Source organism: Phaenicophaeus curvirostris, chromosome 14 (assembly GCF_032191515.1).
Source record: "Phaenicophaeus curvirostris isolate KB17595 chromosome 14, BPBGC_Pcur_1.0, whole genome shotgun sequence".
NCBI lineage: Eukaryota > Metazoa > Chordata > Aves > Cuculiformes > Cuculidae > Phaenicophaeus > Phaenicophaeus curvirostris.
The window spans coordinates 13,966,310-14,110,488 of NC_091405.1; the positions used below are offsets into that span (position 1 = coordinate 13,966,310).

The 144,179-nt window shown below is 39.9% G+C and overlaps 1 protein-coding gene across 2 annotated transcripts; it reads left to right on the forward strand.

Moving 5' to 3' along the window:
- Positions 1-19,695: 19,695 nt before the first annotated feature.
- On the forward strand, positions 19,696-121,250 carry NKD1 (NKD inhibitor of WNT signaling pathway 1). Of its 2 annotated transcripts, XM_069868255.1 has the most exons (10): positions 19,698-20,017; positions 20,158-20,190; positions 20,298-20,440; positions 83,588-83,645; positions 99,954-100,060; positions 102,599-102,694; positions 110,783-110,930; positions 111,983-112,067; positions 116,479-116,609; positions 117,381-121,250. In XM_069868255.1, exons 1-10 carry the CDS (start codon positions 19,993-19,995, stop codon positions 117,953-117,955), a joined length of 1,401 nt encoding a protein of 466 aa, XP_069724356.1. In that variant the 5' UTR covers positions 19,698-19,992; the 3' UTR covers positions 117,956-121,250. The 2 variants fall into 2 exon arrangements, with proteins under 2 accessions (XP_069724357.1, XP_069724356.1); XM_069868256.1 differs by lacking the exon at positions 102,599-102,694 and having other exon boundaries at positions 19,696-20,017.
- Positions 121,251-144,179: the final 22,929 nt, after the last annotated feature.

The following is a 144,179-nucleotide window of genomic DNA, read 5'->3' on the forward strand; positions in this document are numbered from 1 at the left end:
ATTAATTCCCTTAGTATCTTTCACCCCGATGAAGATTTTACTTTAAAACCCTTTTTTTTTAAGTTGTCATTATTCCCACATGTGCAATGTAAGTATTATGGAGGTGTTCACTCAAAAGGAATGTTTAGTTTAAAAATTCTCCAAATGTTAGAATTTTTTTAACCTGGATCATCATCTTATTTTAGTTCACAAAATATTGAAATTTATTTGTCATACTTTAGTTCATGAAACTTTTATTTGGAAACTCTTAGATGGTGCGACTTTTACTTCAAGTCACAAGAATGATACAATCAGTCTTAACTTTTTACAACTGCCCAATCCTCTTCTTGCTGATTTCTGTTTGATTTAATACTCTTCTAGATAAGCAATCGACCCCTTTGGTCTTGTATCTCGTTTCTCGAGTGAAAAGAAGTGATGCTAATAACGTCCACCCTCCGTGCAGCCCAGCTGTGACAACTCCCTGCCTGCTGCAGGCAGCACTTCTCTCTCACAGCAATTTGCTTTCACAGAGATCTGTTTCATAACCAAGTTTGGCTACAAGAGAACAGATTGTGGCTCTCCCCTGTGGGTACGGAGCCACCAATTTTGTTTTGATTTGTTGTTTTGGGGTTTTTTTGTAACAGTATTCTACATATTTGGCCTTGTCAACTATGTTTACTCTAGAGTAGAAAAAGAGAAGCTGGTCAGCAAAGGACATGGAGTTGAGCAGTTGCTGAACTGCTGCTTGTATCATTCTTTAACTGGGTTACAAGTTCACATTCAGAGAGCCGAAACCCGATATTCCTGCATTAGAGGCATGAGGAGAGCTTTTGATTTGAAGTGTATGTTCTCCGTATCTAACTACTTCTTTGTGATATTAATCTTGAGATTTCAAGAGGAAGGTTAAACTGGAGACTTATATTATGGATGACCTTAGGTTTTATGTCTGCTTTACTCACTCACCATGTGATGGGCCTTTCCTGTATCAGCGAAGTTTGGTGCGTTTCTACAGCCCAAGATGCGAACTCCAGTTTTCACCGTTTTGACCTCACTGCCAGCATGTACTAGCATTTCTGCCTTTTTGACTCTCTGAAGCGTAGAAGTTTGTAACTAGGGGTAGTCTTCCAGAGAGTGGGGGACATCAAAAAACACTGCTCTGAAAATATTGTCTTAATGTTGCGTCCTAGTGTTAAAATTCATGTAAGTAGCTGTCAGTGTATGCGGACCAGGAGCTAAAACTGTTTGTGTGCTGTGTTACACAGCAGGGGAGCCTTTTGATTTATTGAGCGGGTTTCTCTAGATCCATAGCTGCTTCTTTGCATGCTTAATAGGATCTTTACAGTTCTAAGAACAGATAAGCTGTTCTGACCCTCAACAGGATCATCAGACAGATCTTCTTAACAGCTATTATACTGATTTTTTTTTAATAAAAGATGCACTCACAATTCTGCATTAACATTAGGATTTTTTTTCAAGATACAAACACCCTCAGAAGAGTCATCAGGGTGAAAAGAGCTATTTTCCCATTTCATTATCATTATATCATCAAATAATAATCTGGCAATGAGTATATCTGTTCTGATCATCCTCTTAACATCAATTATTATCACCCCATAGTCATGGGCTGTCATTGGCTGGGTACGCTAGAGACTCATGTAGAGTACTAATGCTTTGTGGGTATCATGGTCTGGCATACTCGCTGGATTGCTTTAGGCTTGGTAAGTGTCTGGCAACAACAACTGGATAATTTGTGGTTTTATGGAAACATCTATATGGTTAATACCTAGTTCAGGGTGACTAAATAATTTCCAAGCAAGCATTTAGTGACTTGAGGAATTAATTCTCTTATAAACTACAGATCTATTTCTGTTACAACAAACATCTGCTATCTGATTGCAAGCTAGCATTTTCTACTTGTTCAATAGCCATGCGACTAGTCACTACTACATATGACTCTACTGATAAACATGTGGATTCCAATCGGCATTACTGCTGTGACACTGCTAATGTGTTTCATCTCATGAATGTTGTGTGAACTAAAATTGGTTGCCAGGAGGTACAGTACTACAGAACATAAACATCACCTCTACTAAAGCACCACTCATCGTTCTCCTGCATGCTCACTCTCTATCACTAGGCTCAATCTGTGAAAACTAACTCATGGGTAGGCAGGAACAGGAGCAGGTTTTGTATGTGTATGTAAGGGATAAATGAATTCTTAAAATTGCCGAATCGCAATCTTCTGATGACTAAAAGGGTTTCTCATTTTCATCCAAACTATGCTGAAGTTTTCACACACTGACAAACTCAAAAATAAGTCTCCTATACCTTTCGAAGTTCTGCGTACCTAGCATCATCTGGGGACTTAGCCAATTCTTTTTAGAAGTGTTTTTTTCATGCTACCAGGTTTAATGACTTCATTTAATGTTTCAGTTGTTCCCATTTACTCTTCTTACCCTACCAACTGAATTATTTATTTTGCTAATTGCACAAAAATATCTCAAAATACCTCAGACTTCCTCTTTCCCAAAATACAGATCAGGCTCTGAGTTGTGCTGCTGAAAGGCAAAGGGAAAGATTCAAGTTCTATGCGTAAATACACAGCCTCTTGGAACAACCAGTGCTTCTTTTTTCTCCTCTGCTCTTGATCTGCAAGTCCTGATACATCTGAGTGTGTATAAACTGGTTTCTTGCCTGTTTATTCTGGAAGACCTTTCAAGTACTTGAATATGCCAAAAATCCAAGTTTCCTCAAGTCCTTTGCCAGTTCAAGTGGGGTCTCTTCCTTCGCTCTTGACTTCTAACTTCTAGTTACACAGTGACCAGATATGCCCTGTGCTGGCTGGTTCAAGCACTTCAAGGGCTGGTCCTGGATTGAAATGATTCTGGTTTTCAGAGGGGGAAAAAGTTTTTCAACATTGTTGATGCTAGATCAAACTAGTTGACTGATAAAAAAAATGTCCTGCTCTTTCTGACCATCTTGGGAGCCATTCATGTGAGTTTGACATTGAGCTGAAAAAAACACCAGAGCTCCCACTTTGGTTTAGCAGGAGTAGCAGCTTGAAATATATTTGTGCTTATACTTCAGATGTCATTGCTAACACCACTAATCCCTTTTTGACCTAGAGGGCTTGCCAATATTAGCTTGTTTCTGTTGGGAGAAGTTGACTATGGAGTGGAGTATTTCTCTGGGACAAATCTGTTTAGTTACAAAGAATATGCACTGGGGCTTGTTTGCCTGAGCACAGCTGGGATTAACAACAGGACTCGGAGATCTAGGCCTTCTTCCAGCCAGCCCTTTTCTCTATAACTCTTTTTCTTAATTCTTCTCAGATCATGTCACCTCTGTTTGCTTTGGATTTCTTTTCACCGCCTTCATTTATTCTTTCACTGCTTCTTTCACGTGCTCAGACGCAGGACAAAAATTCAGTACAAACCCCTCTGTCATCGCATGTTTTTAAATGAACCCCAGTTCTCTTTCTGCCTGCAAGGATCAGCTCACTCCCAAGTTTTCCAGACTTCTTTTCTTTCAGCTGTCACTTGACCAAAGGAAAACTAATGGAAATTATCTCATATTCAGTAGAACGACTTGTTTATTTGGTGCCAAGCAGAGCACTTTGAAACAAGAATTCTCCATTGATGTTCAGTAGAGCAAACAGAGCAAATGGAGTCACATTTCTGTGGGCACGTCCTGGAAGCTGGCATGTGTCTGCAGAAACATACCCATTTAAGGATTAACTGTGATTTAGGTCTTACTGTGACAAAAGTTGTAGATGAAATTATGGAGGTGGAAGTAGGCTGAATGCATCACTTCAGTTTAGTAGAATGGTGCATTGTTTTTTGTTCATCTAGTCATGGAAGGAGTTAGCACAGAAATGCTTGCCTGTGAAGCAGGTTTGGGAGTGACTTACTCTAGACTATCTGTTTTGTTACTATCTTTTGGTGCTTGGGGAAGAATGTGGAGGAGGATGTTCTTAGCAGAGGAAGTTATGTCAGAGATTATGTCCTAGATTTTTGCATCAGCTGAATCACAAACACAAAATGATGAGGGGCATTGGATTTTCAGCTGTAATGGATAACCTTTAAAAAGAGGGGGAAAAGAGAATTCTGTGACTGTTCCATCTACAGGTTCTAGTCATCTCTCACATACTTACAAACTAATCAAGATACTTGGTCTGTACTCTATCTGTCTTTAATAATAATTTAAAGTATTTTATGATGGTTTCATCCTAGGGGATACAGCAGATTACACAGAAATGCTGGCATCAAGAGCACATGGTAGTATATCGACGTATTTTTAAAGGTTCTGCTGGGGAGGGAAGAATCTGTAGCGATACAGTCAGGAAAATTTCTATAGCACAATACAGCTCTAATATTTTAGTTGTTATGCTCATGTTTCATTTGACTTAGTGTGAGTAGTATTTGTCTTTCCCTCAGTGTAGAGCACTTGCTCATTTCCATGGTCGAGAGCTGGAGGTGGTAGCTATCAGCTAACTTCCTTGTGGCTGACCAAACATAGACTGTATCACATTCAAATATTAATTTTTATTTCATCAGTAATACCTGGGTCCATTATAAATTATCTTCCTGGAGAGCTGATAGGAAGGCTGGAGCTCTACTTGTGGCAATTTGAAAGTGTTGCTTCTGGCAATCATTATGTACAAAAAAAATGTGTCAAATTGGTTGGAGAAAGTCCTTGTTTAAATTTAAAAATTAAATTTGAACAAATTAAAATTTGTGGGGTAGCTATTAAAACCTTGGTCTGCCCAATAAGACCAAAGCACAAAACTTTAACCAAATGCTGCTTAGAAAGGCCTTTGAATGAAAATATTCAGATTCCAAATCATAAAGGGTCTCATTGTCTCTCACCTTGTCAGTAAAGTGATTTGAATCTACATGAGTAAACACAAAACCACAGGGCAAATATGTTCAAGAACACAATCTTGTCATCTAGAATTCATGTGACATCCAAACATCAGAAGTACCCATCCTCCAGTTCCTTTGGAGAGACAATTCAGACTTTATCACTGTTACAGACCTTTGTGAAAACAACCATAAATACATGCATTTGGGTGACAATCATAAATATGTGAAATGTGTTCCATGCTTTGAAGTTTGTAGAGTTCAGTCCCTGGAAAAAAAAAAGTAACATATAAGGAGTTTATAGAAATGTAGGAGCAAAGGAAGGAATCTGTGCTGAAAGTAAAATCCCCAGCTCCATAAATGTCTTGCCGTTTAAAACTCAGGGAACCACTGTCAGTGCTTCACACTCCCTACCACGTCCATTCTCAGATGATCTCTGTAGCCCTTTGTACCCATTGTGGTGAAATGCCAGAAAAAGGCATGCTTTAGCTGCTCCTCATTAAGAAAAACATCAGAGTAATATTTCTAAGAACTAGACTTTCAGCTGTGTTTCTTCTACATTTCCCTGTTCTTAAAAAGGAATTTTTCTTGCCACCAAAGAATATTCAGCACAAACATCTCCAGGCTTGAAAGCAAGAATGGAAAGTATTCTTTACCGACAATTTGTAAAGTTTTGTGTGAATTTTAGAGCACATTTTATGTACAGAGTAATGTGCACATCTGCCAGCAGAATAAGGGCTTGTGTCTGAAGTGCCAACAGCAATAGACTGCGCATGTATCACGAAGGGTTTGTCAACTGCTTCCATCTTTTAATTTGCACAGTTAGTGCTGTGAGGTTTATGCAAGGCAGCTCTCAGGGGAGGGGACTGAAAGTTCTTTGAAGTCCTTTGTGGTGGCTGTCTAATCTGGAGAAGAGGATTACTTTCTTTCTGCCAGAAGCACATGACAGTTTGATAATTAATGAGCATCATAAAGTTCTCTTTTTCTATTAGATACCCATTAGTAAACCTGGGATGGTTGTCATTTTGGACAAAACCATGCATATCCTTATTTTATCCCAACATCAAAGGGGATCTCCTACTGTCTGATGATGAATGCTCTAATTGTGTTTGCGTTTGGTGGAGTTGGTGCAGAATGCATTTGAAACAACTCTTGGCATAAACTATAGATCCTATGATTGGATACACAGCCTGAACCTTCCCAGAGCTAACAGCTTAAATGAGTGGTAGGTTTCTCTATTATTTTAAACATACTGCTCTCTTCCTCTCCTGTCTGTCTGTCTATGCTATTTGTTTTCCTTTGAGAATACCGGAATTAACATACTTTCCACATCCATATCATGCTGAAAAAAAAAGCAAGGCTCTGTGTTGGGCTATTTCCCTTTCCCCTTTTGATATAGCATTACAAAAAGTCTTTCTTTAGGATTTAAGAGCATTTCAGGTGTTAAAGCTCTCTTGGGTTGTCTTTTTCACATTATTCTGAAAGTACAGAATGGTTTCCTGCTCTTTATGTTTGGCTCTTTTATACTGAAACAGTTGAAAAGTCCTAGTCTGTGGACTTTTTGAGAAAATGTCACTCTTTCTTCCAAAGGGTCCAGTTTCTGAATGCAGTGTAGATTCTTCAACTGCATTTAATCTCCTTTAGAAATAAGAAGAATGGCTAAGCAACCTGTTTCATATATCCTGAATTTAAGATTTTTTTTTTTTGAAGGTCAGATGCTCATCCTGTACTTGAAACCTATACCAAAAACAGCCAGGAAAGAACTCGAGGATATGCAGGCACCGTTTTCATAAGTGAGACAGGACCAGAAAACTCCACTGTAATGAAATGTGATGGCTTCAGAGGGACTGTACAGTTATAAAGCCAAAAGTGTAATACACATACTTTAGATTCCTTTTGGTTTATTTTCTTTTATATTATCTTTTTAATAGGATTATATCTGTATTATTTGTAGCATCTGATGGGGACAGAATTCTTGTTCAAGGGTTAGTCTGGATGCTGTACATTGCAACTGTTAACTCAGTACTAGCAAACACGAGGCACCCTGCACTATGGGTAGAAAGGAAACTGGCAAAACCAAGATGTTCTTCCTATATAGTAAAATTGGAATAGAGAGACTGAAATGCTTCTGAAATGAAAGTGAACCTTCCTCACTAAAATCACTGAGAAGATGAACTTAGGTAAATAAAGGGTCAGATTAATCAGAATTGGAAAGCATTTTTTTCAGATGATATCTTAAATCTTTAAAATATGATAAAATAACAAATATAATTGTTATATTTGTAACATCTAGGGCCTGGACTTTCAATCATCATTTTCTGAGTCATCTTTGCCCTTAGGAGATGAAAGGGATGAGTAATACCATTGAAGATATAAAACCACTTGTAAATGTAATCCCTGTATTCTCTCATGTTTCAAATTGGGAATGGTCAGAAAACTTATAGTAGAATAGCTTTTCATTGCAAAATGACAATCCATATAAATGTTCCTCTTTTGAAAATTGTCCATGTATTAAAAACATTGGAGCAGAATATCTGAATAACTGAAGTTCTTTGTTTTTTTGGAATGGAACATTTTGATCTTGTGAAGTAGCTTTGAAGCCCGTTGTTTAAAATTAAGAAGACAAGCTGTACTTTGTAATGAAAGTGCCCAAGAATCAGAATAATCAGTTTTAACCAAAAAAAGAACGTTAAAAAAAATATGGAAATTTCAAGAGTTTTTTCCTCTTTCAGAATGATTAAAAAAAAAATTGTGGAACTTCCTACAAAGCAGGAAATCTACTTTCTACACAGCTCTGATCCCAGTTATAAGCTTGAGAAAGACTTGGATGACAGTAGTGGTTTTAAACTCTTATATTTGCTTGTATTTTTTACTTGAAATGACTGCAGGAAATCACATCTGGGTTCTTTTAATTGCTAAGGTGAAAATTAGGATTTTTGTGGTCCTTGCAACCTCAGTGCCTCCTACCAGTTTGTACACAAAAGACCGTTTCATGTTTACTTCTGAGATCAATACATTACATTTGTAATCTGCTTTCGATGTAAACTCCAGGCGTGTTCCAGAGTGTAACCTCTAACAACCCATGTCAATGCAGGGATGGGGTTAGGAAAGCCAAAGCCCACCAGGAGTTGAATCCATCAAGGGATGTGAAGGGCAACAAGAAGGACTTCTGCAAGTGTATCAGCAGCGAAAATACGTGTCTGCTGCTGAATGAGGGAATGTGACTCATATCTTCAACGAGGGCAAAAAGGAGGATCTGAGAAATTATGGGACAGTCAGCTTCACCTTGATCCCAGGGAAGGCAATGGAGCAAATAATCCTGGAAACCATTTTCAGGCAAGCTAAGGACAGAAGGTGACTGGGGGTGGTCAGTGTTGATTGAAGGGGGAAATATTCCCTGATGAACCTGGTAGCCTAAAATGACAGGTAGATGTTGTGGCAGATATTTTTTATCTTGACTTTAGTAAGACTTTTGACACTGTCTTATATGACATCCCTACTGTTAAACTGGTGAAGTATGGTCTAGATGTGGAGGTGGGCTGAAAATTTGCTCAGCTGCTGGCTTCCAAGTCCTGTGATCAGCAGTACAAAGTCCAGCTGTAGGCCGGTCACTAGTGGTACACCCAAGGAACAAATAGAAGAGCCAAATACTATTTAACATCTTCAGTAATGACCAGGATGGGGCCACGTTATCTTTTAGGTTAATCCTGTTTGACTTGATTTAAGACTGATATATTTAAACTCCCTCTTTGCCAGGGTGCCATAATTCTGAGTATGCACTTCAACTGTGTGGAAGACTAGCTATTAAAATATGAGATGTTATAGTAATGAGAGTATAGAATTTATAAACAAAAGTTACGTTATCCATCTCTTTGCTTTATGTTACAGAAAAGAATTTGTGGAAAACTATAGGGTATTCAACAATAATCCAACAGCGGGGAAGAGCTGAAGTATATTCTTTCTCCATAGAGATTTATGCTGATTTGTAGAATTTTAAATCCAGTTTTATTAATGCATTCCTACTCTCAGTAGCAAATACTCAGAACATATCAGTAAACTGTCTTGTGAAAAAAAGATTTTATTATAATAATGTGGATATTATTATACAGTTACTCAGACATAAAGAGAATAAATTGTACCTTATGGGTCTCTTGAAATCAGTATGGAGTCTCCAGACCAGCTCAGTGGCTTAGCTGAACTCAGTGCAGGAATTTTGTTCCTGTCCTCCATGGGGACAACACTAATTGAACTTCTTCATCTCAGACGCTCATGATTCACTTTATTTTTTGTGGTAGGTAGTTTAAGAATTGCTGAACAGGGTACTGGTCTCTAATGGTGACCAAAAGCAGATGCCTGGGGAAGAATCTAGTAATCGGGTTGTCATGAGACTTCCACGTAATCATCTCTGTCTCTAACAACTTGTTATTCAGGGAATTCTTGAGTTTGGGATGGCTTCTATGTATTTAGACACTGTGTGTGGATTTCCCTTCTGTTGGTTTGCCTGATCTTTCCTTGAGCCTATGCAAGCTAGGGTAGCCCCACTATTTAGTTGGTTAGGAATGTCAGACAACGAGAGATTACGTAGTTGTTCTTTCATGTATTCTTTCTGCTGGAGGTAGATGGGCATGATTGGTCTAGTTGCTGATTAGAGCAGGTCCCAAGATCAGAGCAGTTAGAAAAGCTTTTATTGATACAGTGGGTTGTATGCTATTGGAAATTTCCACGGTGACATTCTTACTCTTTGCAGAAACAGAAAGTACACTTTAAAATATTCCACAACAGCTACAAGTACATCTACAGGAACTGGCTTAACACACATGTAACTTTACACGTTGACTGTCTTCTGTACAATGGCAAAGGTGTGATCTCTCAGGCTTTTATATACGATTACTTGAACCTTGTCCAGCTTAGTAGCAATTTTTTTCCTCTGATCTCCTAGATGTTTTGCAGTGTGTAATGTGCCCAAGTATTATATTTGTGAGTTTTTTTTAAAAAAAAAATCTCTCCCTTTGAGACAAGAGGGAAAAGGAACCTTAAGTCTTACACCATGTACAGGAAGCAGAATGCACATCACCCAACTTTAGCTGCCTACAATATCTTCCCTTGATGTAGTCAACCAGCCTCCCCTTATAGGCAAGGGAGAGGAATAGCCATTCCATCTCTCCTATTTTAATGTCTATGTTAAGATGAGAAAAGTCAAGTCCTAACAGGTACTTATAGAAAATAATTAATCTCAACTTAATTTAGACATATAAAATAGGCCATGTGAACTACCTATTTCTCTCCATTGGCTGTAAAAGGAGATGAATCCTACCTAGTATGTTTTCAGGAGTTTGTTTCTATTTCTTAAAATCTAAATTTGGTTGAATAAATAGGAGACTGGGCTCTTGCATGAAGGCAGTATTAACCTCAGTGATCCAGCCTGCAGTTCCGTAAACGTCTCAAAGCACTGAAGGAGTTCTATAGGGAATGATTCCTTCAAGACATTGCAAGAAACTCCCTTGAGTGAGTGCAGTAGGTACTGCTGTGAGGAAGTACAGGGTGTGTGGTTAATGTGCTAGAGGTCTTTCACTTGTCTGACATGCTTCTAACAGAACAGAGGCAAAAGGGAAAGCCTGCTATGATGCACCCTGCCTTTGTAGGATGCTGGCAAAAATGCTGCCTTGGTTAGACATGGTCTGGCACTAGTTCAAAACCACCACGGCGAAATTACTGAGTGCCGGGAGAAGAATTTGGGACTTGTTAGTTTTATGCAAATCCCAGAATTCCTGTAGCTTCTGTCATGCCTTTGAAAACACACAATGCAAAAGGACACAGTGTGGAAAAGAACAGCAAAGTGGATCTCCATGGGTTATCTTCACTTCATTCAAAGTAGTCCAGCCTATCCGAATGTGGTAATTATGTTATTAATGCCATAAGAAAATGTTGCAGAGCTGCAGTGCAGAGGTCGTGCATACAGCACACAAATTAATCAACAGGCCATGTGTTGGGTAGATGCAAAGATTTGTGACACTTATAGTCAATGGCAAGTGAAAATCAGAGAAGTACAAATTAAATGTTCAAAGAGTTTACATGGTTATCTTGTATCTGTCCATCTGCCAGGATTTCAGAAGTTTCCTTGTAGGAATGAAGAAGACTTCTGTTTTAAGCTCATTTCAGATAGTGTCTTATCTGTATCAGCCAGTCTTGTGGTTCCATCGGATGGACCTTGTAAGAAAAAACTAAATAATTTTGAAAACAAAGCTGCTTTTCACAGCAAAGTTTAGAGAGTACAGGTAACAGCTAAGGTCATTTAGATTAAGCTGTTTGTGCTGTGCTGGTTGCGTTAATACAGTTGAACTGCTGTCTGCTTTCCTTGCAAGGAATTCAGTGCCCAGTGTGCTCAGTCTGTTTCTCATCACCCGGAGTGTGCGTGTGGTGCTGGGCAGTACTAACATGATTTTTGCTTCTCCTGCACCTCCCTAGGTCCATGTCTCAAATGAGTCTATTGCTGATTGAACAGTTTTGGTAAGCTGCACCAATGCTGAGCGTTGAGCCAGGACCATGATTTCTGTGCCCCCTAGATGAAGTTACAGAGAGCCTGCAGTTCACAGTTTGGATCTTTTCTGCCGAAGTCTTGCGTAATTCATCACCGACACGGTCCGTAGGCTACAGGCAGCCAGGGCCTGCTCTGCCTCCAGCAGAGCAGAAACACACGTACTGAAATGGAGAATGGCTGTTGTCTTTGCCACCGCTCCTCACTTCTATCAGTCGCTGCATGCCTGCTGCACCACGAGCTTTGCATCGACGCCACTCCTTCACACAGCGTATCTGTGGGGAAAATCGGTGGTAACCAAAGATCCCATGTGTAACTTAAAAATAGATCTAAAGCTTCATTTTGTTGTATCTTCATGTTCAGAAGAAGGCATTCTTTTATAGCCAACTTTATTTTAGAATGACAAAATACATGTGGCAAGTTGCTGGTGCCAGGTTTGTACAGTGATGTGGTGGCCCAGGCATATTTTTTAGCATAAAGCTTTCTTTCCCGGTATGATATGGTTATGAGTGAGGTTGCAAAGCACTTTGGAATTGTTATAGTTCACACAGAGCTTAATAGATGGTTTCACTAAGCTTTTTTGTTCTTTTTGGATATCTGTTAAATTAAACACTTCTTACACTTAGTTATTTGTAAGCACAACACCAACCCTGCTTACTATAGCAAAAGAATTTCAGCAAACCTTACGCTTATTTAAAAAAAAACAAAACTAACATAGAAGGGCTGTGCTGAATGAACACACGTTGAATTCAAGCCTTTCACATTTCATGAGAGTTTTGCAAGGGCTATCATATAGAAAATCAGGCCTGGGTGTCTGTCAGGCTCTGTAGCTTCAAATCTGTTGGTTCCAGACATGGAACCCAAGTGAAAAATACAGGAGCAGATCCTGATTCTTACATTCTCTTTCCAAAGTTCACAGCTTTGTCAACGTGACAGTATAACTAAGTGTATAAGACTTTACCAGGCCATAGCTGCAAATAATAGAACAGAGCTCAAGCAACTTATTTTCTCCTTCCTCCGCTCCTCACTGTGGGTTGCCATTCCATCAGAAATGATTTACACAAGTAGCATGTTCTGCAAGTAAGGTCTGACTGGTCTTATTCTGTTCTCAGGCCAGTTATTTTTCCAGATCTTTTTCACAGAAAGAAAAGTGACAGCAAGCTACAAAATGAAAAATGAAATAGAAAAATCCAGCTTCTTGTGGTTTAAAAAAACCTCCAGCAACATTGATCAAGCAGCAGTAGAGTGGAGGAGCTCAGCTGGCCTATCTGCCAGTAGCCATTCGCTTTAATGCAAGACATGTTTCTTTTGTCCATGTGCAGTCAGTCCATTACATATCTATTCTATAGAGTGGATATAAAAAGTAATAGGTAATTGTATGTTTTAATGGTGACTCTCAGTGCCATGCTTTGAACAGACCTATGTCGGCTGTCAGGCGTGGGGCTCTCTTCACTCATCGAAGCATTTAGCAGAGTTTACAGGCTGCTGTTTACATTACTGGCCAGTACTCTACTTTCCTGAATACAGTTTAACTATTCCGCCACCCATGTGATGAGCATTGTTTTCAGCAGCAGCAGTCCTCGCAGCCTTGGAACATTGTTTTTGGACACAAACATACACAAGTTATTAGAACACAAGATCAAAGGAGGTGTCCCACTGTCTTCCTTTCAATGCTCCCATTGTGTTTGTATACTGAAGCCTGCTAGAGAGTTAGAACCAGAGAAGGGGGAGAAGGCGGGGGGGAACCTTTGTACAAAGGTACTTGTCACTGAGAGAAGCCCATAAAAGATGATGTGAGAAAAGACACCAGGTGGAGTATAAACCACCCTTATTGTTAAGAAATGCAAATAAAAATCCTCTCCTATATTAAAACTTTCTTACTTGTCATTTCTTAGATGCTAAAAGAAAGGTTCTGATTATTGAAGTCATGGCAGTACTTTTTATTTTGCTTCTTTTCTTTTTATGTGTAGCACACTGTAAATGATGTCGGCAAAAGTTACTTTTCCTCCTTTCCTGCAAAGTGTTACAATTGTTAGCAAATTTCATCTCAGCAAAATATCCACTGGAAAAGAGCTCTCAGAATAATCACTTTAAAATATCTTGAATGTTTTGTATTTGTAAATAAACTGCAAGCTCATTTTATTTGGGAAGGAACTATGTTTTCCTTGGGGAAACTATGAGAGAAAAATTTCTGGTAATTCTGTCTGACCTTTGAATTCTTTCTGGTGGATCTGCTGTCAGATTCCAAGCAAACAGATTCTAGATCCAACACCCATTAAAATCTACTGGGAAAGACAGTTGCTTCTAAATTTATGGGAAAACCCCGTTCCAGCTTCCTTGGCTGTAGAGAGATCTGTGCTAGCAAGAGTCTCTCACTGTTGTAAGACAACAACTATTATTGTTTTCACCTTTTCCAACTTCTCTGATAAGCTGAATTCTGCTTTATTGAGTTGCTTATGCAAAGTGCTTTGAGAGAAAAGATGCAGAACAAACCAGGTGACAATAAACAGCTCACAACTACAAGGCCTTTCTAACAGGGAAGTCTTCCTCCTGCTCTGTAACTCAGGCCTTCACTGAAGGCAGTTGCTAACGTGGACTTTGGGAGTTATAGATGGTGAGAACAAAGATTAACCTGGCATGAGTCTATGTCATCATAATTGTGGATTCGCCCATTTAAAGACTTTATAGATTCATTCCCTGAGTGCAATGCAAAGATGATTTTAATGGAGGCAGTACCAGGGACACCTGGGTGTCTCCCATGTGGGTAACAGCTCATCTGTCGAACCAGCACTTGTCACCCTGAACCATCGCTCCTTAAACCCAACTGCTATCTCTACATGAAGGGTTTTCTTGGCTTTGAAGACAGGTGAAAGAAAATACTTAGATGATGGAAACTATATCCACTGGAGTGTGGAGACATAGTTTTTTAATAGTCTGGGACTATGAGGTTTGCCAGAGTTTTTTCCAGCCCATTATCACAGGCTCCCAGAAGAAGCATAGGTATAACCTTGAAGAAAGCCTGGAAAAATTTCCCGTGGTACCTGAGCACGTGGAGTATCTGGCATGCTTACACAGAAGGGCAGGTGATGTAGTCAATGCGTTCATTTGTGATAGACATCTTCCTGCTACACAGACACTGTTTGAACTCGCTGATCAGTCTTTCTTCCCCTCTAGAGTCAGGGCAGCTGCTGACATCCGGAAAAAAACCAAAGAGAACCTGTGAAGCAAGCGGGTTTGGAGTTGAAAAGATGCCACAGCGCAGACTCATGCCAAAGCTTTGAGGCCACAAGCCAAGGCTGCAAAGTTGCTAAAGCTACTAGGTGCTGACATGCCGGGTTGCAAAAATGCCTGAAGGAAAATGCTGAAAAAGGAGCCAAGACCATAGGTACCAAAGACAATGACACAAAAGCTGGAACAGTGTCTTGTGACAAGCATCCCATTTGTGTGTCTTGGGAATGAGCAATCAAAATACTCACATAGTCATCAAAACAAAATTTAAATGTTATTAGAAGGATCAGTCATACCTGCAAGACAGGATTGTGACCCTAAATGCATCAGTTGGATAGTAACTGAAGCAATTGTTGAAGACGTATCGTTGCTGTGGGCAATTCTTTGTCGATGGAATAAAAAGGATTTGGTTGGAAGGTGGTTGAACTAGAGGTTGAGCGTTGTTTGTGCCCCTCTGTGATTTTGAGAGGGATGGCATTCAAAATCTTGTATTAGCTGGATCCCAGAAATCCTCAGAACTCAGATACATTTCAAATTGTCCCTGACAATGGCGCTGAGAGCACCAGAAGCATCTTTAGAAATATGTAATTATATATTTTTTTTCTTTTCACAACTGAGCAGCCTTTTCTTAAAACACTTCTGTAAAATATAGACACATTTAATGCAGAAGAGGAGCAGCACGATTTGCACTTTTCCGCCTCTGTGTGCACAGTTTTTGGAAGCTTGCACATTTTTTTCCACTTTAAAAAGCATGGTTCAACCGTCACTTCTACTAGAGGTGGTCTGACACGACCCGCATGCCACTTACCGGTGGAAGAGAACAGCACCCATATGAGACCTTGGGAGACGAATGCCTGACTTCTTTAATCTTCAGCTGGATGGGAATATGGCAGGAGAGGGGAAGAAAAGGGAGGAGATAAAGCTGAAGAACTGGAAAGCCATATCCTACCACTTCCCCCATTTTCCAGACAGGAAAATCAGTGTGATTCTTTTATCTATTGTGTATTTGCCTTCCTCTCTCTGCTTCTACATGGAGGAAAAAGCAGCCTGGTGCAGGGGTGCATCACTGCCTTGTACCTCAGGCACCAAGCAGAACCCCCGCTTCGTGATGGGTGTCGGGGTTCTGGTATGTGGCTTGTGGCTCTGTAGGGCTGTGTCCTCTCCACTGAGTCATTTGGACTTGCTGAGTGTGTCAGTAAATTCTCCATAACAGGGAGGTGAATCCTATCGGCTATTTAGGTTTACTGTGATAGGCTCTGTCTGTAGGTCTGTGTATTACTTGATCTCTGACTAAATTTACTAGTCTAAAGCTGGGTCCACCATTAGTGTATTATTAGTGTAGTATTTCTACTCTGGCCTCTAAACAACTGTTTTTAGCACACTTACTTTCATGCAGCCTTTTACCATGTTTATTTATGTTTAGGTACATGTTGAATCTGAACCTTTTCAATGCTGGTTTCCCTTACCATACATGAGGCTAGCACTTATTTTTGCCTGTAGCTGCTCTGTAGCTAATATGCAAATATAGATTGAAACTAGACATGTATTGTTTTGGCTTTTGTCATTGCGTAGTAGTACTCCACTCTTTGTCAGGACATCAGAACAACCTTCAGTGGTACACGCAGGATTCTTCTCAGTCTAACTGATGATCTAACTCTTGCTGTTGCAGTTATTGTCATTAATTTTACTATGCTATTGAATACTGAAAATTAATTCCCTGAGTGGCCTTATTCACTTGTTCCTTGGCTAAGATACATTTATTTCCTATCATCAACTAGTTTATATGATATTAAGGTTCAAAAGGGTTTTCCATCCTCTGAAGAAGTAGAGTGTCGTCAGCACTAATGAAAGGGCAATTACTAATACTCTACGTCATGACTTTCAAACTTTAAAAATGCCACTGGGGTCACTGGGTTGAATTAGAGACCCTTTAATCATTAGTACAGTTTTATGAATGGTGTACTTTACTCTGATATTTTACTAGACGTCACAACTTAACACACTTCTGGCTCCATGGAAGGAAAAACAAAAGGCTTTGTGTGCCTTGAAGACCCTATAGTTTTGAGGATCATTATAATTCTACTGAGTCAAATCCAGAGGTCCCTGGTCATTTGTTGTACTGTGCTAAACCCTCCTGCAATCAACTGGAATTTGTCTGAGCAAAAACATGCTAAGAATCCCAAGATTTGTGCCTTTAAGAGTAGCTAGAACTCTCTTTTTCTCAGGCAGAGGAAGAAACAGTTGCAGTTGTGATTCCTACTCAGTGTAAGGTAACCAGCTTGTACTTGTGTTACTCCTGTGCCCAAGCCTTGCAGCCATGGATCCCATTGTGTGCAGAGTCAGTTACTGACATTTGGCATTCGTTTGTCAGATTTGCTCTCCTCTGAAAACCTTGGTTTTGCAGGGTATGGCACTGACTGTGATTAAAAGGGTTTGCTTTAGCAAATGTTGCTTATGTGAAAGCAGCACTGCACAACAGTGACTGTGTTACAAATGCAAGTTCCTTCGCCTCCATAACTGGACACAAGTGGACCTCTGTAATCCTCTGTGAAAGCGAGGGTTTCTTCCCCCAGTCACTTGTTCAGACCTGCTGAACTCATGACATTTCTAAGGCCTCCTTTTGTTCCCAAGAGCTGAATGACTGGGGTGCTATTTCACAAAACAAATTAATAAATCCATACCATTTGGGGGGCACTTCCACTAAGGTGTTCTCTAGTTCTTGTAAAGAGTGGAGATAAGGGTGATGTCCCAAATAAAACATTTGCTGATGAAGTCAAACAAGGGTACTCAAGTATATGCCAAGCTAAGGAGAAGATAAAATTGTCATTACAATTTCAAATTTCTTAATATGCATCAGAGAGTTTTTACAAGTTTTCACAGTCTAGGTGAGGCTCGTGCCCCAAGGAGTCTGCTTCATCTAAATCATTTTCTTCCTGTCTTTCTTCTCCCCAAAACAAGAGGCAATCTTCAAAGTAACAAATATGTCACTTTAAATACACAACATAAAAAATGGGCCAAATAAATTATTAAAATGCATAAAAAAGAGATTCGCAAAAAGTGCACATTATTAGCTATTTGACAAGCAATTGATGCTGTTGCAATGGCTGCATTTCACAACACAAGTGTTTGCTAGACAGATAAATAGTTGAAATAATGGGAGAAATGACTTTGCAGTCATCCAAGGAACAATTTGGCTTTAAATGGTTCATTTAATGGCTTTCCACTGGCTGTGCTGTGCAGTCATTTCATACCAGACCTTCCCCACATCGATGTGCTTTGGAATTCCTTCTAAAAATGAACTCCAAGCCTGAGCCTCCTCTCCCCATCCCAATCGCCTGCAGAAGTGTTACTACATATGCTTTGAATCTTTTTTTTCAGATGAGCTCCCAAGTCTAACTCCTTCCTCCCTGTGTTTGAAACATATGGATTTGAAAGCACAGATGTGGCCTTGAAGTTTTTGGACCAGGCCCATCTGGGTCAATCCCTACATAGTTTGACTAGTAGTTTCTTGAGTAAAATTCTCAGAAGCCTTCATTTTTTCTTGTTCTGAATCTACTACGCACTCCCTTTTATCTCTCCTAGTTGAACTACAAGGATCTCAAGGGAGATACGATTTTCATAAACAGAAAAATAATGACCAGCCAGAGGAAGGAAACAAATTTTTAATGACTGTGAGAATTGTCTTTATGAAACAGCAAGTTTCCTTTTAGTTTATTCTGTATGTAAAACATATATCATTCATAAACCGGAGAAGAAGGCGAGATTCTTTTGGAATCTCATCTACCCAATTAAAAGTCGTAATTTAAGAAAGCCGATAGAAACTTTATCCCCCCTGCTGCCAGCATTTTGTGTCACCGGGAAAGGCTTCCAGATCTAAAACCCTGCAAAGGGCGTTTTGGCATTAACAGTGACTTCAAGAGGATCACTTGCGTGTGCGGAGATGCCCGTGAAAAACAATTTGCAGGGCTAAGTCGATGGAATAACTGCTTTTCCAGACACGCTGGCTTACTCTGCATCAAGACACTGCGGAGCGGGGGCACGAGGGGTTCAGGAGCTTCATCACCGCCCCCGAGCTCCAGGGGCGACGGCGGCCGCGGGAGCATCACTGGAGGCGTTCGGGGTGTCCAGCTCCCAGATCCCTTCGGCGCCGCCGGAGGGGCTGGAGATACAGAGCCGGGGGACACGGACCCCTCGGGGCTCTGGGGGAAAGCGGCTTTGTCCGCGGATAAAAGGGGAGCGGGACCGTGGGGCGGGGCAGGGCAGGAGCATCCCTGGGCAGGGGCAGCAGGGAAGGGCTGGGGCAGAAGGGCAGCAGGACAGGGGCAGCGGGGCAGGGGCAGCAGGGCAGGGGCGGCAGGGCAGGGGCAGGGGCAGCAGGACACGGGCAGCAGGGCAGGGGCAGCAGGACACGGGCAGCAGGACACGGGCAGCAGGGGCAGGGGCAGCAGGGAAGGGCAGGGGCAGAAGGGCAGCAGGACAGGGGCAGTAGGTCAGGGACAGGGGCAGCAGGGCAGGGGCAGCAGGACAGGGGCAGGGGCAGCGGGACAGGGGCAGCACGACAGAGGCAGGGGCAGCAGGGCAGGGGCAGCAGGGCAGGGGCAGTAGGTCAGGGGCAGGGGCAGCGGGACAGGGGCAGGGGCAGCGGGACAGGGGCAGCGGGGCAGGGGCAGCAGGGCAGGGGCAGGGGTAGCAGGACAGGGGCAGCAGGACAGGGGCAGTAGGGCAGGGGCAGCAGGACAGGGGCAGTAGGGCAGGGGCAGTAGGTCAGGGGCAGGGGCAGCGGGACAGGGGCAGTAGGGCAGGGGCAGCGGGGCAGGGGCAGGGGCAGCAGGACAGGGGCGATCCCTGCTCGGAGCTGCCGGCAGCAGCGATCCCCGCGCATTGTGCGCCCGGGCCTGCGCGGGGAGCGGAGCGGGGCCCGTGCCGGGCTGGAAGTGCCCGGGCTGCTCCTTTTTTTCTTTTTTTTTTTTTTTTTTTCTTTCTTTCTTTCTTTTTTTTTTTTTTTTTTTGGAGCCTCCAAAAGGCTCACTCGCCCCCTTTCATCTGCCGCCGCGGCCCAATGGGAAGGCGGAGGCTGCCTGCAAGTGGTCTAATCTCAATGAGGTGTCAATCATGTTCCCCGGTGGGTGAAGTAAGGTCTTTTGTAACCGCCTCTGTCTTTGGGAAAGAGAGGAGAGAGGAGGGCGGCTGGAGCGGAGAGGGGGCCGGCGGCCCGGGCGGCAGGAGCGGAGCCGGGCTCTGGTCTCGCCCGGCTGCGAGCAGCGAGAAGCGGAGCACATGGATTTCTAAACACGCTGGGATTTTATAGAGCTACAAAGATAACAACAAGCGAACCCGACCCTACTGAAAACACTCAAATGAATCGTAATTGCAGGTCGATGCAGAGAGATGGGGAAACTTCACTCGAAACATGGTTAGTTCCTTTCACTTGCTCCTTCCTCGCTCCCTTCCCCTTACTCGCATTTTGCTCGGGTTGTCGCTGTGATTTTATAGTGGTGTCTAACGATCTTCCTTTATTATTTCCCCCCCACACTCCGCTCCGGATCCGCCTAGCTGCCGTTTGTAAGCCCCGAGAAAGTCCAGAAGGTAGGGACGGCTCCTTGCTGGAGGCTCCCCGGCCCCTCGCCCCCCGGCTCTGCGCTGCCCGCGGGGACCCGGCGGCTCAGCGGCGGCGTTGTCTCCTCTTTTTCTAGGTGATAGTTTTGCGGTGAACGCCTCTCTGGCTCGCAAAGGGCTGGAGGACTGGATGGTGAAGCAGAAATACTCCGGGGGCAGCAGCTCGGGACTCCAGCAAGGCTGCCAGCACCGGGCTCTTTGCAGGCTCTCCAGCGCCAGGGTAGGTCAGCCCCCACCCCCCCCAGCCCGTGCTCTGGGAAACGGGAAAAACCAAAAGCTCTTTCTACGTCCCCCTCCCTCTCTCCCTCCCGAGGGCTGTTGGTTGTGCAGGGGAAGGGTTTTTCTTTGCCCCCGCGCTGCTCCGAGGGGCTGCCCCGTGGGTGGTTTCCTCCAGCCCTTTGATGAAGTTGGGAGCCGCGGAGCAAACTTGGTGCTGGTACAAAAGGCGGAGGAGGAGGGGGGGGAGCTGCCTCTGAGGTTCGGGGCGGCGCGGTTACAGCCAAACTCTTGGCGAACGGGAATAAACTGGGAATCTCGGGGGGAAAGCCCAGCGCCCCGGCTCAGCGAGCCCTGCGGGGTGCACGAGTCTGCCTGTGACATCTTGGCAGAGGGATTCGGGGAAGGAGAAGCCCCCGAAGAGTGTATTTTGTTATTTATTTGCTCTTTGCTGATAATGCGTGGCTGATGTTCTCGTTAAGAGTTACTGCACGTGTCACTTGTCCTGCCTGTTATCGCACCGGTCGCTTCCCACCCCGGTTCTTTCCTCCAGCTCCTCTGTAAAGCTGGAGGAAATGTTTAAGTTGCTTTTTTTTTTTTTTTAATGTTGTCTCTTTAAATAAAAAGGCATGATGGGAGGTAAACAAACTTAACAGTTCTTAGGTATGGTCCTTATAGTGTTTCAGACAATGATCCAGAGCTTATTGATGTTTACTGAAAGGCTCCCATTGACTTCTGTAAGCTTTGGATCAAGTCCTGAAAGCTTCATCAGTGGAAAAGTAACCTGAGAGATGGGGAGATTGGTATCTATGCTTCCCAGCGAGGAATGTGGCTCTGAAAGCACAAGCAGCACAAGAAAGCACAGAAAGCACAAGCCACCAAACCTCCTGCAGGCTCTTTGCTTTGTTAGCCACCAGTTTTATTGTCAGAAGACTGGACTTCTCATGTCTCAGGGAAAAATTAACTCGCCAGTGGAGAATATTTCATTTTTAGATAGGATGTTAAAAGTGTGTAGAAGGTGTGTTGTATGGAAAAAGCTAATGGTGACTTTTCAGATTCTACCATTGCTGTATGTAGTGGTGGATAAATTGTTTGGGTGTCCCTAGAAGAGAGGCGAAGGGGGTAAGATGCTGATGTATTTGCAATTAATGAGTATCATCACTTCATGTTCAGCTTGTAGGTGTGGTTGGTTGAAGTTATTTTCATTGTGCTTTAGCTGGGGACAATGTTTCCAAACAAAGAAGTTCTTACTAGTAATGGTTCATACATGTATATAATCCACATGGAAAGAGTAAAACCATGGGCTTTTAGTTATTTTTCATTATGCCCATTTTTGTGAGTCAAGCTTTTTAGGTTTCTTCTACCTTTCCAGTATATATTTTCTAGGAAAGAAGCTCAAATCACCAAACTAAACATAGGTTTAAAATGCAAGAGTTAAAGGTCAAAAACTCTGACTTTAGCTTTGAGAAGTGTATTTCCTTCCACAATACAGTTTTCTTTCTGAAAGGAAGAAAAAATATCTTTTGTCAAAGATACTTTGTTATTCACAAGTATCTTCATTTTTCAGCTCCATGAGGTCTACTCAGCTGGGATGACAGTAGAACATCTTCCTCTTCTTACTCAAGGTGTTCTCCTCATGATAGCTCAGCGATTAGCAAGCCATTAACTAAAAATTAGTCTATAATTTTAATACATTATAAAACTGAAATAAGTTTAAGTATGTTTGAAAGCACTGTTCCCGTGAGGCCTTTTACTGTCATCCTGATACAGCTGTTTCTGAGTGTTTGAAAATACTTACAATTTATGGCCTAATATATTTGGTACTACCTGTATGCATATATAGCTTGCTAATTGATTTAGATTAATTGTCATCCTGTCACAGGCACACTGTGACAGCTACATTAAGTTTCCTTTAAAATATGAACTTTTGGTAATATGGAAGGATGCATTTCTAATCCTACATTGGAACCAGATGTGCTGTATGTACAATCTTTTTGACAAGGATTATGGAGTCACAGCTATTGACTCTATGACTGAGATTGCGTGACTGTTTCTCTTCTGAGAGCTCTTTGATCTCTTGTATAATTATACCAAGATACAAAGCGAATTGTAGCCTAGTCTAATGGCTTTTCATTCACCTCGAGATGTAGAAATCCTAGTAACTTCTACCAACAGTTAGTCATATGGGATTGTCTGGGATGGCTGTTTATTCTCCAGTGCTGTAGGACTGCTGCATGTGAATTGACCAAGGGCTTTTCTCCTTACTACTTCAGAATTCCTCCTGAAATGTTCAGCTAGCTTTCATGGCTCTATGGAATGGTACAGTTCTATTGTGTCACAACTGAAACTCTGGCCTCTCATTAAAACATGTTTTTATCCTTCCTGAAATATGTCATAATTGGTGCATTTGTGCCTTTTGGCAGAAAGAGTCAGAACAAACACTGATGGTGGTATCTTTGTTCAAAAAAACATTCAGTTGAGATTAAAAGGAAAAAAATAATGATCCTAGAAATTAATTTCCTTTTAGGAATCCTTAATGAGAGTTTTGGTGATGGTTGTTTCATTAATAAGTAGGGCCCTGTTTTGTGAAATACAGTGTATTTCCAAAGACCTGTTGATGGGCGAGAAGAGCACTTGGTTGCTTCCAAGTCTGTAACTACAAAGATTTGAATCATTTTGATTAGAACTTGAATGCCATAGTGAGATTTTACTTACATTGCTCTGCAAAAGCAAAAATGTCTGTCTTGGTTGTAGTTGGAAGGCCTTTTTCCTCAAGAACAGGAACACTGAATTGTTTTGCTAAAGTTCTCATCCAGGGTAGATGGCTCTGAAGTTCAGGGGGGATTCATGTAGTGTTTTACAAGAGGAATGAGTGACTTAATACAGGAAAGCAATAAAATTTCCTTTGTGCTTCTCTCTAGAATGATTAAAATTACATTAGTTCTGGAGAAGAGGTCTTTAAATCAGTTCACTCAAGGGTTGTTTGACCCAAGGAGGGTTCAAGAATGCAATGCCTTTTCTCTTCCTGAACTGGAGTTTTGAGAGTTTCTTGGTTAGAACAGCTGACTTGTCGTCCATGTCATGTCATCCATGTCATGTCCTGCCCTTCCCTGTCTTCCTCCTCTAATTCACTGGAAGAACAGTAATTAACATCCAGCTATTGCCAAATGCTTCAGTCATTTGAGAAGGAACTTGTAGTAAATTCTTGGGTGAAGGTATGAACTAGGGGAAGGGGACTGGATCTGAAATAGGCACTTGTGGTGTGTATGCAACTTTCTGTTCTGGCTAAGAGCTCTGATTTCATTAAACCATTGCCACCCAGCAGGGGCTGCTCTGCTCTAAATGTTTTAATTACTATGGAGGCCGAGGGCTGGGCTACAGCCTTCCACATCATGTAGAATTAAAGAAAAAAGGAATTATGTTGCATCCACAAAAAGTATGGGGTCCAGAGTCATCTTCTACTTTCAAAGCTAATTGAAACCACTGGGGCTGTAAATCTGTTAAAGGAAGTGAATATACTTCTTTGCTGCTTTATGAATGACTTAATTTGTGCCCAGAAAGGTTTTCTGACACTGGATTATCCTGTATAATTCTTAAGTTTCAATTTATTCTGTGTGTTTACTTTTACAAACTATTTTAGGAGTTCAACATTGTTTGCAAATTTTCATGTGTTTATTTATTTAACTGAGAAGTAGCTCTGTGCTAGAGGGGAAAACATTTAATATGACATTTGCTTAGTTCGATTTAATTTTATCTTCAAAGCCATAAGAATTTTTACTAGTTTCTTGCATGTCTCATTGAAATCTGTGCTTGGGATTGGGAAAAAAAAAAATCTCATTTTTAATTAAATTTCAAACCAGCTTACAGTGAGCCAAGTTGTAAGTAATCGTTTTAGGTAAAATAGAAAAGACTTTAGCTTACCGATTCTGCTGGACTCCTTGGTGGTAGTGATCCTCATGTTCAACCCTAATTGATATCAATTAGAGTTGAGTATCTGGTCTGGGAATAATACAGTATGAAATGCTGAGGCACATCACTGCTTCAGAGGTGGGGCTTGTTGTCCATTTGTTCTGTGCCTGTAACTGCCAGTGACATTAATGGGCATTCCTTGCATGGCTGAGAGGAGACAACGCCAGTGTCAACTTCACTGCTCCTCTAGCATGTTCTTTCTTAAATTAAAAAAAAAAAGCGCCCTTCCCAATCCCCCACTGTTAAATAGCATGTATGTGTGTGTGCATATAAAAATACACAGCCTTATGGAAGACACAGCTGGGTAGATCGTTAATCCAAAATGAAAATAATAAAGAGAAAAGAGACTTTAGTCATATGTATGTGCTATGGCTTAAAGGTTGTTGAAGTGGAAGATTTAATTGTACCACTACTTTGGGGTCATCTCATGGGTAGATTGAAGCACTGCCACTTTACTGTTATGGTGACAGGAGCAATTAAAATTTCCTTAGGTGCTATCTTGTGTGATTGCTTGAGGTGATCTTAAAGAGAAATATTTTCAAGTACATTAATGTTAGTATTGTATAGATAACTATTTGTATTGACTCTGAGGATTAAAAGAAACAACAGACTCAGCAATGCTAGATATTGCTATGACTAATAAAATATTTTGATACGCAAAATATTGTGTATGCATTTAAAATAAAATTGCCAAACTTTATATTGAAAGAGAGAGAAGCAGAATCTTAGTTAGTGTTGAAATTTGGTGCCAACAAACCAAGATAATTTAATTAGCGGTGCACATAGTTTATCTTGACAGCTCTGATTTGGGAAAATTGTAATATGAATATTAACAATCAAAGAGTCTCTGAAAGTATTAGTGCCATGGTGATGAGATTAGTGAATTGGCCAATACTGTAGCAGAAAGCTGGATTCCAAGGGAATTATCCTTGAATGATACCAGTTGGTGCAATTAAAAGCCGCAATTCAGTTGCCATATGGAAAGTGTTAGGCATCCTTACATGGTTTCAAAGCTATGTGCCGGAGGTTAAATTGACATATGAAGAAAAGCATAAATTAAATATTTTATGTTATGAAATTAAAATTTGGCTTTGCTTGGGCCATATGGAGGAGGTGGATGGAAGACTGTATTTCATCAGGGCTTGTTTTATAGGTGGTTCAGATTTAATGCGGTGCACTATTAATTTGGCATGTTGATTGGAAAGCTGAATGGCCCGTGAAGTTTCTGCAAACAATCTCATTAAAGTAACTTTTTTTTTGATCTCGAACAACCATCTTTCTCCCACTCCCTCTGAAGTGGAGTTACTTAGGTTGTTGCTTGTAAGAATGAAGCATGTTCTGTGTAGTCACTGGGTGAAGTCCTCATTCAAGTGATACAAGCCATGTCTCTTGGGCTACTGATAGTCTCTCTTGGTTTAGTGAAACCTTAATTCTTCTGAATGAGTATATCCTGGTTATAGAGTATATTTTCTTCTGTAAATTGGGATGAAAAGTAACAACAGTATGTTATATTCTTTAATGACTTAAATGTAAATAATGTAGTCCAGACTTTACACTAAAACTTCGGTTATAACAAAAATGAGAAATTTGTAGCACATGATTGCCAACATATGGGAATGTTCTTTACGGCAGCATTCATTAACAGAAGGGTTTTCTGTAGGTTTTGTGAGATCTGTAATAAGACCCAGGAGGAGCTCAGTAAGTGGCTATTTGTAGGCACCCCTCAGAAGAAGATCTTAGTTGACTTTTATGGTTTCTTTTGAATTGGGTTATGAACAGAGGAAAGAGGAAGTCTCTTGAGTATTGAAACTTTGTAAGAGTTAGTTTTTCCAAAGTTGGCGAAATAATTGTTTGGTGATGATATTTAAATCAAAATGGAACATTGCTCCCTGTGCTGCAGATGTTGGCCTTTATAGAAATCCTTTAGGAAGGATTTTGCTTCATGAATGTCAGCATCAAAACCTGGTTGGAAAGTAAATGGTGGATGTTGAAATGTACAAAATACAAAGTAATTTTTTGTAACTAAACCATTTTTCTTGTTAATCTGAATACTCCGGAGTTTTCAGACTACATGATATTTATAGATATCTTTTCATGGAAAATGAGATGTAGTTTTTGTTCAAAAATTAATGTAAAGAAATGGTCAAATAGACTTTCTCTATGAATTTATTTAGTTATGTCTGCCAACATTGGCAGCAAAACTGAGCTTGTATTTACTCCTGCAGAGTAACTACAGCTATGGGAGACAGAGTTGGACTGTATTCTATTCAAAAATTATTAACCAAGTTCCAAATGCAAAATCTTCATTGTGTCTGATTTCTGAGCCAGCAAAGTGTGTTTGTGTTGGAACATCTCATGACATTTGTCTTGCAGTGGTGGAAAGCCAGTGGTGTTAGCTGTGATGAAAGGGCTGTGCTTGAGCAGATACTTTTACTACTGCGTCATCTAAGAGAGATGGGAAGTGACTTGTGTAGGTTCGACTATTGCTGTCCTGGTCTCTCTGCAAGGGATGCAGCTGAGCAGTACGTGTACTTCTTGTAAATGTCTGGATTCATTGTCAACAGAGTAATATGGCCTGTATTTTATGTTGTAATTTACAGAATAGAGATGACACTTCTGAACACGTGAAACATCCTTTTTCGAGTCGGAAAGTCCCGTATAGTTAGTGTCTTGTAAACAGGCTGCTGTCACGTAACTGCACACCCACTGTTTAATAAGGATCGGTCCATTAGCTTGGCACAGGAGTTGACTTTCAAACAGGCCTATATCTGCAAATAATTGTTCAGCCAGATTCCTTAATACCTATATATATGCATCTCACATGGCCTGATATGGGCTCATCATATATAAGAAATTCTTCTGTTTTAGTCTTCTGCTGGTCTTGCTTTTAGTTGTAGTGGATTTGGATTTAGAAACAGACTTGGTGGCACTGGTCCCTTGTATAATTTGCAATGAGAATCCCTTGAGAATGTGAGATCCTCTCTTAAAATGTGGGAGGAGATCATCCGTGTTTTGTGCAAAAATTTGCAGCAGAAAACTCTTAAAGTGCCTGGAGTTTTCAGCCACGTATCCTTGAGCTTCAAATTAACAAATGCAGGCAGTGTATGTTGCTTTAGCTCAGAGATGGATTGGCATGTGGTCAGAACAGTCTATGTGCTGTCCATCAAGAGAAATACTTTGTTTTGCAATGAGGGTGGAATTTAATGCATTTGGGGGCATTACTGTGACAGCTTTAAAGGGATTAAATATGTTGAGGTTCCTATTAAAGTATAACATTGTGATTCAAGATCTGTGAAAGAAAATCATGCATGGGTGTTTGATCTTGGGGTGCAGCCACACATGCTGTGAGGCATAAAATAAGGAGATAGACTCAGTAGGGAAGTGACAGAACAAAGTACTGTCTTGCAGGAGAAATGGGACTTGGGAACGGCCTCAGATCTTTTGATCCAAACTCAGATGTGAATGATTAGTGGTACAGAGGTGACAGATTTGTCTTGGGGGAGGAAGGAGAATGGTGAGTAGTGTGTCACGTTGCCCTTGGACTGATTCCCCAAAGATTTGATAGCAGTAGGTAAGGACTAAGCCACTTTTTGTCCTATCTTAAAAGATTTTATAATTCCAGGACGGTTAGTTTCAAGAGAGTTAGGTAGAGAAGGTAGTAGCTCTAAAGCTAAGCCTTACACATTAAATGCACATAAAAGAACAAATGACTGTTTGGGGGAGCAGGAATTTTCTGTGAGCATAGAGTGCCCCAGTCCTGAGCTTACAGAATAACAAGCAGTCTCTGTATTGCGTAAGATGCTGTGGTTAAGCCTGTATCAATGTTTCTGTAATAAGCTACTCTTTTTGAAACAATAAATAATAATTTTGCTTGTGAACTTTCCAAGTCTCTCTCTGTTCACGGTGTACGTGTGTATAAACTACAGACACTCATTCCCCTGTAAAAAGAGAACATCACAGTCTAGCAAACAGAATACCTGTCATTTCAGCTGAGCAAAGGTCTGAGGCAATAATCCAAAATATCCTGGAAGAAATTCTAAAAAGCATTGAAGAAATCAATCGTCTGATCCTAGAGGAAGGTCTTTCATGTAATCCTGGTAAGTTTATACTGGGAGGCTGCCTATTTCTTTATGGTCAGCCCTAGACTTTCTATATGAAAAGTGGATCAAGTAATTTCATATGCTTCTGCTTCAAAAAAAGATGGTTGATAATTTTCTAAAGCATACACACTGTTTAAATGTAGATCGTGGCTTTTAGCCGAGGCCCAGGTGGGGAGGAAAGGCTTTTCAAAACAAGTACTTAGAGAAAAATAAATAATGCTTTGATATTTTCCCATGGAAAAACTGTGCCTCATTTAGCTATCCTGAATATTTAATTTTATTTTCAGGTTAAACTTCATAGGTTATCTCAGTTGAAGTCATTTTTATTTATGCAAAGCTTATGTGCAAGGTCTGTTCTTGATGTGGATGCATGTGTAAAAGGAATTTTTTCGGAGTACCATAAATAAATTACTTTTAAAGGTGTATTTTTAACTAAGTGCAGTTAGGTAAGTCTGTTTTTATAATCCTGAAAAATTCTGCAATATTTTTCTGTTATGTTTTGATGTGAAAGCCCTGCTGCAATAGAGGGGAAACTTCTCATTGCTTTCAGTGGTTTTGTATCAGGTTTTGACCATCAGTGGAAGATGAAGGAAGAGTCAAGTGATGAGACCAATAGTCTTTTTATCTAGCAGCTATGTTGGTGGTGGAATGGCAGTGTATTCTGCAGATGCAGTTTATCTGATCATTTTATGGCAGGTTCTCAAAAGTTTTTCCCTTTTAAACTGCCACTTAAATTCCCCTTTGTAATTAGCAATGTAATTTGCAGTGGATAGGTTTATAAAAAGCATGTTTTGAGAGAGGCTGTTCACACAGCACTGCTTAATAACCATTGAAATGCTACATTTTTACTGTACAGAGGTGTTTTTTTTGTCTAATTAGGTTGGTTTGTTAAAGCATTGCACCACAGTCGCATTTTCTTATTTTTTTTTTTCTTCTAGTCTAAAGCTGTTTTCAATTGTATGTTTATGACCAATAGGAAGCACACAAAATCTTTAGTTCTGGACTAATGCATGGCATAAAGAAATAAATGAGATCTCTTCCTGCCTAAGGTATTATACAGGGCTTTCCTTTAAAAAGCAGTCACTCTTGGATTAAAACAAGGTGACGTGTAATAGAAAAGAAAGGAAAAAAACCTCTAGCATTTGGTATGGAAGTGGATGGCAACACCAGCAGTCCTGGTCTCCTAAAAAAAATGAGAAATTCACCACCATTGGGGAAAATAGGAAAGCTTGTCAAATACAGAACAACAGAATGGTTGGACTAGAAAAATACTAATGTCATGCTTTTAGGGGTGTGTTTTAAGCAAGGAAAGAGTCCTGGCCTATTGTACAGTCAGAGTGTCTCCTACTATCAGCAGGAGCCCTACCCAAAGACAGCATGGGGCTTCCTTCTTCCATACTCTCAATAAGCATGGGGTCTATGCAAAATCTGCTGTGATTGTGGATCAGTTGCAATATCTGGTAGTATCAGGAATGGATAACGAGTTCTGCTTTCAGTTAGAAATGTGTAGAGAGACTGTCTTTCCTGATCGGTGTGCCAGTCTGAGAGATGTGCCCGATCAGAGACAGGATTTGGCTTTAAATTGTGTTGGTGCAGCTTAGTGATGCCAACAGGCTGGATGCTAATAGCTGACAGCAGAGTTGGGTGGAGAGAAGCAACTCAGCTGAAAAAGCAGTCTTCTGATGGCCAGTCTCATCTGTCTGTAAAAGGAAGGGGGAAGTATGAGTTACCTGGACTTAGCCATCCACAGCCAAGAATCTTTTTCTCATGATGACGGTGACTAACAGTGAGAATTTAGTGTCGTACACAGCTGCATGCCAAACTATACTGTATGTTTTTTTGCAACACTGGCTTGCAGTGGTGTTTCTTGCAGAGTGATGCCTTCCTTCTATATCAGTGCTGCTTTGTGCAGGTAAAGCACGCTTTCTTCTGTTGACCAAGCTTTGCTTACGGCAGGGTTTAACCAAACATCCACACGCCCGTTGGAACCGCCTGACTGTGCTGTACAGAGGGTGAAATGGTACGGGTTTTACCACGCAGCTTTTTGACTGTATGCTATTGATAGGACAGCTTTTGGAGTGAGTGATCTTTGTGGAATATAAAGGGTTATGTTGTTGAAGTTACACAGGCGCCAATCCACTGGCACACCGCAGGTGATCCCGGACTGAATGTTGTTTAAAGCGCCTGTCCCACGGTTTCACAAATGTGCTCTGACCAGAGGATGTTTTCCTAACTTCAAAGGGCTTCTCGGGCTGGCTCGATGCCGCACAGACTGAGTCCACAATTCCTCTCTGCTCGTGATGTGTTCTAACCATGTGTGATTTTTTTTTTTGGTATGTGATGTTTTCTTAAAGCGGCATGGACCTGTGTTCAAGTGAAACTTGCTCTTAAACTTGTAAACACAAACTTGTCATGTGGCAAGTTTTCATCTTAGCCTGATGTGTGTGGGGTTTTTTTTAAGAGCAAGAATAGACATCAAAAGGAGGAGTAATTTATAGGAAAAGGAGAAAGAAAAAAAAAAAAAAAGACATAAACTTGCAGCAGCCTTTTAAGTTGCACCATCCAGAAGCTTTACCTTGAAGATAAAGGTGTGGGTCCTTTGCTGGCCACAAGGAGAAGAGCAGATTTCCAGCCCAGGACTGGTAGTGTTATAGTAGGTGCCTTTCTCTGTAATGAGCCTCTGCACAAGGGGGGCATGCAGAGGGGGAAAGAAAGGCAGAAAGAACCTAGGACACTTAACAGTGACCTGATTATTTTTTTGTTTTTTTTTAATTACCCCCTAATCTTTAGCAATGTAATATTTAAATACACAAACTTGTTCCTAAAAGTTTGGGTTTAAATATTAAAGGCTTCTTTTTCTTCTGTAGTACTTAGTATTATAGCTTTCTGAAGAGGATTATTTTCAGGTTAATCCAAAGTATACTTTGTTTCTAATGCTGAGAATTAGATATTACTAATTCTATAGGCCAAGTTCTTTTAATGTTGAAGTCCATTACCTCTCCATTAACTCTGCCGAGTGCAGGGTTAGGCTCCAAAATGTATCGTGAGGTGCACTATGCTATATTAGCTACGGTTGTGAATCTGGGAAGATCTTATGTTAACTAAGTTGTACTGGCGTGGACACTGTTTTTTGCAATGTTTATGTATTCATTAAGCCTTGAAAAAGTAAGCTATTTTGAGGTTTTGAAGTCATGGGTTTTAGTTTACTGTTACTACTGTAGTAAATGATTTTGTGTATATTAAAAAACACAAACCAACAGTAAAACAAACCCTTTCTTCAAAGAAAACAATACCTTACAAGCCAGACCATAATACTGGTTGTCTAGTGATTGAAAAGGATCATCTGCTGTGGGAATAAAACATCGTACTATGAATGGCATGCCATGAACAATATATCTCAGCTGTGCAATGAAGTTTCACTCCTCATGAGTAACAGTTCTGAATCTAGCACTTAATAATTAATCCAGCTTTCAGATGTGGCTTTATCCCAGGGCCCTCATCCAGGCAAGACCCTGGAGAAGGTAGTGATCTCTAGGACCTAAAGCCCTAACGGTAAACAACCTGTGCTACCCTGCCATCCCATGGTTATCGACAGGAACCATCCCACCACGTTTATTTTGGCTGGTTTTAAAGCAGGTGGCCAGGATGAATTCCTGGTTTCAAAGTCACAGCTGCTGCTTTGAAATTGTGTAAGAAGGGCTTTGGTTTCTTAACACAGAATAACTGAGCTGCTGTTTGGTATTAGAGCATCATTATTCTGGGAAATGCACTCTTCATTTTAAAAATATCTTCTGTATGGAAGTTGAAAGTTTATACCTCACGATTCTAAGGGCAAAGAGCTGAAACAGTTTCTTGTTTGACTGATGACTGTAAATACTTGAGTACTGCTCAATGCCTTGAGTGAATGGAATCTAAAGGTAGTATTAAAAATTAATAGCAATATTAGAAATATGGAATTACTGCAGGAACCTCTTTTTTTGGTAATAAATCTTTTTGGAGGGGGGATATTATGGGTAACTATAATTTAAAATATATCCCTCTTAACTGGATGTGTTTGTGGCAGTTAGCCCCAAAATAATATATCATTAAATCAATTAAAAAGTCCACGCGAACTTTACACCATCACAGTAATGATGCTGTGATTAAGTAGAAGGAAATGTTCTGTTACAAATCCCCATTTCCTTTCATTAAATTTTATTTTAAAATGAGCCTTCTTGGGTGACTTTTTCAGTAGTGTCAGCAACAGTGTCAGCAGAATGGTGAATTTGTGTTGCTGCAAGTATAAAGAGAATTCATGAAGGAGTTTGTGTTAAGCATAGTTTTCGTTTTTATAAAAAAGGATTCTATTCACTGTGTTTTTTTCTTTTGTATTCCTTGCCAGCTTATGATATTATAATGTTTTTTGCCTACTTTCAAAATTTCATAGATATATATTTATAAAAACTATATGTCATGTAAGCCTTTTTCTACTGTAAAAGAAAGTACATTTTATGCAAGGTACACAGCATGGGGTTTTCTGGGCCTTCAATCTCATATGATCCTGTCTCACAATGAATATATCAAACAGGAATGTGCAAAATGCAATCCTCTCAGGCTAGTGAAAATGTGCTCTTAAGAAAGAAGGCAAGGGAGGGCTGGTTAGAGGGAAGGCTAGATGTGTCCTCTGAAAGAAGATCTGGGAAAAGCGAGGAGGCAGAAAAGGAAGGGTTTTGTCGCGTTATGTAGACAGCCTTGTTATAGGATGCAAAATGAAAAATTAGGGTTCATTCAGTATTTGGGGTACTGTCAAAGAAATGAATGTAGTATTTGCACGCATAGGATGTAACAAAGTCATTGACTTGGTTGGTAAGAGGATGGGATGAGAATGGGCATGTCAGAAGCACAGGCGGTATGGATGGGATTTCTAGGCTTTGCCCTTCATCCTTTTTGTGTCGATCATACAATAATTTCTGTTTCTATTTTTGTCTTGTGGTAGAAATTACTACTAGATGTCTTGTCTGGAAGCTGCATGTTCTAATGCAGCATTTCTTAGATTTATCTGTTAACAAATGTTGCTGAACCATATTTTATATACAGGTGAGTATGGCAGAAAGACCCTTACTAAGTTAAAGCTCTTGGTGGTCTAGACACAGGCTTACCGTGCAATCCTTGCATCTCTGATAACAGGGCTGACTTTGCTAACTGGGCTGACTAGTGTTGCCCCTTGGGTCTCTGCTTGGTGGTTGGGATTTTCACAGGTAGGATGTCAGTCCTGTTGTACTTAAGGAGAAAGGGTAATAGGTTAAATACAGCTTTGTTAAGCACTCTGAATCACAATTTAGGTAGGCTTTGAAGTCATCTGAGATTAGAAGACTGGTCTTTGGGCTAGGATGAGAAGTTGGGCGGTGTTTGTGATGTGGGTGGTCGGATGGATAGCTGTTGCTGTGGTGCTACCTGGTCTCTGAAGTTCTTAATTTATGGCTTAAGAATGAGACAAAAGAGCCATGTATTCTAGTTTAGACCCACGCCTTAGCTGTATACCCTTTCTCAAGTATGTGAATAAAATGTGAATCTCGACAGAGGCTCAAGATAGCTAGCGAAGCACCTGCCACTCAGTTAGTCTCATTTGTCTTCTCTTTGAAGCTACCAGTTTTATCTGCTTATTCCCACTTACCTGTCAGGGAAGTGGAAACAGGTTTTATCATTTTACCTACCTAGGTTGTTGAGGTAGACAGAGAAATATTTAAAGTTCATGAGGAACTTTAGTGCCAGCTGTACACTTAATTCATGGCTATGTTTTTTTTTTAAATAAGCCAGGTATTTATTACTTACTTTCCTGAGCAAAGTAAGAGTGGAAAAGAATGTTTGAATTTCCCTTGGAATTTATGTAATCCCCCTTTGCAGAAACACCCCTCTTAGATTGTTTCTTCTCTTGCTCTACAGTAATCTTCATGAAATCCTTCTGGAAAGGGGCCTTCCAGAACTGTCCAGCTTTCATCACAACCCAGTGGCCCAAGATGTCTAATTCTAAAGAGTTTGTATTGATCAAAACATTTTTAACATATGTAGAAAAGACATTTTACATCCCCCTTATCCGAACAAGAGTATGGATGAAGTTAGAAGGCAGTGGAAGGGACATGTCTTTAACGTATGAGCTGAATCTCCACTTCTTGTGGAGACCTGTCCAAGGACACGTGTGTTCAGGTGATGTAGACTTGCTGCTTATTGCTGTACTTTGCTTTTGGTAATGCATATAAATTCGGTGCAAGATTAGCAGGAATGTAGGGATAGAGCATATTGCTCATATATGAGGAGAGATGCAAGATGAGGAGAATGCAAGGCTGTTATTAGATCAAATGGACTACACAGGCATAACTAAAGGGGAAAGGAAATGTTTTTTAAAAGCAAGACTGGAGGTGAACTCTGATGCACCAGCTAGACTTAAGGCTTTGCAGGGAGACCAGGGTTTTTTTTCTGGCATTTTCTTGAATAATGAAATTACCCTCTCTTGAAGGTTATTCTTCCAAGCAGCAGAGTTTGTATATGAGTGAAATGCATGTCAAAATGTTTACAATGAACTGGAGTGGTGAGTCAAAGCAGTAGGCTTTTGTTTGCACTGGCTTTGTAATGGAGAGCCTTATAATGAGGGTGAACTATGCCTCCTATTCTGTTAGGCCTTTGTACTTTCTGGAGCACAAAGCGGAGCAGGTTTGCAGGTTAATTAACACCTCTTCTCTTCTCCTTGTGGTGCTGGCAGTGATGCATCGCCCAGATTTGCGTTTAGAAATGGTGAGGGGTGGTTAGTGATGGACACTCCCTGGCTTTTTACACGTTGCCACTGGATTCTCTGCTGCGAGTATCATTTGTTCTTTTAAACAATAGAGATCACAATTGAATATATGGTGCTGAAGACACTTATTGTCCTGTCAGCCTGGCAGCAGTGAGCACACCCCTACTGCTGTGCGTTTGCAGCCAGGCACGTCCCAGCCTGTAGTGTCCCTGCTCCCTCTTTCGTGTAAATATGAGGAAGATTCAGAGAAATTCTGCCTGTCTAAAGAAGATTTAATGGCATCTCGCAACTCGTTATTGTGTATTTAAGGAGGATTTCTCTGAATATGGAATAGTAAGGGTGGTTTCAATTTAGTGGCTCTGTGGTTTTGGAGAGCTTGGTCAGTCTGGCTGGAATCATTGTACTTGAGTCTGGTTGTTACATAGGGCATTTGTTGGCTTTTTTCCTCTTCCTCTGGAGACATGAAGTTTTCCTTACCGCATATTGCCAACAGATCACACTTCCTCAGCAGCTGCCCTGTGCTGCTTTCTTTCCTTCCCCATTCCTCAGGTCTCAACACTATGTGCTAGATACTCCTATTTTAACAGCTATAGATTTGCCTTAGCTCAGTTTAAATGCTACATTGTTCAGAAACTAAGTCTTGGTGGAGAAACAAAGCCACTTGGTTGGACTCGATGATCCGGTGGGTCTCTTCCAACCTGGTTATTCTATGATTCGAACGAGCAGGGTGCATGTTTGGGTGTTGAACATCAAGAACCCTTTTGCCATCTTACGTTGACCAGCACACTATACTATAGCGTTTGAGGCAAGTATGTGCCATACATACTGCCTGGTTATACTGTAGCGGCCATACAGATGGCTAACAAAACCTGTGTTTGGCATATATGTATTTCTGGAACTTGAAGAATTTCTCCTGATATCTCCTACTTCTTTACTTGCCTGTTTGGGAGTGCCAAGAGAGCAAAGCAGAGCCCAGCTCAGGAGCAGAATAATTCTGGGAGAAGGACAGTGCAGAGGCAGGCAGCGTTTGCTGCCTTCCTTGAGGCAGCGGGGAAATTGGAAAGGAAACTGTGATTCAGTGAATCATAGACATGTCTCAGACAGCTCCAGGGGCAGGGCAGCTCTCAGCTGCTGCCTCGCTTGCAGTGGATTATAGGGTCATAATACAGCCCACTGTGCCAAAGTAGAAAAGCAGTAAATTCATCCTCAGGACCTGCTTTATGTTTGTCTAGAAATGAAGAATTCCTCTGTAATAATGTAATGCTTTTTATCCAACTTCCCAATTCCCATGCTTCAGCAGTATATTTATCTTCACCATTTTCATGCTGTGAATAGAGGAAGCCTAAGAAACATGTATAAATGACTTCCTTTACAGCCAATGATACGTGCACTATAGCATCCTATAAAGTTAACAGGAATTAAGGAGAATGACCATATGAGCAAGGGAGGCATTTCATCAGGAAATATGTCTGTTTCTGTGTAACAACAAAGGCAATACTATCTACAGGCTTTGAATCAAAGGCTTGGACAACTAAACAAAGCTAATCCCTGAAGATGTACTGTTAAACTAATTTCCTGTGCATGGAGCAAATACTGCAGAAGTTTAGAAAAGCATTTTCCAGCCATTGTTAAGAGAAGAGTTGGGGTGTGAGCTAAAAAACTCTGATCTGGGTTCAGACTTTCTCCATATTTGTGCGTTTGGTTTGAGCCTGTCTCTGGTTAGCTGGGATATAAATGTTAACATTTATTCATGTGGCTTGTGAGCTGTGCTGTGTTAGTAGTGTAAGGCTCGCTTTTTCAGTGCATCTTTATTTTAGAGTATGTTTTTTTTCTACTGGGATCAGAGCCTTTCTTTTACTGGGCAAACTGAATACCCTGGAAAGGTGAACACCAAGAATTAGGTCATGTAATGCACTGAGCTTTTTGCAAGAACAATTCACATTTTGGGTGGAAGAGCTGTGGGTTCAGACCTGTTAGGCTGGGTCTAACTGAGCAGTATGTTGATAGAGAGAGAGGTCAGGGCTCCAAATTTGAATTCTTGTCAAAAGACACAATAATTTATGAAAGACAGAGAGGAATGGTTGCCCAAATGTGAACAGAGCAAATAAGCAAGGCATTGAACATGCTTTCTCCTGGGTTGTCACCCATTGTTATCTGTATCTTGGTGTGTGACAGTATGATTTCAGACTAGCTTCATTCTGAGCAAGGCTGATGATGTGTGAACATGTGTGATGGTCCTGAGATGATGGCAAACAAGCTGATCAGACACTACATAGTGTCTGTTTTCATAGGGGATTTTAGTGCTGACTTCTGTAGACTTAGGCTCTGACATTCATAATTGTACAGCAGGGAACATTGCAGAACTGGGTGTACAGGCATTCTCAAATGCTTGGCGCTTTGTCATATATTTAATCTATTTACATATTTCCTTTACCACTGTACAAACAAACCAGTAGGCAGAGTCCTGAAACCATTTTCTCAGGCAAAGTTCCAGTTGATACTAAAGAGGTCAAGACTGAAAACAATCACTTGTTTGGAAGCATTTGAATGTGACCTTTAGAGAAATGCTCTTTCATTTTGCTGACTTTTTGAACCCCTCATTAGGAAGTTAGTGAAAATAAGTAGGAAACTCAAATGAGTTCAGGCTGTAATCCCAGCTGAGTTATCACTTGCTGTACCTTTTGGAGCATTGCAGGGAACATTGCTTCTTTGGAAACTGGCATAGATCTACGATATTGTTACTCTGCCCTGCTTCTCGTTCCTCATTGAATTCGCAAGTACCCCTCTGTTAGCCTTGTTAGATCTGTGGGTAAAAGCATGTGTGGTGAATGTATGTGTTTTAGCATAGATAGTGAGGCTAATCAAAGTCTGGCAGTGTTTTGCATGCCTGTAGAGATCTTATTGCACAAGCAGGATGCAAAATTTAGTTCTGTGCCACCATTCCAATACCCTTTTCTTCCCAAAGAAACCTCCAAAGATATTGGGCAAGCTTGAAGAAATTCATAGAAGAGCTAAGGGTGGCTGAACTAAGAACACTGAAGGAGCAAATTATTTGCTGCTTGTGCACACAGGGAAAGTGCTAAGAAGAGTTCTTGTTATAGACATAGAGGGAAAGAATAGAAGTCCTTTTATTGATCAGTAATTTATGTGCTTAGTTAAACAGACTCTTACTGTGATAAAGTGTTTGTACAGCAACTGTTCTGGAATACCTATTGCGATCAGTTTCCATATGCAAACATGCCAGTAAATACCACTGAGCCAATGACTGCGTAAGAATTTATATTGTTTGAAGCTTAAAGAAGTTTATTTAGAACTGGAGGAATATGATTAGGAATAGCAACAAGGGAACCTAGGAAAGATTGGGTATAAGGACATGTTATGAAGGTGTGTTTGAATGAGGAATAATTCTTCAGGTTTTATTTTCTCTTGGCATTGTTAAAACTCCACAGTTTACAGTTCTAACTTCCACAAGTATGTGATGGAAAAAGATCTTCAAAGCTGAATCCATTGAACTCAGTTCATTTCTGTTTCTTCTACTGCAAAGAGAATAATTATGTGCATCTACATCAGTAAAGTTTATATTTATGGGATTTTTTCCCTTTCCGTGACCATCTTGTACATGACACCATTCAACATAGAAGTGCTGTTTCTTTAGGCATGGCTTTAAAAGCTTATGCTGACAGCAGTTAGTTGTAACTAAAAGCTCTGTCCTTTGTAAACATTAATGAACCTTGAAATAATAAATATATTGGAAATGCCAACCCTGAAAGTTGTTTTCAGTTCATAAATAGAATTGTTTGTGTAACTGCAGACATCTTCCCCCACTATTTCCTGTAATAGAGCAGAAATAAAATACTAGGGCAGTAAGATTTTAGCATCTCTAAGGTGCTATAAGAGAGAAAAGATCCCTTCATGAGGAATATATGTGTTGGGAAGGGCAGGAAGAGAGTGATGACAAGCCATTTTGCAATATCACATTTGATTATGGCTTCTGGGGAGGACTGCAAAGAGCTTGAAGCTTTTAACACATCTGAGCATTGTTGACTTTCATTTTAGTTACCATCATTCACTAGGCAGAAAACAGCTCAGCAGGCACAGGGGCCAAAAGCTTGTCTTCTGTGGGTGGGCATTGTTTTGGGGGAGAACCAGTAACTTATTTTTAAGTTTGTTACAGTATAGACCTAGCAGTAAATTAATCATGACATTAAGAGGGAATGTATGTATAGACATTACTTCACAGAGTTGTCATAAATTCTGTTCTTGCCGTATTTTAATTTCCAAGGCTTTTGAATCTCAGACAAGGTGCTATAGATGTAGTTATTACATTCTGCAGAAATATTTTTATTGGGTAGGACATTGCTTGATGATGTAGCTGTGAAAACCAAATTCAGAGACTAGCAAAAGGTTCTTTATCCCTGCATTTAGGAGGAAAAATATTATTTTGTAACACTTGCTTATTATTGAAATACTTGTTTTAAATTTACCTCCTTTTTTTCCTGAGTGTGTGTATGTATGTATGTGTGTATACAGACACTGTGTTGCAGTTGTGACAATGTAGGGGTTTTTTTTTTGTTTGTTACTGGGTCATCAATAACACTGTCATCAATAACACACAGGTGGAAACACAGCTTTGGAAATAGCAGTGTTTCTAACTGTTGCGGCTCAGCATACACTTAGTCTTGTAGGAGTGACCTGAGGACATACTGCCTGGTTTCAGTTTTTTTGAATACTCTTAAGGGAAGACATTGGATAGGATATAAAGAAAAAATGCTCTTAAAGTTTGCGCAGTGTACTTCTTTCAGTGCAAAATTTAACTTATATGGGACTGACTTAATATTCCTGAAAAAACAGCTTCTGGATCCCGCTTTTCCAAGGTTTTTCCTTCATGTGCACTGAAAGGGGAAGCCGTGTTCCCTGCACCTTTCTGTACCTAAACATGTGTTGCTAATTTTGGTTTCTCCTGTGGGGCTGTTCTTCTGAGTGGTGGTTTGCTTTTCCCTTTAAGCATATAGGGACAGCCAGTGTCAGAGGAAGCTTAATAGATTCTCTGCGCTGAGGATGTATTGGCGACCAGGCGAAGAATGCAGTGATGAAGTGCTGGCAGAGTTTGACCCCACCTCAGCTCACCTGATCTTTGTAGCAAATTTTTGCCTGGCTGTGGTGGAGATATCGTACGATCAAGTACCTTGAAGGCTGTGACCTTTGGTTGCAGTTTTGGGGCTCTGGGTAAGCAAGGCTGTGAACGTACCAGTAACTGGCTGCTCCATGGAGTCCCATCTGCATTCCCCAATACCCCATGGTAAATACAAGGTAATCTGAGGCAGCTTATGCCTTTATTTACCCCAATGGAAGTGTTGACACGAGCTATTACCGTGGAATGCCTGCCGTGTAACCATACCCTCAGATGTCCTAATGTTGCGAAACCAGCGTGAAGCACTTTGCTGAGGTTCATCCAGTAAAATTTCCTAGCTCTCAGTCCTTTGCACTATAAGCCATGATAGCAAAGCTGTATCAGATGGCGAAGTCCTACAGTTCATTGCTTACAGCTAGGAACAAAATTTGAGTTATGTATCAATTTTAATTTGATGTAATAGTAATTTATATAGTGTAAACAAATTTGATATATATTCTTTTGCTGGAATTAATCAGGAGAAAGTCATGAATATAGAATTCACTTCATCTTTCTGTTAAAAACACATGTTCTCTCCCGGTTCATTTTTAACAGCAGCAGTAAATGAAGTTCTTTGCCGCAAAACAGGTGTAAGCCACTGTCCAGCCCTGCCACCAGCACACCTTGGTCATGGCTTGGAGAGCCAAAGCTTGGCTTGTCTGGTGAAACTGCTAGTTGCATTGCAGACACCTACTTAACAGAAACTGGAAGTGAAATCACCATTTCATTTAACATTTGCCACCAACTGAATAATAACTTTTAGTCATCATAAGACTGGGCTGGGTTTGAAACAGCAGTCTGTTATTGAAGAACTGTGTTTCCCTTTCTGATCTGCTGAGCCAGCTCATCCTCCAGAAGCATTTGAAAAAAATGTGAGTGGAGGGTAAGAACAAGAAGTTTCTCTGCCTCTTCAAATGTGTTTGTCTCATTGTCATGTGCACTATTTAAGACTCACTGCACAGTCTTTAGTTCTTAGATGCCATTTGGCTTCAATTCCCATGCAAAGTTCTTGGAAACCAGAGTTGATGAAACCCTGGTCCTGCCAGACTCTTCCTGAAGTAGGCAAATGGTTTCCTTTCTTGTAAGGAGCAAGCGAGTGCTCTGAGCCCTTGAGAGCAAACTTGGTTCCTCACTCTCTCTCTTGACACACGAGTCAAGACCCTTCTGCCAAGAGTTTTACTTGCGCTTATGTTAGCGGAAATGTCCCTGATAAGAAGTAGTTGTTGTTGAAGTCTCATAGCTTCGACTGTGAAGGCTTTTAATTTTTTTGCGTGAAGACTGTTGATCCATTTATATTTGTTGTAGTTGTTATATAAAAATGTGAGTGAGGGTTTATCTTTTCCTTTGAGATGCATGGCGCTAGCTCAGGAATTGCTTCCAAGTTTACAAAATGAGTCTGTGGTTTAGACCTCTCTAATAAACATTTTTTTGTTATTGTTGCAAAGTTGGTTCAAATTTCTGTTGTCATAATGGTTGGTGCACTTGGCAGCTTGCATTTTAAATAATTAGGAGTAAAAATTGGATGGTTTGAAATCCAGTATGTCTGGTATTTTCTTGCTTTACTTAGTGATGTTTTTAATCCCCCTTTTAACTTTAAAGTCTAATGTAAGGCAGTTAGGAACTGAGGGTTGATAATTTTTTTGTCATTTTTGAAACCTAGGTCCAAGCCAGCTTTTTTTTGCAACATTTCAGCTTCATCTTTGCCCTCCCAGGATGCTTTGAGATAAATCAGTGTCATATCAAAAGAAGTAGGCCTTTTGTTGTGATAGCATCGTAACATTAAATATTCTAATTTGCAGTGTTGAGACAATTTTATTGAAGTTTCCAATAAAGTTTACTTTGGATTTTCAAGCTTTTAAAGTATGCCATTTGCTTTATTTCATTCTACAGTAGCCAGGAAAGGAGTTCACAGCTCATGTGGCTGTGAAGAGAGATGTATTGGAAAGCTTGTGGGAGCTCTTCATTGTCTCTCACACATGATTCTTCCCACTTAAGGAATCTTTGCTGTGTGAAACGTATATGTTGAAAATAGTCTGTTAATACAGTTTTGAATCCAGTCATATTGAGGAAATATGTCATCATTTGCTATTAGGATATATTGGTTCCACTTCTGGTTTGGAAGTGGATATAGTGTCTTCCATATCCAGGCTTGGGAAAGGAGGTATAATTTGGAATTAAGTAACATAGACTGCAAGCATGAATGTCAAACTCATACACAGATCTATTTTTTTAAATTTTTGTCTTGATTTTACTTAGTTCTTCCTTACGCCACAATAAATCATGTGAGGAAGGAGAACTAGAAGTCTGCTTCATAGCCAGCTGTATTGCTACAAATGCCACTTCCAAGGAAACATTTTTTGTTAGCAGTCACCCAGACATGCCACATAAGGATACCTGCAGCACCTGCTCTCACTTCAGGGACTTTGAATTTGCCTTGTTTCCTTTATTCTGATGGTCCCTCAAGTAGAGAATTGAACGTGGCAGGATAACCTCGCTCTCATCAGAGCTGAGTATGTTCTGAGGATAAATTGACCACACAATCTGCTTTCTTTAAAAAAAGTCTAAATTCACTTTACTCTCTTTACAGTTGATTTTCTGTAGAGATGAGGCCTCCTAGTTTTTTCCTCTGGGCAGCTTGTGGGAGGAGATCCAGAGGCACAGGCAACTGGCAAAACTATTTTGTTCTGCTGCTGGTGGCTTTAATTAATCATGTCTAGATTAATTAGCTGATCCATTTGTGGATGCAGAAAGTAACTGGGAGTGTTGTGAGCTGACAGTTAGGGCGCTTGCCCAAATATGAATAAGAAAACATAACACCAGCTGATATTCTCAGAGCAAGCATTCTCCCTCTTCATGCTTATTGTGGACATGTATACACAGCTTTATATTGTGAAAATAGAAGTTTCTTTAAAAAAAAAAACCACTGAAGTTTGAATGGTAAAAGCACATACATAACATCAAGCCGTTTCCTTGCGGAATCTAACTTACAGAGACGAACACTGAAGTTTTAAGCTTCCTCCCTTCAAATTTATGGAAACCTCAGAAACTCTACTTTTTTGAGGGGGTTTGTATGTTTTTGGTTTTTTGGTGTATTTTTGTTTTTTTGGGTTTCTTTTTTTTAAATGTGTCAGGATCTATTTCAGGATTTAACTTTTTTTTTTTTTTTAAATGTGTATAACCCCAGTATGTTTCATAACTAGATTTAATGCAACTTCAATGCGTCTTGAATACAATAGTAACTTCTGAAACCAATATTTCTTCAGAAAGCAGTAATGTTGTTTCTTCATGACACCAGTAAGTATTTTTCTTGCCAAGAAGTATATTGTAAGATTTATTAGACTCTCCATTGCCCTCCCCCAAGTAACCCAGATTTTAGCTTCAAGTAAAGCAAACATGTTTAAAAAGTACTCTTTAACTTCAGGCTAGGCGGATACAAAATAAAATCCTCCAGGGGTACATTACAGCTAAAAGATTCACAAGCCCTCCAGGGGGTTTAACTTTTTAAGTAGGCATTTCACAAGTATTTGTTGCATAAACCATTATATGCTTCAGGCTGGGGTTCTTGGAGATTTTTTTTTAATATAAGACATACAGCAATAATTATATTTTTGTGAAAAATAATTTCTCATCTTTGCTTCTTAAAAGTGATGGTCTGTGCTTTGGAGCATGTGTTTTCTTGGTTTAGTATTTAATAACAAATTTCTTGAACTGTCATTTTAGTCTGCTCGGTACCTTGGGGTGCTGCTATATGGAAATGGGGATCATAAATTCTGATTAACTCACTTTTCTAGATGGTCTGCTTTTGCTGTACTGCATCTCCACCTTTGGCAGTTTGGATAAACAGGTTTTTGAGACTGCAGAGGTAAATGACAACCATTTATACATGTCTCACATAATTGAATAGACCAAATGGTCACAAATGACCTGGAAACTAGCCTATAGGAAAGAGGAAATGGATAGGTAGCCTTTCAGTTTTAGGAGATCTGGCTTCACTTTTCATATCTTTTAGAGACTTTGTAAGCTTGAATGAGTCTTGTTTCTGTATTTTGCAGATCGTTCATCGTCCCCACAAAGATAATTATCCTGTATTTATTTTCTTTCAGTTTTTTACTCCTAGGGCAGAGTCTCTCTATTCTAGTGCTGTAACGTGCAAATCATTGTCTACAGTTTCTTTGGGACCTACAAGTGCTACTGAAATGCAAATGACAAATAAGAATACAAAGAATGGAAGACAAGTACTCGAAGACAAAAAAGGGTCCTTTTAAGATTGGAACAGGAAGCAATATAAAAAGTTTAATCCAACCCGGAGCCTTCCAGAAGTGAATGAGTAGCTGTAACTCAAAGAGATTTTGGAAGAGAAACCCTTGAGTATTACAGGCTACCAAGTGACAAGAAAATGTAGGAAAAGGAGTCTCAGTTGTCTTTTTATACAACTTGTTAGTCGAAAGGATGCATTTAAATAAGAATGATGATCAATTCTAAGTAGAAAGAGTAATAGAAACCCTAGTAAGTAGGGAAATGATGTCTGTCAGAACAGTGATATTGAAATCATCAGACATGAAGGATAAAGACAAAATACTGAAAGCTTCAGAAGAACAGAAAGGCAATATAAATCCAAGCAAATTTCTGTCTTTCCAGATCTAAGTCCCTTAGACAAGAAAGAGGTGAGCCCTGGTGCTTGTAAGAGTACCTTATTGAAAGAGGAGTTGAAGTAAAAATCTTGTGTGCATTAGAGCTGAGAATCTTAGATTGACCGAGTTCTTGGTGGACAGGGGCAGCCATCCTGTGTCAGGAAATATTTTGAGATCTGAAAGTAGAGGAATAACTGCTAGACATTACTAAAGTGACACAGTGTTTGTCTTGAGACCTTAGCCTTGGAAAGGCACTTGGTAACATGAGCTCTAGAAGTGGTCACACCCTCACCCTCACTTCTCAGAAGATAATATTTCTGCCTCTTTTTGCAGGAGCTCATCAAGCTCCGACAGCAAGACAGCTCAGCTATAAGTTTGCTTCCACTACTGCTTTCAAAAGTGTACACCAGGAACAAGCCTTGCTTTACAACCCCAATTTGAAGGAGAAAGATAAAGCTTTGCTTGCACTATAAAGACTTCTACCCTGCATAAAGTTCAGTGTTACATTGCCTGACTGGCGCCAAAGGACTGTGCTTATGCTTTGCCTCACACAGAAATTTCAAAACTATTAATGAGAGAGCCGATTTGCTCAATTATTGATTCCACATGCTTTCTAAGTCATGTTTTGCATAAAAGCACATGGCTGGTACAGTCAAGGGGACATCACTAGTTAATGTAGCTGGCATGGTAACCTGCGGCGTTTGTGCACAGTATAACTATGGTAGGTTTTAGTGCCTGGAGAAGTATGACAATGTTCCTGGTATGGGCATGTGCTGGCTGGGGAGGTGGCAGCAGAAGGTTGCCATTAATTAGAATATAGTTTTGTGTGTGGATTTTGTTTTATTTTATTTTTAAAGCATAAGCATACTACTTATGATAAATGTCTCTTTTCACATCCTGACTTTTGTGCTCTATTTTACCTTTCCTGCACTGGAGAAGTTAATTATATTAACAGGCTTATACTCAATTATTTATCTTCAAGGATGTTTTTCTGTTATTTCTGTAAATGTTTTGATGTCTATTGCAGATCCTCTGAGGTTTTAGTGTTCTGGCTCTGTCATTTCCACTTGTATTCTTGCATTTGGACTTGACAGATTTTATCCACTTCTGTTGTGGTTGTAGCTGATGCTGGTTTTCCACTTTATGGGCCAAATAATGTTCTCGGATACATATGTTCAGTTCCCATTGACTTCAATCATCTATATATTTTATTTGTAGTCTTTTTTTTCCCCCCAGACATTCATCTTTTCAACATGATGGTAGAATCCAAATGTTGCAATCTCCTGGTCTCCTATGGCCTAAATAAAGTGAAAATGAGCCAAATTCTTTTCACATTTACACAAACATAGAGCCACGCTTCGGGAGTGAATGTGTGAAAAGGAGAGATTTCTTTTGACATGCTTGAGGCTTTTACGTTTTATTCCTGTTCATGCAACTTCTGCATTTTTTGCAAGGTCCAACTACATTAATGACAAAGCAAATTTGATTATTAGGAAGCAGTGCTGTTAAGTCACATAATGTGCAGGAATGAGGTAGTTGGCAATAATAACTGGTATTGTTTCAACTCAGTCTCGTTGAGAATTACTGAAGTGGTGAAATGTAAATTACATAAAATCACTGGCGGGTCCTTTGAGGGCGTCATTGTTATGGAGCAGGTTCATTCATTGTTCTCCTGGGATAGAAAGAAATACTTGAATTTGAGAGGACATGGAGTCTATAATTCAAGCTGTCCTACTTCATGGTAGCAATACAGCAAAGCCAGTTTAGGACTGTTCTAATTCTTTAAATATGCATTTCTAATATCTTAAAGATCCTCTAAGAGTTTTTTAAACCATTTTAAACCAGACGCTTACTAGAAATAGAAGCTACTAATAAATTTACTTTGCATTTAGCTTGGAGTGTGCATTGTTCATGACATAGTCTACAGAACAAACAGTTCTGCAACTGGAGATTCAGGGCACAAGATCAGATTTCTTTTCCATCTGTAGGAAATGAGTTAGAAACTAACATGGAAAGAGGAAAAAATCTTAGATATCTTTCTGGTGAACTTATTGGTTTGTGTGAATTAATTTCTGAAGCAGAACAAAGCCAGGATATATTTGTAACTATAGAGGTGCTGGGATGCTCCCCCAAATTTGGTTCCTGATAGCTCATCAGCTCCTCCATGGAGTACCCTCTAGGTTGGGACAGTCCTCCTAGAAAGTGGATGAAAAATCTAAATCAACTTTAGATTGCATTATCTCTTCTTGGGGCTAAAGGAGATTTGGAAGGGAGCCAAGGTGATGAACCTAATGGGTTTTCTTTGATCTCTTCCTGCCAGTATGATATGAAGCATTTCCTTAGGTCTGGAAAGCAGTAGTTAGTCCTTTGGTTGCAACTGAAACTCATTTTTGTTACAGATCCAGCTAGTCTCCTTTCTACATTTACTTATGGGAGAAAAGGGGAAGATTAACCTGATTTTGTTGTCCACTTATTAACTTGAACAGAATGGACTGAAATCTGAAAAGTGTGCTGTTTGAATGCTGGTTGATTTCTGTGGAGAGCTTGCATGCCTCGTTTTAATTTTTCTTCATTTTTTGATTTTTCTTTCCTCTTGATTCTTCCTTTTTCAGTCATTTGAAATAGGGAATGTAACTTGAAACTGGAAGCAAAAAATTTGCTTTGAGAGATCAAGAGTCTTTTAAGCGGCTTACTGGATCAGCAGTTGCAAAGTTATCACGAGGCCTGAACTCTTTCTATGGGTTTAATGGAAGCAGCACAGTGCAGGAGCAAACATCACAACTCGGTATCCTCAAGGGAAGACTTAGTGCTTTACACACATACAAGCAGAACTAAATACTGTACTTTGATGTACTCCTTTTTTTTTTTTTTGGTTATTAGTTTCAACCTGTTGGGAGTTAAGTTTTTCTGCACTCTGGGTTAAGATTTCCCTTTTGTACGTCTCGTGTACGTTATACAAAACTGGAAAGAAGGACACTTCTTTGTAGATGGTAACCATCCTACTACATATAAGCTATGGATTTGTGTGAGTGTCAATTGTACACATGGAATTGTATAAAAAAGCAGTCATCGTGTGACAGGATTATTGCAATGTGTAATATTTGATGGTTGCCTGGTTTTCTTTGCTCTAAAAGCAGCGTGGATGTCCGCTTTGTAAGGGTGAGCTGAGCTATTGTTCCGCATGTTGAATTAGGCTCAGAGGGTCTCTGATCAGAGACAGCACTGGGGCTCCAGTTTTCAGACCGTGTGCATGTGGTGGGTGATAACTACGGCGCGATGTACTCTGTTATCGCAGGGTAGATCTGGGTGTTGACAGGTGGGATGCTGTGGACTTGACTCCCACAAAAGTGTATTTTAAAATTCAGGGTACTAAGTTGTACGAGCTATCTTGAGGTAAAAGCACAGTGAACACAAGGTGCTTCAGCTTTACCAGAGGCTTGGTTGCACAAGGTCAGCAGCAGCCAGAGGGTGACTATCTAGCTTGCCACCTGTTTAAAAACCTTGTATCTCTACCTAGGATGTCTCATGTGCATTAGAAAAATGTCAACATTATCCCCTGTGGTTACAGACAGCCATGCCATATAAGCACATTTATAAACTGACCAAGATCCATTAAAATAAAATAACCTAACAATGCTCCAGGGTTTTTGATTATTTGTTTGGTGGGATAGGAGAAAAGGGGGTTGCCTCATTTTTCCTTTTGAAAAGGTGTTCTGTTGCCTTTGGGTAGGAATCTGCCTTAATATCAGCCTAAATTAGATATCCTGAAATATAGAAACACACCTTTTTAGCAGAAAAAACAAGGCCTCAAGGCAAACTAATGGCTGGTGCATAGGAGCATCAGGTTTTAACCACTGAAATGTCCTGGCATGACAGGTCCAAATCTTGGCAATATCTGTTTGTCCTTCAAAAGTAAATATATTGGGCACCATGGATCGCACTGTCTGGAAATCTGTTGTGGGAAGGTATGATTTCATTTTATTCATCTTCTTTAAGACCATATGGTAGTGTCCTTAATAAATACAAATTATCCTTATATCCCTGATTTTAATTTTTTCATGTCCTCCACTGTATAATGCACTAAACTGATTTAATGAATTCACTGAGTGCTGTATGGCAGATACAGACCTCTTGCAAACTTCCATGCTATAATGCTGAAGAAATTCAAGTGCAAGATTATAATAGTGATATAATATAATATAATATATCACTATATAATATAATATAATATAATATAATATAATATAATATAATATAATATAATATAATATAATATAATATATATTATAATATATAATATAATATGTAATAAATAGTGATATAATAGTGCAACGATAATAATAGTGATGATGATGATGATAATAATAACTCTTTATTGTAACAACTGAAATACATGCATTTGTGTTGACATAACCAAAAGGTATTTTGATGTTTTCCTAGGGTTTTTGTGAAAGAGAAAAATTTACAGTAAAAAATCTGGATGTATTTCTTGCGACGTTCTGCAATACCTGCAGTCCTGCTTCATATCCTGACATCTGGACTTAACCAAATTTCCTACTGAAAACAGTCATCTTGCTTAAATAATATAGGTAAACACAGTGGGACAATCCAGAGCTGATTTGGAATCCTATTGTGAATTTTATTTCCCACACAGAATGATTTGTCAATATAGACCCACTGTGTGATAAAGCTTAATTTCAAAGAAAGTCGCATGTGATTCAGGATTGTTAAAACATCTGATTTTTACTTCTTTATTTCTAATGTTTGAGCAATTTTTGTTCAGATATTTCAGGATTAGCAAGTAAACCGAGAAGACTGAAATTGAAACAGAACTTTTAGAAAACTGTCTAAATAAATCTCTGGGTGCTTCCATTGACCCAGAAAGATTTTTAGGGGAAAAAAAAAATATCATACATGCCTTTTTTTTTTCTTTTTTTTTTTTTTTTATCCTTCCTTCAGGTATGTATTTTTTCTGAAGTTTTGCAAATTATTGTCGCACTCTCCCAGGTTCTTGGCTCACATTACTGTATGGAAGTCCATGTTTAAAGTCTGCTTTGATGTCTCCCTGCGCATATAAGTATTTGCTATGAACATTTTATAATTTTTTGTTACCCCAAATAATTGGGACCTGCAATAATTGTACAGTGCATGAACACTGTACTGAAATAATGCTGAACTTCCCATGTGCAGCACAAATGTTGCCTCAGATCTGAGGCCTCACATGACAGCTCTTCAAGAAGGTTTAGCTATTCTTGGCTTTAAAGGGTGTCTTAGCTAATTAGTGTATTAGAGCTCATGGGCCATGGCTTGTGAGTTCAGAGCTTCTGCTAATTAAGTTTTGAATGCAATTTTAGTTAAACTATTAAAGCTTTGTCCCAGGGCTGTTCTCATTAAGCATAACTCCAGCTCTCCTGGACTTTCTTTGTTCAGAGCTCTCTTGCAAGTGCGTGGAGGCACATCTGGTATTGGCTCTGGCATTCACATGGGCCTAAAACTGCTGCAAAAGAAACAATGCAGTGAAATTTATCTGGGAAAACAGTGAGATCACAGCATAACATTTCCCTGGAGAAAAGCCTGAACTTTTTTTATGATCTGGCTTAGTACTTAGTGCAGACCCCTTAACCATCAAACTTCAGGGTATATGAAGTCCCAAAGGGTGGAAATGGAAATATTTTTTTGTTTAGTGAAGGCCAGAGTACACCAAGATAATGATTTCATCTCCTTCCCCAGGATTCATTTAGGGGCCTAAGCCCCACTGAGCAACACGTACAAAAAGTCCAGTAGGTAGTTACTGCAAGTTCTGTGGGATCACATACTGTGAACCACCTGTGACTTGAGTTACACTGAAACCTTACAAATCTCTGTTATATTTCTGGTGTCATAATATCGCTCTGTTTACCAGCTTTGGGCTTTTAATTACATTTTACAGGATACTTGCCCACAATATGGATTAGGCCCATTATGTTACTTGGGGGGAAAAAAAAAAATATTATCAAACACGAGGCTTTAAAATTGGCAATTGCTCCGATTTATATTTTCTTAAGACTTAATAGGCATGTCCAAATCAACATGGCAATTTCTATAGAATAGAAATGAATACACTGTTTTGTTGTACTCGAGAGCTGTGTAATAGACTGTGACATCTCCTGCTGTGATACCAGGTGAAGAATCTCTTTCAAAAGGGCCAAACCCCAACCGTTCCTGTTGGCCTCTAATGCATCATTTTGTAGCTGGCAGCCATAGCCTGCTCCCTGCAGCCCTGCTGTGGGCAGGGGGAGGCTGCAGGTTGCTGAACTTGCAAGTTGGCTGAACTTTCACGCTCTTGTTGCGGCACGGCACACAGATCTGGAAAGATTAGTGGAAAGATAGAAACTTGGGAGCTGACTCGATGATCCAGTGGGTCTCTTCCAACCTGGTTATTCTATGATTCTATGATGTTCTGTGGAGGGAAGCAGAAGTAACTCATTCAAATGAGAGGCAGTTTTTTCCCCTTTATATCTCTATGGAAAGCCCCATGCAGCAGAAGATACTTGCTGTTGCTGTTTGCCTTTTGTATTCAGTTCTTGTGTACTCTCTTTAGTGCCCCTCTCCTCTCCTGCCCACCCCTTCTGAACTAGTTGTTTTCTTCCCTTGTGGTTGTGTAGCAACTTGAACCTGTTTTTCCCCAGATCTTTCTTATCTCCTCTATACTTCTCATTTTTCCTTTCTTTTTGCTATGGAGCACGCAGCTGCTGGAGTGAAAGCGTAGAGTTTGGATTGCTGTGCTAGGTCTGCAGCTGCTGGTCACTGTGGTGGTTCACCACTTGGAGAGAGCTGGAGGCAAGTTACAAGCTGGGAAGTGGAGAGGGAAGCCAAGAATGCATATTCGGTTTGCCACACACAAACACTTGGCAGCAAAAAGTGCCCAGCACCTCTGCATGGAGATCCTACACTATAGAGGTGCTGAAAGAACTTTACCTTTTCCTGGGTACAGCTTTACCAAAGTGTCTAGCTCTGTTTGTGTGTATCATGAAAGTGAGCTTTTTTCAGTACTGAGTTTGGCTTGGAGTTCCTGGATTGGGCTGATGTGAAACTCCAAACAGACTTCAGAAGCTGCTCCCCCTGGAAAATATTAGCTATGGTCTTCATTTACCTGAACAGTAGTAACTCAGAGGACCTGGGTCTGGTCCTTTTGTCTGGTCTTTTTGGTCATGTTCAAGTACAGCATTTGCCCTTATCCCTGACTGGCAGACCTGTCCTCTTAACTTCTCTTCCACGTCAGTCATAGTCCTCCTGGTTCTTCCTGGGACAAGAATTCAGCCCACACACCAGCATCATTTCAGGTTCCAGCGCTTTCTTCATGTTCTTTCTCTGGCAGCACTTGCCAAGACTGTGGCGCGTTTACTCTAATTCTGGTTTTCTTCTTTTACCAAGGAGAAACCACACTGTTCCCTCGCCTGCCTTGGCAGACTACCACAGTGAGTTAGCAGGCTGAAGTTCTGTGAGGCTCCTGTTGCTGCTCAAATTTTTAACCCTTTTATTGTGTGTGAGGGAAGAGTTGCTGCTTTTGAGACTGTAATGAGATAGCTCAACTCTCATCTTGCCAAGCTGGATTTGCATGTCTTTGCTTCCTATAAATTGACAGCACTGAGAAACAATTTTGCAGATAAGGTTTATCTATTTCTCCTTGTATTAAATTTTCTTTTCACGTACCCCAAGTTAAACATGAAAGAGAAGATAATGGGTTGTTGGTTTAGTTTATCCTGTAGTAAGTCTTCTCCTTACTTACGTGTTTGCTGTTAATAACATTTGTTTCCTTTTTGGGGCAGGAGCAAGTTTTAATGACCAACAGAACTTGGTGAATAGGAGGCCAAACATGAGGACAGTCCTCCTACAAAGGGATAATAATGGATGTATTAGTGTATTTATTGGATGTTGCCATGGGTTAAGACTATACCTCCTGGAAGCAATAAACAATTCAGCTCTCATTCCTGTCAAAGACTAGTGCCATATAATTAATGAAAGAAGTGAAGGCATCAGCAGATCTGTGCTTTTTCTAAAATCTGGTTATTGCATCCTTAACTTACTCTGATCTTTATTTCTAAGGAGGGTGATGTCCAGGTTGAGGCAGAAGCTCACATTAATTTGGTGACAAGATTGTTACTAATAATATTAATTGTGCCTAAACAGTATTTGTCATGGTAGCCTGAAACTGTGAGTGATGTGGATGAATAGAATGCTACTGTGTCTGGCAAAGAAAATGTTCTTTGGATGACTGCAATTGTGGTCAGAACAGGACTGTGTACACTTGTATGCCATCTTGACTTTTCTAAGGTAAACCTCCAGGGAGAGAGAATGAATTGGAGCTGGACCTGTTTCCCCAGGCTTTTCATCCTCTTATTCCTTCCTCCCACTGGAGTAAAACACTATATATAGCAGTATGGCAGCAAGTCTCTCCATCAGCTCAATTACTGTGAGACTGCTCATTCCTGACTATGCTCAGTGCAGAGCCATTTCTTACAACGCCCTGGCGTTATTGCGTTATTGGCACATCACTGAAAAATGTGCCACAGAAAAGAAAACGCCTTGCTGAACTTGTTCTGGGAGCCCAGTGTTAAGGAGATAGCTTCTCCTAAAGCCATGGGCTAATACTTTGTTTAGCTATATTGGGGTTTTGAACTGATATTTTTCTTTCCATCTCTCCCCACTTTTTCCAATTCTTTTTCTAACTTGGCTTCTAACTGTAGCCTGTCTTGGACATTCATTTTTCACTTCCTTTTCCATGTCTGCTCTTTTCTCTCCATGCATGTTCCTCTATGTCCACATTTCTGCTCTTTGAAAAACAGCAGCATCTCTTCTGTGTCCTAGAGCAGTTATACCACAAGAGATTTCTGATCCAGCACCACCAAAGTTAGACCTGAGTGTGCCTTTTCGTCTCTCTTCTTTATAGGCATAAAATGACCAATGTAGACATGTGGGGAAATAATTAAAGGTTAACTTTTCTTTGAATTTCACTAAAACTGTCTGGCATTGTGCCTGTGTCCGTTCAAGAAGGGTGACATAGTGTTATATGGAACGTTTTATCATACTTACGTAATTATATACAGCCTCTGGGTCATCATAGAGGAGAAGGACTGGGGGGCCCTCCATGCTGGTTTTGATCTTCTCTTGAACCCTTGTGTGACTGGGAATAAGTAGCTTCACTTATTTTGGATCTTTTTTCTATTACTATGTTTACTTGTGTCTCTCACATATTAAGATTGTGTAGGGCAGTGTATATCTTCCACTTGTATTTAGAGTCTGAATATTATTTGGATATTTAGGCAATTATAAAATGCAACTGATATGTTCAAAGTTTGCCTCATTGTATAATCAGCTGAATTTCTATGATCATAAATTTCTCTGTTGTCTTAACCATGAAAGATATTCTTGAATCTCTCATATGCTCTGTTCATTTTAAAGGAAATAGGCTCCCTTTTGTATATATCAGATTTGTTTAATGGAATTAACTGTCCTCCTTACCAGAATTATTTTGATGATTTAATCCCTATGGAATTTGATAGGAAATGTAATCTTGTTCTTGTATGTAGCACTTTAGTTATGATCTTCACAGCTGTGAACTGGGTTTCCCTTATGCCTGTGTTACTTGCCCTGTCTCTGTTAATACGAATTTGGCCAAGTGTGGTTTATACTTAGATTTCACGCTCATCATAGTGTGACATGAACTGGTAGCCTGCTGAAATGGGTATTCAGAGGCTTAAGAGACGGGAAGGCCTTGCTAGAGCGTTCAAAAAATAAACACTGAGAGGAAGTTTCTTCATTAGATGGAGCTGAGAACTGTAAGCCTTGGGAATTTGAGAATTATCTATGTACATATCTGAGCACTTAGAGCTAAACCAGGGAAGGTGTGAGATTTCAGCTTTAAGTCATACCTGTCAAGGGTTAATGGGAGTTGAAGCTGGGCTGCTTCCTTTGCAGCAGTATCCTTTTACATATGTGCTTTTTAAAACCTGCTAACCAAATACAGTGTGGCCTTTGCTTAAAACCCTGATCTCTAACTAGGGCAGTCTGTCCAAATCTGCTCACATACTATTTGATATCACATGGGAGAGTCATAACTACCAGAGGAAAAGGCCACAGATTTATCCTAAGAGCAGTGTCTTCCACAAGACCATATCCTACATGACAACCTAGCTGAGAGCTCAGGATTATACCCTTTTGGAGGCATTCCTTTGCAACTTTCCATTAAATTTGCTATTTGTATATGAATGTGCCCTACATTTTATAAATACATTTTAAAAAACCCTTTTCTGGTGTGTTTTCCACAATTTGCCCTTATCGTATATGTTGCTGTGTAACTAATTTTTAATGAGATCATATGATTGTTTGCATGGTGGACAGGATGGGAGGAGAACTCAAAACACAAATGCAGAAAACAAATTGGTTGGAAAAAAAGTAGATTATAAGATGAATTAAGAATTTAATTTGTTACGACTTTTCATTTAGGACAATGTTTTGCTGAATGAGGGTGTAGATTTGTCAGTTAACAGCTACCTTCTATGACTAAATTTGCTAGCGGCAACTGTTCCCTTTTAAATCAGTTCCATGAATGAGTATTGTGAGTGTTGAGAAGAGCTGCTGGCCAGAAGAACATTTGGTTGTAAAAGTTGTACAGGTTACCAGCTGTGTATGAGTTCATTCTCATTGTAAAGTTCGAGATTTGGTAAACCTTTCTCTGTGACAGGTATGCATGACTCCCCAAATCAGTTTGAAAGATGTATGTAAAAATCTGTTTGGTTTTAGTTTTTATGGTGAATGGTGGGCTTCCCTCTGAACTTCATTTTCCTGCAAGTCCAGGGCATGCCAGAAAACATGTAATGCCTGAATGTACCCCTACCCAGACAGGAGTGAGAGTTGTTTTCCTGGTTTTGTTTTAATTAATTTAAGAAGAAAAATCTTTATGTAACAACTTTTCAGGCATCTTGTTAACTAAAAAAAAAATTGCTTAGTGTTTGTAAAACAGCAAAAGAGAATTTGAATCCTGCCTTTAATTTAACCACAGCAGATGCCACTAACTATACTCTATTTCCCAATGAAGTGATTTACCTTGAAGATGAGAAGTGGAAACATGTTGTTTAAATAGCTGACTTGATTGCTCAGAAATGAGGCTGACCAAAATGAGCTGATGACTTGTACCTTAGGACTAGGCTGTTAAACAAAACTAAACATACAATAATATCAGCAAAAGCTGTCTGGGCGAATCAGACCTCATTGCAGTAGGGATGTTATGAGTATTTTTTTAAGCATTAAGCTTGCTGAGACAAGCAATAATGAAAGCAATTCTGTGATTTGCCTGCAAAACTACAATTAGAGGTCAGGAATGAAAGTAAGTGGGAAAATCAGCAGAGGGCCGAAAAAAGAGGCTCCTAGAGGCATGGATGTTGTCTATAGCAACAAATAAAGACAAATGTGCTACATATGACACCATACAGAAAATTATTATGGATTTGTTAATGACTTGAGCAAGCAAGAATTTTGTAAATTGTACTTGAGCTGGGAAGATTTCAAATACTCAAGTCAGTAAAGCTGGGGTCAAAGCCTGCAGTACCTACTCAAGTAAATTGCTGTAGTCGTCTTTATTCTGAGACTTCCAGCTTCTACAAATAGGAAGTTCATTACTAATTTTGTAATTGTTTTGTTATCTTATTAAATTAAATGGGCATAGGAAAGCTTACAGAAAACTACTTGCATAGAGAATTGCACATAAGTTATGGTTACCCTTTGTTTTGCCAGCACCCACCATCACAGCTGCTGAGACACTGTTCCGAGTCCTCTGTCCTTCGTGTCATGACTTGAGCTTAGTTCATCTTAGCTAACTTTAGATGTCTATAAGGTAAATGTTGACATCTGAGCTAGTCATGCTGTCTCTTTTCATCAGTGGAAAGAAACAGAGACTTAAGTGAGGTCAGTTTTAACACTTGAGGCTGTTTCTGGGAAGTCACGTGAGCAGGACTGTCTGTTTTGCTTTGTATTACGCAGAGCAGAATGAGACCTCATCTCTGGCTGTCTCTGTTACACATAGACCCTGGGTGAGAATTTTCTTATAGCATTGAGAACGTTGTTATTTTTGAATATATAGCAGGAGGTAAGTAAGGTAGGATTAGCTGCTCAGTGTCTAGCTGCTTTGAAATTTTACAGTGAGTTGTGCTATTTTAACCAGCGGGGAGATAGATTTCCATGAATAGACTCATGTCCACTGTGTGTGTTGGAAGTCACTTCTGTGTCCAAAACTGTTACCCTCTCTCAGGGAAAACAAAAATCCCAACTATGTTCAGTGGCTGACAAGGAAGAAACTTACCAAAAGAAACACTGCAATAAAAATCTGGGACAGGCTATGTCTAAGGACAAGAGAAGATGGCAGAAAAAGGAGAAAGTGAAGCTGCCAACTGTGCTTTCTTTCTTTATTGCTCCTTTATGGAAGGTTATTAAGCTGGAGAGCAAATTGGAATGTCATGCAAGCATTAATCTCGCATATCTGAAAAGGGGTAGATTTAGGAACATTTGACTGAAGCTTGGCGTCTCTTGCACTTTAAGTATGGGTGTTTAAAGGAGAGTGTGTTTTTGTGTACATGTGTCAGAGAGAGAGAAAACAGAGGCCCCAGGACTTATCTTTACAGAACCAGAACATTACACCCACTATCAGCAGTGGGTGCATCTCCTCCACGGATAGGGGGGTTTTGTCCATTGATCATCTTGTTCTGTGTGTTCAGTATTTGCCTGTGTCACAGAACTGGATAAGCACTCACAGCACTTCTTAGCCTTGTGCTAGGACTATGACTTATCCGCTATCACTTTATATCTGCTTTTTACATTGAACAGATAGGAAATCCTTGCTTTATCCCCAGCAGCACAGGTCAAAGTAACAGTTCCATTATGTTAGAGGTGAGATGTGTGCCAGTAGGAAAAAGTGTATGTGTAAATAACTTCAACAACTTTAAGCTGTACAACCTCTTCCAGAATAGTTCAAAATATTGAATGTCTCTTTCACCGTATGTATAACTAACATAAGGAACAAGTAATAACCCTGTCACTCTGCTGTGGAAGGATTATTAGCCAATGGTTACAAAGTAGGTGGGGTTCTGAGAAAGCCTGGGTCTTTCATTGATCATCTCAAACTCTTTAAATTCTATGTGCCATGCTTTATCTTTCTTGAAAATACCTTCAAGCTTTTTCAACCCCCATTGCATCCTGTACTATCCTATCTCCTGCTGTCACTGCTCACTACCACACCTAGTTGTCGAACTTATCTTAGAAGGTTCTATTAATGCCTGTAAAGCAGTCTTTACTTACTTTCAGTCCTGGATTTCAATATTTTCTTAATATCTTCCCAGTGCCATGGTATTTAGGGCCAAGATTTTGTCTGTTGAGTAACCTCTCACTTGAGAGTAACACCAGTGCTTGAGACTTTCTTGAACAAAAGATGATGTCAGCCTCTTGCAGGAAGGAAGAAGCCTTGCCTGTATTTTAGTGACAAAGATAAGGCAAAGGGGAAAAAAAATTCCTTCCCTAAATACTTGTGCTTGAAGTAGGAGGAGCTCATGTCACTCAGATCTTGAGCTTCTTTATTGTATCTTGCTCTTCCTCTTTGATGCCTTTTTTTCCTTTAGAGACCTGTAGCTAATTAACTCGCTTGATTAAAAGCAGAATGTCCAAACTCACGGGTCACCACACTTGGGAAGTTTAGATGTCCTGTTTAAAAATAGTCATCAGCACCTGATATGCCTTTTGAAGACAGCGGGAGTCAGTCCTGCCTGAGCTGGATAAATATAGCGTCTGCCCCACCACTTGCTGGAGTGCAGCAGGTCCAGAAGATCTCCCAGCTGTGCTGTCTGGGGGCACAGGCTCTTAGTAATGGGAGAATTGCTTTGATTTTTCTTTTTTTTCAGTATACAGAAACTTGTTCTGCTCTATGTCAAGTTGTGAAGAAGAAGGATTTTATATACTTTTGCTCAGTTATTACTTGGACAGAGCAGAAATATTTGAATATTGCTTTTTTTTTACTTCACAGCTACTTGCAGAGACTGTTCCTGCGTGCAGCCTTTGCTTAGTGAAATAATGAGAGAAAGAAATGATTCTAATTACACAGTGCACCTTGGCTCCATGTTTCAACTGTCCTTCATTTTAGTTTTATATTTACTTCCAATCCACACAGACCTATTTTTTATCTCTTATGTATTATTGTACATTATTGATATCACCTCAGAGGGGCTATGAAGGTAAAGTTAATGGACTTGGGCTGGTGAATTACTTTAGTAAAAGTTTAATTCCACAAATGTCTGTCTTGTGTTCCTCGGTTTAGGCATATGTTTTAAGTCTGTTGCTCAAACATACGTAACGCAGAAGTGTCACTCCTTTCTGTGAGCTCTGTCCTATATTTCCTCCCAGCAGCTGTGTGATGCAGGCAAGCAGATCCAACATTTCAGGTGGAACCAAGAGCCAAAATTTCTTTGCTTTAATTTCTGAGCTCAGACGAACGAGCCTCACTATCAATTGCTGATGAAAGGTGTTTACCAATGTCACCTTCTCCCTCCACACTGAAATACTGCTGTTGAAATAATACCTCTCTAGGAATTTAAAAAGGAGTAGAGCTATGGAGCTAATTTTGTTTTGTCAATATTTTTGCTGGAGGTGGGTGGTTTCGGCAGTTGCAGAATCCAGATGAGTACTGCAGCTAAATGGAGAAGATGCTGACACAAGTATGTTTTCTGTGAGGACACATCAGATAATTCTTACCCCTTTCTTAAGAAGTTAAACAAAAGCATATTCCTCAGGCTTTGCTGCCATTCGGTCCATTCTTTATTTATTCCTTTAGTATGGAAGAGCTAGAGAAGGTCTTTCCAACAACCTGACTGCATTAGGCAAAAAATTTGTATTGTCAGTACTTGTGCTGCCTGGGGGCAGTGGCTTGTCTCTGGAGCACCTTGTGTAGAGCTGCTCCCCTCTGAGATAATCTGGTGCAGTTAAGGCAGGGTGGTGCTGATTCCTGGGGGATTGGTTTTTGTGTGGGATGACAAGTCCACAGGACAGTCGGGAGCCTGGTCAACACTTGCAGGCTCGTTTAGGTGGTAGTTCAGTGCTTAGTGCAAGTGGGTTCCAGCTCATCGCCAGGTCATGTTGGCATGGCTGCAGCACAAATAATTATTGTAACTGGCCTGTCACGTTTCAAGAGTAAATAGACGTGGAAACTGAAGCAGAAAGGTATAAAGCTCTACAGCAGATACATAGGGAAGGACATAAATACTGGGCTGTCGAAGTCATCTGCTTTCAGAGGGTCTCCCTTTGTTCAGTGTCTATATAGAAGTTAATACTCCCTCTATAAAAATCTACTCCCGGTTGAACTTTCTGGACTCCTTTGTTATAAGTTTTGCTGTTGGGAAACTTGAAGAGAGGGCAACTCCCTTTCTTTTCAGAGTATATGCTGGTGCACCTTCTGGATATGCAGTCTTCTCATTTTTCCTTTCTAGTTACATTCTTTTCCCTTTAATGGAATAGGGTTTAATATTTTAAGTGTGTTATATTAATCTTTTTTATGAAAAGAATACATGCTTAGAACTATGCACATTGCAGGTTGGCTTAGGTGGTGGTTGTTATTCTCCAAAGACATTGACGATATTTCTAATGATGCCTTCTTTTTTACACAGATAATATTTAAAACAACAAACACCCCTAACCTTTCAAGTTTCTTCAAAGCCATGTTGTCCTTCTGCCTGTAATTCCCTTAAGTAGTCACCCAAGTCAAGTCTCAAAATTGCAGAAAATATTTTTTTCAAATGACATCTTGTCTTAAGAAGATATTTTGTATTGTTTGTGCTTCTAAAAGCAGTATAAATGGATCTCTTCAATTACTTTTGTTTCTGCTGGAAAACTTGGCCAAATCAAATTTAAGAGAAAGATTAACAGAATAAAAGGATAAAAGGACGAAAGAGAAGGAAAGTACTTAGTGGCATCACTAGTTTTAAGAGTGTTGTAAAAAGATACTGTTGAATCAGTCTTTTGTGGCTTCTAAATGTGTATATCTCATGAGATTACAGTAAGGAATCTATTATTTTAACTGCTTTGTTTAACAAGAGTTGTTTCTTTGGAGCTTTTCCCAACTTTACTTCGGATCCCAAAGAAGGTGGATAGAAGCTTTTGGAAATTAGCAGCATTCCCCTATGCTGACTGTGGAACAGATAGGTAAATCCTGATAGACCAAGACAAATTACATGCACTCGCCTGTCTGTAAGAGACAGTAATATATTGGAAAAATATTTCTTTGCCAGCACCTTTCCTGCATTGATTCATCTTGTTCCAGCAGCTTAATTGTGGCCATTTGAATGTGCCATTGCAGATATTAATTCAGTTTGACACATCCATTTTCCATACACTTGGGAAGGAAATCTCTTTCTACTGGCTCCCTACTCGAAGACACAAAGCAAAACAAAAACCAAAGGAACGTTATGTGATCGGTACCAGCACCAGTTGCTGTATTTGTTTGTAAGTTCTTGTTCTTTTTGAAATAAGCTTTAGTGGCAAGAGAGGCCTTTAGACAATCTGGAGGGGATATAAAGAATGTGCTTTGTTTATACTAAGCAAAAATAATCAAGCTTTTCTGTTGCTGCCTGAAAGCTATGTCTCCTGTTTCTGGGACCTGTTTACTGTGTACTGTACAGAGCCTGCAGCCTTTCTGCAGCAGATCGGGACTCCCCTAGCCTTTCTGTTTCCTTTTTTATGGTTGGGTTTTTGAGCAGCACTGGTATGCCCCAAACACCTGCCAGATTTGCATATCATTCTTGCTTGGCTTGAGCATCCACTGCAAAGTTGGCACATGAACTGTGGAGAAGCAGGGCTAGTGTTTTGATTGTACGCCAGAGCCTGATACTGAAATAGGCAGTGGGAAGGAATCCAGTAATTGTTGGCCTCTGATCAATGAAAACTGTCGTTAGGCCAGTAAATCGTCGGTATGTGGGCTTAGTTCTATATATCATCTTTGGGCTTGGTGTCACCCTGACTCCAGGACGAGAACATTATCAACATGTCATCAAGTCTGCCGGGAGCTTTTTATTACTTTTTCTCCCTTTGATTTATATCCATTCTCAAATTTCACACAGGTCAGGTTCGACAACACACTGGAGGGACGTTGAGGGGTTTGTTTCTTTGGTGCAGAAATAGATTCATCAGCCCCCTCTCCCCTCTCCCCTCTCCCCTCTCCCCTCTCCCCTCTCCCCTCTCCCCTCTCCCCTCTCCCCTCTCCCCTCTCCCCTCTCCCCTCTCCCCTCTCCCCTCTCCCCTCTCCCCTCTCCCCTCTCCCCTCTCCCCTCTCCCCTCTCCCCTCTCCCCTCTCCCCTCTCCCCTCTCCCCTCTCCCCTCTCCCCTCTCCCCTCTCCCCTCTCCCCTCCAAATTGCTGCTGATAGAGCTCTGTTCTGGCAGAGCCTCCCTCTCTCATTGCTAATTGCTGTGGCAGGAAGCAGATCCTTCCATTATCTCTGCTCACACTGTTCACTGGGATTGTGGTGAGACAACACCTGATTAGCTTTGCCCTTGTCCACACACAAGAGTGGCACAACTTCAGTTTAAATCAACCACTACTTTATTTTGGATTGAATGGCGAAGGCTGTATTGTGGGCATTAAGGATTCTGGCTATCTTTTATGTTTGGCTTAAGAAGATTCTGCATTAATTAAGCTAAATATAAATAAACCAGGTGAAAAAAATGTTCACACTTTTTGCACTCTAACTCAATTTATAGATAGGCCTCCACTTTAAATCCAGCAGAGCTTTCTTCTGTAGACAAGTCCACACCACCTGTAGTGCCGTGGGAGTAATGCTGGAGTTGTCCCTCTGAGCAATATAGATATACCAGCTCAGGAAAAACTCTCCTGTTGCATTGGGAATTTTAAATCTGTATTGGCTACAAAAACTGTAGCTTCTATGGCTTTGCTTATGGCTTTCTAAACAGGTAAATGTATGGTTATCATGGTGTGTTGGATAATGTAATTTCTTCTTAATGGTAGTTTATTGTGAAATAAAGAATAATTATCGTTGTGACAAAGACGTAAACCTACTTTAAAGGAAATCATGAATGTTCTCAGTGTAAAATACTGGTCTTCTCTTTGAGCTGGAGATTGGGACCTAGGTGGTACCTCTTCAGTAACTCTTTCCTTTATTCTTAAGTGGATCTTGCATTTTCATGGTGAAGTAAGGCTATTTCTCAGTTACTGCTCATGAGAATGATTAGTGTTAAAAGTAAGTGGTGTATGCAATTAAAGCTTATTGTAGTGTAGAGGTTTGAATTTAACTCCTTTTGCATGCAAGTGATGACTGAAATCTGGAAAAGATCATAACTGAAAAGAATTTGGCCAGAAAATATGGATGTTGCCTGTTGGATTACAAAAGTAAGACAGCATGTTCAGTTAAGGCTGAATGCACAAGTGGCTGTGGTATAGCAAGGGATTATATGCTGCTGCCTTCTCCATATAGTCACAGTGAGTCTGGATACAGTTGAGTCCAAGCCCTGATTTTCCCACATTTAGCTGAACTTGAAATGTTCTGATTAAAGTAACTCTTTGTGGATTACTTCCTTGTATGTAACAGATTTATTTAAAGGCAAAGTTAGATTGAAAAGTTGCTGGTTAAGGTGAATGGCTAGCTTTTTCCAGGCCATTTGGCTTTTCTCTGAGACCTTTTATTCTGAAGAGTAAATCCTCATTAAGGGACACTGTTTAAGTTTGATCATGGCCCCATTTCAGCAAAGCACTTAGAGGGCTGAAGCATGCGGGAAGTCAGTGAGATTACTTGGATGCTTAAAGTTAAGCAAGTGCAGTACTGAACTGGGATGTACGTGAGCACAAGATTAGTTGTTACACAAATACAGACTTCATTACTCAAAGTTAAATATTTTGAATTATTTTTTTAATCTTGCAAATGGGAAAGCGAGTAGGCTTTCTTGAAACTCCTTTTTTTGCCAGATTTCTTTTCTTCAGTCAAAGGTCACATTTGAGCTACATGACCACAAAAAGTCTTTATAAACTAATAAACCTCTGAATTTGATTAGAATTGTGACAATTGAAAAACTGAAAAAGACTGCTTAAGAATTCTTTGTTCTTTTTTTTCCCTTTTCTTTTAATATTTACTTTCAGGCTTGGGCCTTTGAACTGTGTTCTTTCCTTGGCTCTTCCCTAGCTTAAGCAAGCAAGGAGAGCTTGTGACAGCAGCCTTTTCCAAACTACGCAGCTAGACTTGTTACCTTTGCGCGCACAAACACTCTTCAAAGAAGCTACTGTTTTCTGTCAGTACAGTTTAACATGTCCAGAGTGATGAGCCTGCCTGACCCAGTCTGTTATCAGAAAACTTAAATGCAGCCTTGATCACAGAAGGCTGCATGAATACTTCTAAATGTCACAGTGTGGTGACTTGCTCTGTGTATAATTAGGAAACTCGTGTTCTCCCCGATTTCCCTCCTGCTTCAGTGAGAGGAGCAGAGCGTACATTGTAAGTGGAGAGCTAAGGCTCTATGTGCAGGGGCATACCAAAACCAAATACACAGTGATAACACACTAGGAAAAAAAGAAGAGAGGTCTCTAAACAAGCTTTTGTGTGTTATCTCCAGCAAGCTTATAAGAGAACTCACAGTGTGAATTTGTGTATGTGTGTGATCATTGGCTTGAGCATGTAGGCTTTAAAGTCTGGTACAAATCGTATTTTTAGTATTGCTTCTTGTCCTAAATCCTATCCAGAAAGTGAGATCTTGAAGCTATGATAGTTTGCTGTCCCATTTATTTATTTTTTTTGCTTTTAAATCATCAAAGTTTGTTACTTCTAAATGGAAAAGACACCAAAGCAGAGGAGAAGGAGCTCTGCCCATCAAAACAGGCCTATGGAAATATCTCTAGCTAAAATAAGCATAACTTCATTGGGCACATTTAGGATTCAGTCAGGATGCAAAGGAGTACCCAACCCATAACAAGCTCAGCAGCTGCAAAGTTTGCTTTGCAATCATTGTGTAAGAGATTCACAAAATTAAGCTGTTAACAGGGATTCTGCTGCCACTTTAGAATGGATTAATATTCACCATAAAAGCGATTTGCCATAAAGGTAGAGAAACTTGAAATAAAATGGTTTGTTACTAGTAGAGTGTGAGCAAATGGAGAATACCTCAGACTCCAGTGCAAAATCCATATGCTGCCAGCCTGTGTGAAACACAATTTTTGAACTGGTGTGCTAAATTAACTATCCTAGCCCGTGTGTTTTATGGAAATGTCTTTAAGAGTTAGACCCAGGTCATTGAAATTCACAGCAATGGCAATGGCTTCAGTCTTTTCATCAGGTGTTAAATGTTCACAGGCTGTGGCCCTGAATAGATACGAAATAAAGACATCTGTCTACTTTCTTTCTCTACACCCATTCAATTTTCTTTTCTGTAGCCCTTGCTTCATTGCTTTGTTTTTGCTTCAGTCTTTCTGCTTACTCCCTTTTCATTGCATATTCTATTATATACCTTAGCCTAGTTTCTATCATCACTTTCAAATCTTGACGATGTTACCATTCCAGTTTTTTGTCCCACTTTGAAGTTTATTTTTAATCAGGGGATAATTAACATCAGTATTAGTGTCATATATTCCAGGTACTGTTATTCTGTTGCAGATACCTTGTATCTTTTTCATTGGTTTTAGGCATTCCTGTTAGATGATCGATCCTGCAAACTCTAAAATTTACCCATGTAAGGGGTGAAGTTGGTTTCAAAAGAACTGTTCATTTGAGTAAGCTGTAGTGTATGTGCAAGGCTTCCCATGACTGAGTGCCATTAATTTCTTCTGTGCATCTGCTTTCCAGGTGTCTTGTGTTGTTAAGCCTTGTCTCTTAACTTCTCCCAACCTCAACATCTTTAGTGTTTTTAAAACTAATAATAAATGAATACATAACTTCCTCTGTATTTCTTGCTTTATCATCTTCCATTGTTGTCACCATCCTGGTTTTGCATGAAAGTGCCTTTCTCCTTCAGAAGGATTCAGTTGGTAGTTTCCAGTAATAACTATAAGATAGCGGCTAAAGCAAACAAAGGCAGGTTGACAGCAATTTGTTTGGGATGAAAGTCAGTTGTGGTCCGAGATCTACAAAGCATGACATATTGTCTTAGATGTTAACCTGCAGATGTCCTATGCTATGCAATGGAAATAAGGTCTCCTTCCATTAAAATCAATGGCAAAACTTCTGTTTCCTTAAATGGGAGAAGTAGCAAAACCGCAATGTGTATTTTATATAGTTACACACATCAGAGTAGAGTGATTCATACATACAAACTTCTGTTTTAACCTTCTGAGGAAGGTGTTCATTTTACAATGCAGTGCATAGGTAAGTTAGTATCATAAGATTATTGGTGGCTCAGCTGGGAAAGCGTGAAGGTGAGCCATGAGTATCTCTGCTATGCTTCTCTTTTTGCAAAATCCCTCAGTCATTTCTCATTTGCTCCCCTCAGTCATTTCTCCCTTTCCTCTTTCTCCCTCTTGTAACTTTCTCTTTTATAAGAGGAAGAGGAAGGGAGGCTTTTATGTGAACCGGGTAAATTGAGCAAAATCTGCAAAACTCTTAAGGCTGGTCATGGTGAAGAGCAGTGGCTTTGACAGACGGTTCAGGTATTGTGGGCCTTTGTTTTTCAGGACCTCAAAGTGGAAAATATGTAAGAAGTGAAGCAATTGGTTAGGGGTAAGTGCTGGTGAGAAGCTGTTTTGGATCTGTGCCTGTCTTGCTTCAGTTAAGTGTATCAGCTCCAGAATAATTCTTTGTGCTGTGTATAACCCTGTGCCTACAAACTGAATTGTACAGTAGAAGAATTGATTAAAATAGATAATGAGGTAAGAAATCTCTCAGGCAATTTAAGATTCTTCAGTCTTTGTGGGGAAAATTGACCAGTCCTTGTTGTGCTTTTGCCATATAACACTGAAAGTTATGGATTTGCAATATTGAATCTTAAATTCTGTGTTCCTATAAAGCAAATCTGCATTTAGTTGAAAATGCCAGTGTATGTCTAACTGGAGAGCAATAACCTTTCAATAACCTTTGTTGGGATTTATGAATGACTTTCTATCTTAAGGCAATGCTTTATTTAGCTATTGTACATGATTACAGCCCTGAGCTGGAGCACTATTAGCACTAGCGTCTGGGACAGCTGGAGTAAATCTTAATAGCATCAGTAAGAAAGACTGATCAAAGTTTCAGGTCATTTGCAGCCTTGTGTTTACTTCTCATGTATCAGGAATTTCTTACTGTCTGCCTTCTTTCTTTTTGCTTTGCAATGTTTTTCTTTATGGTCAAAGAGGAACTGTAGCCTCCCAAGAGGTAAAGAAAAACCAAGGAAGCTCTTTAGTGACTAGAATGAGCAGATGACTGTTTAGATAATGAGGTTCATTAAATATGGTGCAAATAGTGGTGCAAATGCCTTCGTCAGTCAAGTGGCCCTTTAGAAGACTTCGGAGCCAGGATATTTCCTTTCATCACTGGGGCTTTGTCAAGGTGCACTGTTGATTAGGAACATGGATGTCAGGCTGTCAGTGTGCTGAGTTGGAAAAGTGTGTCTGAACAGAATCCCAGCAGGAAAATCACTGAGCTACACTTAACAGGTGAAATAAGGTGGAACTGAGAGAGAAAACCACTTTTAATAGAAAGTGGCTGACTGGGGAAGAATAGTGGCAAAAATCCTCATTATTATTATTTGTTTTATGATAGATGTCATCCTTTTCCCACTCCAGTAAAGTGTCTTCTGAGGGGAAAGACAGCACATAGCAAACTGAAAGTTCACTAAGGCTCTGCACCAGTCACTCTTGCAGACACTTTGGATGTTCTAAGAAAGCATTTTTGTAAGGTGCTTTTCTCTATTATACATGTAGCAGGTAGAGTGACTGTCCTTGCAGACAGTGGGTAAGGATACTGCTGTACTGTTTGGCTACTCACTGAACCTACACACAAAGATGAGTACTGAAAAATACAAGGTAGTAGGACAAGGTTGAGTCTTCTAAGATCAAGTTTGTTTTCTAAAACTAAAACCCCCATTGTATGCCTTTGTGATTTTCACTATATGTCAAAAACCAAACAAACTAATAAAAAAAAGACCCACTAGCTGCAATTATTTTTTAAAAGAGAAACCAATTTTTCTATCACAGGGTCACCAAAATGCAAACCTCAGTACTGAGGCAAGATGATGAACCTGCTGTCGGCAACTGCTTCTGGTCATATTACAGTATACTTAAAGATGGTAAGGCTTATCTATCTAAGTCCGCCAGGGCAGAGACTCCCAGTCTAATACTCACCTGTGCTGTCGCTTGGAAATACTAGCGTATGTCTAAAAGCATTACTGTTCCCTGTAATGCAGTTAGAACCAAATTTTTTCCTTACAGATGAGTTAGTTGTTAAATCGAGTGTTGATTATATTGAGGTCCTTTTATGTGATCTTAATCTCTTGCTGCTTCTTTGATTGTGTTGGCCCCTATGTGCACTTCTGGCCTTGTCAGTTATTAGATTTCTAAATAACAAAGCTTCGAGTGCAGATAGCAATTTGAGTCTTTGGGCCACGGGTGTGGTGAGATAATAGCTACAGCACACTTGAAGTGGAGGTGACTCTATAGTCTTTGCCAGATACTGAGAACACGATGGCTGAAAAATCCTTCTTGTTAAATCACCTTCCGCCGTCTGTGACCATCACGGCAGCTGAGGGACTTTGCAACAGCTTCCTACATCTTCCCAGTGTGTGTTCCTGATTGCACAGAACCAGGCAGAAGCACAGTAGGGTGGAAAAGGGCTGGCTACTCAAGTGCTCGCTATGGCAGGGATGCAGTGCAGTGCCGTGATGTGACCCTGGGTCTGACAGTTGTGGCAGTGCTGGTAGGGTGGGCTGCTTGGAAGAATGCGGGTTTATACAGCAGCTTCGTTTTGAAGCAACGTAATGGTCATGGCTTTGTGTATGTTTAATGGAACAGCTTCTTCAAATTACTCCTGGTCCTTATTTTAGTGCTTTTTAACTAGAAGTTTTCCTTTTAAGAAAGGATGTCACTGGTTCTTTTCAGTGCACCTATTTGCAGAAATGGTTTTCATTCTCATCTGCTTCACCTGCCGTTTTGTTGTGTGGTTTGTTTCTTTGGGGTTTTTTTTGTTTTGGTTTGTTTGTTTGTGCTGAGACCTTTTTACCTTCACAATTTGATTGATCCTCCTTCTTTTAATTCTGCATTTGCTGGCTGTATATGGAACCCCGCCTGGCTTTAGCTGAGACAAAATCGACTGCACACAATTTCCCTCTGACAGCTTGTACAAGAGCAAACATTTCCGAAGAGCTGAAAGTCTAGAAATTCAATCAGCAGAAAACCTACTGTGTGGAACAGCTTTGCTAGTGCTACAGCTCCCTGCTGGGTAGAAAAGCAATCCAGTTACAATAAATCCTTAAGAGTGGAGTCATTTGGGTAAAAGGAAAAACAAAAGCTGGTTTATACAAACTGATTGAAGTCAGACGTTTTTGACTTCCCATTGAAAAAGGAGTCAAGGCCCAGGCTTGCTTGGTAATTTAAAGGGGAGATTGGCTCCTTTCATCTTTCTCTAGGGCAGGGTTCCTAATATTTTGCTTGTGGAAGAAATGTAAAGAGTTTTCAACTTAACTTAGAATGTCTACTTTGATATCAATATTGATGCTACATAGCTGACTATAAAACAAGTTGGTCCTGAATGCTCTGGCAAGAGGTGAAGGCACAATTCTGTTTCCAGCCACCCTGATTTTGTTCTGCTACAGCTACAGAAATGTGAAACTAGGGTAAAACTGACATCAAAAGCAAGGCTTGTATGCCTTGCCAGGGCAGCTTGGGCAATAGTTTGTGCTTTGTGGCTGATGTGTCATGAGCTTATGAAGCTGTTGATGCAATGTGGGCCTGACAGACTCTTAGACTGAAGTTAAAAGTTGTGCTTAGTGAGTGAGATCTGTCCTGTTTGTGTTAATTTTCTTTCATTCTTTAAGCACTAGCAATTAAAAATTAGCGGCATTAAAACACATTTGACATTAAAACAATGTTAACTGAGGTGCCAGTAATGTCGTATGAACTACTTCTCCTAGTTTAAATTTAAAATTTAAATTAAGGTAGCTTGGTGGGTAGTAAAGTCTCCTTGTCGTTTTCCTTTAGTTTAATAATTACTTGCACCACTCCTTTTGGGTGCCTTTCCTACTGGAGCATATAAAAAAAGACTAACGAGCCTGAATCGAAAAATTAAGGAAGCAGTCTTCATAAAGTCAAGTGAGCAAAGGGAACTGACTGGAAATGCTGAGGTTTCCTTCCCCCTTTAGAGCCTTTCAGGTGTTTGTGTAAGACTAAGGAAGACTTTTCTGGGCAAATGTGAGTTTTAAGGTGCTGCTGTTCCTATAATAGCTGCACGGGGTCAGTCAAGCCTGCTGCTCTGCATATAATCTGCATTCTGTTGTCATCCCTTCTCCATCCCCTCCCAAATGTGTCTGCTTGTCATGGAAAATATTAAAGTTTGTATAAACATTGTAAATTATCTCCACTGGCCTTTCTGTTTCAATAAGATGTTATAAATCACAGAAAATTAGTACAAAACTTTACCCCAAAGGCAAATTTAAGTTGATTTAAAAAAGAAAGTAAGGGAGGATGGTAACCTGTTAAGACCCTTAGAACTTCAGCTTGCTACTCACAACCACATGGGCAAGACTCTGTGGATCTGAGATGAAACTGAAATACTTGGAGAGAGTATACTCTTGGAGTATACACTTGGAGTTCTTCAGCTTTCTCCCACTTTCTATGGGAAGAGAAAGTGGCTGTTGATACAAAGTGATGCAGCTTGTCCAAGTGTTTTGTGCTGGTGGTGAAGTTGTGTTTCCTATGCCACGTGTTTAAAGGGGGCTGTGCCCTAGCGAGCGGAGCAGGCTGATTGCTTGCTAACCTTAGTGATGTGCTCAGAACATGCAAGTGTTTTTGGCAAGATCCAGCATCCTTGGTTTGGTTTGCTTCTCCAGATGCTGGTTTTGGCCTCTCCCATTTTATGTGAAGTCTGATGCCAAGTCCAGCTTTTGTCAGATATGTGACTATGTCTGAAGTCACATATAACATGGTGCCTGGAGATGGATCTCTGGCATTCAGGGTTGATCTTGGAGTACCTGTGCACTAGTGAAACCTGGATCAAAAGGTCCAGTTTGGTTGCCAAAGACCTGTGTGCTCCTCTTTCTCTGGGCTTCATCATGGCAAGAAGCAAATAACAGAGCTGTTCCAGATAGCAATGCTTAATGGGGTGTTCTCTACTGCAAGCACCTGCAAGTGGCAGGAAATAAATCCCTGCGTACCTTATGGAGTGCATCCTTCTGGGTCAGGGACCCCTTCAGGGTCCTCCACTGGGAGGCACAGGCAATAGTCTCTGATGGAGTATACTGCAGAAGAGTAACAGGTAACAGTAATACTTGTTAATGGAGATGGTGGAACAAGGGGAAAAAAGTCATTGCAAGAGGTCCTACACATATTAGATGCTATAGTGCTTCAGAAACCCAGGCTTGGGATTTCTCACTGCAGGATATATTATTCTGTTTCAGGCTAAGGAACTGCATATATATTCTGTGAGATTGGACTATATTTTTCTATCAGTATTTCTTCAGAAGGAGCTTAATGTTTGGCAAAATTAATAATTTTGTTCTTAATGTTTCGATTCTTCCTTGTAGTGTAACAAACAAATGTACACACTTTGAAACACACACACACACAATCAGAAACTCAAACATTTTCCCTGAAGTAGTGAAAACTAGCCATAAAATCCTTCCAAGGTCTTCGGATGTCTCTAGGCATTGTTCTGCCTGCTTCATGAGACAAAACCATACTAATGACACAACATTCAGAGTTTTTCATGTCCACCGTGTCAGAGTTGCATCAAAATGAGGATCATCATGGCAGACTGGAGTAATTTCTTTTTAATTTTTTTTCTTTCTTTTCTTCTATCTGTAGCACAGTTCCCATGTGTATTGGCAGAATCCTGGTTGAGGAAGATACACACATCTGAAAGATTTCTGTCTAGACCTTTATTGTTCAGGACACAACTGAAAATACATCAATTGTATCTTCGACAGTTGAAAAACAAAAGAGTTTGGAAAAAATTTAAAGAATATAAATTGCTTTTAATTTGTCTGCTTGACATTGGAAAGGAATTAGGAGTTTCTGAGAGCAGTCAATACTGCCCCTATTGCTGAGACCATTGAAGGAGATACACTTTAAAGGTTTTATGCTCTGGCTTGTCTGTAAGTTAGGTTTTTTTTCTTTGACAAAAGTGACTTAGCTTATTGAATGCAAATTTTAAATGTGTAGAAACAGCAAAAAGTGTCCAGCAAGGTTCCTAAAAAGCTGGCTCTATCAGTGCCTCTGTATGTAGTTGATGTTTGGAGTATAGAAACAGAAACATGGTATGAAGTCAAGAGTATTGCTGCAGGTGCAGATTTCAAAGTCTTTATTTGGGCAAAACATCACCAGCTTTAGGAAGAACATAAGATTGTAGTTCATTTTTTTTAACGTAAAGCGTCAGTTGTGGCATCGCTGCTGTTGTGCTTCATCTTATGCTGGGGAAACACCAGCTGTTGCTGCCAGCAGCCACTATAAGTGATAGTTACTAAATTTTTGTTGAGTTTTTTGGTTTTTGGTGGTTTTTTTTCCTCCTTCTAATTATAATTTGCTGTAATTTCCTAAAGGACAAATTATTTTGCTGTCACAAAATACTCACAAGAGGGCTTAGCGGAAACCAAACCCGAGCCATCACATTTACTTTATATGGTGTATTTCAGGATTCTTTTTTCCCCCCTCACTCTATTCTGGTATATGTGAGACAGGAGCATGTAATTAGCCCACACTGAAACATGCTATTTGATGTTGTAAAAACACTGGCAAAACACACGATGTACTCTGAAAGCAGTTCCTGGCCCAAGTGCTGCATCCTGGTAGCTCAGAACCTGCCATTTGAATGAGACTGGAGAGTTGCCACAGTGCAGCCGCCACAAACACGCGGCACTAGTGGTTCTGGTTGGGCTTCACAGCCTTTCCACACACTATCCTTTTAGTCTGAATGTGTTGGGGTGTTTTGAGGAAACATAGAACCCAGATCTTAGAGGTGCACTATTTGGAGAGTTTAGTAAGATTTTGAATTTAGAATTTAAAATCTTCTGATTCTATGCATTTAGCCCTAAGGGCTCAGTAATGTTTTCTACTTTTGTGTTGTCCCCTGTCTTCTCCTGACATATTCCATCTTGACCCTGTTCCACCACTGTGGAAATTTCCGAGTCCACAGACTCGATTTGAGTTACCGGAGCAGTCCTTCTGTCAACTTTCCTGCTGAAGGTTCCTGCCACCCTGAAATGTGGTGGGTTACCTCAGTAATATGGTATTTTGCTTAGAAAGCCACAAGGTTTGAGGATACCTTTCTTTATTTTTCCCCAGAGTCAATGATCTGTCTCCAAAGAGTAAGGTATGGAAAGATAATAGGAAATCATTTTTACAAGGAACCACGTTTTATCCTGAACAAATGTGACAGAAGATTTTAGTTCTGGTTTTCCTCAGGTGTTTACCAGTGTGCTTGGGGGATAGCTATCCTGGAAAGAAGGTGGGCATGGGAGTAGCAGCAGTTGAACTGGGGAGACTGTTCAGCTGCTACAACGAGAATTTTTATGCAGATGAGAGTGGATGAAAAGTGTGATGCTTGGAAATAAGCAGCAAGGAAAAACTAATAATTCTGTATGTTGTTCTACAGTACTATGGTTTGTATCTGAACCATTCAGAAAAAGAGACCATGCATTGTTGCTGCTGCAGAAGCAGGGCTGACTGTTTTTGTTTCTCCTCTTCCATTAAACTCCTGGAAAAAAACCAAGCAGAATGCACCTGTTTGTCTAAAATCATTAAAGCTCTTTATATATTAATTGTGAGATGAGAGATGCCCACAATTGTGTAGTGGGATAGACTCCCCCTGTGCTGCCTCCCCTCCCCATTTTCTTTCATTGTTACTTGTTTTGTGTGAAATCTGCAGTTCACTGGTCGGGACTTTATAGGGACTTTGCTGCAATAACTGCAGTGATGCATTTTTCGCATTTTGTCTATGAAGGGGATAAGGAATTTCACATTGTTGTTATATTTCCATTTCTTTTGATTTGATATCCATCCTGATGGAGGGCAGAGCACCACCAGGAGAGGTGCTGCCAGGTGTGGCTTCCTACTGCCTTCTAATTCTGTGATCACAGAATACCCGATTCTGCAGTCCTTGCACAGACAAGTCTCCCACTGATTTCAATGGGAAATGTGCCTGCAACAGGGATAAAAGAGCGGGCCCCAAGTTGTGTGCAATGATGCAATCTGATCCTCCTGCTGTGGAAATTGATGTAATCGCATTCTCACCATCCCCCCTTTTCTCAGCCCTGCTCCCCACCAGCCCCTGGTGACTCCTGGGGTGCTTCTCCCTGAAGGGAGAGGATGCAGCTGGTGCTGAAGCAGCAAGGGAGGGGAGGAGACCTGCTAGAGAAATTTATGAAAGATTCCATCCTGTATGTAACCCTAGAGAAGGGCTGAGAACGAGGACCTGCCTGCACTGTTAAATTCAATCACCTGCTTTTGCTACATAAGCAAATATTTCTTCTCTCGAATTGTGACATTCGTGACGTCCTCCTGCTTATGTTGTAAGGCTGAATTGAAGTGCTCCACGAATTGAGCAATCTCTCCGCTGCTTGCATTCATTCTGTGCAGAGGGACAGGGGTAGTTTTTTTTTTTAAGGGCTCTCTGGGCTGTTATTGTTGACAGTCTCTGCTTTTCAGCCGTGCTTTTGTGCCCTGGCACAGTGCAGGTTGCTTGGGAATATCGAACCTCGAGAATGCTGCACTTTGTTGCTGAGCGAGCCTGCCGACCTCTCTGATGCTTCCCTCTGCTTTGCCATTTATATGGGTTTTGGTTTTATTTGTTTCATTTGGGAATTGTAGGCTCAGCTGAATTTGTTCTGTGTTTTGCGGAAGAAAGAGCTCGTTAAAGAATTCCCTGATGACTTTGAAGTGAACTATTTATTTTCTCTCAAGGCTTATTCAGTGTAGCCATTTGCCCTCTCTCCTCTGTTTTTTCACCCCAGTGTTTCCTGAGCTACAAGCATTCTTGGAATATATTAGTTGTAATGAGTTATGTGGGCATCAAAAGTTTTCTTTGAAACTATATGGCATCAACATCTGTTAGCTCTTAGAGAACAGAGCCGCAGACAAAGGGGCTGCTGGGGGGAGGGAGGAAAAAGATATTAAATTCTGGAGTATGAAGTCTCTGTCTCAAAGGCTTGGGGGGAGGGGAAGGAGAAATCTGCTGAACTCTGTGGCTTTGATGTGGGCCTCTGGCCCTGCCATTCCATTTTTGGGAATGTGCGTGGCAGCCGGACCCGCACGGCGCCCCCGCGCTCCCTCCTGCAGCCCGCCCGGATCCCTGCTACAGTGACATTTTCAAGGAAAATGCTGTGTGTGCTCAGTTCTCAGCTGCTGAGATGGGCAGTTGAAATTAGATAACTCTTAAAAAAAAAAAAAAAGAAATCCAAAATTTAGAAGTGAACTTTTTATTTGCTTGTAATCCTCTTGACCCTGTGGGTCAACATGCAATTGTTCATTTAAATCAGGTTTTAAAAGGGTACGTGTCTGTGTTTTTTTATTGCCTGCAATTAAAAAACATGTGTCTGTTTCTATGCACGCAGCATCAATCAGGATCCAAGCATGATCACTGATGCTGTACTACTTACAGGAATGTGTGGAGACAGGTTCTGCTTTTTCTTTTATCTTTTTCTGTGGAGCTTCACAGTATTGGTCCCACATGCCAGGGAGCAGAGGAGAAGGGTAAAAGAAACCTCTATGTCTGTATTTTCCTCTTGTTGACTCTTTTTTTAGCCATAATGCTGGTGGCATTGTGCTTCTCTGTGACTTCCCGGCCCATTAAAACCCTGACCAGTTATGAAATGATTAGTTGACATACCTGGGCTTTGGGGACAAAGAAGTGGTTTGAAAAGGAATGTGAACCATCTGTTTTGCCAGCACCTCTTGTTGACAGATTTATGGCTCAACATTAGCATATGTGTCCAGGGTCACACACCTGTGCTTCCTAACAAGGTAATATTATTGAGCAGGGTATGTTTTCATCTTGTGGATTCAGAGCTCTTTGTGAAGGTGGGCATCAAGAATTCCAATTTACAGTTGAAAAATGAAGGCACAAAGAGATTTAAGTGACTCACGCTACACCACACAGTGAGTCTGTGGTGGAGCAGTTATTGAATCCAGGTTTCCTCCAGCTGCACAAATATACGTCATCCATTAGCAGGAAAAGACATAGAGCTATAAACATAATAGAGGAGCACTGATTATCATTCTAGGGGAGCTAGCCCTTGTGCTGTATGAAAACCTGAGCCACATAGGAAGACACAGGCTGTTATCCCAGGAGGGGTTCAGAATGCAGTATATTAAAACTGTAGTGGTCACTGAAGTTGGTGGAAAGCGTATCCTTGATTTCAATGGTCACATCTTAAATGAGCAAGTTATTCTGTAGTCAGGCTCTGTAGCATTTTTCTGCATGCTCATTTCCCAGCATATGCCTGGGTAAAATCACTTCAGTCTGTTTGTTAAAAGAGTTTCTTGGTGACCAAATCTATCATGAAAGGAAGTTGAACAGAAAATCAGATTTATTGTGTAGCTATGCTCATCTGACTGCTGTGGTGAAGAATTCCCAAATAAGTAATGTGGAGGAGTTACTCAGCTTCTCTAGGCTGGAAAGTAGATGAAATTTGTCTTCTTTCATTCGTGTCCTTAGACTTGTTCATCAGTATAATCTAGGTTGAAGGTAAGATCCTGGGGGACACGGGACAATTGAGTTTGCAATCAGCAAAGAGATCAGAGAATAGCTAGAAGAACAAAGTAAGGTAAATAGCTGAATCTGTAGAGTGAGTTCATTTATCCTTCTGAAGTAGCTTCAAAGTGAATTTAAATATAGCAAAAAGCAGTCATTTCTTGTTTCAGCCCAACTTAATCTCAAAGCCAAGGTGGCCAACAGCATTCTGGCTTCTATCAGAAATGGTGTGGCCAGCAAGAGTAGGGAAGTGATTGTCTCTCTGTACTCGGGGCTGGTGAGGCCATACCTCAGATCCTGCGTTCAGTTTTGGGCCCCTCACTATAGGAGAGACATTGAGCTGCTGGAGTGTGTCCAGAGAAGGGCAACAAAGCTGGTGAAAGGTCTGCGGCATGTATGAGGAGTGGCTGGCAGGACTGGGGTTGTTCAGTCTGGAGGAGTCTGAAAGGAGACCTTGTCACTCTCTAGAACTACTTGAAAGGAGGTTCTGGTGAGGTGGGTGTTGGTCTCTTCTCCCAAGTGACTAGTGATAGGATGAGAGAAAATTACCTCAAGTTGCATCTGTGGAGGTTTAGATTGGATATTATGAAAAATTTCTTTACTGAAAGAGTGGTGAAGCATTGGAACAGGCTGCTCAGCGAAGGGATGAAGTCACTGTCCCTGGAGGTGTTCAAAAAATGTGTAGATGTGGCACTTCAGGACATGGTTTAGTAGGCATGGTAATGTTGGACTGACAGTTAGACTTGCTTATCTTAGAGGTCTTTTCCAACCTTGATGATTCTGTGATTAAGGTGGTTTGTTTGGCTGGTTTGGGGGTTTCTTTTGATCTTCATGGTATTTTGCCAGCAGCTGGAATTGTTGTACGATCACCTTCTGTGAGATGAGACTGCAGGGGCTCCAATTCTGTCAAATTAGTGGATATAGATGCAGTGATTTCAGACACTATTACCAGATGTATTATTGTGGCTAAGAGTTACAGCTCCTAGAGGAGAGGCAGCCAAGCTGAATGCATTTGTGCGCTTTGTTATCATAGTTTCTGAGCTGGTATATTATTGTGAACTTTGCACTAAGGTACCAAACGATGAATTTCAGTATCTGTTGTGCATCACCCATTGTGTTCTGCTATCACTGTTAGGAAGAACATACCTTAGGCCATAGGGGCCATTATGGCAGACAAAGGCAATAAAATCATAAACCTCAGAAGCTAAACCCATCCAAGATCATCTATCAGAGATCTCAGAGGAGAAATCTGTTTTCTTAACAACTCTACCTACTGTGATTATATTATGAAGAAATTTTATCTGAGAAACTTCCATGCATGATGGAGGAAGAAATACCTGTCTGTAATGGATCACAGAGCACCAGGCTCTTATTTCAGAAAAAGAAAACATTGTAGAAGTTGAGCTTGCTGCTTTGACTTAGCGAAATGCATTATTGCAGTTGTAATGTATATTTTGATGTTGGTCTAAAAATTAAAGTCACCTTGACTACTTCATGAGCAGCTTCACACATTATTTACAGAAAGTTGAATCCTGGTGAGTTATCTTTATTATTAAATTGTCTGGAATGGCAAACTCAAAAAGAAAAAGTTAAACCTCATGATTGCAGCAGGAAAGGTAGATATACTGTTAGAGAAACAGTATTAAGCTTAAACCAAGACCTAAATGTGTACTGGTCTATAGTGGTTTTTATATGGTATATGCTTTAATTCAATTTTTATTATCTTTATTGTAGTGGGTCTCGGAATATATACTTTATCTGTGTATGGCCCTAGGTATATAGGTTACTTATGAACAGGGAAAGAAAGGAAGCTCTTGTTCTAAATAAGACACAATAATACAGAAGCATGTGGCTTATTTGAAAAGGCTTACAAGGGGGATCTTCAAGAGTTCTTGAAAGAGAATATTAAAATGAAGGCCTTACTTCTGAATGTGGAGAAAGCCAAGTATGTGCCTAAAGCACATTCGTATCTTTTGCCTGTAAGTGGTGATAACACAAAATTGTGTTCCAAAAAGTCCACTTTTATGTATATTTGACTGCATCGGTTTGTAAACATGGAAGCTGCTAACCTAGCAAGATGTCATCTCCAAGTACATCTGACTACAAGCAGTGTAAGTTTTTATTATTTTAGTTTTGAGTTTTAAGCCTGCTGCAAAGCTGTACTTGTGAAGAATGATGATCACCTCAGATATCTGGATATCTACTTTCACCTGCTTTATCCTAAAATAACTGATACCATTTTTTGAGGTGTGAATACATTTCCTAGTAGTGAGGGCTAGGCTTCAATTAAGCATAGTTACACATGACAGTGTTTCTAGTCCATGGGAAATTCCAGATACTCAAAGGAGAACTAGGTTGCTCCCATCGATTGTTTTTCTAAAAAGTCTTTTACCTCCTTCTCTTCAAGTCTGGGCAAGTTTAAAAAAACAAAAACAAAAACCCCAAGCAAAACATTAATAATGACTGCTCTGGGGACTGGATGGGTTTCCCTGAAGGGTCCTCAAGAGATTAAGTTTTCAAAATCTGCTGAGGACCCTATATGAGCTACATGAAAATAAAATTCATGTTGGAATCTAGTTTCCTGGAAGCGAGACTGAAGCATTCAGAATAGCTACTCAGCAGCTGACAGAGCCTTCAGTCATTTGGGTGAATGGCCAAAGGGCATCCTCATTCTCTTGAACCTCTGTTTCTTGGGATTGTTTTTTGTCTACATCAAGAATAGAAATTTTGTATAGTTGACGCGGCATTCTTGTTGGCACCTACTTTAAAACCATTGTAAAATCTACTCCGTGAGATGTTAGAGTTACCCCATATCTTATCCCTTGCAGTCCTCTTATGAAACACATATCTTCAACTTTGCTCTTTTCACAAGTTATGGAACTTTATTGCATCAATATGAGAATAAAGGCAGACCCCCCTCCATGTTTCAGTAAGATGGTTAAATATAGGGAGGAAAATTTTCTTAGTTGACGATTTGTCATTTCGTGTGTGCTGTACTAGGGGAAAGTGGTGGATATGATACATTCATAAGAATTCCACTAAAACAGGACATGTGTGCATATTTTCTGCCAAAAATGTAGAAAATTTAGCATCTTAAGGCCAAATCAAAGGATTTTAATGAAGTGTTTGAAGGAGGAGAGGTAAAGCAACTTGTTTTTACTTGACAAGAGAAATACCGTTTAGAAAAATGTTAATTAACACAGTATTGACTGTGATGTAATACAGGGAGTAGTGGGATCCAAACTTTAAAAATCTGCTTGTTATCACGATAACCTATCTGAATCAAAGGCTATCCTTTGATATATCTAATACATCCATGAATGTAGCTGTTTTTACTTACACCAAAAGCAAAACTGTATTTAACATCATGTTAGTCCATATGTGGCTTACTATAATACACACTCTGCATTCTGTAGCTTTGGCTTTTGTGTGTTGGGTGTCATGGAGAGCAGCGTGAAAAGATCAGCTTACCCAGGGCCCCAACCAACCTGGCCTTGAACACCTCCAGGGACGGGACAGCAACAACTTCCCTTGGGAACCTGTTCCAGTGTCTCACTACACTCATGATGAAGAAATTCTTCCTAATGTCTAGTCTAAATCTGCCCATCTCCAGTTTATAGCCGTTGCCCCTAGTCCTATCACCACAAGCCTTTATGAGTAGTTGCTCTCCAGCTTTCTTGTAGGCTCCTTTCAGGTACTGGAAGGTCACTGTAAGATCTCCTTTGAGCCTTCTCCAGGCTGAACAAGCCCAACTCTCTCAGCCTGTCCTCATACAGGAGGTGCTCCAGCCCTTGGATCATCTTTGTAGCCTGCTCTGGGCCTGTTCCAACAGCTCCATGTCCTTCTTACGTTGAGGATCCCAGAACTGGACACAATACTCCAGATGAGGTCTCAAAAGAGAGGTGTCACAAGAGATGAGGTCTCACCTTTTTCTCCAGTGACTTGTATTAGTAAGAAAACTGCACAGGGTGGCTAGGGCTGAGGTTGAGGTTAAAAAAATAAAATTCCCAGTGAGTTAGAATTCATTGGGAGTCTGTGATTGCACGGAGAAGGTGGGAAGCGAGTGATGATTGCCTGACTTGTAACCAGCTGAACAGAAGCCCTGGGGTGTGGGAGCTTTTAAAGATTGTTTTTCTTCCTCGTGTATGTATATACTCAGCAGCATTTCTGAGGGAGTTGCACCAATTAACTCTTCTCTCCACCCCCACCTTCTTAAATCTGAGCTGAGCAAAGCAGCAGCACCTATCAGAATGGGATATATGGGGGACAAGGTCCTTTCTACCCAGGCCAGGCAGCCAGCTGTTCAGAGTTTTGAAGCAGATGTTTGAGTCTGAATCTCAGTCATTCTCCATGATTTATGTTGATAGCTAACTTATTTATCTGGGGAACTCTCAGTGAGGTAGACACACTTAGTCTAGATGGGTGCCTGTTTAGCAACCTATAGAAATGGCATGCTGGAATAATCCTTCTATGTAAACGTTTCTTTTCTTTATTCTTTCAAGTGCTCAGTGACCTCATTTATATAGCATTTCACAGGGTACATCTGGTTTTGGTTGTATCATGACTCAGTGTTCCAGTTTGAAAATGCAGTGTTGTGATTTAAAACATCATGTCAGGAAAGTGATCTACAACTACCTATGACCTAAATGTTGTTGCTTGTGTTCTCCCAGGCTCTGCTTCTGCTGTGGGCTGGGCTCCTGCAGCTCTGTGGGGCTTGGGGGGGGCCCATGGTGCAGAGCCCAACCGAATGACAGAGCCACTGCTGGTCTTGTCGTCCCTTTGAGCCTGCGTTTCCTTTGGGCTTGAACACGTTCTCACCACTGTCAAATATTCCTACCTGACTACAGCATTCAGTTCCCACTAGAATTTCTTGAGCTGCAAGTTGTGTCCTACACACTTATCCTTTTCTTTTGCTCTAGTCTATTTTCTGAAGTTGCCTAGCTGGTGATAGCAGCACTATTTTATTCACCTTAAGGCAGTTTGTACAGGTTACTGGGATAATAATCCATTATGCATCATGAGCTGCAATCAGAATTGTTTTCTCTGATGCTTGGTGCTTCTGTACTTTTCTGTTCAGTGTGAATGCACATGCACTGTCCAGAATCCTTTTCTCAAGCAGGTGCATTCTGGTAATTGTCCAGGTTGTGATGTCTGGCTCTGTGGTGCTAAAATTATTCTAGTAACTCTTGCAGTTTTTTTGACAGAAGATTTAATGATAATAAGGTGAATGAAACAATTTCTTTTTTTCTTCCTTTTTTTTTTTTTTTTTTTTGTCCTGTAAAATCTTAGGCTTGCTCACACCTTTTGCAGATACGCATCTGTCCATCAAAGGTATTAGGTGTCATAAACTTAACACATACAGAGGAACACATTTGAATAGGAGCTGAGGAATTGTGCTTAAATGTGCCACTAAAAGGTTCAAATGATACTCTCATCAGTTGCAGGATGATTTGTCAATTTATGTGCTATTTAAAAGTTACATTATGGTTCAACATCATAAAAACGCTTTTCTAGAATTTGGTAATTTATAATAATTTGGTTTAAGGCGGAAACACTTAATGGAAATTTGCTTGCATTAAGTTACTACATTAACTTAAATAACTAGGAGCTAGAGAAGGAGTGAAACTAGACTAGAATATAAAACATATTTACTTAAGATTCATGTAGTGATTAAAAGTGAAAAAATACGGAAGCTAACTTAATGAAAATTAATGCTTCACTGCTGTTTTACACTTCTGTCTTCTGCTGTTTTTCATTGAGGTACTTGATGGTGCATTTTACATCAACAAATGTATACTCATTTTTAGGTGAGAGACCAGACTATAATGTAAGGTCAGTGAGATTGTGGTGATGTTAGAGCCTTTGGAATGAATGGGAGAGGGGAAAATATGAGGATAGCTGTCATTGCTTATGGTTTAGGTGGTGTGTGAGGGAATGGAGCTGAAAGGGTTTGCTGTTAAGAGAGTAAGAATGCTTTTCAGGATCTTTGTAAGTGGGATTAGCTCCAAATTCCACTGATACCCTTTATTACTACTTCAGCATCATTAGAGGAATATTTTTGGGGGTCTGAGATAAGATCATCTGCATATGTGTGGCATCTGCTTCTGTATTGTTGTAGATGTACTGGGGCTGATAAAATTTCATTAATTTTGGGACTGAAGGATCAGGCAGCTCTTCAGAGTCTGGTGTCTGTTTTTCTTAGGTGACCTCTGCCATATGAAAGTTTTCTGTTTGTTAGTGGAACCAAGTGATAACATTCCTCTGTGGGTAGTGAAGGGCTTATCATTTATCATTTTTCATTTGGAGGTTTTTTAATCTTGCTTGATTGACAGAACATTGAAATCCTAAATAGTAATCTACTTTGTAAAAGGCGCTGACTATGAATGCTTCTTTTTTGTCTTGTGTACAATCTATTCATCTCCATTAAATTTTTGTCCTAAAGTATGTCCAGAGCATTATAAAATAACACCAAATGCATTGACTACCATTGATAAAGTGAATTCTTGCCTAGAAAACAATTTCTGTGCTCTTGTTAGTGTTTTAAATTAATCCTGGTAACAATAAATACATATTCTTAACACCTAAACACTTTGCAGATAATATATATCATTAATTTGTTTTTATTTTTTTTAAACAGGATTTGTCTGGGGAAGGCTACAGAGACAGTATTGGTGATGAACACTTTCATCTAGAAGGTATTTAAAGATCAACATTCCTTGGTTAATGTTAAGGGTTATTGGAGTATGTCAGTGAACAAGACAATGTGAGAATGCATGTATGAGAGTGCGGTTCTTGATATAATGTTGTGTTGGAAAACCGTTAAGCTGGGAATAGGGTATTATTTCTGTATCTCCTACCACTGTCCGATGAGTATCAAAAAAAGTCACCCAGTTGTATTGTGGGGACCAAGTGTTTTAATTCAAGGTCTCACAATATTTTGGCATTGGTAGCAGTAGTGAACATCACTGTCCCCAGCAGAGATGGTATTGCCATCACTGAAAATGGTAGCACTGAGTTTTCTGATGCACTGCAGACTCTACTGCACTAACCAAACCAGACATAGAAATTCCTGCATTAATTTCTCTGTAAAGGCCTGAGACCCTCAATACATTTCTCTTGCATATGAGTGGAATCAATATGGCCTCAGATAACTACTTCTTTCCAAGACTTATCTCACCTCTTCCTTTGTGATCAGACCTCTCTGTCCTGGGAAGATAGGATCGTTGTGGTGGGAAGGGCCTCTGGGGATCTTGAGTATGGATGCTGTATTACGTGCGCCAGAGAACACACCTGAAGAACCTTGAACTCTTGGGCAAGTGGGGGTTGATGAGCAGGAGAGATTAATTTGAGGGTGGTGTTGCTCCTTTTTTTAAAAAAAGCGCAGAAATGAGACTTCAGAAGCTCTCTGAAAAACTCGAATATGACAAGTTGTTGCATGGGCTGTGTGCTACGTTTATATTATAGGCTAGTGGAAATAATATGCTCAGTTTATTTAGAGCAGTGAACCATGTTAAGCTCCACTTGGAAATTTCTGTCCTTTTATAGTCCAGTCGTTTGGTTTTGGTTGTAGAGAAGTCTGGTTAAACAGAACTTGAAAGATTTTCTATGTTAAGAACGTCTGTCTTCAGTTCCTTATCTGTGAAATGTGTTATTATTCTGGTTTTTGGATCTATGCATCTATCATGTCTGTATTTTGCAAAGAATGTTCCCTTGTATGCACCTGTAACATAGGAGCTCAACTTCAGCTGGTGCTTGTAGGTGTTAAACACAAAAGCAAGGTGTACTTGACGTGATGGAGTAATCGTTTGTTTAAAGTGTTTCCGTATTTAATTTCACCACAGTTTTCCTTTCTGCTTATAGTAGAACATAATCCAATAAACGGTGGCTTTTTTATTTTCAGAATTATAGGATATATATACGCAGGATATTAAATGTCAATGAGGTGAATAATTCTATTTTTGTCTTATTCTACCTTTCTTTGCCTCTAATTATTTCTTACTTTGTTGTGTAGCATTGTCTTGCATAGCAAACATAATATCAAATATATAAAATTTCCAAACCAGTCAGCAGCAGGATTGTTTTTATTAGTGTAAAACCTTTTAGGCTACCATAATTTCAGCCTTTCAGCAGTTTTACTTTATTAATTCTGATGCGCCTCATTTTTTATGAAATAGCTGAGTTATGAAGACAAGATTTAGATAGCAGCAGGTGGTCCTTTCTTTGCGTGCTGCCACTGGAGAAGAGCTGTTCTGTAATATCTTTCCAGTTGGGAGGCAGGTAGCTGTTCCCACCCAGTGCTCAGGCAAATGCATGCAGATTGAAAAGATTTGATCCTTATCCCTTCAGTTTTCAGATCTCCAGACTATACTTCCCATGCTGGAGACAGTGTTAGACACATCTGTCTTGAATGGGATATTGAAAATCTTCTTGTAATTAATAGATGCTAGTAGAAGCGTTGTGTTAAAGCAAGATGCTTCCACACTTTTCATATAACTTCATACTTTTAACTGGCATATTATTTTTGGATTATCGTAATTATACTAGCACAAAATTGTGATAGTAAGTAGCATAAAGTGAAGCTGAAATGTGATTTGAGACCTTTGTCTCAAATTCAGCACAGGCTGAATTCTGTGTGGCTTAGGTACAAGATGACCACTGGGATAGCCTTTTTTCTGCATAGAAGTGTTTGTGTGGAAATGTATTTAATAGTCCAGAAAGTATTAATCTTTCCATCTGAAATAGTTGTTCTGCCTTTATTTTGTTACCTTACATTCTTTATGTATGTCCTTGTGTAGTACGTGTTGCATGGTTATAAATTCAAATGTCATAAGATACTATCAACATCACTGATAACTAGTTTCAGAGACAGGGAGCTGTAACTCACTGGTGTGTGGTTTGGTGGTTGGACTAAGCTCACAGAAAACATGAATGACAAAACAAAGACGTCAGTCCAGGTCCAAGGAGCAGGCTAATCAATGAGCTATATTCTAACTTCATAAATACACAGTAGGGTTGGGAAAAAAATGAAAAGAAAACATTTCTCAGATTTGCAAAAACACACAGCAGGTGCCACAGTATTCTGTGTTAGGGGAAAGTTATAGCTTTCACACTCAGAGACTTTATTGGAGAATAAATCTCAGTTCTTTAGAAGACTCGCTCTGAAAAGACAAAGTGGCAGTAAGAGAAATAATTTAATTCCTATTTTGTTTTAAACAGCCAAGTTCATTACCTTTTTTTCCCCCTTCCTGATATTTCCCCCCCACCCTCCCCTTAGCTGTCTGAGCAGTACAGATAAAAAGAACTCTGTTTGTTGGATTTAACTTCTGTGTTGTTATGTAAAGCTTGATCAAATCCTTTCGTCTTAACAGACTTAACTGGCCAACAGCAAAGGGTTTGGGATTCTGGGATTAAGATTGTATTTGGTAAGAGGACTGTTGCATTAGTGCTTTCTTTTGAACTATAGAAAGAACAAAGTAAACATCAAAAGCATTAAGCCATGAGAGCGGATTGTTGACTCAATGTTGCTGCATGACAAGAGGTTAGAACTCAATAGTGGTGACTGTTTACTGAGTGCTGTGCAGAAAGAAACAGTTTGACCAGTATCGTCTATTGTATCCAGCACCTGCCTTTTGTTTTTGCTGTTGAGCAAATCACTAAATGGAAATTTTGGGGTTTTCTCTTATGTGGTCAGTCATTTCCTTAGATAAGAGACACCAACGGAAACCTCAGTCTCTTCTTATATTACTCCTACTGTTTTCCCTTCTTTCTATTTCATTAATGTTGGACAGTTGAGCATGCTGGATATAGGTTCTGTGGTGCATTCATTTGTCACTTCCATTCCAAGTTTGACAGTGCTTTCCCACTGCATTTCAGAGATTTCCTCTTGCCAAACCTAGAGTGCTTGTACAATCTACAAACTTCTCGTGCTTGAAGTTTCTTGTCCAGCAGTTTCTGCACAGGAAGCATTTGCTTTATCCCTCTTCGTGTCTAGGATTAAAAGAGCTTGCATTTTCTCTTCCTTGTCCCTAGATAGAATAGTAGGTTGCTGGAACTGAATAGCTGGAGGTGGCTGTAGAAGAAGTCACAAAACTAATGCAGACATTGGCAGGTATTTTTCACTTCATTTCAGTGGAGAAGCTAAAATGGCAGGCAGGAATTAAGTTGTAGCATCAAACAGAAAGTCACTCTTCCATCATGGAGATATGCAGGTGGCTCAGAAAGATATCTGCTAGTAGTGTGTTCAATAACGACATCCAAATTCTCTCTCTGCTTTTCAAGGCATGGGTAGGCTTTTTAATGAATCATTCAAGAGACTTTCTCTTGTTTTCCAGAACTTTTATGACCTCCTTTCCCAGGACCTTCTGCTAAATTTTCACAGCTAAAGCCTGTAGACCAGGAGAGCTTTCTTATCTTGACCACTTCATGTCTTTACGACACAAACTGGGTTTCCTCCGTCTTATCACTCGAACATTTAGAAGCTTTTCCAAGCAGCCTGCTTTCTCCCTGCTTGTGACATCTGAACCAGAAGCACGAAAATCTTTCTGACACAGACTGATGGTAGAAAAGAGGCAATTTTGTACTTGTCTTAATACAAGCTCTTTAGAGCCCAGTAGGGTATAGCTATCAGTTTACTTCAGCTGCCTTTTGATGTTCAATGTGAAGTCTCGAAGCTCAGAAGTTACCTAACCAGTCACCCCAATTAGTTATGTGATAATCTGATTTCTTATGTCACTGTTCTGAGAAGTATGACTTAAGTGTTTCTACCAACCAGAAAACTTGCATCTCTGTGAGGTCAGTCTAGTCCTGTACCTGTAAGAGGAGCTGTATCTTGTGCTGATAGCAATCTGTTCTGTTTCATTTGTCAGCTGAGGGTAATATCTTAATTACTATTTTCTGAACAGAAGACTGGAGAAGATCCAGGCCTTCCTGGTGCCTTATCTGAACATGATATCCAAAGTCCTGCTGGAAGTAGTGACAGAGCCTGACCTGAATCAACAAACCCGTATTTTAATGTGTTTCCCAAACCAGATGCATCCAAATCCCTAGATGTAATATGTTTCCTCATCTGGTACCAGAAAGGACAAAACTATTCAGGTCATCTTCTTTCCGATAAATAACAGAGAGCTCTCCAGCAGAGTTCAAAGCACATGTTGTTGCTGAAAAAAAAAAAGAAGTCTATCACATTTGTAAAAAAACTACTAGTACTGGTGTACTTATGGAAAGGATATAGATTGCATCTCGCATGCAGGCAAAGTTGCTTTATCTCGGCACTGATGTTATTACCTACCTAATGCTATTTATGCAGGCTCTGATGCTTGCAGAAAATGAAGGTCTCTTCTCTGTTGTGTTCTTAAACAAAATACCTATTCCATCTCTGACACTGCAAACAGAGTGCTAATAATTCTACCTTAAAAGTGCTCTTGTGGTCAGCCTTCTGGGATGTTATATGGGAACTCTGCATTTTAATGACTTGTTGCTAATCCTACACACTTACCATAGATTTGCTCTGTGCATGAGTGTATGCTGTGTGATCACCTCAGACTGGCGTTCACTGGCTGTATTTTTTTTGGCTGTCAAGAGGTTTCTGCTAAACCCTTTCCTTCTACTCAATATGACATGAAACAACTCTGAAAACGTTATCTTCAGCTTAGGATGACCCACTGGCATCATCCAGCATTGTCTGACAAACAGCTATCCCCTGTCTAGGCTGGAATCTGATAAGCTGGTTACTTTGAATTGGAAAGAGTACCGAGGAACATGGGGGGTGGAGGCAGGAATTAAAAAAGGAGCCGTGGAGAGTGCCAAGAGAAAACTGCTTAGTTTGGCAGTTAGAATAAAAGTCACTAAAGAACATGAGACTGGTAGGATTAGCAGAAGTTTTCCTGTGGTCATACACACAGATCCAGGAAATTATAAGAAGCAGGTAGGCTGTTTGCCATGAGTGGGAGGAAAATCTTATGGCATAAGTCACTTTAAAAAAAAATTTAGAAATATAGAAATGTACAAGTGTTTCTTAATATTAGCTGTTCCAGTTGAGAGCAGTTGGTATTTGGATCAGAAGCTTTTACTTCTAGAGCTGGTGTTTCAATTGCAGCCAGGTCAGTAGTGATGAAAGACTGTTGCCATCCGATGTTTGTCCATGCCCTGTGTGTAATGAGTTAGTGATCTCCAGGTATTTCCAAATGGACCTTTACAGTGTCTAACAGCTCCCACCCATGTTGGCAAGCAGAGCACAGAAAGGCAGTGAAAAGTGGGCTGTTATGTCACCTCGAAGGGTGAGCTTTCCTCCTCAGACTGAGCCGCTGTTGTGAGGAAAGTATGTGCTCTGCTGCCTGTACCATGCTTGTTCCCTGCACATAGTGTCGCTCTCTTTAGCTGACTATCCACCAGCTCCTACTGGTGCTGACTCAGTTTTTGATAGATGATGTGTTTTGGCTGTGATTTGAGAGTTTTGTTCTGGGTTATTAATGCTCTACATTACACTGGGAAGAACATACCTGCTGTAAGTAACAGTCTCACGTTGATCTTTGTATTCACATCATTCCACACTACTGGCAAGTTATTATTCCTGAACACAAGCAAGTTGCGTGTTTGGGTCAGGGATATGATAGCAAAGCTGAGAACAGAGCTTGGGATTTCCTGTATCCATATCTGTTCCTTGCAAAGTGACAGAGAGAAGGTTTCAAAGTATTGTACACGAGACAACCTTCTAGACTTACGCATGGTCTCTATTCTTTATGGTGGCTGAAGAAAGCCAAATGTTAATTCAGTTGTGTGTAAAATATAAAAACCACCTAAGTAGAAAACCGAGCTAGTGAGCAAGCACCTGAAAAAGGCAGAGTTGATCCTTATTAACATCTTAAACATGGAAAGCTTTAATATTATATGCATGCTAGGTATTTATAAAAAAATATTTGGTTTTCATACTTTTTCCTTCTACCTAAGACTGGCAGCTTTTCCTTCTTTCACAGAGAAGCTAGTGCTCTTTCTGAGTGGTCATTAAAAAAAAGAATCAATTAACATTAAGAATATTAATTTATTCTCAGCTCTGGAGTAGTCTTGTACTAGTTTGCTAGGTGGCAAAAGTCACCTGTGGATCTAACTGTTGAAAACCTGTAAAAAGCAAGTCTCTCAAGCTGCTACTCTTGTAGCATGTAAGAGGCAGTTGGGGTGCGTATGGGAAGCAGGGCAGTCAGAGGGCAAAAGTACGTAGCTTAAGGAGATCTCATGAAAGGCAGCAGAGCTTTTGCATTTACCTTCCACATCCTGAAGGTAACCAAAGCATCACGGCGGAGCTTAGGCAGCAGACTGTGGCACCCAACTGGTTGCTCACCTCAGCGAGAGAAGCCCAAGGGAAGCTACTGTGCAGGGTGAGAAATGGGTACCGTGTCAATAAGACTCCTGCTCTGTGCATGAGATTCAAAAGGGCTGGGTCTCAGTAATTAAGACTTACCAAATCAATCTTTATGGTGTTTCCCTTGGCCTGTCAATGTGATTTGGAGAAGGAAGGAGCTGTAGTGTGTGTAGGCGGAACTGGGAGAGCTGCTCATCTAGCGTCGGCTGGGTAACAATCACACGGAGTGTAAAGGAATACAGGCTGGTGCACGGCTCTGCCCTGGCTACCCACTGCGTGTATACGCCTCTCAAACCCTGAACACTGCCCGCAGTGGCTGGGTCACGGCTACCCACATCAGTCTGCATGTCCTGCTCGCCTGCCTCTGCGGTGATGACTAATCTGGGAGGCAAGGTCTACCATCAGATAGACGCCTAACTGTTGGTGTTTGTGTGAAACACAGCTCATCTGGTGTGTATGGTACAGAGATAAAGCTCCATTACTGTGCATGTGCAGCAGTATTAAAATGTACTTGAACTTTGCCCCAGGACATCCACCACCAAGAACAAAGAATGAAAAATGGGAACAAGTCAGGAGTTTGAAAACAAGTTCTCTGGAAACATGATGAATACCAGTGGTTTCATTTATTCTAGTCGAAGAACAAAGGTCCTTTTCTACTTTTAATTTCCCAGCAATGATTATTACCAGTTATTTTTCTTGTAGCTTTGACCACAGTTCGCAGAGGTTTTATTAAACATGTTTTTGAAAAGTGACTCAAAATGCCATTCTTCTCTGACTCTCTTGTGACTCTCTTTTTTTTTTTTTTTCATCCATGTGAAACTAGAGCATATTTCCAGGCAAAGATAATATTCCTATGCTGGTGTTCATGGAGTTAGTCCAGTTTTGTGCTCTTGTAACTGAAAGGAGTTTTGGCCCTGGCTATTTCAGAAGACAGTATATTTGTTTCAAATTCCTTGCCTTCACATGAAACGTTATTTCATTTTCAGAAACCTTGAATACTGTATGTAACAGGCAGCGTGTCCTGCTGCAACTTCTGAATATTTGTTAAGTTTCCAGTTTTCTTGGTTTTGACTTGACCTTGTCAGAGCCAGGCAACTGAGTTTCAGAGTTCCACCTTTGTGTGGCTTTTGGTAACTTTCTGTAGTAGGCTTTTGGTAACTTTCTGTAGTAGGCTTTTGCTTAGGTCCCATGTTCCTGTAAGGTCCTTCTTTCCTCCCGGTAGGGGTTTCATATCCCAGAGAGCCTCATGTGAGGATGCAGTTTATGACATGCTTAAATAATTCTTGCCTTTCTACCATGCACTCAGAAGTAGAAACCATCAAGCTGGGACTGAATTTAGGAGCCATCGTTTTCTATAGGTGGCTGGATAGATATAAAACTAGAGAGATGTCTGAACCTTTGGGCTGGATAGTTTAGACACAACAACCTGTCATCCTGCTGAATCTTACAAATACACAAGCATGTACATGCAGACTTCATAGAGGCAATTTCAGTGAAAAGCATATTGCTTTTGCCAGTTGCTGTTCCAAATTCAAAGTATGTATCAGTCAGGGTGCTTTTGTCTGCTTCAACTCCACTTCTGCTGCAGTAGCTACAGAAACCCAAAGTTTTACCTCACCAGGCAGAACAAGTGCCCTTTGTTACCTAGACAGATTACAGCTTTTTCTAAAGTCTGCTCTTCATAAAAGCCCAGCTTGAACAGTGGAAATTCTGACTTGCCTCAGATACTGAGGAGACTTTTATAGTTTCAAGTAGCTCCAGGGTTGTATTTTAAAAGTTGAATTTCATCACATGTTTCAGGTTTGGTGGAAAAAAAAAAAAAGGCATGATATTTTTAGCTTAAAAAAGTCCCCCCCACACCTTTTTTTCATAACAGATGTTTCATCTCAATCATATCCAAACCTCAAAGCACAAGTAGCAGTCAACCTTATTCTCCTGTGGAGAAAAAGATAAAATGTCATTTGTTTGGAAGAGTGTTTTTTTTGTAACCGCAACTAGTTTGTGAGTAAAAGCAAATAATAAATGCAGCACTATGGGGTTGTAGAAATGAACCTGAAGCAACATTTCTGCTCTTGAAAGAGCTTGGAGTCCAGCTGCTCTTGTTAGATGGAAAGTCCCAACCCCCAGCCTACCAAAGAAATAAAAATACCAGTAATCAGGTTTTTCTTGCTTTATAAATCTGATCCAACAATCTAGGTCCTTTCACCGGTAAAATATGTCACACAAAGTGCTGAACTTTGCACCAAAAAGGATTTAAAACTGTAAAGGAAACAAAAAGAGAGGAAAGGCATGGCAGTTTTAAAACAAAATATCCAGAAGCAGAAGAGCTGCTACCCGAGGAATTTTCACAGGGTCCTGGAGGAGCAGGGAGCTTTGCTGTGCCTTGCAGCCAGGGCTGCACACGGGGCTCAGCACTGGCAGGGAGTGCCCAGGAGAGCCAAGGCAGCCCAGAACTCTGTGCTCAAAAGATTTATTTAGGAGGGAGTTATATTCCCTCATAAGGATTTGGGAGCATAAAGATAAAGTGTGGTGCTGCAAACCCCATTTTTTTTGCTGCCCCGATTTCAAGGTGCTACATTTGAATGAAAATCCACAATGGCACTGTCTAGGAGGATATTGCAGGGTTTTCCATTAATGAGGAAGCTGTCTCTTGAGTTACGAAACACACGAGCTCTCTAGAGCAACTGAAAGGGCTGGTTCCTTCTGTAAGTATGCTTCAAATCGTGCTCCAAATGATCTCCTTTTCTGCATTGTGAGCAGTATATAGCACAGTGGGCTTCCATCTCTGGTTATGGTCTTTAGGGTGTACTAGAATTATTAACTATGGTGGGCAGTTGCCTGTGTTTGCTCTGTGGGCATAATTTCTGGTGATGAGATCCTGTGTGGTTTGTAGCCTTTAAATAAGGTGATAGTGTCAAGCTTTGATGAATTTTATTTCTCTGCATGTTTTGCAGCATGTGATGTATCAGCTTAGCACCGTTCCTCCCCCATGAGAAGGGAAAGAGACCTATATTGGGGCATGCACATGTATATGCTGGTCTGTTAGGCACTATATTACTTTTCAGTTGTGTTGTGGCTCACTTTCTGTTCTCCACACCTCTCGGACTAAGATGTAGTGCTCTGAGGGTGCTAACACCGAGCCTGCTACTGAATGTTAACTATGAGTGAGTTGTCAGATATGCAACGGATTTATCACAGCCAAAATAACGTTACAATACAGGTCAATACAGGTCCACAACATTGCTCTCTCTAAAAAGCTAGCCTTGTGAGGGTCAGAGTGACATTATTCCTCCTGGGAAGCAATTCTGATTAAATGAATCTTACAGTTCAGATGCCTTTAAAGGCCCTGTTATCATAGCAGAGGTAGTGGTAACACGATTTTCCCATTAAACATCTAAGTTAGATGGGAGCGAGTTGATATCAAAGCCTACATTATTAATAACATTACCTACTCAGCCTTCATTTGAATAAAGGGTTATGTAGTGGCTGGTTTTTTCTTCTTTTTCTTCCCTTGTGAATCTCAGGGGAAAATCATCCAAAGAGGCAAAGAAAATGTAAGGCAGAAAATCCTATGTGAACATGCATATCTGCAACTTACACTGAGAAGGGATTTTAAAAAAGCAAAATTGTTACCAGTTGCTATCCAAAACCGGTGTATGGCCATCTTCAGAGAAAAGAGCTTTTTCTTCTTTTGCTTTAACTTACAAATGATCAGTTGGTGTCCCCATCTGTCACTGTTCAGCAACAGAATTCCACACTCATTCAGAGCTCCAGGGACACATAATGCTGTTAGAAAGTGGTAAGTGGTCCATATGACAGTGACAGTTTTCACTTAAGAAGTACTTACTGGTGTTAAATGATACAGATACTTATAGCAGATTGCATTCTGTTCTTGTGGCTTTTGATATGCCCACTGATCAAACACAGATCTTGCTGCTACAGGTATCATTCTGAACTCTTTATTCTGAGCAAGGCTTGTGGAGGTTCTCCGCCCCTGTCCTCAGTCCCCCACTTTTTTTTTTTTTTTTTTTTTAAGATGGGGAGGGCGAAATGATCTTCTTTGATCTCAAATGAGAAGGGAAAAAAAAAACACTGTTCTGTTCAGGCTTTTGGCTAGCACAACAAACAGTGTTTAAAATTTAACTTTGCTTAATTAATTAGTAATTCTGTTTAGTGCTGTCTGATCTTCATCCAAAAGGTATTTTGAAGCTTGAGAACTGAACATCAAAGTGTATTGGGTGAAGATGGTCAAGTAAGGCATTTAATCTGGCAGTTGCTGTTTATGAAATACAGCCAGTTTGGGAACTAATTGGGAAAGGGAATCGTAATCTGGCAAAATTTAACAAACTCCCTCCCTTTAGCAAACTCACTCCAGAGAGAGTGTGAGAAATCTAGGTTTAGTATTTAAGCATGTATGAGTTACACCCTAGCTAGCAAAGAGAGAACATATTGTCCTTTGTATCTGCATCTTTGGTACAAGTCTTTATTTTTTTTTTTTTGGTAAGGAGATAGTAAAATATTTCTCCCTGACCCAACAGCCAAAAAGAAAAAAAGGCTTGGAAATACTTACTTGTCAGTTTATTGGGGTTGGCGAAAGGAACTGAAGCCTTAAAGGAGGTAGTGTTGCACAGACCTCTGAGTTTGACTACTTTTTATTTAGGAGAGAAAATGTTGCCTGAAGATTTGAGTGAATTTCGGTTCAGCAATTCTGCAGCATCCTAGTCGCAACTTGTGAGTTAGAATCATTATCTGATGCCTGAATGATTAAAACACATTTTGGTTGTCTGGTTTTGGGGGGTTTTTTTTGCAATCCATCACATGGTCTTGAGTCACTTTCCCTCTGCTGTGCACCCCGGGTCAGGTGTGGGCAGCGTAGGTCTTAGGACATTGTGAATCTTTTTTTTTTCCCTCTCTGTTATGACTATCAACAAGAAACAGTAAAACAGAAGAAAATGGCTTCTTTCCATATTTTCAGCTTGAAATACCCATCCCAGACAGACAATTAATTTCCCCACAGTGGGTTTCAGAGAAGGCAGCTTGGTCTTTGTTGTTTTGAAAGGTGTGTCTAATTCATCAGCTTCAGCTTTCAGCCAGAGAAAGTTGAGCACACGCTTTTGGCACTGACCCAGGACGAGCCTGTTTTTCTATGTGCTTATTCTGGTGGCTGTGGAACAGGAATGTTACTCCCTTCCTGGTCCTATTCTGCCTATGTTCATTTGCTCCTGGAGAAGGGGACCTTTGCTGAAGTAATCTCCATCAGAGATGTATTTCAATCAAGTCTGTGAATAAAACCAAATTATGTGTTTGATGGGGGTAATATTTCTTAATCCATGGCCTCCAGGAGAATTTAAAACTGAAATCTGGATGTGAATGTAATTGTTAATTAAAGAATAATTTCTCAATTTGGACTTTCAAACATAGTTGTTATTGCACTGGTTGTTGCCATGCAGTCAGTGAAGAACATTAGCCATGTCTGAAAAACCATATTTGCAATGAAAAAATGTTAACAGAAGCAGATAATTTAGACATTGGAGACTTCAGGAGAAACAATATGCTTAATTCTCATTCTGTCCCTTTCGTCCTCATAGTCTCTGACTTCAACTTTCGTGTCTGCTAGGTCTTCGAATTGGAAGTGAAACCTTTACCCTATTGACGTCAATAGGAATTTTTCTGCTGGGCTTGGTTGGACCAGCTCTTTGCTCAATTCCACCGGTCAAATATTGCTACTGAAGTTCTACTTGAGCTGTTAAAGAAGTGCTTGTGACTTCATGTCCTTGCCTTGATACACCTATGTTTTTTAAAATTTCACTTTTATCCTACTCTCCCACAAGTCTCAGGTTGCACTGCATGGCTCGTTGGTTTTCCTCACGTACAGATAATTCTGTCCCTTTGTTTCTGGTAGTAGTTTCAGAGAATTGCTGTGGAATCCAGTCTATCCAACCTGAGGGGAAAATAATAATATTTCGGTTCAAAGGGTTTGGTTTTGTGTATGCCAGATGCTGACTTTCATAGTGGCATTTTTGTAAATTCTGCAATTTTACCTTTACTCTGCTTTCTCTCAAAAATTACACAGTAATGACCCTGATGTTACGGTAATTGTCACTGATAACGTCCAGTTGTAATTTACCTTTGTAGAATTGCATGCCTTCTCCCATAGTTCTACTTTCTGAGTTGAGGTGTCATGATCCATCACAATGTTTTTGGAATGGCAGTCATCACTAAGAAGCTCTGAAGTAGTTTGTCTTTAGCCTGAGTTCTCCTAACTGCTGTGCAAATTTGAACTTGGTAGCCGTAACTTAGATCCCAACATTCATCAGAGTTGCCTTCTTCGTTGTTTCTGGTTACAAGATCCTCTTAATCCATCTGACTAAAATGCTCAGTACAGATGAAAAACAGAGTGAAACTGTTCTTACTTCAAGAAGGAAGATCATTTGTTAAAGAGCATGGTGTTTTGCTTGAATAAGGTTTTGAGAAATCTGAAATGACAAGCCACCTGAATGAGGGTGAAAGTTTAAACAGTAACTTTTCGACCTGACTGCAGCTGTATTTTGTCTCTCTGGATTTTTCCTCCCCTTATTCTGAGATGCAGGATGGAGGTGAGTGAAGAATGATGTGGCTGTCTGTAGATCAGTATTCTGTGCTTATTCAATGCATACAGCACAACAGTTTTACCTCATTTCTGGGATTTGGTGATAACCTTTTCTTTTCTTAGGAATGAATAAACTCCTGAAAAAAAGACTTATTTCTTCAGGGATGAGTCTTAATACCTTTAAACTGGTGTTCATTCTCTTCCTCCCCACCTCAATTTCAAGCAATTGGGTGGTAGTAATTAACAATCTTAGAGAGAAACATCTGCTAGTATGCTTAAGCCAGTCAGTTTGTTTTTCATGAAAGAATGGTATTTCACAATTTTTCCAAGTTAATATTTTTCCTTTATTGTCTTTCCAATTTAAAATATTGTCCAGACGCATTTTTGTAGTGTCTTAAGTTTATAGAAGTAAATACAAGACCATTAATAATGAACAAGAGACGAGAACATCATAAAGAAAGCATATGCAGTATTTCAATTCATGAAACATTTTGTTAGGGAACATTGTTTTTGAGAGCATATGGTTATTCCCATGAGAAGCAATAAATACACTTTTTTTTTCCTCCAGTTGTGGTGTCCTGCAACAAGGGTAGATTTCTCTGTATATTCATCTATATAGAGCGTCCTCTTTGTCAGGACTTGTTATCTGAGTGGGGAGGTAAGTAAGTATTTTTGCACAGATGACATATTGTACATGGACCTATGTCTGATAGCCTAGACTTTGAAACACAAGTCTATTAATTCTCCACACTCCTTTGAGATAGCAATCTTGTCTGATCTAGTTTAATATCATTGGCAGAGCTGAAAGGAAGTTCACATTGTGAATATATCTGAACCTTGGCCTGCTACTCAATGGTAGATCTATGTTTACAGACTGCCAGTTTTAACTGTCCCAAGCAGACATTCTCATTTTATTTATAAGTAGGTTCAGCATGTGTTTTTATCCTTTGTGAAACTGAGCACATGTCAATAGTCAAAACTAAGTATAGAAACAAGATACCCAACGCTTATCCTTCCCTCCTCAGACAAAGCAGTTGTACTCCAGTGTGTATTTTTAAATGTTCATTGGGTTTGGATAAGGCATGTTGAGGGTATATGTACAGACACATTATTTGATCACTCATAAATATTACTTTAATACCTCCATATTCCCCTTTAAAGTTTCTTCGTTTAGATTTCATTTTTCTTTGCTGAATGAAACTTGACATCAGGATGAGATCACCAGATTTCCCCATTTCTTCTGAGCTCCAAAATGAGTAACTGATTTCAAAGGATAATTCCCCGGAGCAGCAAGACCAATGAGTTCTTCAGATCAAAGGTCAGCGGAGCTCAAAGAGGATAATTTCTGACATACAGTATTTAAACTGTCTCAAGGAGTGTACTGCAAGATGTATCTCCTCCTTCCCCAATAGCTGAACTCTTATTTTTTGAGAAGACTAATTTGTCAGAGCACATTTTTTCCTCTGTTACATAAATTATACATTAAAGTGAAAGCTTCCTATCTGAACACACTAAATGTACATCCAGAAAGGTTTTTACACATGCCACTGGAAGGGCTGTTCCTGAAACCAGAGCGCAACTGTCATCGGCATTGTTCTGTGAGGCACCCTGTAGACCAGGAAGCTCCAATGCTTCTTGTATTTGTCAGCAGCTTTCAGCGCGGTGTGAGGGTGTGGTGGTCGTAGAGAATACTCTGCAAGACACAAAAATCCCAACAAAGAGCGTTGGGCAGGGAATAGTCACCTTGTGCAGGATCTGATGCAGTGTGGCAATGTGAATATTGTGGCAGAATGCCTAGGTTTTAGAATATCTGAGAGTATAAAGCTATAGTAATGGTAGATTTTAGGTTTGGGGGGCTTTTTTAGATAATTGTTTGTTTTAAACGTGAAAGAAAATACTGAAAAATGGATAAAATATTATCTTTAATTTCTAGCACATTAGTGACTTGCTTTCCTGTGAAAACGCTTGGGAAGCACCTCAGTGTTGCCAAACACCAGGAGAGCTGCAGAGTTAAACACAGTTTGCAATGGGTCATCCTGGACTAGAGGGGATCCTGCTCCTACATAACATTAGGATAAAGGCTTTGGGTAGATGCAAGTGCTGCAGTGCAAGAGAAAAAATATTGACTTCAAGACCTGCATTCTTGCAATATCTTCTGTTTAGGGGGAGTCGGCATGATTACTTCTGTTCCTCATGAAGTTTGGATATAATGTTGTTGATAGAGGTGTATGGATATATAAAAAAACTCATAGGTAAAATGTTTGAGCGTAGAGTTAAAAAAATCTGTATGTTTTCATAATGAATAGAGAATTAATTTTCTTCAGATATAGGGTTTCATCTTGTGCAAGGCTGAGTGCCTCTGCAGGAGCCAAAGGCACAGCTATTAAGTTCCTGGGTGTTTGTCTTTCTATCCACATGAGAAATATATATCCCTTTCTGTTATATATCTCATGTATGTTATGATATGTTGTGATGTATGTCTGATAGATGTTAATATTGATTCTCTTTATGGTTGCTATTGAATTATGCAAGAGAACTTTTACTTCAAACAGGGGAAATATACTTTTTCATACATAAGTTAAAAAATGCAGCTTAACCTTTCGGCAAGTAGTGTTACCTTTCTGGAAGGTAGTGAGGTTTGTCTGAAGAGGAGAAACTGAAACAGAATGAGGAGACTTCATTTCAGCTTCATTAATTCATTCACTGGTGGTGAATGCTATGTGTTTTCACAATATGTCACAAACTTTCAATATTTTACAAAAATATTCAGCTTATTTACAGTAACAGTTCTGCTGATTTATAGTCTCATAATACTGTGTTTGAACTTCCTGTGACTCTAGTGATATTTGTAGGAGAGGCTGTGCACCAAAAGCTGTTGGTAGATTGTCTGCAGAAATTATGCCAGAAGTGTAGTGAACACAAAAGCAAATCAAGTATAATGATCCTCTCATACAAGTTTGCTGAAATCAATTTCACCCTAAATATAAAGACAGATTTGCAAATATGAGGCTGCTTTGACATTTCCTTATAAGCGTTTTTTCTTAAATGTATTTATCGCAGTGGCTTTGCCTCCAGAGAAGACAGATGGAGTTTGCAGTGGAGATGAAAAGAAAGCAGAAAAAGAAAGTGACATACGCACAGGTTCCAAGAAGCAACTGAAATTTGAAGTAAGTCCTCTATATTTTAAAGTTTCACTGTACTGACATAATTATGGTAGAAAAATAACCTGTGATCCAAATAGTGTCCTCTGATGCATGTATATAGCTCCCAACGCTTGTAATGGCCACGGGAGGAAGCAGAACTGGCACAAGTCAGTGTTGTACAGTTGGTGCTCCTTATTAGGTGATTAGCTAGGTGTATTTCCAGATTTGGAGAGGATCAAATGGTCACTCCTCTGTAGGATCTGAAATGTATAGTGAGAAGAGGTGTTTGGTTTAACCCTTTATCTATAATTCTTCTGTTAGTAATTTATTATGGCAGCCACCACATTACTGAATTTTTAGATAGACTTTCGTGGACTATTACACTTGGTTAAATCTGCTTAGTGTAAAAGATGTTTGTAGAGGTTTCCTTAACTACTGGTCATCTATGCCCGGTCCTCCAAAGTGAAATAACCCTTACCGGTCACTTAGGAAATCCATCTGTTCGAATGGGAGGAGGAAAAGCATCCTGGAGGGCAATGAATCTGATGGTCTGTTTTCTTTTAGCTGGGAGGTTTTGTTTATATAGGGAGAGATTTAATAAACATGAGTATTGAAACATGCTGTCATCTAGCTAGAGGGTTGTCTTGATGAGGAGGAAGATACTCTGGTTCCAGCAAGAAACAGCACGAATTTTCATCTTTCTTCACTCCAGCAGTCATGGCAAACTTATGCCTTTCAGTGCTGTCAGCCTGTCACAGTAAATGAGCTTTACGTTCCTCAATTGTTGTTTAAAAGACCGTGCAGCCACCTTGCAGCATGGCTTGAGTATTCATTTCCTTCTCTAGGGCAGATTTAGTAGTCTGGTATCATTTATTTTTTACTGTTTTAAGGCTGATTAAAAGGGGGTTCCTGTCCCATAGGCGACTGAGGTGTTGCCAGGTGCTTTGTGCCTTTCCCTGCCTTTTTCTTTTGCAAAGCGATAACTTTTTTCTGCGCTCGTTTTATATTCTGCCTTGAGTAGCAGACATTTGCAGACAGGGAAGGTATGATAAATTGCAATTAACAGTGCCTTGGTATTTGAACATTGGAGGACACCTGTCAACATGGTTGGTGCCAGAGTAGCTGGAACTCTACTGTAGCGGCACGGCGTAGTCTGTGTTTGTTCCCAAGTAGTTCTTGGCATGCCATAAAGGTTAGCACTTGGTATTAGGCACCATGACTAATGCAGGGAAAGTTGCCATGGCTCTTAACTAAGCAAGGCACATCCTCACATAAAGATGTTATGTTAGGCAGTGTGGGACAGGGAAGTAGTAATATGTGGCAAGAAACCAAGTATTGACATTTTTCCCTTGTTCTACAAATGAAAGTTTCAGACTATGTAAGCTAGGAGATCGGTAAATGTTTCAAAGGTATAAAAGAATCAGAAATGCAAATGTTGAGACAAGAGGTCTAAATCTGAGGTGGATGTGATTTGGCTTTTAAAGGTGCTGGGAATGTTTATGTAACATGAAGCCGTGTTTCCACAGTAGAGTGTGGGGCACTTGGCAGCTTTCAGCTGGGCTTGTTACAACTGAGAGCAGACTGCTTTGAACTCAGCAGGGGACAAGTGGTACCGGTAACTGCTGTAGGGAATTGGTTTCAAGTCAGAAGATCAACCAGGTATTTTGAGCTCTATCATGCTGAAGCTATTTGGAGCTGTTTGTTTTACTTGCATACAGTGGCTTTCATTTTAATTGCACTGTAACTTTTCTGCTTTGCCTTGTTGTGGCTCTGGATAATTCTGATTGCACAGGTCTTGAGAGAAAGCAAACAATTTACAACCAAATGACTGGAGTCCATCAAAGTGCATCCTTTTTTCTTGGCTGTAGTCTTGGTTTTGGTTTGAGGATTTTTTTTTTTTTCCCATTTAACAAATTGATTCTTCCAGGCTATCCACAGCAGACCACACTCTCACTAACAGGAGCACAGTTAAAATAAGGAGCGGGCAGTACTCCTAGGTCATTCTTACCTGCCGGTTCCTAGGCAGGCTCCATTTCAGGAGCTTCAGTGGCATAATGCTGTACTGCACTAACCCTGACAACCTTTGGATATCAAATATCTGTGTCAAGGACAGGTCTCACTGGTGAGGATTCGTGCCATATGTCCATTTGATATTAATGACTACTGGCACTGTGGTGTACTGTCTCATTCTGTGAGTCCATTTCTGATACCTTTCTCTTTCTGAGTTAAGCAGAGTTTTCTTTCTCACTTTCTGATGGGAAATCATATTTTATTTCAAGCATTTCAGAGACTAGTCTTGTACCTCTTAGTGTTTTCTACAATGAAGTAGAAAGCATCTTGCAGATTCCCTCAAGTCTAGCCTAAGGGAGTCATGGTTACCATGTGATTGTGATGAGACTCCTTCAGCCTCGTGGACAGAGGCCTCCCCAGGACATGTCCTGAAAGCTTTCTCCCATGAGGGAGGGAGGAAGGAAGAAAGCAGGTGGCCTCCCTCTATGAAGAGTTTCCTCTGAAACAGACCTTTTGCTTTAGGTAATCAGCTGCTCTTTGCGTGTTTCTTAGGAATTGCAATGTGATGTGTCTGTAGAGGAAGATAACAGGCAAGAATGGACCTTCACACTGTATGACTTTGATAACAACGGAAGAGTCACACGTGAGGTAAGCAAAATATAGCTGCCCCTTTGTGTGCTGCATTTGCTAACAAGAGAAGTGTTTTCTAACAGGAACATTATTTCTTCTATGAAATAGAGGTGTCCTGCCAACTTAAATAGCAGTTTCCAGGGACCCTTCCCTCCTAGAGACAATTCCACCAGTAGTTTACTGGTTCAGATGTACTGTACCACTTTTTAAGCCGGTTGTTGTTTGATATCTGGGATTAGCCTTTTAAAAAATAGTACTGACATTTAAGGAGGAAAAGTATCTGAAACAACTGAACAACTAAACACATTGTCAAAATAAAGCTCTACAATGTATATTGTTCTGGCTTCTATCTGGCTTTTCAGAGTTAAGCTAATCAAATAGCAAGGTTGCTTTCTGACATTCTTTCCAGTGGGAATAACTGTATACTGTTGTTTTCATGAATATTAGGCTGATCTCTGCTTTCTCCCTCCAAATATAAATAACATTGATGATTCTTGCTGGAGGACCACAGTGAATGGCTGTCAAAGCTTAACAGCATGTATTTTTTATCAGGATGTCTTCAAGTCATATTTCCTTGCAAATAAGAAGCCACGTAAGAGGACATATAGATTAGAATGCAGTCCTTTCTTAGAGCTATTTCTATCCAAATTGAATGATACTTCTTCTGGAAGAATGCATTTTGCTGAGATTAACTACACTGTGCTGTCATGGATTTTTTTATGAGGTGTGTTTATTGGCTTCCATGCCTTTAGATAATCAGCTGAAAATTGACAGGTTTTGTCTCTTGGTTCCTGTGCTGGTATCTGTGAAAATTGCTAAGAGCTGACTGAAAAGGAATAGGGTAAATACTGCAAGTGTAATGGCTTAGGCACTATACGAAGGCAGAAATTTTTCCTAGAAGGCCGAAGCAAATCTCCTGTGGCATTTATTAACAAATTGCCAAATGCGGTGGTTGTTCAGGGTTTTTAATGAGTATTTGGACATCATAACTAGGCTTTTTTTGTTGTCTCTACTCTGACAGTGCTTTGAGTAGTTAAATGTAATCTGTGCCCCTCGTGCAAGAGAATAAGCAGATCAAAAGTTACAGGCCAAGTCCAATGTTTCAAATGGGAAGATGAGACATAAAGAGAAGGCAAGGAGGAGGAGTGGAGAGGGGTGGGTGGTTTGGGACATAGTATTGTATGTGTTAATGTGTGGGGAAACAGAGACCAGAAAAATGAAATAACTTGCCTGCAGTTTCACAAGAACCTAGTGGCAGATTGAACACAGATCCTTCAAGACCCAAGGCTAAGTCTTCATTACAAGATTATCATGGCTCTCAAAGAATAGGGGAAAAATACACAAAAACCCAAACCCACACACATGGGTGTCCTTTACATTAAGGCATGGCATTCCCATTAATGTCAGTGGGAGTTCCATGTGCTGAACATAATGAGAATATGCTTTTAAGTACGTATACAATAATTATTTGTGATTATGTGGTACACCAAGAGCTTAATTTGACTGTACTTAAAGAATATGTTACAGCCAAATTCTACCTCTCCCTGCTACGAGAGTAGACTGCAGCTTAACTGAAACCAAATCTGTGCAGAGATGGAAAATTATACTACTCTGAGGTCTGGGAGTTGCTATATTCAGGCTTGAACCTGTGCCAGAAAATTTTGTTTTAGCCAGGGGACCAAATAGGTTGATAATTTTCAGCTCTTTACATGTGACCCAAGATAGAAACAAATACATAGTGTGCACCACTGCAGAGTTTCCTAGTTAGGTTACACACTTCTTTTGCAAGCCATTCCAGTGCCATTTCTATAATCCATCTTGTTGCTTGTTTTCTGCTGAATCCACGTGCAATTTGAGTTGTTTGTGCAAGAATGACTAACGATAGCAGCTCATAGATAATCTTGGCCACAAAAGAGGAATTTCAGTTTCTTCATGTGGCATGGAATTCCTTCTTCTATTGGCCCCTGTGAGACTGGCGGTCAAAATAATGGGCTTCATACTGTTGTTTCTTAAACAGCTCTGCTCCTGATCCAGCAAAGGACTTAACGATGGTGAATGTTAAATGTGAATATTTTCAATTGAAATGACTGGAACACATGCTTTGAGTTAAAAGTATGGGAAGTACATTGCTGGACCAAGGACAGAATGGACAGTCTGAAGAAGAGGGCTGATCTCTACCAGTGCCACTTAGTGAGCTGATGAAAAATACTTTCAGAACCAGTAAGCTTTTCTAAACAAAGGTCTCCTTTTCTGGTAAGAAAAGCTCAGTGTGGACTTTTTCTCCTTCTTTGGAAGTTTCACTTTAATGTCTCCTGGATTTATAGCTGGCTTTAATAGAGAGATGAAATTTCTTAAGTCAAACTTCTATCCGTAGACCTTGAGATGCTTTACAAAATGAATTCAGCATTATCATTCCTCATTTTCATGTTGGAAAAGTGAGACACTGGAAGAGGAAGTGATTTGCGTGCCCACATCCATTTCGTTCGATTCAAAGTCATTGTGTTTAAAACATTGGATTTCAAGTCCAGATAGTTTCCAAAGTAATACATAGTGTTAAATTAAGTTTGTAAGAGACATGTAGGTGGGGTGCAGTTTTACAAGTGGACTAAATGCTTTTTTCATTAAAATGGTTGAAAATTGTAAATAAGAGATGGATTTGGTTACTGGATAAAATTTCCCTTGGGTTTTACACAATGACAGATCACTGCAAGAGCATTCAAATTCCATCTTAGTGAAATTTCTTCTGGATCTTAACAACATTTTCGGAACTTAATGCTGCTTTGATTTCCTCCTAGAGTCTGTATGACTTACTCCTTAGTCCTTATAATTAGAAGTTCGGATTTAGTCATGCATCTTGATGGCATAAACCCATTATGAAGGCATAATTATTGGGATGGCAAATTATAAATCAGCATTACTGTGTGTTATTGAACTACTGCTTCTTCCATCATAGAAGATGAACATTTTTCAGTCCCTTTGGTGTAGTGGTAGATAACTTTTTCTTCTTCTAATATGTATTTTACAAAACTTGGCTACTAATGTTTCCCTTCATTCATAAGCCCTAAGAGGACAATTCCTTATGTACTGCAGGCCTTTTTAGAACTGACAGCTGCATTGTAATTATCTTCACAAGGATATTTGTAATCGGACTTGAAACTTGGATAATTGAACTAAAGTATTTTGATCTAGGAGGTTTTATATTGAGCTCTCTGAATGTAATTATATTTCATAAACACTTGCCTTTTTTTCCCCCAATCAATTCTTTCTTGGAAAATTGAGTTTCTTTGGTGAGTGGCTGCACAGGAGTTAGCACACACAAGAAAGTTTCTTGTCAGGAGTGAAAAAAGGAAATTTCTTCTAGACTAGTTGTTGAGTAGATAGCAAGCAAGTGAAGCTTCTTTCAGGTTCCAAATAAGAATGATTTAAAAATGTTTGTGATCAAACAAAGCTGATGTTGCAATAAAAAACATCCTGCTGTATGTAAAAATCAGGCTACAAACAAAGTACAAATGAGACATTTATACTTCCCTTTTTCTGAGGGAAAGGTAATGAACTGGTATTGATGTTTCTCTTCATGCATTTTTAATGCTAAAAATGTTCTTTGCATCTTACATTAAATACCCAATTTTTCCTGTTGTGTTTCCTTTGTTGTTTTGGTTTTTTCTTTCATTTTTGTTTTAGTTATTTTTGCTCATCTCTGTAATAAGTGAAAAGGCTTGTGGTTATTTCTGCATTCAGAATGCGGCATCAAATCTTTAACCTGGGGGAAGGACACTGGCATTTCTGGGGCTGTTGTTTATCAACCTGACTCTCATCTTGAAATTTGATGGTTTTCACTATGTTTGTCAACTTTGTATTAACTCACAACATAAAAGCAGCAATGTACCCAAGAGACAGAGGACTAGTGCCTGTCTGTATCAGAGAGGCAGTCATTTCAGCCATTGTTTTACGTGAATTTGTGCCAGAGATAAACATTAGGAGAAAACATGGCTTTCTCTTTTAGTTTTGAGGGGAGCCAAAGACATCTTTTCCAGACAAGTCAGAAAAAATCAAACTGAATCCTTTCTTTCACTGTTATTAAATTCAGTGGGTGTTTTTGTGCTCTTGGTTTGGTTAGGGGGGTGGTGGGGTGTTTTTTGGTTTTGGCACCTTTTTTTGAGTGAATATCTCATTCTGTTACATGAATTCCCCTGGAAAAGCCTCTTAGTTTCCTTTACAGAATCTCCAGTTTCCTAGCTAGTCTTATGATGATAAGGTACACTAATACTAGAAAAACAGGGTTGTCCCTGTACCACTAATGTTCCTTAGAAGTGAGAAAGTAATACCTGGAATAGGACTTTCTCAGTTACAGAGTTCTGTAAGGAATGGAATATACTTGGATGTAATTTGCCCTTGTTCTTTTTTTGCAGACCCATTAGTTTCTCTGCATGTTCTAAATTCCTGCTAATCTCCTACTAGAGATCTGTAAAGTATTCTGCAGATACATATGTGAGTGTGGCATGCGTGTGTGGCCTTAACTATTTGCTTTTCAGTATTTCTAATGCAAGTATTCCTGGCAATCTATTAAAGTTGCTCATTTTAATATACTTTGTTACATTAGCTGCTTGATAAGATAGGATGTGAAAAACAGACAGATTAACACTGTTAAATCCTTCAGCCCTGGAAAAACCAGCTGTAGCGTTCAATAAGCAAGACACAAATGAGTCTGGATATGGCATGTGCTGGCTTTTTGGATACTACTCAGCAAGTATTTGTTTTCCTCTTTGAGGAAAAATACCAGTTTCAGTTTTCTTACATGATTAAGCTAGCCATCCCAGTAGAAATTCAGCATAGCAGAAGCTCTTCAGAAGTTAGTTAGATTCATGCACTTCCCCTGTTTATTTAAAATGTTTGTTATAAAGGAAAGATTTTTTAAAATTCTTACTTCTCTTTACACATTTTGTATCCTAATTTAAAAATCCACAATGATTTTTTAAATAGAAATGCTTAGAAGTACATTTCAGTAAAAAAACCCAAGCAAGTGCTGTTTTTGGAAAAATGGGAAACACTGAAAAATCTGTTCTTGTTTATTTTTAATGTAAAAAGGGAGGAAGTTTGAGAATTGTGGGATGAAGTTTTTGTGCAGGAAGTACCAAGCAGTCTTAAGCAAAGTGGTTGCAAAATCCTGTGACTAGTAAAAATCATAATCCATTGTGCCATAAAGTTAGATTCTTTGGTAGGTGGTCTCTGAGAAATTCTGGTTGGTGTACCAGAAGAGAGGAGAATTTAGCTAGCTCTTTATTCTTGATCGTTGATGCTAAATTTTCTGGGGACAGTGAAATGCACAAGCTGGTGTATGGAAGGTAAAGCTGTGTCGATGACTTCAGGCAGTTCTTTAAGAAATTTAAATGGAGATAATATTCAGTGGGACAACTTTCAAGGGGAACATAAATTACCTCAGTCTTCTGGCAAGCTACTGGAAGATGAAAATTCTTTTGGGGGTAAATATAGATATAACTGTAAAATAAATTTCTTTTTTTGGCATATTTTAATGACCTAGTGCTAATTTGACAAGAAGCCATTACCATGCTAGCTGCCCAAAAAGGGCTATGAGTAGGTACTTCATTCACGAAGACCATTGCTACCAGATCAGTGACTTGGGAATTTGTATGTTATAATTGTGAAGCAATAACTAAAAAGCATCAGGAGATTCAGGCTGCTTTGTAGCTGGTGCCTACTTGGCCAGGACCTTGGTAGACAATAGAGTAGCAAATGACCCAAGCAGACTTGTTTGACCAAATCAGAACTGTCAGTTTGCTAGAATTTCCAACCCCAATCAGGACCACAAGTAAGTGAATCCTATAATAGACATGTTTGTGGTGGTATTTAAAAGATCAGCATAAGCATTGAGTGGTTACTTGGGGATATCCTTAACCTCAATGTTGGTATATATTCAGTCTGACGACCGTGTTCATTCAGTGCCAGAATGCACAGCAGTTCAGGTTGTCGTGGAGAAAGCTGGTTATTAAACACGTAACAAAAAGCGCAAGCGGCAGAGCGTAAGGCCACAAAATGTCCTGATACTTCTGTGCAACCTCTTAAACCACTTAGAGCCTGGGCATTAATTTGGGTTAGTTTGGGCCTGTTTGGCTGAGTGATTGTCCTGATGTGATATGTGCATGCACATATTTCTGACTGGTCAAGTACATGTCCCACAAATGTTATGTCTGGTCTTCCTTGACAGCATCTGGGAGTGCTTTTTAAACTGCCGAGTCAAGCGGCTTGTTGGGAAAAACCCTCAGAGAACACAAGGGGCAGAGTGTATGCCAGTTAGCAAGTTAGATCTCATAATTGGAAAAAAAAAACATGTAAGAGGACAGTGGGAGTAAAGACGTTTTGTCTTTGCCCATTGAAGTTAAAATAGACTGGACAATCAGCTTGTATAAACATCTGGAATAATGAAAAAATGGAGGGGGACAGATTATTGTGAGTGAAAGGGTTGATGATAACCTCGTGACAGTAGCCTTGTTTGGAAAGATGCCACGTTGGCTAACCAGCTCTTGTTAAGGAATGGGTGGGAAAGACTCCATTCACCAAACCGCTGAGTGTTTGGGGCTCTGTTAAGAGCAAATATGGTGCCTAAGTATTCTGCTGAAGGGGAAGGTTTGACTTATTGAGGTGCAGATTATAGCACAAGGGTCCTAGGACAGTTTATGGGAAGTGTATAAAGCAACAGATATATTTTGTTTGTTGGTCTGTTTCCCTTCTTCTTTGATTGGGTTTTTCTCATAGATGCAATAAAAATCCATCCCTTCAACCTGGCTTTCAGATATGGCTGTGTCTATTTAGAGGTCTGGCTAGGTTTCAAATTGGAGTGGAAGTATGAGAAGTGGGATATGTTACGGAGCTGTGAGGTGTCCACCAGGTCGTCACTGAGCAGTAACTCACTCATTCAAGCTTTAGACAGTGGTTCTTGTCAAAAGGATGGAAAGCAATTACTAACATGGTGATCACAACCCATATATACAGACTCTTGGGGCAATGGTAGAAAAAAAATTGCTTCAGTGAGGAAGAAAAAAAACAGATGGCAAATTCTGCTCTCTTATTACGAATCTGTTGTCTTGAACTCACAAGTCTGGAGAAATTCCACAGAGTGCAGGACAGTTACAGAGAATACATGCTGAGACAAAGTCTGGACCCTCTCAGATTTAGTTCTTCATTCTGCCTGTTGAGCTGTAAAGTCATCTGCTGTAAAATCATTTGTCCTGGCCATAAGGTCAGTAGTTCCCTAAATTCTGTGTGAGTAGCAATCAGTATCCTGGCAATTTAAGTCAGTACCATATTGCATACTCAACCTGAGAGACCTCTGACTATCACCAGCTGTTAAACAGTGTTTCTCCTGTTTGAAACAATGGACTTAGTAAAATTGGTTAGTGTTCTTTCTGATATAGCCAAGCACGTACGCATTTGTTCACATCCCATTGCCTGCAGAGGGATGTGTGAAAAATGTGCTGTAATAGGCCTGGCATTCAGACATCCCTTATTTCCAGACCTGAGGTTTACAGTTCTGCCACTTCTCTTATTGGCTTTCCTCTATATAATCAACCGTTTAACTATCCCAAGAAAAAAGCCTCAAGAAATTGTAAGACTGATGTCCAAGATTTTCTTCAATTGCTGTATTTGTTTTGGTCACGTGAACTCAAATTTTAGTGCAGTATGAATGCTTATTCCTGGGTTCTGTTGAAACCAAAGAAAATAAAAGGCAGAACACAATTTTTCTAATTCACAGTTTAGAGAACCTGAATGCCCTGTGCTTTTATTATAGTTCTGTTCTGGTTTGCCCTGTTTCATAAATCTTATGCCATTTGATGGATCTACTTGAATCATTCCCATCTGTGTCTATGAGTTATCTTACAGTCTCATTAGAAAAAAATGGGGGTTAACAGAAGAGAGAAATGGATCCTGTCTTGTAGGGGTCTGTGCAAGTCCAGCTCTTCTAAATTTAGTGACTTCTGAGGAAATTTCAGCATTTAATAGTCCCAGGTCTAAAATAATAATGCGTATCAAAGCTGTAGGTTTTGTACCATTTTCTCAGTAGTGTCTTTTTGTGTTTCAATCCAATTATAGGATATTACCAGCTTGCTTCATACCATCTATGAGGTAGTTGATGCATCAGTAAACCATTCTCCTAGTTCCAGCAAAACTCTGCGAGTGAAACTCACTGTGGCACCAGATGGCAGCCAGAAGAAAAAGAGTATCTTGTTAAATCATACTGGTAAGGATGTGCAATCAGCCATTGGAAAAAGTACAAACAACTTCAAGAATTCCGTAAAAATCAGTCTTTGTTATTTTGTTAATACAAATGAATATATACTTAAAGGCAAATAATTATGTGGGTATTTTAAACCCCATGAACCTGTTTTAAGATCACAAGTGCTAAATTGCCTACTCTCCTTTCAGTATCTCTTAAGAAAATTAGGTTTGCCTCTCCTGATTGATTGCTTCCTAGTAACAGCAGCAATAACCCATATGTTGTGTGATTGTCTTTATGTACTGCAAGGCAGATTTAAGGCCTTTTCAACCTGTACCACTTTAACTCTGTGGATATAACAGCGCTCAGTTTGTGTGGAGACAGGCAGAGTGATATAAAATATTTTTTTCAAGTGCATAACTATCACTGCTGCTGGATAAGAATAAACAGTTCAGCATAAGTAAACTTTATGAGTCTGTGCATAAAACCAGCACGTTTTCTGTACTGGCAGTCTGCCATTATAGCATAGCTTATACTCCAATGACTTATTCACCTTATATCCTCTCTAATAATAGTTGAATCAGAATAATTACTCCAGTAGACAGAGTAGCACTAAATTAAAATACTTAAGAATATTTAAGGTAATGATTCGGTAGAAAATGTAGGCACCTTATGCAAAAGGAGAGCCTTGTCACTTCAGTTTTACTACATGCATCCACTTGGTTAAGTGCAGACATAAACAAATTTGCACTGTTGGGGAGCTATGTGATGCATTAGTACAGCATCAAGCTCCAAACTACTGAGCCCTCCTGAGGGACAAGCATATCAGAGTGAATGTGGCTTCATTTAAGTTGCCATGTGGCTTGCAGTCTAACCTTGACTAATGTCCTACAGTCAGGATTATGTCTGCCTAAGTTCTGCCATGCGAACAAAAGCACTTTTGAGAAGGTTACACAGAATGATACATTACATCTTGATCTACCGACGTGGAAAATTGTATTTGCAATGTAGCATGTTAGTTATGCCGATCAACAAGGACAGTAATGTGAGAATAATGTACTTTCTCGTGTTGGCAGATTTGCAGAATGCCAGGCGTAGAGCTGAAAGCAAAGCTAATGAAGAAGTAAGAAGTTCTGAGAGGAAGCAGCGGACTTCTCTGAAGTAAGGGGAGAGAATCCTGTCTCCTGACAGGCACTAAGCGCCTCTGAGGAAACCTCGATTTTCAATTGCTTGCTTGCTTGCTTTATTTTAAAAAATTACAAATTATGTCCTGCAGAGCAAGCAACAAGCAACAGCTTCCAACGCGCTACCTGCTCCTTGCTCCATGCTGCTGAGATGGTTCTAGCTTATTGCAACTGTGAGGTGGCTCAATTCCACTTACCTTACAGGGACTTAGCAGAGTGGCTGTCTCTGCTGACTCCCACCTGCCAGAAACCGTGCTTCCCCACTACCCTATGAGCTTTAAGTTGACTTCTCCCTTATAGAATTAATTATTAAGTAGTACCCATGTAGGAATTAGCCTGCTTGCTTAGAAGCAGTATACTTAAATGTAATCTTGCAAGAAAACTTGGATAATTTAATTTCTTTTATTTTTCGTAAGTTTCAGAAGGTATTTCACCACTTGAAAAAGTACTGTCGTCTTTCAGTGGAATCCACCCTGTGTGACACAGTGCATCCCTTTCCAATAAAACACAGAGTGGTTTCTTTTATAAACAGTGGCAGGTACACTTGCAGCCATCTATAGATTAGATAAAAAAAGATTTGTAGTTCTTCCCTAACAAAATGTACAACATTATTTTGGATGCCAGTCTTGAACAGGCACTTTTCTTCTGAAAATGGGTAATCATGTACCTACCTTGTTATCATGAGTTCTACTTACCTGATAGATATTACCTGCACTGAGCTTCAGAGTATGTGATAATCATTTGCCACGTATTTTTCAAGTATTTTTACAGCTAAGAAAAATGTTAATGTCTTGGTTACATGTAGGTGTGCTATTTCTTTTCTGAATCTGATATTTTAATGGATAGAAGCACAAATAAAAAGCAGGTAAATTCGATGTATTTTAAGGTAGAGTAGTTGTTCCAAACAGGTCATCTTGGTGCATAGGTTTGATTTGGTTTAGGATTTTATGTTTCATGCTAAGGCAGGGAAGTGTTTGCTGAAGTGCTGCAGTAATGACATTGAATCATTAGTTGCATTTATTTCTTCAGCTGCAGATTTTTAAAAAAAAATATTCAGTTTTGGCTTTCATTGGATTTAAGGATATTTGTCCAAGTACATGTATTTAGTTCAACATATTTATCAGGAGAAGCAGCATTGTGTTTTATTAAAAATGACAACAAAACCGTACCTCCCTTTTTTTGGAGAGAGTTATCGCAGTGAGTGAATCACAGTACAATCAGTTTGCAGATTAAAAAAAGATTAAAATTAATTTGAATCCTCTGTTAGCAACTCTACGAAATCTCTTGTGAACTAAAGAACAGTCCTTGTGAACTAAAAAAATGTAATTTTGCCTGCTGGCTTAGATGTGATGTTTACATTCCTTCTGCCCATTAACAACTGTTTGCCTGTGTGAATTTAATGAACTGCTCTTATTTGATTATCTATTGCAAAAGTCCCCTTTCAGTTTGAAGTTCCCCTCCCATCCACCCTAAAGTCCTGGTTTTGCAAACGTAGGGATTTTATGAACAGCAGCCACTTCCACTGAAGTCCACAGTCATAGAGGCATCAAAAGTTGAAGAAGAATCTTGGCTCTTCTGCAATTCTCCTTCTCATCCTTTTTTGCTAGAGGCTTCTTAAACAGGAAAAACCTGTATCTTGAGCTGAGCCGGTGAGCATCAGGCAGCCATCAGCATCTGACAGTTTTTGTCGCATCTCTTTAAATGTAGACAGGACTAATATTGTCCTGTTCACACTGTGCATGTTGTAGGGAGGTTTGTGCGCTATGGCCAAATTGCTAACCCTCAGGAAAGCTCCCAAAGGCTCATGTCAGAATCTCACAATGTTAATGCAGAAGTTTCCCCTTTGAAAGCAGAAATGAGGACTTGTGAGAAGTGCACACATTTCACAAGTTCAATTACTTAGGAATTCTAGGCAAGATGTGATTAATATTCAAGATAAAATGGATAGAAATGTTTTTATCCTGAAGGTGGGAGCTGGGTTAGATTTTTCATCTGCTGGAAGCTACAGGCAGGAGTTTTCACCTGTAGGGCTGAGTATCAAGATCAAGTAACTAGATTCATAGCTAGCTCACCTGGCATGTGTGGTATAAAATTAATGATGGAAGAGCACTGGCAGGCAATTTTGTGGATTGGGTATCTTCATGCCACTCGAGTTTATATTTAATTTAGTGCAGGGAAAATGTAATGCACACCAACCTCTAAAATAGCTTCTTTTACCCACAGATACACATTCTCACTCTCTTTCTTTCCTGCTTAAGTGATTTCTTCCTGTCTGGCTTAAAGTCTGTGTTGTCAGTGAGCATAGCTTTCAGAAAATGCATTTTTCTGCCACGCGCTCTTGTCACTGCTCTATTCCCTTTACCTACTGTATTGCTGTGTGCTTACTGCCATCAGGATGACACTCCAGCATGGGAATTCTAGAAGAGGCTTTCATACACTCCACAAACACTTAAGCAGATGCCTTATTTTTACAAAAACCAAACCAAAACCAAAGCAAAAACCAATAACGAAGCTGTATATTTTCACACCCTGTGCTTGGTGCATGGTTGATACCTGCCTGTCTCTTACCACGTATATGCAGGACAGCATTGTGGGGCTGGATGCTAGTTGCTTCAATTCTCAGAAATACTTTAAAGTTCTCTTTGACAGTGGAGCACATCTCATCAGTAAATAGTTGCTTCACTCTGTATATTTGCATCAATATTGTTGAACATCATCTTGCATGTAAGAAAGCTATTAGAACGTAGGGCTGTTGCAGTACTGGCATAATTTTTCTTCACTGTCCTGATGAGAGATGGAATTTATTAGAGTAACAAAAAAAACAGGTTCCCTGTTAACTTAGTTTTCAACACATAGTGCTGTATACAGCATTGCTTAATTGTGTTGGATCAAACCCAATGATGTTTTTTCTGGCTTAACTGTGCATTGTCTTAAACACGTGTGTGCAAGTCCCAGTGGTTCCCATAGGCGATTCATGCCTGGCAGCTTCAGTTAGCCAGGTTCCAGCCCCTGAGATTTTTATGTTGACCGGCTAAAGTGTAACAACCTGTAAAAGTGTGTCTGATGCAGGAAAGGTACTGAGTTGTCTATGTATCCAAAAAAGTTAAGAATATCTGGACAATCCCTCATTTTTGACAGTACCCCATGTCGCTTCTGGAGTTCAAAGCTCACTCAGTCTTTAAACATACCTACTTTCCAAGCAGACTCTCCTCCATTCGGGAGACTCTTACCTCTATCAAAGTAGAGCAAAAATGATCTTCAAAGTAGGTCAAGTTTTATGGCTTTTATCGAAGAAATTGTAGACCTTTATCTGACAGAGACACAGGGCATTCAGTGCTGTAACGTCCCTGAACAATACTACCCTAGACCAAGAAAGCAGTGGGATCAGCAGCTTCTGGAAACATGGAAATGTGTTAACAGGCTAAAAGTGGAGCACTAGGCACTATGCAGTATAAAGCCCATATTTAGCAACTAGCGTAGGATACAAGGCCAAATTTTGATCTTTGGTTCACATCAGTGCAATCACACAGAGAAGGAGCAAAGCCTGTCTTGTGATCTGGGAGCCTGAACTATCTGAATGGCAGGCAGTGACTTGATTGAGAGTTTTCTGCTTATCCTGTTTGTTATATTGAAAATATTGTTCATATCTGAAGACATCCATTTAAATTGCTAAATTAAATTGTTTGGCATTATGGGCTACAATACTGTAAATCTCTGCCTGATTTTTTTTCTGCTTCATAAATGAATGGTATTTCAGATATTCATTCTCAGGAAATAGTTCTGCTATAAATAAAATTGCAAAACTGAGCAGAAAAAGGAGTTGAGATTCTGAAGCTAGTGACTGATCTGACCTTATTAATTGTATTTTGGAAGGCAGCAGTTATCTCTGGGTGTCCTTCCAACACCTTCTCTTCTCAGGCTCTCTCTAGTTACTACACCTGTGCTGTTGCCTGTCTTTCTGAAGCAGATACGCATGAGTGTTTATCTGACATGAGGCTTCCCCATTGCTTCCTGACAGCAGTGGGGGGAGTCATGAATCAAACAGCAGGTTTTCTTTGGCATGCCCAAATTAGAGAATCAGTCAAATGTTTTGGCCCTAAGACAGAATGTAATAAACCCTAGGAGCATTTTTATTTGTTTTTGCATGTGTAATACAATTTGAAAGCTTCCTTTGCTTTGCAACGTCGAGTCGATTTATATGAGGGGAAAGAGCAGTCAGTTCGGACCTATTGACTTAACAAATCCGGTCATCCAGAATTTCAAGCGTTTGTTGTTTCTTTGTGAGCAACTCCTGTCACTTCAAAGGGGCCGTTAGTTGTTGCTATGCAGATGGTCATAACGACTTTAGAGAAGTTCTGCTGAATGGTAATTTTGCTTCCTGCTGACAGATATCACCCGAGTGAGAACAATCCCGAGCAAAGTGGGTGCTATCGTCATTGTGTTGATGAGAACATTGAAAGGAGAAACCACTATTTGGATCTTGCAGGAATAGAAAACTACACATCAAAGTTTGGGTCAGGTAATTTGGTAATTTCTGTTGCAACCTTTTTTGTCTTTTCTTTCTTCAGTTGCATGTTCCACATCAGAGACAGTGAATTTTGAACCTGTGTGATTTGTCTGTAGTGACTTACTGGAAGGAATAGAACTGTGTGAATACTGCAAGATAATTACTGTTGAAGTTGGTATCACAACAGCGCGGCTAATGTGCTGCAAGCCTACTTTGAAGCACTTGTTTGTGTAGCTAAACTTGGAGGTGAGCCTAGGAGAACAATCTATACATCTAAATTGTTAAGTTTAGTGTGTGGGTGAGGTGGGGACTGATTTTTGGATGTTGGTGCTTGCTCTCAAGGTGATAGCAGCACATATTTTCTACTCACTACTGACCCAAATGTCAGAGAATGTGATTTCATACCTGGAATTTCGGCTTCTGTCCCCAAATTAAAAGGATTTGGATTTCCTTCCTTTCTCTGTCCTCTGCCAAGTTATTACTATTCCACTTGCAGTTATTTTGGTGAATGTCAAATAGATGATGACCAAGATAAGATAATGTGAAGACTTTTATACGCATGCACACACATGCACACGCTCTGTTATATAGATATGTATGTACTTTTGTGTGTGTATTATTTACTGGTCAGAATTATTAACTGTAATTAAACTAGACAGCTATAATTGCTTTCACTTCCTTAGGAAAAATTCACTCTGCCGATTAGTGCTACCCCTGCCAAATGCATGCTACTAATTAAAACTTTGAAATACTAGATGACTAACTCAGCATGTTATTTCCTAGGATCTCCTCCAGCAGCTCAAAAACATGACCCACCAAGCAGAGTTGTGAATCAGACTAGATCTCGTTCTCATGAACCTGAAACCTTCCATGCTCACCATAGGAAGTCTCAAGTGGTGGATCCGGGCCACATCAATCTAGCTGAGAATTCATATGCCAAGATTGCAGAAATCCAGCAGAGGCTCCGGAACCAGGACACAAACAAGCACTTTGTGAGGTCTCCCAAGGCCCAGGGCAAAAGCGTTGCCCCCATGCATTCTGGAAGGGCAGTAAGAAATAAACCCTTTCAAGGGGCACCCATGCCAATGGCTTCCCCAAGTGCACGGGTGGGTCAGAATCTTCCTTACCTGCCCTTGCAATCTCAACAGGTTCACAAGAAGCATAAGCAGAGGGCTAAGGAGAATCACCAAATGTGCAAAACCTTCCAGACTCCAGGGACAGTTGTGGAAAAGGAACATGTGAGAGACCTGCCCACAGTCATTTTATATGAAGGCCAAGTTGGACAAATGATACAAAGACATGAACACCACCACCACCATGAGCACCACCACCACTACCATCACTTCTACCAGACATAGAAGACATCCCACCAACATCCTCCAAGAATCATCCCATATGAAGGAAACGCATTCTTGTGATACCAGAACTAAGGCATTGCTATGATTAATATTGTTGTTACTCCATTAACGTTCAGCTAGCATATATTTTAGAGGTTATATGGAACTTTTGACACTTACCCTATTTATATGTTGTGGAACTGCATAGCTTACTTAAACACCTTGTGGATTGTTTTTACTTTTTATTTTAAAGTGGCTTGTGAAAGAGCTAACAGCCATAGGTTTTTGAGCTGTGATTTAATAAAGGTCGTCAGTGCACTTCTTTACAAGTACTACTTCCATTGTAGTAGGAAAGATACTTCAAACACTATTGCAGACATCTTGCTTACCAGTCTGCTGTATGTCGGCTGATCGCACACAAGCCTTTTATCAGGGGAGCAATGTTCGAAGGGTTGGACTCCAGAGATACTCAGAATAACAGAAAATACAAACAGCTGCTACCTCTAGTATTATTCAGATTTTATTTTCTTTTTATTGATTGTAATGTGCTACGGGAGAGATTTTAATATACTGCATTCATGTAGCCTGTTTGTGTTCACATCCTTTCAAATTATCTTAATAATTACAAGGAAATATTAGCTATACTTGTCAACAGAGCTACATTTGTACAACTTACACTTTATTTTCTTGGAGATTCTTCACTGACACAAGTACCGTCTGTTATATACTGGGTAATATTTAAATACACTTCTTTTATTTTTGTTTTTTCTCTTGCTTACTCTCTATTCTATTTGGGGTAACCATTTGAAAAGAGGAGGATGTGAAATGAGGTATCATTCATGAGGGTTTGAGAAGGAAAGGTTTTTTGGGGGGGCGGGGCTGGTGTTATTTTGTTTAAATCCACAGTTCTTTGTTTTGAGAAAGAATTGAGGAAAATATACTTTCTCACTTTAAATGTCAGCAAATATATATAAAATATAAATATAAATATATATATATAAATATGCACACTCTCAGGTACATTTTGTTGTGTTTTAGAAATCTGTGGTTTGAATATTACAATTATAATTTTTTTTCCACAACAGTGACTTTTTAGAAACGTATGCCATGACATTTCTTATGTACCTCCAATTTAAATTTCCCCGGCACCTACCAATTTATGCTTCTCCCATTTTACAGACAAAGCAACATGAGAAACAGTAGCATTCACAATCATTCTGGCCTCTTGTACTATTTCTGTATCAAAGGGCTTCCATTCCATGAAGGAGAATGAGACCACATTCACAAGACCTTACTGGCTGCTGAGAAATTTGAAGGTCTAAATCAAATTGGAAAAAGTGAAAAAAGGGTCAGTACATTCAAGTTTTATTTTGTGAGGGGCCCAGATTTATAATGCATTCAGTTGGGTTTTGTACAGATCACCGTTTTGCAGGTAGAAAGTGACTGAAAACCACCTATGTTGCTTTTGGAACATTAGAGTAGAGAACTCCTCACATAAAAACATAATTGTTCTTTAAACATATTTGCTTTTGCTTTTAATTATTTTAAATGTTGTGGTATTTTGTCTATAGTATATATTGTAAAATGTAACTATCCCACGTTGTTATAAGCCCCTTTTGATGAGGGTACATTTTTTTTCTGACTAGAGTTTTGATTGGTCCAGAATGGTGTATTACCTTACTGCTGACCATGGAGACTTCAACTTTTAAAGAAAAATTGAAAGCTTCTTGTGGAATTGGAACAGAATCGCTGCTTTGGGGTAATTAGGTCCGTCTCTCGTCTCCCTGGATCAGCACTTGTTTAAGTTTATTGTCCTCCTTAAAAAAAATGGTTTATTTTGTTTTACTTTTTTTAACTGTCAACCCCATGTTCTGTTAAAGCTAACAAAATGTTTTTAAAATGTTTTTGATGTGTGACAACTATACTGTTCTGTTTATTTTTAAAATTCCTAAGTCCAAAACTATTTGTATGCAGAATTTTCTGTATTGAAAATATGAAGAGGCCACAAATTTGTTTAGTTACCACTGAGTTGTTCTAGTCTAAGCCTTTTTTTGCTGCTTGTGTATCATTCTTTTTCAATGTATATATAATTATGGACTGCAAAAGAAAAAAAATGACATTTATATGTCTAGTAGAAGGAATAAGGTTATTTATATTATAGTGTTAACAAAGTCTGATGTACTCAAGTGACTTACGTTATACCGCATGCAAACACACAAGTGTACATTCCATCTAAGAAGGGATGCCATGCTATTTGTTTTGAAGATGTAATTAAAGCTGTTCTCTTTTCAGCAGAGCGTATGCCAGAAAGACCGGGAGGTGGGAATTGTTTCTTAGTCCACATCTTAAATGCAGACTGTTGCTGAAAACCAGAAAACATTCTAGAAAATGAGAGTGATTTCAGAACTGTGGGCTTTTGAAAGAAAGGGCAGCAAAGGAGCATAAATGCTCTTTGACCCAAAGATATTTTGTTGGGAAAGATAACAGCACCAAGAACAAAATCCCATCTGGTTGAAAAGTGTGCAGTACTAGCTGTGCCAAGTGAACTCTGAAATGTAACACAACTTACCATTGGGTACAGCCTCGCATTGATTTGTTTTGGTTATTATATTTGGAGATTCAAAAGACAAATTCTACCTTGCTCAGATTCTGTGAAATACAAATACTTTTTAATAACGTGGCATCCCCATACTAAAACTTTACACCAGCCATGTATGAACATACAGTATCTAAATACTGTGTTGCAGTTGTGTTACGTGTATTAAGTGTGAATAACATGTAGCACAGTTTCTTTTCACAGAAACTTAAATTTCCGTATCTTTCAAAAATGTTTGCTTTTCAGTATTTTGTATAGTAAATATAGATGGTTTTGACTAAATGCTTTATTTATTTAACAGCAAAAACTGTGCCAAGAGAACCCCCTGTTAATTAAAGTTTTACTAGTTCAGAAAGTATATTTCCTTCTTCTTCTTGTGGATTTCAGGGGCTTATTGCAATTGCTGTCAGTGCTTGCAGATCCCAGTGATGAAAGAGCTTGCATTAACATTTTCGGGAATAGTATTGAGCCACAAGGTATCAAGTTTCAAAGTTAAATTTCTTGTCCGCTACTATTTGATCTGTATAGAATAACTGATTTTTCAGCTTGTTATTAATTCTGAAAACATTTTTAAAATATATATTATTTTAAGTTGCTTAAAACTGTGGCTGAATTAAAATTTAAAATAGAGTCATTTCTGGGTAAACAAAACATTAAATTTCCAAGAAAAAAATTCAGAATTGAGTATATTATTGCTATTTAGAAGTAAAATTATTTCAAATGAAAACTCTTGATGTTTCGCTTATTTTGTGTAAAGGCAGACAAAGTAATTTTGTCTGAAAAAGAATTAACCAAAAAATTTTGCTCAGCCAGCCACAGTTTTAGGGATGGCAGGTTTTTGAAAAGAAGCATTTGTAAGCTCTTCTCACAACTTCATGGCTACCTGATACAAAGTAAACTAAGCTAAGGATAGCAAAGTAAAATCTCTCTCCCAGTGAAATCTCTGGCAAGATTTCCAGATTCCCACTGGCTTCAGGGTGCCTATAATTTCATTCCAGGAATGTGGGTTTGAAGTCTACATAATGTGCAGACAGTGATTTCAGTATTTATTTTTATGCATCTTACTGTTGATGGTTTCGTAGTAGCTAATGTTAAATAGAAGCTTTACTGTAAGAGATCAAGTTGGTAAATTGATTAAGATTAGCAGCAAATACAGTGCTTTATGCTCGTGTCATTGGAGAACCTCAAGGTACTTCCAAATGTCTTTGAAACATCTCTGTGTCTTTTAGTCACTTGTAGAAATGAAGACCTAGTTGTGCCCTTGAATGATGAAGTGCAGGTTCTCCTGGCACGTTGGCAGAGCAGCCCCTTAAGGCCCTGACAAATCAAAAAGCCACATATCTGACCTCTGTAACTGCCTTCCTACTCTAGTCATCAGGAGCAAAGAACAGTTGGAGAAGTATCTTAAAGGGAGGGGGTGTGGGTGTGTCCTCTGGCAGAAGTTAGTGACTGGCACAAGAAGGATTCTGACAGAGGCAATATTTTATAAAGGGAAAAGTACTGTGTATACTAGACAGTCTACAAGTTGCCACATAAATATACAGATATGATGAATGCTTACTGTTCTCCAGATGTCATTGTGTACCTCAATTATTGAATGACAGATTTCATTTGTATTCCAATTAACAGGGAAGTTAACCCCCTTGGGGCCTAGATTATACGTGAGAAAAATTCACCGTGCTAGAAAATCTGCAGGAACATCACCCGTAATTTTTGCCTGGAGTATAGGCAAGAACGTTCATGTTTGGAAACGTGTCAGCTAATCAAGTCTCACCTTTAATTACCTTGATGCAATTCATCAAGATCTGAAAATATGTTTTCAAACATGACTTACTCATGGTTTTGCTGGGAACCAAGTCAGATTCAGCATCTTGTTTGTTGTCAGACTTCTTTTTATTTAAAATGTACCGAGCAGAAACATGTTTGAAAATCCATTAAATAAAAACTAAACCTAATGTGTTTTCTGACGAACTTCTGGAAGAACATTTCTCCTCTTTTCTAATGCACTTAGCAGCAAAACCAGCCTCAATTTATCACATAATGATTTATTTTCTTTGCATATGTGACAGATGTTCAGCTGATTTGTCTTGGAAAGGTCTGTTTTGGGATCTTTTTTGGCTTGTGTATGTTTAGAATTGGGCTCAAAAGGGGCTAAAAGGAACAGATGTAGAAAAGCCAATAACTATATTGAAATTTTTCAGTAGAGATTTAACGGCATCTTATTTGAAGTTTGGATTATGATCCTTGAATAATGGGATTCTCAATGATGCTTGAATTTACTTTTATATTCCTATATAGATAACAAGATCCTACTGAGATAAAATAAAAACCATATGGATAAGATCTTCTAATTTCTTTATTTTAAAATAGCAGAACTTAAGGACTATTCAGACAGATTACTGAGAGGGTCAGAGCTGTTAAGAAAGTCAGGCAAGGGGAGGAAGGAAAGATGTGAGAAATGTAGAGATAGCACAGATAGCACAGAACTGTCCAGTAGAGTTGGGGGGGAGAGAGATGAATCAGGAAAATACTGCATGGAGAAACTATATTCATATTACTTCTTTTAAACTCTTACGGTACATTTATTGCTTATAACACAGTAACAGTAAGTAGTTCTTGGAATGCTTTTCACTGAGAAAGCTTGAAAGACTTTCAAGAAGAGATTGATCAGTGGGAGGCAAAAGGAAGGAAAGCTCTAGATAATCACCACCAGGGTTGTGGCAGAATAAGAAATGATGATCTGGTTTCCTGAGTCCCTGTCCAGGCTGAGGGAAATTATTTCAGAAATCGAGTTGTTTGTACAGGTGTCTATAGAACATGTTTGGAATAGTAGCATCAATTCTTTCTCTAGTTGCAAATACATGAGTAAAATTTTGCCCAACGCTTCGATACCTGTCCTGATTTTTCTAAACACTTAAGCACCGACTATGTCTGTGAAATCTGCTGGCACAACGTATAATCTTTATATCGCAAGGAATTGCAGACTGGACCTATCAGTTGTCTGCTCAGCCTAGTGTTTCAGGGTCTGAGAGTAGGAAGTTCCAGAAGTTTCATTAGGTTGTTGAAGACAGTGTTAAAGGGCTTCATAAATTTGGCAATGGGCAAATGTTAACAGTATCAGACATACTAGTAATTATGAGCACTGTGCTTTCTGTTTTTTATGACATGCTTATGAAGTGATATTTGTGTCTTCCTTTGAGTGCCGTGCCTAGTCCATATGGACAAAGCAGCCTTTAACTGCTACCAGCCAAGGGATGTACTGTTTTGGTGAGCCTGTACTTTGTGGATGAAGATACTGGGTTCAGATCCTTCTGGTGCTTATTCTTGCACTTAATCCTTCCCATTCTATTCTATTCATGAAGTATAGATGTGGAGAATTTGTGAATTTTCAAATAAAACATGTAACAAAACTGGGCCAAATTTGTCTTTAGCTTCACAAATGGAAGCCAGAAGAGCCCCATGCATGTCTTGGAATTTGGACCTTCAAATGCAGTTTGCTATACGAGTCATCATTTTTTCTTGTACTAATTTCAGATATTTGATAAGCTCTTTTTATGGTTTACAAGTTTAAAAAGACAAATAAAACTTTGTAGATTAAAATGTCAGTTTGGAGGCTGTATTTTGTCTGTTCTCACTGGATTTCTGTGAATGGTCCTTTTCTGTGGGCTTTAGCTTAAACCTACAAAGTGACTTTGGAGTGGGTGTTTATAGTTCTTTGCTTGCTTATTCACAGGATAAGACTGTTGATAGATGAATAAAGTGCCACTTGAGGTTGTTAACAACCAGGACTGGTAACACTAGTTCAAGTAAGATAAACAGTGAAATGCTATGGCAATTAGCATTAAGGTCTCGCTTGGCCAGTGCTGATTTTTAAAGTCATAGATATGGTGCCTTATAGATAGCTGTAGCTATGGTCTGGATTTATTCCATCCTTGCTCCGAGTGCTGTATGAATTGCTGTGCAGAGCGTGCCCAGGGCGTCCATGCGTACGCAGCGTGCCATTAGGAAGAAGCAATAAAAAATTGGCAACTTTTCAGTCTGGAGCAATTAACCCTCTCACCCTGCAAGGACTGGAGGGGAGGAAAAGGTCAATTAAAGAGGCTCAAATGCAAAAGTATGAAGGGAACCAAAGAACTGCACTGCAGGCCTCTCATTCCTCCTGTCTCTTTACAGCCTTCTCACGGAATATTTTCTGCTTTTGATGCCTATAATCACAACTTGTCATTTGAGTATGCCATCTATTAAGGCCATAGTCTTCAGTGGCTCTGCACATGTGGCTTCCATGGGTTTCAATGGAAACTCTGTGCAAGCTTTTCTGGGTCAGCAGATGTAAACAGAGGTACTTCAATTTACACTCACCTGGAATCAAAGGCCTGGGGCAGTTGTAGCTTGCAGTGATCAGGGATGAGTTTTTAAAAGAATTATCCTGGTCTAATATATGGATGCTAAAATCAATTTAAAGATTGCAATCTTGACAGCTTAGAGGTCTGAAATATGGAGTCAGCTTAGCTAGTGACTATGAATTAAAGGAGTAAGTCATACTGTTTTCAGGAGTGGGGCAAGAGTTTCATACCTTACTCTGCTAAAAACATCATCACTGCAACCCCTTGCCTTATAATTGACTCATAAATTCAGCACTCACAGGATTGTATGTGTCTGCGGCTGTTCTTAGTAATAGTCTATGAGGTTTATTTTACTTAGAGCCTTTGTTCATATATATAATGCTTTTATTGTCCATAAATGTAAAGGAAATCCTCTGAACAGCAGACCTCACCATGAGCATCCTTCATGTCCTGTTAGCCACATCCCTGAGGATCTGCAGGATGGAGTCACTCCAAAGAAATGGATCAGAAGTTTCTGCTTCCAGGCACACAAGAGGTATGTTCACTGTCTGTAACCCCGACAGACAAAATGAAGGAGTCACGCTGATTCTGAGGCAAGAAACTTGAGTACTGAAGGAACTGGCAGATGTGCTCACTGTCCATCATTTATCAGCAATCCTGGCTGCCTGGGGAGGTCCCACTTGACTGGAGATGAGCAAATGTGATATCTATCTACAAGAAAGAGGATGCCGGAAACTACAAGCCTATCAGTCTGACCTCGGTGCCAGGAAGGTCATGGAGCGGATCATCTTGAATTTCATGATGCAACACTTACAGGATAACCAGGTAATCAGGTCCAGTCAGCATGGATTTGTGAAAAGCAGGTCCTACCTAACTAACCTTGTATGACAAGGTGACCTGCTTAGTAAATGAGGGAAATCCAGTGGATGTTGTCTGCCTAGACTTTAATAAGGCCTTTGGCGCTATTTCCCATCACATTCTCTTGGAAAAAACTGGCAGCTTATGGCTTAGACAGGTGTAATCTTCACTGGGTAAAAAATATGGCTCAATGGCCAGGTGGCCAAGAAGCATCCTGGCTTGTATCAGCAGCAGGAGGGAAGTGATCGTCCCCTCGTGCTCAGTGCTGGTGAGGCCACAACTCAAACGTGTTCAGTTTTGGGCCCCTTTCTATAAGAAAGACATTGAGCTGCTGGAGCATGTGCAAAGAAAGGCAATGAGGCTGGTGAAGTGTTTGGAGCATGTGTCTTACGAGGAGCAGCTGAGAGGACTGTTTAGTCTGGCGAAGAAAAGGCTGAGGAGAGACCTTATTCTTCTCTACAACTACATGAAAGAGGGTTGTGTGTCTGCCTCTTCTCCCAAATAACAAGCGATAGGATGAGAAAAAATGGCCTCAAGTTACGTCAGGAGAGGTTTAGATTGGATGTTAGGAAAAATTTCTTCACTGAAAGGGTTGTCAGACACTGGAACGGACTGCCAGGGAAATGGTTGAGTCATCATCCCTGGAGGTATTTAAAAGATATATAGTTGTGGTATTTAGGGACATGGTTCAGTGGTGGACTTGGCAGTGTTATGTTTACGGTTGGACTTGATAATCCTTAAGGTCTCTTCCAATCTAAACAATTTTGTGATTCTGTGAACTAGCATTTTCTCAAGAGGGGCAGCGACATTTTGTAGTGCCTAAACATCCCACTTGATGCCAGTGTGTTGGGTTTCTGCAGATGCTCTGGGATGTGGTACAAGTGGATGCTCGTACTCAGTAAGGCCTTAGATTCCAAAATGGTCTTCCATCCCTTAAGTCAGTGATAGGAAACGTTTGGAAAGACGTCACTGTGAAAAGAACTTGAACAAGACAATTTTTTGCTGTTGACTCTCTGCTGTGCCCTTTCATGGGTTTAAAATCCACTTATCTGAAAGTCTGCAGTTACATTTTGTCCTTTTTCATCATTTAAATACATCTTCTTGATCTGAAGAAATAAAAGCAATTTAAAAAATTAGAGATTTTGTTTTCATATGTGCTGCCAAGTCTGATACTGCAAAGCAACTGCTGAATTGGCACAAGCAGTTTGAGAGAGCCAGCAGATTTAGGAAGGCAGAAGATAAACCTTATTATGTTTCTTTGCCAAAGGAGAAAAGAAACGATATTGACTTAAATGTGGGAAATTTAAAAGGGGCCATATGTTCTCACTTTGTGCTTTGTTTCTAATAGATAGACAGAAATCTTTGAAGTGTGGATTGGCACAGTAGGGTGCATGCTTCTGTAGAGAAAAGATGCTAAATGGGGAGGATGTGAGGGGGCACATGAAACTCTATTAGCCATGCAACAGCAAAGAGAGAAAGGCAAATCCAATGATAATGTACATCTGTTTCAGGGAATTTATAAGCTTTGAACATTTTTTTATGTGCAGATAAGTGGATCCTTTTCTTACCATAACTTAGAACTTCAAAGCAGATTGTGTGGATAATGCAAATTGCTGAAATATGAGATTTTCCTACAAAGAGGTTTCCAAAAAAGAAAAAAAAAAAAGAATTAAGGCTAATTGATGCCACAGTCTTTTATGTACAGTGTAAAAACTCTACAAAAATTGATTTTTATGAACTAAGAAATTGATGAAAAAATATTGAAGTCTGCTGTTTGCATTCAAGGACTGTAGTTTGAAACTCAGGTTCTGTGAATTAAACATTTGTCTCTGATATCACTACAGCAATATTGTAACGTAAATTAAGATATGTAGCCAAGCTGTAATTGTATCAAAGTCTGCCATGTCCTAGGAATGTAAAACTCATAAATGTGGCATGATACGCAGTACTTGATGTGAACTTCACTGTCAAGGTAGTGAAGCAGGGATTTCTAAGATATGAGAAAAAATGATTACCAGAGACAAAAACTAATGGTGGGGGGAGGCAGGAGGTGGAGGTAGAGGATACTGATACGGTAAATCTTAGGAATAGATGACTGTGTAACTTCTTAACTGCTTAGAAAAACTAATTGTTCTCTGAACTGAGGGGTTGTGGCTGGGCTTAAGGATGCTGGCTGCGTTCCGGCTGGGACACATCAATGTCCCAGCTGAAAGTGCAAGGCTATGGCATCCTGTCTGAGGAATGACATAAGCGAAGGGGTTTTGAAGACTCTCGTTTATTGCGTGTACTGCAGAGATGCATTCCCTTCCTTTCTTGGCAGCCTCAGACTATAAAGCCAGCTTTGTGTTTCTCCCTGCGCTGTTGCTGCTGGGCATAGGGGTGCTAACACTCCTCTTGATGCCGCACAGGAAGACAACACACAAGGTAACAAAGGCACAAAGGGAACCAGAGGTGGGAGCTCACATCTCTTTGCTGAATCTTTGCTCAAGTTTGGCTTCAACTGCCAGCTTGGCGTCTTAAGTAGATGCTTTTCCTGCACTTCATTCTGAACAGACTATCACGACCTCAGTCCTGGATTTATTTTTCTTTTACTAAATCCTTGCACAATCTTGTTCACCATCTGTCATGGCGGGATCTTCTGGGGAAAGGGTCACACGTCTGAAATAAGCTATACCCTTTTCTACTTCTGTGATGTGTTTCCCCACCTGGGGCTCGTTCTCCTGCCCCAAACCTGCCTCAGCTGAGGTGGCCCCTCTCCACCTCGCCAAGGCAGTGGCTTGGAGCACCTCCCCCTCACCCTGACAGGTGTGATTGCCCTCAAAAGGGTGGACTTTTTTCAGCATTTTTGCTTTGGAAGGTGGCCCCGTGACAGGATGAGTCTTGTGTGGCTGCAGGATCTGCCTCTGTGTGTGGTGGCGTTTTCCTAACCACGATTAAACAGAACTGTGAGGTAGGGAAACAATTTACCTCATGATTTGGGACAAAATTCGCTGGTTTAGACAATCAGCGAGCGTCTTGCCTTTTAGACACCTCTGCCGGGTGCTGTTTGGGTTAATTAATCAGGCAGGGCGCTGGCCTCCAGCAGCACTGTGGCCTCTGCCGTCCTCCCCAGGCAGAGGGAGGCCCTTTTCCAGCCCCGCTTCATCTCGTTGCACCCGCAGTTCACTGGGAAGCCAAGGCTGTGCTGGCAGAGGTTTAAATTTGAGGCAATCTCGCCTCAACTATTTACAATCGTACCCCAAGAGCAGGGAAAGGGCAGTAGGCAGCGATGTTGAAAAGAACAGCTGTATGCCATCAGACTAAAGATAGAAACATGAAGCACGCAGACTAATTAAGTTCCCAAGTGGCAGTGTACAAAGTGTACAGACCAAACAGAACAGCGCCTTCTGCTTGTTTTGATCAACTCTGTTTCTATCGCTTTGATGAAATAACCACTTGATTTGTCGCTTGCTGTGGCTTCCAGGGGATCCCTCGCACCCCGTGCTCTCAGGCAGTCTGGCTCTGTCGGTGCCACCCTTATGGCAAGCGACGCAGCCTGGACATGGAGCCATTTCATAAGCAGGGAGTGAGTCTGTTGTCTCCAAGTCAGCAGCACTGGGTGTCAACAAAAACAAATGTTCAGAACTTTTAAATTTACTTTCCCATATTTTTTCTCCAGCTAGCTATAATATTAGACACTTTCACCCTAAACAGGGTGAGGTGGGCATGCTCTGACCAGCTCAGCACAACAGTATGGACTTTAGTTTTTACTTTTCCTTCTCTAATGTCTTTCAGTCATTTCTTTCTTTCTTTCAGTGGCCTCAGCTGACTCTTGGTTAGGTCGGTCAGCTTGCTTCCTACTTGGTTTGTGTCTCTGGTAACTTTTGATGTAGGCTGCGTGTGAGGCAGAACCCCTTTTTTTCCCCAGAGTTCTGAGTAGAAAATTACCTTAAGGATAAACATGAAGGAAAAAAATAATCTCAAAATCATCTTCCATATGGAAAATGCGTGTGTGATATTTCAAAGTCTCTTATGCTTCCGCAGGAGGCTGAAGGGATATTTTGCGGCAGTGAACCCATGAACCGCTATGGCAAGTTCAAGAGAGAAAGGCTTGGCTCACCTGTCGTTCTGCACCGTGTTATGAGTTGTAAAGCTGAAGGGCTGCGACAGGTTTGAATTCTTTGCTTGTAATGATGCTCAGATAGAGAGTGAAAGATGAAAATGCTCAGTGTGAAGAGATGATCTTTCTTGCTTCTAAGTGTAGCAGTCAGATTTAAGTCTGCATTGCTAAGCTGATTCAATTAGAAGCGTAGGGCTGATTTCAAATTTTCTTTTATTCAAGTTCAGCTTCCAGTGAATTTTGAAATTTAAATTTAACTCTATTTTAATTCCAGACTTAATCTCCCAGCTGAAACTTGGATTTTTCAAAAGGTACTATCATTGATGGCTATTTCATTCCTGATCACAAGTAATTAAGTTACGATGAGATATGCACAAGCAAACATACACACGCACTTATTTTATTGTGACCTTTCTTTGTAAAGTGTTCCTGTTTTAATCTTTTAAGTCCCATTTCTCATTCTTTGAGGTCCAAGTGCTTAGCCTGCACTTGTTTAACTGCAATAGACAATAATGGACTCCTTGAGGGAATTGTGAATCCACAAAGCTACATCTTCATGCACAGGAGACCTGATGTCCTGTGAGCTATCTATAGCTCTATAGCCACCCTATGACATGCAGAACATGTTGAGTTCCTACTTCTGAGCTCCTCAGGTAAGGATACCAATGAGTAAATAATACTTTTGAGGGGTGTAATAGTTCAAAGTATGATAGCACTTCTTCGGTCTCTAAAGATACATGAACTGATTTTCTCCCTTAACTGCACCAATAAGTGCCAGTGGGGAGAGATAAATGAGAGTCTGATGTTGGAGTGGCACTATGTACTACAGCTGTAGTGTTGGCAAAATATACAACATACCACTTGTTTTCTGGAAGCTTTCAGAGATGTTGGAAAGATTTGACAGAAGTGTTCAGGTCACCGCTGTGTAATGCTTGTTATCTGCCTCTGTGTAGGAAACGGACTCGTTTTCTTAACCAGAGTTTACAGCTACAGGAGATCAGTTTGTTAGGCTAGTAATGAAGTGGTTTATTTTTGAAATTTCCAGAGGTCATGATGCCTCATAAAGGTCCCAAATCTGCATTAAATAAATATTACCAAAATAGGCAATGCTAGCAGGTACTTTAGCTTAGTTTTGACAGCAGCCAGTGCTGAATGCTTTTAAGGGGTGGATAAAAAAAACGAGCTTGAAAAGTTATTTTCCAAGGCTTCTCAGCAGTCAGAGCTTGTCTGGAGGCCTGCAGCAAACAGGTGATCATGTCCCTTCCAAAACTCCCCATCCTTTGTGCCGGGTGATAGTCTCGCTATTATAATTGTGATGGGTTTTTTATCTTTTTCATTCCTTATTTACTGCACAGTATTTAGTTTCCTACTTTTGTTGGTGGTTGTATTTTAGTCTTCTAGTAGGGGATGGGATTTCAGGGAGGGCAAGAGGATTTCTGTTTCTTCTGGGGAGCTACTGAGTGTGCTCAAGCAAGTTCTTGGGGTGTCGATGGATACTGGCAGGGCTGCAACGAGTGCAGGAGAGCAGAAACTGCAGCTTAGCCTCAGTGGGCTGCAGACCCTTTTGGCTGCAGCTTTAAAAGCTCTGGAGCTGGTTGAAACCATTCAGACTGGAAAAGTACCCTAGCTGAACACATTGATACTGGTAGAGAGATGCCCTGCTGCTGCTACAGGCAAAGATGAAATTTGTCTTTGGATGTAGGCATCTTGAACTGGCATAACTGCTGCTTGAGAATTTAATCTGCTTCCTTTACCTTTCCTTCTCTAGTCTGCTGCTACATAGCTTTTACAAAACTATCTTGCAACTGAGTTGGTATTGATAATTATTTCTTTGAGAATAGCCTAATGCTTAATGAGAATGTCTATGGTGATTTGCGATTTGACGAGGCCTTACCTCAGGCTCAGTACAAAAAGGAGGATAAATATGGCTTATAAATGATGTGTTTTTCAGTATTTGGCCTGGAAAACAAAGGGAATATGCAGGATTTCACCTGGCTACTCCTTATGTCTTTTCAGCAAAATCTGATAGGTATCCTGAGAAAGGTGCTGTGGTTTAGTATTTGGGTGGTAGCAGGGAGAGGGGCTGAAAAGCAGTGAATGTGATACTGCTAAACAATTCTTAATAATGTACAACCTTCAAGCACAGCTGAGCACTAAATTGTTATTATATTTCTGCTACTATAAGTGATATAAACAACGTTGTGAACGTTTTTTCAGTTAAATATTTTAATCCTGTCACTCCTGGCCAGCTAGTAACAACGGTGAAACCAGAAAGATTCACGTGTCTTAGAGATCGACAGTTCTGAAAGGTAGACTGAGTCAGTGCTTTGACAAGGAGGGAATCTCACTGGAAAAATGTTGAAAGCAGAAAGCCGAATAACAATGAGCATCAGGAGCGCTAAATCTACAGAGGAGTTGAATGCAGAGGGCAACTGTGACAGAGACTGAACTCCAAAAGGCAGAAATGAAAAGGTTAAGTCACACACACAACTTCTCAGAGTCAGAAGGTGCTGCAGAAATCTGCCAAATCTGTCAAAAAACCCCTGTACTAACAATGGTATTTTTAGGCGGTATCATTCTCCTCAAAATCCGCATTAATTCATGAGTTATTTTTCCTCCTGACACTCAAAATATCTGCTGGAAAGCCTCTTCCATTCTTCAGCAAGTGCCTGTCAGCTAAGGGGAAAGGGCTGATGCTCTGAGGCTTCCATTTTCAAACATGACATATTTCAAGACCCACCTCTGAAACTCAGTGCTCTTTGATTGGGGGAGTCCATTTTATTTGGACTCTAGCAGCCCAGATAATTATCCAGAGTTGTTATAAGGTCTAGACTACACTAAAAAACAAGCATTTTTAAGCATGTTGTTCCTCTCTCTCTTTCTTTTTTTTTTTAATTAATAATTATTTTTTTTTATGCACAGAAAGAACACAATATAACCATATACTGAACAGTCTTTTAGCCTTGGTACCTACATACTTCCTTGTTCTGCTGCTCAGTAGTGGTAGCAAAGACAGAAACTGTGGTGTAAAATGGGCTCAGGTGTTTGTTTTGTTTAACCACTTGAGGGACATGAACTATTTTTCAGATTTCAATGTTATAAGGTCATTGACATTCAACAGGTTTGGATTTTTGCAAGAAACTGGAAGGGGGTTTTGGGATTGACCTGGGTGAGTAATTTGCTTTTTAATCTTAGTCTGTTTTTAGCTTGGTTTCTGCATCTTTCCAAGTAAGCTACAAACCACATCCATTAGTAGAGGAGGCCTTTCTCAAAAGCTAAGCTCAGTAAAAGGTTTGTTTGGTGCATGCTTAAAAGGATAATGGTTGTTTGCTCTTTAATGAAGATAGACAAACAAGGATTTTCTCTTGGCTTTCTGCAAACTTTGAGCCAGATGAGATGATATGTTGTGAACTAAACTACTTGGGTTTCATCCACAAGTAATCACATCTGTGAGTTTTTGCAGAGCCATCTTCCAAACCCCATTCATTTACTTCTTTCAGAGACAGGAATTGACATGGTTTATGCCACACTTAATTTTCTAGGTCAGTTAGAACTTCACAAGTTTGAATAAAATAAAAGCAAGGTAGACAAGGTTTAGCTCTTAAACCTCCTTGTACCAATGCTTAGTTGTCTGATGGAATTAGGATCACCTGGGCTCCACTGGGTAATAAGAGCAGGCCAGCAGCCATATAGGTGCCACCTGGGCAGCAGATTAATAGAGGGTCCTGGGGAAGCTTCTGTGGTAGTGGAAGCCAGTTACAGGATTTGACACGCAAAACCCTGTCCAGACTCCCAGTAAAATAAAATGGCATCTTTCCTTCAACTGGCAGAAGCTGGAACAAGCCTCCCATGAATTGTAATGAATAGCTATATTAATCCACTGCTATGTAGCTGTGAAAATCCTGCATCCCCTTCACTGGGATGACGGTGCAAGGCTAAATCACCATGGATATTCGATTGCATTCTGGCTCATGTAGCACTAAGAGCATTACCAGGCAGCATTTTATCTAAGATGAGCGCTCTCTACAGTACTCACAACAAATCTCAACTTATTGAAACGTCAGTGATTAAATGTTTTACAGATCCCTGCAACATCAGAAGGCTCTGTGAAATAGGCATGACTGTTTTCTATATGATCTCATGGGGATCTGATTACCATTTTGGCTCTCTACTCACTGTCGTTCAAGTGGACCTTCAAGGAAGCGGGACCCTTTCACTTTCAGCTTTCTTGGTATGCAAAACTCCTACTGAAGGGTAAAAGACCCTAGTACAAAAGCTCTGTAACACTGGAGCCAAGTAGTCAAACTGATCATATCTGTACTGGTTTTGTAGCACAATACAGCAAGAAAGGAGGAAAAGTAACTTTACAAGTTGTTTTGCAAAATTTCAGGTCTTAGATTTAAAATAAAAGGTCTCTGTACAGCAGAAAGTCTGGGCTAAACACATTCCTGCTCAACAAATTGTGGTATGTGTTTGACATGTGTTCTTGTGTTGGCACCAATTATTGATAAAATTCTGTTTGAAAGGAGTAGCTGACACTGCGGTATGTGCAGAGTCTACTCACATCCAGTTGCTTAAAATGTAGTTCCTGCAGATTAACAGTGTGACCAAAGTTTTCATTCCCCTCCTTTTGGAGCAGGCACATTACAAATGCACATCAAAGAAAATGAGCTCTATTCTGACTTACAGTCTAGGCATGTTCCTGACAAACCACATCTGATGAAAAGTCTTAAAGAAATAGCACAAGCAACACTGCCGGCAGCAAAACAACAAAAGGGCTGGCCCCTTCCACCAATGAAGGGAGGCTGGTTAATCAAAGGATTTTGTACCAGGGAGAAGAATTGTGCACTTTACATTGAAGCAATGCAGTCAAATAATACATATGCAATGACCTATCTAGGCAGCATTCTAACAAATCACATTTAATTACATATCTTTTCCTCTCGTGATATTCTTCCCAGTTCCACTGCAGTCTGATAAATCAAGAACAAATGCTCATTTTGAATGTCTCTATTCTCTAGCCTTGTACTAATTATGCACATTCCTACTGTCCTTATGAGGACAGGGTAGCTCTTCACTTCAAATAATGAAAGAAAACATGCAAAGAAAACCTCCCTTGATAGTATTCAAATTTTAGGACTATAAATTATGAACCAAATCAAGTCTTTCCTATTGTGGTGTGCAGCAACTTCTGTTAAGGTATGACTGGCCTCCACCTAGGATTATTGGCACTTTTTATGTGTGTTACAGAGCTGAGCACCACCACTATTTATTTTATGACCTGAGTGAGCTGCTGAGTTGAGCGTCTTTCATAGGAATCGGGACTGCTCTTATTTATTGCTGGCTATTTACTATCATTGACAAACCAAATAATATCTCTTATTCATCTCCAGTGTCAGAATGACCGTGCTTTACTAAATTCCTCTTAGTGATCTGTGAATGAAAAACTCAGCACATGCACTATTATTATCAGTATTAGTGAGGTGACGCTAGGGGTCATGACACCTGGAGTGTGTAAAAGTCACAGGTGTGAAACGAATAAGCTCTTTAAATAAAGTGTGTTTGTTCCTTCAAGCCACTGTAGTTTAGACATTGGGGCCCACGCTTAATGGACTGCAACGAGATGTGGCTTGTTTTTTTACCGCGCACAAGATGTTTATACAAGTTTGGTGAAAATGGCAAAGATTTGCACATATTCATGGGAAAAGCCGTAGTATTTCTTTAAGGGAAAAAGAGCAAACTACAAGTTCCCTTGGTCTTGGCAAATCATGAGGCGTTTTTCATTTTGCAACATCAAAGTCGGCTCCTCTTCTTTGATGTCTTCGCATGCTGTTTAAGGTAAAGCATGAATGAAGAAATGTCAATCTGCAAGGTGTCCATGTAGTTTATGCTGAACACTGAAGAGGACTTGTAGATAAAAGGCAAACACAAGGTTTGATAATGAATGTCCAACAAGGAGGTGTGCATATCTAAAAGGAAACACTCAGCTGGAGAACAGCTCTGCAAACCTTAAAACTCTGCTTAGCCCAAGTTTAACAGATTAAGAAAAAGTGGATTTTTTTTAAAGTGTGCAACCAAGGCAGGAAATCTATAAAGATCCTTGTTGTATGGGTATTCTTCCAGTGGTTTTACTTAACAATCACAAATGCGCCACCCACTGTGCTTAATTTGAGGGTGTGTAATTTTGAGAAGATACAAAGTTAATACTGGGAAAAGCATCAAAGAGGTAAGTATAAACCAGCACAATATATTTTGGAAATTTATAGGGGTTGCTTTGTCGAGTGTCTCAATACTGGCAAAAGTTCTGTGCTGAATTAAACAAAGGCAAGTGTCAATTATTTAACTCAGTTTGTACCTATGATCTACAGACTGTAATGGAGTGAAAGCCACATGGGGAGGTTAAGCAGTTTTGAGATGAAGGGGAAAGTACTTTCTGGACCAAACCCCCACATTTTACAATCATAGAACATCTAGTGATGTCACTAGAAATATACCTGTAGAAGAGGGTGTTGCTGATGTATTGTCCTGCTGTTTGTACTGAATTTTTGTTTCCCATTCATTATTTCTGAAGCCGGTTTGATGAACCGCGCGTGCTTTGCTTGATTTACTTGCAGAGCAAGTGCACTGGGCATGCTGCCCTGAAAAAGTAAGCACCCAAGGGGGCTGCAATGGGAGCTCAGGCTCTGTGCCAATCCGTCTTTTTCTTCCTTGAGACAGCCCTGCAGGGTTCGAGTCTGAAATATATCGATGTCTTAATATTAACATCTGTCTGCTGGAAACTGAACTGAGACTGCAAAATATTTTGATTAATTAACAGCACATAAAACCCCTGCAATAGGTTCCCGTTGCTGTGAGGTGTATCTAAATAAGTAATGCACAAAGGTGAGGTTCCAGATATAGCCAGACAGTGTGTATGAAGCTGTATGACACTAAAATGAGCCTTGCCCATTAGGATCAGAAATATTTGTCAGAAAGTAGAGATGACTGGATGTTTGATGTGTGATAGTTGAGGAATGGATATCCACAGGAATCCAGGGAAACATGAGACAAAAGTCCATAGCTTGGGTCAAGGCACTTAAATTCTTATCCATCTTTTCTTCTAAGTGTTGGGAATAAGTATAAGAAGCTAGTATTTATTAGCACTTTGAAGATGGGAAAGAGACAAACATAAACATGGAGTGACTTTTTCTGATTAAGAAAACATTTCATTTGAGCTGCTCAAAACTCTCTGGAAACTTTGTAGCCTGGGATGCTGACTCACAACAGCAAAAATGGGTGTTATGATACATGGGAACATTGTACCTTACATGTGGGACATCTTGTGAGAAGATAGCAATGTTAGTAGACAGGATGCTTACATTTTCTCTGGAAAGCCATCTATGACTCCCAAAAGTCATCTCTTGTGTTTCTCTGATTTTTCTCCCTCTTTATTCCACTGTTAAATAAGTTCTCTAGACTTGGATTATTTTTTTAGTTTTTATCATTAACCGTGGATTTCATGCCCAGTAAAGAAATGCCTTGCAAAGTTCAAGAGTTGGGAAGCTTCTCTGGGGGTTGTGTGCAACTGCACTACCCTTGGAGAACTCCTGGAAAAATTCCTGGTGAGTGTACTGAATGCCACTGTGCACAGGTAGAACTTCACTGAGCTCTCCACTTCCAAAGCTCCAGGACCTTGTTTTGGGTTTGAACAGATCATGACAGCAAGAAAGAAATTCTTGTGCAACGAAGGGTAAAGGAGCAGAACTAAAATTGACCATTGTACAAGAACAGGCATCAGCCTCTCCCAAAGTTCAGTGATCAAATCTCATACTTTCAGGCTTACTTGCAGCTGCACAGTGGAAGAAATACTTTTGTAATAATCTGACTCATCAGGCCAGACTGCTCATAGCAAGAGGGGCATCTGAAATAATGTGTCTTGACCTAACCTGCTGTGCAACATCTGAGATGTTACTCCTTAAGATTTAACCGAAATGGCTGATGCTTCTTGTTGCCATTCAAAATTTAGACTTAATTTGAAGTGCAATTGTATGGGACAGTTCTAAAAAAGAATAAGTGTATTAGAAAAGAGATGACAAAAGTATTCCCAAGCAGTTTTCAAGGACTTCAGACTTATTTCTAGTCCAGCGAGGGGATCCTACACATCCTCAAGTTCACTTTAGCTGCCTCTGGTGCTGGTAACAGGGAAGCTGTCACAGAACAGGATTTAGTCCAGCCTGTAAAACCCATCTGGGCTGCTGAGCATACTCAACTCTATGCTGTCATAAAAGCACTCAGTCATAGCCTGTCTGGGTTAAGGAAAATTCAGTCATCTGAATGCAGCCATCACACCTTTCATGGCATTGTAGATATTTTCTTCACTATAAGCCCTGCTAAACTGCTGATAGATTTGCTCCACAATTCATAGAAACTCTGCTTCCAGCAGACAACAGCATCAAATTTAATACTGCTTTTACAGAAGTGAATTTTTAATTCAGATCTTTTTGTTTAAAGAATTGCAGTTACTTATAACTCTGTGTTTCAAACTGACACTATTTTTTCTCAAGTGTCTTTTTAGTCAAATTAAGTCCCAATCTTATACAGTCTTCACTTTGTGGTTGAACCGTTTGTTACAAAGTGATATCCACATTTGGTTTCTTTGTCTGGTAGATTTCCAAGTATTTGCTGGGAAATATAACTTTTGAAAAGAGAGATTAGCTTTCAAGCTCCGAGTCTTTCAAATGTCATCTCTGTGAAAACTACTGACAGTCAGTAGGTGGAGAGTTAGTATTGTCTGACAAGGATATTCGTGGGGAGCAACTTCAAAATGCAACACAGAAAAAAAGAATTTCAGGTCTCTTAAAAGACTTTGGAAGCAAGAAAGTTTTACCGCTCAGCACTTGTGTGGAAGAAACTCTATTTGTTCTAGGAGGCTTAATCAGCTTGTTTTGTTATCGTCTCTCAGTTCAGTTTCTTCAGACACAGGGAACTGAAATAGGACTGGCAGGTAACGGGTGATCTTGGCATTTGAATCTTGAAAAGATAGAAGTAGTAGTGGATTAATTTGTTCAAAGTATATTCTCTCGCTTGGGCTTTTGCTCTGCAGTATTCTTCAATGAAGTGCCATACTGCTTCAGCTTACAGCAGTGCTGATGATGATTTTTTTGTATCGTATATACTGTAGTTGGACCTAAAAGCCCTATTCAGCTTCACTTGTGTGAGGCACTTCATACAAATCCTATGCAAAGATAATCCCTGCTTAGTATAACAGATCTATTACAGAATCACTTTTCTGTCGTACTCTAGAAATTCTTGGCCATTGTCTCAGGAAAGCAGATGTCTCTGTGCAACAGAGAAAAAGGTGGGGGTCTCAAATGAATCTCTAAGGTTTTCTGACACATATGAGACACTGAACAATAGAAGGTATGTGACAACCAAGGCCTTGCCCCCCCTTCTTTTTGAAACTTTCCATCTGCTTAATCCCTTTTATATCAATTTTAATTTTTAAGTCTTAAGAGCTTTGATCTGGTTTGTCCCTCCCTAGAGAACAGCTAGGGTTTTGTTCTGTCTTTCCGCTTGTTCCTTTTGCCTGCTTCACACCCTTCTGTCTTTATATCTCATTCCTCATTCAGCAGTGTCGTGTGCTGTGCTTTCTGAACCTGCAACCTCCCTCCATGCTCAAGAACAAGCTTGTTAACTGAGTGTATGGACACCGTCCCTTTTGCCAGTTCCCTGAAGCCCCCCTGCAACTGCAATGCAGTCACATTCTGGGCACCACTTTGAATGGGAGCCAGCACGTTGTCTCCAAATGTTTTGTTGCTCTGCTTGGACTGTAGCGCTCCTTGGATTCATTCATGTGGTGCAGAAAACACTGAGAGCACTTAACAAGCAATGACTGGTAACAAAAAGAAGAGCCTTCAAAGAGTTATATTTACATGTAAAAAGACATAGGGACATTTATGTACACTAGATGGCCCAAAGCAGGTGAATGTTATAGTTTAGCTATGTCTTGCTGCAGTGCCAGAAGGGGAGAGTACATGCTGCTACTAAAGCAGCACCTCAGGGTCCTAACCCAGGCTGTGCTATGACTCCTGTTTTACTGGCACTGTACAAATGTATCATGTCGATCACTGACATGAAGAGAACACAATCTAAACAGACAAGATAATTAGAGAGTGCAGTGGGTATAAGAAGACTTTCAAGGGCCCTGCAGCCTGTCAAAAGCAGACCTGGGACACCATCTCAGGGCATCTTAGTAAAAACAACCTCTTAGTCGTTAGTCCTTGCTGCTGTTGACTAAATAGGTGTTTTGTTTATTTGCCCTGGATCTCCTAGTCCACAAACTCCAGCCTCTTCTGTAAGGAGAGGGATGGTTAGAAGTCAAGCACCTTCCTCTTTTAAGGGCTCTGTGTATTAGTTCTGAAGATCCTTCTCATGAAAAAAAAAAAATCTTCTTCAAAAGGAACTGCTTTGGGACAGCAGTGACAGTACAAGACTTTGGTTTTATATCATACAGATATGTGGACTTGCAAGCTTTTTAACATCCTTTGCACCACTAAATGGACTGAGCTTATTGGATGCTGCAGGTTGTACTAATGCTCAGAGACCATTCAAACCCTGGCTGTGGCTTCCCGTGAGTGTACTAAGCCTGAAGTACGTTAGAAATTTCAGACCCCATTTGAGTGCCTTTGTCTGAGCTTACTCCATTGGTGTGTAAGTGAAATAAAAAATGATCTCTAGAGAGGTTCTTAGGAGAAACAGGACAGTGAGGGCAGAGTAGAGAAAGAGTGAGGGTATGTAGAAGTTCAGTGACTCCATAGAGAAATGTAGTGCATCAGGCAAAAGCCTCTGGAATGGGAAATCCTAACCCTAACCTGCTGCAGTTCAATGAGCTGTCAATAAGCATGTGCACATCAATACTTTGATTTTCAAAACCCCTTTTTTAAGGTTCCACACAAAAGGCTATTGAAGAAACTACATTGCCAAGAGGTTAGTGGACAGGTTATTTTATTGAAAACTGGTTAAAAGACAAGAAATAAAGAGCTGAGCTTAAAGGTTGTGCCCCACTGTTCTAATCCACTATTTCTTATATTCTTGAATCAGATGCAGTCTCTTTTCCAGGATAAGTTTGTAAAATGGTCATATGAATGTCTTCTGTGCTACCTAGAAGCAACTGGGAGTATTCTGCTCACTCTATTTAGTCAGAAGCAATTTGCAAAGGAGAGGTGCAGACATTATGCAGAAACAGAAGGGGTCAGCTTTGGGCCATACTTGTTAGCCAAACTTACACTTCTGAAGTAAACTGTAGGTTGCAACGCTGTTGGATCTGGATGATGCTGTCTTGATCCTGGAGCACCTGGCAGCTAATTTACTTGTGGAGAGACAGTTCATTTTCACTCTTTCTGAATTTTGGTTTAAAACTGCATTAGCTTTTTACCACTGTATTCATTGTATGCTTTGCTGAAGAAATAATGGGCAAATGAGCTGTCAGAGACCTAAAAGGGATGATTGTAATTTTCAGTTTATTATGGGGAGAAAATACATCTGGAGTGATCAAAGGTAAAAGCTTTGCCCTCCAGAGCCAAAGCAGCCCCTGTGACAAGCAGGCGTATTGTAGAACACCTGGAGGTGAGCCATGGGTCGGACGCCTGAGTCTTATTTTTGAAAATTTCCATTTAGAGGGGGAAATAAAAATGAGAGCAGAGCCAAAGGAGGGACAGGAGCTGGAAGGAAATAGAGTAGTGATTAAAACAGACTGAAGGATTCCACCCCCAGCCAGCACAGCTTTGCTGCTGGATCTCACATGCTGCCACAAGTTTTCAAAATCAACAACAACCTTGTCTCACTACAGAAGGAGTAAAACAAACTTTAGCTCCTGCTCAGTCTCTCTCTTGGAACAAGAATTTTCACTGTCTGTCTGTCTGTCTCTTTTTTTGACAGAAGAAAGATTTTTCCAATATGTGATGGAAGAGAGGGGGAGTAATGTAAAATCAGCTTCCTTGTAATCTGAGGCAACAGAAACTATATTTTTAAGTATTACTTTAAGGAACTTTGAGCTCCCAGTGATCATTTGATGTTATGCGGTATCATGGGTAAAGAGAAGAATATCCCAAATAACCTGACTAGCAGAATGAGGCATCTACTGCTGTGATTAGAGATCTCTGAAATTATAGTAGACAATTGAATTAAAGAATTGAAGCTACAGAAAGTATTTGCTATCACAGAATGTCAGTGAAAACAAAGACAAGGAGAAGACAGCTTTATTTGCCAGAATTAGGGGGGTTGTGCTCTTAATGTATTTAACAGTTCTTAGTGAAGTTTAAGCAGAGGAAGCGTTCTGTGAGCCCTGAGTACAAAACCAGTATAATACTACATTCCTTGTAAAAGATGCATGTGAATGTCACTGAAACTCCTTCAGGTCCAGCAGAGAAAAAGCTGTAATAGTGGAGAAGTATGATGGAATTAGAAAATACCTGCTTAGGATGATGAAGTTTTAAGAGAATAGTCTTTTCCAACAGTTTCATTCCTTAAGGCGTAAACAAACCAGGCACCTGAGGTATGTTCTGGGCTGTGATGGGGTAAGAGTCCCGAAGGTGGATGGTTTTCTTTGGGCCTCAGCTCTCATCAAAAAGGTACTGTCAATGCAGTTTGGGTTAGCAGGATGGACTGTGATGCTGCATAGACTCTGTGCCGTATTGGAGTCTGAGTAGCTCCAATTCACCACGCTGTGTCTGTCTATGGAGTGTCAATAGCTCTGGATGGAGAGAGCTCTAGAGAAATCTGGGTTTAAGGGCTTAGATCCATCTTGACTGGAGTGAAAACAGTGGCCTGTTTTCAGCCCAACCACCCACTCCAGGTATTTCTGCAAGAGGGAGGAGTGCTGAGAACAAATATCTGACAATGATCTGGGTTATTGCATAGTGGACATACCGCACCCCACAAAGCTGATACTTGTGCCTCATCAATGCTAACAGTGGCTCTGGCTCCCTGTGCTGGTTTTGACTTCCAGTGTCTGAAAGCAGGCTGATGAGAACAAAGTAGGTCTGTTCTGGTGCTTTTAACCCTCTGATTTTTTCCCTTTTCATTCCACAAATGTTGTATCAAGGAAAAGGAAGCAGACATCCAACCTTAGGCTTGGAAACTCGGGGAGGCATTCAATGAAGGTAGCATAATGTAAATTCCAGTTTAAGTCACGGAATGAGCTTAAAATAAGGCCAGAGTGTTTAGAAAAATCTTTGGAGATATTTTTTTTCTTTAGATATGTTGTAACTTGATATTAAAGATGCTCCTAATTCTTCAAGTACAGTGGATGCAGACTTCCAAGTCGTTTGGCTTTATTCATGCTGAATTACTGCCACATGGAGTGGATGCCAGTGAATAACTCTCTCCCCTTATTTTCCTCTAGTTAGGCCTCTCTCACCTCCTGCCTTGGTATAAGGAATAGAGCAGTGAAGTTTTATCAGGTCTAATGAAGACTTGCCCCTTGCTTCACCTTTCCTCCCCCCCTCCTTCTCTGTGAAGCGCTTCTTGGTAAAACAACTAAGCTGAGTTACATTCTGTTTTAAAATGGTCTGCTGCTGACAGCTTCAGTCCTACAAGCAGTTGAAAATGGCTGGCAAACTTTTATACAAACAGCATGCAAAACATCACACAAAGCCTTGGGAAGAAATGGCTTTAGATGTAGGGATTATAAAAGAGTGAATACAATTTTAAGATAAAATACAAGTGATTAAGTTAATGATGGATAATTTCACCAGTTTAAAAACTATAATTAATAGGAATTAATTGTATATTTAGAAGTTTAGCATAGCTCCACTAAAAAGCTACATCAAACATAATGATATCGGAAGCCTATATAATGAAGAAATGATCCAGATGTTCATAAAAGCTTATAAAGCTTTAGAAAAAAAAGGGACTGCATGAAGAAGCTCTAATGATAAAAAGATGCCACTTGCTGTTCTGCTCTTCTTTTAAATACATCCTTTCTGAAATAATGATTATCATTTGCACTTTCATCTTAAGTTAAATAGCATATGGCTTTGGCTGATTAAAGCCCCCTCCTGGTATTAATCAGCATCTTAGTATCATGTTTCTAATGGAGGCAGCAGTTGCCCTGCTGATACTGTAAGCTTTTTAACAACATCTAAGTCTGTGGATCACTGCTGCTGGCAAGAAATAGCTTTGAGGCTCCTATGCAAAGATATCACTTACAGGTGCAGTTTATATGAGCTTCTAGAACATATTGTATTTTAAACGTTTGCTGAAACTTAACGTTTAAGAATAAACTTTAAGTAGTTGCCCGTTTTTAAAAGAAAACCAGTGAACTTTTGAGCACAGTTAGCAGTTGACACATAGAGGCATCATGCAACCAGA

Coding starts and splice junctions, on each gene's coding strand:
- NKD1 (XM_069868255.1), top strand. CDS start 19,993: ATGGGGAAACTTCACTCGAAACATG. Junction 112,068..116,478: donor AAGCAGCGGACTTCTCTGAA/GTAAGGGGAGAG, acceptor TCCTGCTGACAG/ATATCACCCGAGTGAGAACA. Junction 116,610..117,380: donor CACATCAAAGTTTGGGTCAG/GTAATTTGGTAA, acceptor GTTATTTCCTAG/GATCTCCTCCAGCAGCTCAA.